This window comes from Manis javanica, chromosome 13 (genome assembly GCF_040802235.1).
Source record: "Manis javanica isolate MJ-LG chromosome 13, MJ_LKY, whole genome shotgun sequence".
NCBI classification, from domain to species: domain Eukaryota; kingdom Metazoa; phylum Chordata; class Mammalia; order Pholidota; family Manidae; genus Manis; species Manis javanica.
This window is the reverse complement of record NC_133168.1, coordinates 96,618,832-96,726,551: the sequence shown is the minus strand read 5'-3', so window position 1 is coordinate 96,726,551 and position 107,720 is coordinate 96,618,832. Positions and strand designations below refer to the sequence as shown.

Here is a 107,720-nt window from a genome sequence, read left to right as displayed (position 1 = left end):
GTCCCCAGGTCAGCTCCCATCTTAAGGTCCTTAACTGAATCCCTCATGAGGTTAGCCTATGCACTGATTCCAGGGCTAGGACACAGGGCGCCTTGGTCGCTAGCACATCCCCCACCCCTGGCTTAATGTGTAAGAAACAGAACCCAGAGATGGGAAGTGACCAGCTCATTTCCACAGAACCAAGGCCCCAAAGCCAGTCCACATAGACCCGAGACCCCCGGAGGGACAGTGTGGAGCTGACCTGGGGGGCGTTTCTGTCCACGTGCACGCCTGGGTCACACAATGCTGACTTACCCTAGCGGGATGCAATTCCACCTCTGAAATCACCCTTCAGACAGGAAACAGATGGTGGGGCCGGAGCTGGGGAGTGTGTTTTTCATGGGGGCAAGTTCTGGAGATGGTGGGGGTTGTATGACATTGTGAATGTGCTCAATGCCACTGAATGGTGCACTTAAAAATGGTACATTGGACAACAAATGCTGGCGAGGAGGCTGAGAAAGGGGAACCCTCCTACACGGCTGGTGGGAATGTAAATTAGTTCAACCATTGTGGAAAGCAGTATGGAGGTTCCTCAAGAAACTAAAAATAGACATACCATTTGACCTGGGAATCCCACTCCTTGGAATTTACCCAAAGAATACAACTTCTCAGATTAAAAAAGACATGTGCACCCCTATGTTAATCGCAGTACTTTTTACAACAGCCAAGATATGGAAGCAACTTAAGTGCCCGTCAGAAGATGAATGGATAAAGAAGATGTGGTACATATACACAATGGAATATTATTCAGCCGTAAGAAGAAAACAAATCCTATTATTTGCAACAACATGGATGGAGCTAGAGGGTATTATGGTCAGTGAAATAAGCCAGGCGAAAAAAGACAAGTATCAAATGATTTCACTTATCTGTGGAGTATAACAAGAAAGCAAAACTGAGGGAATGAACAGCAGCAGACTCACAGAACCCAAGAATGGACTGACAGTTACCAAAGGGAAAGGGACTGGGGAGGATGGGTGGGAAGGGAGGGATAAGAGGAGTAAGGGGCATTATGATTAGCACACACAATATGGGGGGGCACGGGGAGGGCAGTATAGCACAGAGAAGAAAAGTAGTGACTCTTTGCTGATGGACAGTGACTGTAATGGGTATGTGGTAGGGACTTGATAATGGGGGGAATGTAGTAACTGCGATGTGAAATCTGAGAATAAGATTGTATATCAATGCTACAAACATACATACATACATTAAAAAAAAAATGGTACATTGGATGTTATGTATATTAAAAAGAAAAACCCAGCCTGTTCAGCAAGGGCTGAGAGCCCCAGACATGTAGACGACACCTGAGGTACCTCTCGGGCCCCAGAGGAGAGACAAGACAGCCTCCATTCAAGAGCCCAATGGGTTCAGGCAGGCTGGGGGTGTCACTGCTGGCAAGTGACCCTGGAAGCCCCAGCTGTCCCGTAACGGTCACCTCCCTTTCTGTCCTTCGCCGAGAGAAGAGCCATGGCTCAGCAATGCTGAGTATAATTTTCACTTAAAGAGGCAGAATTAAAAAGAGATGGTTTAAATAAAGGATATGTAACAGAAACACATTTATTACAAAAAAAAAAAAAAAACCAAAGACAAATTCACATTGTATTGAGCTACAATATGGCAGCAGATAAAAAAAAATTATTGTACACAGTTTAAGATAACTCCTAACAAAACATACTCTGGTTGCCACGTGCCGTTACACAGGACTGCACGCTCTCAGTAGCGGCGACTGAAGCGGGGATTGCTGGGCCGGCTCCCGCGGGTCTGTCCTCCAAATCCACCCTGCAGGCCGCCGCGGGGGATCACATGGCCCCTTGAGGCTCCTCCTGGGGCGAAGCTGCCCCGCCTGCAACAAAGGCAGAGCCTGGTGTCTGCGGGCAGCCCCCCAACCGCCTCAGCCCAGAGGCCGGGCGTGCTGAGCTCGCCTGCCCGCGGGCCCCGCTCTTCAGGCAGCACAGGAGACCCGCGCTGCTTTAGGAGCGGTGACTCCACTGAGCACACAGCACATCACGGGAGGCAGTGTTAGCCGGGAGATGCCTGTTTCTAAACCTCCACCGAGACCAACCAACAGGCAAAGAGGAGACTGGTGAAGATGGAGAAGGGCAGCGGCACGGGCAGAAGGCCTTACCCTGACATCCCTCCCCGGCTCATCATGTGGCCTGGCCCAGAGTGACCAGACATACTCCTTTCGCCACCTAGGAAACAAGAGACACTTTCATACAGAGCCTCTCAGCACAGCATGGAGTTCCGAGGACACCAGTGCAGCCCAGGCCACTCCAGCTCCGTGAGCCACCCAGTCAGCCCAGAACGGCAGGCTGACCCCCACCCGCGGCCCTCCCCTGGTCCCTGTGGTGAGGAGGCAGGAACCGCCCGGACACCCTGCCTGCTCCTGACCTCACCCACCCACCCAGCCGGCCCCGAGGAGGGGCGAGCAGACAGGACGCTCCCGCCCGCGAGAGGCAGGGAGCCAAGCCCAGCAGGCATGGGCAGAGCTTTCCTCGTGCTCCTCTACAGACGTGCCTGCAGACACCGGCCAGTCCTCACCTTGCCATCTCTTGTGGTCCCTGTCTATCATGCCTCCGTCGCCAGCGCCCTGCCACGCACGATCATCCTCTATTCTTCGGCCATGGTCCCCCCAGTCACGTCTGCCCCTTGGAAAAAGATATCTCTGATTTGGATTGCCCCCAATCTCTGCCGTTCAGAACACCAACACTGGGGGCGCTCTGGAAGGTGGGAGCATTCTGCGTTCCCAGTCCCCATCCCTCCGGGCCTGCGGTCGGACACTGCTCAGAGAAGTAGGACGGGGCCCAAACCATAGTGGGCGCACTGGGCCCCGGAGCTGCACACATCTGATCTCGCCCCTGAGATGGGAGAGGGGTGCCTCCGATGGACACAGGAACCCCGCCAGCTGTGTGAGGCAGAGGCGGGCCACTAACCTGGGTGGCGGAGGCAGCCCCCGGCCCTCGCTCATCCTCTTGTCGGAGCCATATCCGCCCCACCCATCACGGGAGTCCCGCCCGTGGCGCTCTGGGCCTCCGTGGCGCTCAGGGTAATGCTGACGTGAGAAAGCCAGAAAGAAAGAGCGCTTAGATACTCACCCAGGACCCCAAGGCTGTGCCCTGCCCACAACCTTCCCTCAACCACTGATTTTCCAAGTTCAGGCTCTTTGGGGCTCAATCTAAATGTGGGGTGGGAAAAAGGGAGATGTAGAGCTTATTTTCCACTGTGTTAATCCTGCAAAGCGATGGAGCACGGACCGCAGAGGGAGCAGGTGGCTGCCCCTGCGCCGACAGCATGGTGGGCTCTTGCCGTGCAGAAGCGGGGATCTAGCCAGCTCCACGGTCACGCGGTACTTTCCCACAGTGCCTGCCAGGCTCACCCAAGGCCGTCTAGCCTTCAGTACCAGTGCATTCAGTTACTATGGTGGCTAGAACCTCAGTGTCAAGGCCAAAGAGGAGCAAACCCAAGTCACTCCAGGCGTCGCCCCACAAGCACGGTGGGCACTGCGGCCTTTTATTCTTTCTTCCTCAAGCTCACACATGAGGAGGAAGCAGCCATGTAGGAGGGAAGAGAATCAATCCTATGGGGAAAACTGGCTACAGTTGCAGCTATTGACTCACCTGTCCTTCTCTGTCCCCCATCATTGACCTTGAACCTTCTCTCCTGAAAAAGGCAATTTAAAAGGAAACCATGAGGATGAGGAGGACAGGTCCATGAGCCTCCCGGGAAAACATTTCCCAAATGGCACCAGGTAATTCACACACGCTTGGGTGGCTGGAGCGGCTTACAAAGCCTATGCCAACCCTAGCTGCTCATCACTGGGAACAAACCAGGACAAAGGACACTTGCTTCGAGCGGGCATGGTCAGTGGGGAGCAGGCTGACCTGTCAGCTGAGTGGTCAGGGTAGCGGCCCCGGTCCCTGTGGTCAAAGTCATGGAAGCGATCCTGGCGGTTGAAGTCAGAATGGTAGCGCTCATCCAGGGCGGCCCGCTTGGCTTCTGGCCAGTAGGCATCATCGCGCCTAGAAGGGGAAGCAAGAAGGAACACATGTATTTCCTCCCTAAGACATGACCTTTGTGGAGTTGGGGAACTGAACCCGTAAACTGTCCCTGCCCATAGGACCTCACAGGAGAATTTACTTCAGCAACAAAGTATTCTTTGCTATATGAGCTGAAAGGGCTGGAGGGGTGACATGGGACCTGCCGGGACGACTCTGTTCCATTTTATGCTGACTCTTCAACCTGCCCCACTTCTGCCAAGTAGAAGAGCTCAGACACCCTAATGGCAGGGCGACAGCTGAAGGACACAGGCACAAACGCCTGCAGGCCTCTGGGAGCCTCACACAGCCACCAGGAGGGCTGGCCTCCATCTGTCAGGACAGCAAGAGTGTCACCCCACACTTCCTCCAGTGTACTTCCGTCTCCTCTGTGACAGTGATGATGTAGTGAAGACACCCAGGGGGGTGGGGGTGGGGGACTCTCCAAAGCACTTGAAACGTACTATGTCAATACGTTTATTGGACTCCTAGCATCACTACTTTGTATGAAGGCATAAAAAGTTGTAAAACAGCTCAGAAGCCCTTTACAGAAGTCTCACAAGCTTATTATACAGGGACTTCTCCCCATACAGTGGAAAGAATTCTGATAAAAACAAAGTGTGGGCCTTCCCACGCAGAGCACGGGGACAAGCGCTGATGCTAGCCCTGGACGTTAGCGTTCTGCTTTCACCCGTCACATCAGTGTATCTGAGAAATTGAATCAATCTCACTACTGGAATAAGGCAAAGCACACTGTCATGATGACCACAGAGCCTGACAGGGCCCAGGAGGTGCTTTATGGTTGGGGGCCACCTCCTAGCCTCACATGTCCACTTGCTGCTCGGTGTCTGAACTCCTCCCAGGAGCCGTGCTGGGACTGTGTGGTTTTTGAGGCACTACCTCAACTCCATCTCCACCAATCCCCAACCACCTGGCTCCCGACAGAGGGCGGAACACTGGATTTGCCTTCAGCAGTTATGTGCACTTTCCTTTAAGTAAACCCCACACCAGCAGACTATCGGGGACCTAACAGCTCAAAGGCCTGGGCCACCTCAGCTCACCGGCCGTCTGTGTCGTAGGGCCTGCGCAGCCCTGGCCGCCGCTCCTGCTCGTAGCGCAGCTCCTGCTGGCGCCGCAGCTCCTCGCGCTCGCGGTGGATGCGCTCCTGCTCGCGCCGGCGCTCGTGCTCCACGTGCATGCGCTCGCGCTCCAGCCGCTCCCGCTCCATGCGCTCGCGCTCCAGGCGGTGCCGATGGAAGGCCAGCCGCTCACGGGCAATCTCCAGGCGCTCGCGCTCCTCACGTTCCCACTGCGCCTGCACACGCTGCTCCCACTCGCTGCGCTCCCGTGCCCTGCAGAGCAGCAGCAGCTGCAGGGTGCGGTCCCAAGGTGGCTGCGGGGCAGCCCTGGGCGGCCACACACAGGGCTGCGCCCCAGCAGACAACCGCCTCGTCGAACAGTGGCTCGGCATGTCTACAGACTGAGCCCAGGTTGCAAATGGGCTGCAAGCAGTATCCTCCTACCCATGGGGACTCCAACACACCCTCCTGGGACACGGCTACCACTCATCCCAGGAGTTAACCAGCCAGCCAAAGCTCCTGTACCCCAACTCACCTACGAGACTCTGAGTCTCTCGACTTCCGAGGCTCTTTGACTTTATCGAAGGACACGACAGACCGTTTCTCTCTGCTGGCCGATTTGCGATCCTGGCTCTTGGAAACCTGGTTCACCAAGAACATGAAAAGGTTATGGTAGAAATGACAACAGGAAGTATCAGGTGTGTCCGGTTTAAACATCGGAAGATTGGAAATGGCAATGAACATTTAATGAAGTGATCACATAAAAAGGGCTTCTCTCCCAGGAAACTTCCTATTTTCCTTATCATAATTCAAAGTTCCAGACTTTCAGCACCTTTTAATGCTGAAATATTTTTCCATTGAGTACTCAATAGCATTGAAATGAAAATAAGCATTTTCCCTCAAAACTTTTAATAAGATCAAAAAAATGTTTTTTATAAATTGTCTTTTGTCCAAAATAAATTCCTTAGTCTTGTTCCTTTTATGATTAAACATGCAGAAAGCGCCCACCTGAGGCCACTTCTGTGATGTCAGGATTAATGGTTTCTGCAATTGCATTATTTTATGAGATCTACCTATTTACCCTCTAATCTACACTTTTGTCATTTTCTACTCCTCTTTTTATTAAGGCTAAAAGATTGTAATAGATTAAAATATCTGCACAATACAAGCAAGACTAACAGCTTCCATAATGGAAACATTAGCCTGCAAATGACCCACACCATTTAGCAGCTTACATTGCAATGGTCTGTACAGCACAGGGGTAACGCAGCGCCCTGAGGCCAGTGCCTGGGAATTTGGCCCCAGCTAACAGTTAGTTGGGAAGGGCAGGTCACTGTGCCCATGCAAACCATGGTATATGGTGAACACCACACCAGCTTTCCTCCTGGGAGTAGGACCTGTGGTTGGTGTCAGGCAGAGGGTGCCATGTGACCAGCCCCCAGTAAAAACCTTGGGCGCCGAGGCTTTACTGGGTCTCCCTGGGCAGAAGCACCACCCGTGCGCTGCTGCCTCCTCACTGCCGTGGGATGCCTCATTGCGAACACGGGGAGCCTGCACAGGCGCCCTCGGCTCTGCCTGTCCTCCCCCGAGTGGGGCCCTGTATCCTTGCTACTGTAGCCAATCTCAGCTCCCAATGCAACTACAGGGGCGCCCAGAGGTCCCTTGGACCCCTATCTATCAAAGTCGTAAGGCTATTACAACTTGACCTTAAGGACATCAATAGCTGCCCGTGACACTCACAGTAGGCAGAGCCAAGTGGTGGGAACCTAAGACAGGTACCTTGTGGACCGCATGCTCTGTGGGGCATCCGCAAGGCAGCAGAGTACAGGACTGGAGCCAGGGCTCAGGAGGGTTGGAAAGCAGCCTGGGGCATGTGGTTTTAAGAACGTATGACAGCACTGCCGAAACTTTAAGGGCAGGCAAAAAAACGGGAAAAATGTCAACCATCCCCAAATTTTAATTTTAAAATTAGCTTTAGAAAATGGGCAACAATTCTCATCAGAACAAAATATAAAGGAAAGCTTTTAAGCTTTTAAATTTTAAAAATTTCAAGATGTCTACAATTTGAAACCAGGAATTCCCAAAATACACAAAGAAATGTAAAAAATAGAAATGTCACATGAAATAAAGTTGTAAAATACCCTAGTTAGAAAATGAATGCTCACTCTCTCTTTGGATCCTGATGTTTTGACACTGATAACAGGCACACCTTTAGATTTATCCATCACTACAGTCCGCTCAGTTCCTCGACTTCCTAATGAAAGAAGACTAAAGTTTAAGTTAAGAAACAAAAACCCAAATCAGAAAAAAAAAAACTCTCTTTGGTAACAAATCCAGCATGTCGCCAAGTGATGGCAGCAAATGCAGTAGTGCCCACGGCGAGCCCCACCTCTCAGCCAGCTACCTGACTTTGTGGTCCGAGAGCGCTCTGAGGGCCCAGGCTTCTGATCATCCTGATCTTTACTCTTCTCTCCACTTCCATCTTCACCCTTTTTGGCATCATCTTTCCTGTCAGCTTTATCATCCCTCTTCAGGTTTGCAGATCTATAAACAGCACCCGGAGACACAGAAGCGCGTTAGAGCAGGTATCTAGGGAAACACACCAGCCACAACTGGACTCCTGTGATGGGCACATGTGCCGCGGCAGCCCCAGCTGGCATCCACAGGCCGACCAAGATTGTACAGGGTGGCCCTCCTGCCTTCCCAATTCCCTGGGAAGGGACTGGAGTCAGGAGATCATCTGCACCTCCTGGTCCACGTCGTGAAGAGTAAGGGGGTGAGGGTGAGGGGCCTGGCCCCCTCCAGGAAGAACAGTACCTGTCGCTGGTGCTGGACTTCTCTTTTTTCCCCTCACCCTCTCTTTTGTCAGAGGTTTTCTTCCCAGTAGGTTCATTTTTCGCCTGAAAAAGAGAATCAAGTGAAGAATTCCCTTATTTCCTAAAATGGTCACATCCCTAGAAGAAAATGGCCACTTACTTTCTCCACTGAGATCATTTTTCCATGGAGCTCTGTTTTGTGAAGATGGTTAATGCATTTTGTGGCCTCTTCTGCTGTGGACATTGTAACAAAGCCGTAGCAGCGAGCTCCAGGACTCCGGGCGTTTGTCACAACCTTGGCACCCACCACCTTGAAGGAAAGCACCCATATGTGGCTCAGATATACAATGCCCCTGATATACAGACCCCAACGCCCACAGGGCATCACAGTTCAAGTGGCTCTCCTTGGACCCACAGCTCCTGGTGCCCTCCCTGAGATGAGGCCCTGTCACCAGGTGCCCGGCAAGGGGCAGAGGAGGACTGGGAAGGGGAATGCTACTGCCTCACTGCTGTGACTCTGAGGGCCCAGTCCACTCTGGCTGCTCCTCCAGGGGACCTGGATGGCAGCGTGGAGGCCCAGAGGAGAGTGAGCTCCAGGCAGAGCCCTGCCAGCACTCCTTTCATAGCGCTCACAACTTTCTTAAAGAAACAATTCTGAATATACAGTCATGTGATATGGGTAGTCAAGGAGACTACCTATCAAGACAGTGACATCAGGACAGGTTCGTGAAGGACACACTGGACGGAATCCAACAGGGTGTTTCAGGCTCTACAAGCAACACCGTCACCTCCTGCGCCAGCCCCCCCATGATTCTTGTAGGCAGGCCCCAAGGCGCCAGAGCTGGTGTTTACTCTGCTAAGGCCATACGGAGCCTCAGAGCCACTGAAGGTGTCGGAGTGGCACACTCACCTCCCTCTTCAGACCTTGTCAGCCCTGGGCTCCAGGGTGCACTGCTCTGCTGAGGGCAGCCATCTGGTCTGAGGGTGATGGGACAGGGAAGGGGCCCACCTTGTGTCACTGAGGCCCTGGGGTCTCTAATGACCTCTGTAACCATGTCATATCTAGCTTTTCTCTTGTTACTTTTTGGACATCAATAACCAAGGCAAATACCACCGGTTTTCTCTGCAACAATTCGCTGAGCACCCCCCCGCCCCAAAGAGTAAGGGCCACTGCTAGGTCTTGCTGTGGCTGCCCCAAAAGCTGACTGAGGCAAGGAGCCCTGGTGGCAGCAGTTTATCTGGGAGGTAAGGCCAGAAAGCTGAGGATGAAGTGGGGGAGGCAGAGAGAGGGATGGGAGGAAAGCTCACACAGGTGCCCCAGCACACAGAGGAACTACAGCGGGCACCTGGGAGGGAAGGCTGGCAATCTGTTGTTACTGCCACCCTTCTTGGGCTGAGAGAGGGAAGAGAAAGGTGTTGCACAGCAAAGGTGGCCAGGTGGTGGGAGAAAGCTGTGGGTGGAAGCAGGCACCAACAGCTCTGCTCCAGACACAGAGCCTGCCGAAAGGAGGCAGCCCTTTTGAGGCCCTGGGGGTAGAGCTGAGGCTCACATGGGACAGCGTCCAGACCAGCCTCACTCCACAGGCCCTGTTCGCCACTCCTATCGACAGCCTCCCTTGGACTCTTGTGCAGCCACCATTTCAAAAAAATGGTGACGGCGTCTACCCTCCTCACCCTTTGCCACGGTCCCCACAGCCTCCCCTGGTTTAAGGCCTGAAGCCACAGAAATGGATTCAGGAAACCCTACAAAATCTAAGTGGTGGCTTAGGGGCCAAAGCAGGAGGAGAAGAAATACCAAGTGGACATGGGCCCTGGGGGCTCCCACAAGCCCCTCACTTTCACGGTCATTCAAAACGGTTACTGAGAGAGGGTGATAATCTCCAAGGCAAGGCTTAGAAACAACTCCTTCTCCAGAAAACCCCAGGTCTTACCTTCCCATACTTGCTGAAAAGATTCTTCAAATCTGTAGCTCTTGTGGTAGAAGAAAGTCCACTAACCCAGAAATTTCTACCACAACTGCCACGACCTATTTCAAAAGAAAGGTTCTGGTCAAAACCATGATACCAAGATTCTGAGTTTTAAGATTAAAGTCATTCCAAAGGTGCTTTCACCACTTTCCCAAATGGCAGCACACCCAAAGCTGGCTGGGTGTGGGGGCCTGGCCCACTGTCCTCACAGGACCCTGAGCTACATAATGAGGCCCACCTCGACGGCCAGCAATGCCACTTACGGAGGAGTCGGGGGCAGTCAGGACCTTGGGAGGTTCCCTCAGAAAGCTGCGAATGGCATTACAAAGCCCAGTGAGGCTTTTTTAAAAACATCAAACAGCCACTATCAGTTTGTACCTGCTCTGAAAGGTGCTTCTCTCTTGGGCAGCACATGCCTCCCCACCTCTCCCCGATATGTATTCTTTTTAAAAAGAACATTCACTGACTAAAAAGGAATCTGGACCAGTGAAACTTCTTAGTTAGTGAATTTAATATAAGGCTACGGTGCTGATAAATCTGAAATACCACGTAACCCTGTGATATCTGAAACCAGAAGCATTTTTTCCATCTGCAAGTGTTACTGGGTTAAAGAATCTGCAAATCAGAGGGTCAGTCAAGACGGATGAGCTCAAGGTGCTCTAGCAAAAACAAGGGTCCGCATCAGATGGATATATTAACTCTGAGCAACCGGCTTGCTCCCTACAACCCTGAACCTGCAGAGTGAACAGCAAAGGATGGAGAAAGGCTCACAGGCAAATCTGCGTAAGAAACACAGTACGTCATCTAGAATCAAACCCTCCACTGCTGTGAGGCCAAACCTGCTCCCAGGGACCGGGGTGCCGCAGTGGCCTACCCTTTTCCTCTTTGGGAAGCCTTTTTGTGTCCGAGTCATCTTCGACAGAACTAGAGACAAAAAGATAATGTCACTCCAAAAGGTAGCAGCAGAGCGGAAACAAACTCAAAATTATAAATATGTGCTGAGTTTGCATACCTACCCGAAATTTAGTTCTGAAAAAATGATACCCCGACAAACTTGTATTGGAAATCTGACCTAACCATAAGATTTCAGACCCACAGGAGTTAATTAATTCTGCTGGGCTAAAGATAATTAGGAAGAATTAAAGAAAACAACCATGATAGGTTGAGAAAAGAAAAAAGATTATGTAAATCAGTTTAAAATAAACAAAGAGAATTAAAACATTCTTTAGCAGTAAAACTACAATTGCATCAGTCTGGCTGGCCAATTGCAGAAAAAACAGCTTATGTGTGTCATTAAACGACCAATGAAAAGGAGATAGCGTCTGGTCTAAAACTGAGAAAAAACAAACCTCATTTTCTGATCAGCGCCCTCACTGGCTGAGGACTCTTTAGGAGCCGGAGGGACTTCATTACAAGCTTCAAAAGCAAACTTCTTCACGTCTTCTTTGCTATCCCTGGGGTCTGGGCTTGAGGCTTCCTGGGGCGCTTCCGGGACCTCCTCGCTAGAGGCTTCCGCGGGCTCTGGGGCTGTCCTACTCTGCTCAACTGGCTTCTCTAGCCCTACAGGCTCACAGTCCGTCCGCGCGCCACCGCCTGTCTGCTCCGCGGGCTCCCTTTTCACTACCGCTAACAGGGTGTCTGCCTTGCTCGACTGAGCTTGCGCTGTTGACTCGCTGGCCAAATCTAAATCACCCTCTTCCGGATGGGCGCTGCCAAAAAGGTCCTCTTCCTCCGCAAGCTTTCTGTCTGGCCCCACGCTACTTGTATCCTGTGCAAATGGCTGCTCCAGCTCGGAACCTTCTTCTTTTACTGGCTCAGATTTACAAGTTTCCCCCAAAATGTCGAGTATTTTCTCATTTTCTACGGATTTAACAGGAATAGAATGGCACAAGGTTTAATTACCAGGGAAATCAAGCAATCACAAATGTGGAACTGGCACGGCTGCCACACTAACACGAAGAGAACCGCTAGCTACACAGAGATTGGAAAACCCGCGGGTACACAGTTACACTGGTTACACTACCTGCGCTCCGACCGACGGCTAGAGCAAGCCTCTACGCTACAGGGAAGAGAAAAGCATCCCAGAGATTTAACCCCCAAAACCTTCTGGCTGATTCTTGACAGTCTTCATTCTGTCGTCGTTTATACATGACTCTTCCAAATTTAGCTTCCAAAGTCCAAGTTGCTTAACTGAATGAATCACCATTCACTGAACAGCTCAATTTCCAAATTTCTTTGTATTTCTTTTAACAGAATAGTCCACCATGAAAACCAGTATCTCTTCCATCGGTGCTCTGAGATATTTGCAGTCCAGAAAGTGAATAGTATTGGTTTGGAATTCTCATGAAGAAACTCTTTCCTCTTCCGGAATCCAGTTACGTCTGAATGTTTTAAAATTTATCTCCCTACCACTACCTGCACTGCCTGAATTAAAAACCACAAAGTTAAGATACTGCCCAATATCACAAGATCTGTTTTGTGGGTACAGCGGTATCAGCTCTTAAGAGGCATACAAACTTTTTATACGTATGTTTAAGTGCCATTTATATTTCAAAAGGCATGAGACAGTTCAGCTCTCCAATAACATTTCGCAAAATGAAAAGTTAGCCACTTTCACAGATCTGGTGATACGGCTGGGTTTCCAATCTCTATGATCCTGGTATGTTCTGGATCGTAAACCTTTATTTAGAACAATGTATACTATAGTAAGGCAACTTTTAAAATTAAAAGAATTCAAATTAGAGAAGGTGGAAAACTAGAACGGTTTCAAACCCCCACTGGTAAGTTTTTCATTTAACAGTACCTGGCTCCAAGGATGGCTCTTCAATTTCCTGCAACGGAAAACATAAATAAGATTGTGCCAAATGAATGAAACCTATGGTTTATACCAAAAACTGTTAATAACTATAAAGGGAATTTTTAAAACATAAGTTACTGTGTATCAACTACATTTTAATAAAAATAAATAAATAAAAACTGAGAAACTCAGAAATCCAGCAAACGGAGAACCTGCACATCCAGGAAAAGAGCCCACACGGCTGGGATGACACCACGTTCTCGCAACCCCAGCCGCACACCTCAGGCCACTCTCAAGGGGCCTGGGAGCTGGTCCAGCCAGTCTGCCTGGTACCCACTGCCTGCCTGTCAATGCCATCACTCTTCACGGTGATGGACTCAGCACACGCAGACTCGTCTGTTCCTCTAGTCTGAACTTGTAAATGCGAGAACGGTGTTTTCATTTTTCTACCTTTAGTGTCCAATACAATGCCTGACCCATTAACAGTCGTTTTTCAGTTAATGTAGCATTCATTTCTGAAAATTCACAAGCCTGAGTGAATAGACACAGATGGACAGAACCCTGTTCGCCTGGTGGGCCTCCCCGGCCCACCTGAGCGCTCTCCAGAGAACGTATTGCTCCTCCCTTTATCTCCCGCAGTCAAAGCCCACACCAGGCCAGCCTGAATTCCTAGTACGACCCTTACTGAACCCTTCCCAGGAAACCCTGTTGATTCAGACCACTGCAATTCCTCACATCTGGTTTTATCATCTTCGGCCCCCGTGTCTACACTTTGCCACTGCAGCAAGCATGACCCTGTGGCCTGAAGCCTTCAGTACTGGCTCCTCTCACTACCTCCCTCCCTGGTGGTGCACTGGCACCCCACTTCCTGCCACGTCTTCCCTTGGCATTTGACTTGGGGGCCATCTCCTTGTAGAAAGCCTTCCCCTACTGGCTCCAAGGGTTACCCCACTGAGGAAGAGGCTTCTTTCAGTGTGTGCTCCCTGTCCCAGGTTCTCTCTGCACACAGAACATTACTCTGGTGTTCTAGCCAATACTGCTGAGTACCAGCTAGGTTCCAGGCCCAAATTTAAGCACCTTACATATACATGTATTGCTCATTAGATGGCCCTAGTTGGTTGGTACTATTGGAACCATCCTTTTCATAGATTAGGAGATTGGCACAGAGTGGTTAACAAACTTGCTCATACTCATCAACAAACATAGCAGAATGAAGGTCTGAGCAAGGCCATATGATCTAAGTCTGTGCATCAGTCCAGGCTTCTTCCCAATGTGTGTCTGTCTTACGGGGACAGGCTGAGAGGACGGAGACCATCCCCTTATTCATCTGTCTGTATCCAGGCTGACACATCACAGGTACCTCACCCCTCAGTAAAGGCACATGGATGGCGTGCAGCACCTTCCACTGGGCACTGGCCTGTCATTCTGGGAAGCCCTAGGAAACCGCTCACTTTCCCCACAGTTCCACTTCTGGGTGATCCACTTTTTGTCCACATGATGTAGTACCCCACTCTAGGAAGACAACTGACGCAAAGGATTGTTCCAGGCAGAATGCGTATTTCTCCAAAGTTCTCCAGAGAGAAGTGACTACATTCCTGTCTTCTCTGGGAGGGTCTACGTATTTTCCAGGTTTACATGGGTGTCTTTAACCTAGAAAGATGCTCCAGAACATGACAAGACCCAGGCCCTCCATCCCCTTCTGAGTCAGGTATGTGTTGTGTCACTTCATAGCTGAAGAGACACCAGACCTCAAGGTGAGCTGAGTTCCACCAAGTTTTCCTTAGCTGGGGTTTTGGCTCATCAGAAACAGGCCTTGCCTCTGCCTGGTGGGAGCAAATGGAGACCTTGTGCGGAAGGTGATTTGTAATTAAGTACCACAAGGTTATCAACAAAAACAAGGACAGGCACAAAGTGACTAGGTTTTCATTTCCTCACAAAAGCTTCCACTGGAATAAAACAGCTACCCAGGTTTATTCCAGTAATTTACGTCTGCATTAGCTGGCAGAAAAATTGGGAAGAAACTCAAGACCCAAATTTATGCAAATCATACCTGATATGCCCATCTCATCAGCTCTGAGACTTACTATTTACACAGATGGTAGCGAGAGAGCCAAGATGACACAGTCATCAAGAGAAATCTGTGCATTTTCTGTGAGAAAAACTTCTTGAAGGCAGAACCAGAACTCTTGAGAACAGCCCTTCCCAGCTGTGGAGTTGGTCCGGCTATGCTAGTCCCTGTACCCTCACCTGGGCCCCATCCACCTCCCTAGGGAGGGCACCCCTGCTGTTTCATCTAGCAGCCCTTCTGCACAGGATGCCCCCCCAGATCCCAGCAGACGGGCCACCTTTCCACCAGCAGCCAAGCCAACGAGTCCTTTGCAATAGGCACGTTGTATTTGGGAAAGTGGAAAGCAAAACCCACTCTAATTTAGATGCTGCCAATAGAAAACTTGCAAATGACTTTTACTTGGAAATGTCACACAATGTCTGAAATGATTTCCAGAAACTTAAGTGTGACTTTGATTCTGAGATTATTGTGACATGCATCAATTTACCTGTAATATAGTGAAGTCAGATGATGAAGTATCTAAATTGTTTATAGTTTCTTTGTCCTCTATCTGTAAAATAAATGGAGAACCGTTTATTACATCAATGATGAGGTAACATTACGGTACATACATACAATGAAAAGTAATAGCCACAAAAAAATATGATTTCACTGTGACTGAAATAAATGTTTTATGTAAATATATGCCTGCAGACCCACTAAAATACATTGTGTGGATTTCAAGATGCAAAGCCAAACAAAGAATAAGAGTCTAAGCAAAGCAGAAAGAAGGTGAGAATTAGGCAGCACACAGAGTGGCTCAGCAGATCGCAACACCAGGCCTGGGGCTGCTCTTCCTGTGACAATGTCCAGCTGGACTGGGGGTGGAAAGGAGCACAGGACTACCAACATCCAGGGGCCCGCTGAAGGCCCACCTGCAGGGGGAGAACAACTGGCAGGCAGAGTTTCCATTCTAGGAGGTGGACTCCAACCAAGGGGGCAAGGGATTTCTCACACATGAAAAGGTGCTTCATAAAAATCACTGTTGTGTTAATCAAAATAATTGCCTGTTTACTAACCCTGAGGCTGGTATATGGCGGATGCTGTTCCAAGTATTTCCTGAGTGTGCACTGTCATTACCTTTAGGTGACTGAGAGCCACCCTTGCACCACTCCTTCCTTCCTTCCTTCCTTCCAACACAACCATCTCCAGGTAGCCTAGGCACACTCCGGAGTGCGCAGGCACACGTCCATGTCAGAGATCATCTTCTCGCTGCCTCAGTGGCAGCGCATTACTCAGTACCCTGCCTTATTTTCACCTCTCCATTGGAGGCTGTTTTAGTTCATATAAATCTGCGTGGTTCGTTTAGATGGTTATGAACAGTAATACCTATATTACTGAAGTACAAATAAATTCGGGGAAGACAGTGGTAAGCCTATGGTGCTATGTGCCCAGCACTACTCAACCTGGGGCCAGCAAACCTTCAATCAAGGGCCAGTGAATATTTTAGGCTTTGAGGGCCAAATCATCTCTTTTAAGATCACTTTGCTGTTTTATTGAGGGATCAACCATAGACAGCAGCTACAAGTAGGTGTGGCTGTATTCTAATACATCTTTGGCCAGTATGATGAATTTTAATCAATTAATGATAAATATTCATCTAGTTAATCCTCTAAAAACCTACTGTTTTTGCAAATGAGACCCAGAGAGGTTAGGTAACTTGTCTAAGGTCCCACAGCAAGTTAAGCGGCAGACCTCTAGTCAATAGTTTTAATGCTTAATCAGTTCCCAACTCATTAACAATTAATTCTTAATTCCAAAAATCATAGTAACTTAACCATTACTGATGCATACATTTAGGGGGTTTCCAGGCTTTTGTTACTGAATGTGTTACTTTTTATCAGAGGGGGAAAAACAGCCGTAAGGGAAAGCAGTCAGTAGAGAAGGGCGCGTGCTTCTGCTCCGCTCCTGTGTTCTGGTGCTCCTTTTCAGAAAGCCAGTGAATGAGACTCACCAGAAAAAGAAGCAAAGTAAGAGAAAATAAAGACTGCACACACTATCTGTATCAAAACAACTTAGTCATTTCTCAAAAATCAAATGCCCTGTTCAAAGATGACAGTCTAAGGATACCGAGAATCAGTTCCAAGAGAACACGCGAAACTCTTCCGGGGAAGAGCAAAGCCAGTCGACAGGGGCACACAAGAAGGTCTCCCCCGGAACAACTCAGAAGACACACTCTGCAAGAGATCTGCGAACCACTATGAAAACGAAGTGCCTCCCCACACAGGTTCCTACAGAGACATGTGGCAGCTTCTGCTGTTCACTGCCTTTGTCTAGCTGACAAACATGCATCCTTGTAGAAACAAGCTGAGAAATCGAAGGCACCAAGACGATGTGGTCTACGAGTTAGGTACCTGGACTCTGGGATCAGCTGGTCTTCATTCTTTATAAGCTGTGTGCTTTTTACTTCCCAAGCCCCTCGGCTGGAATCAGGCACACCAGCAGCTCTGTGTTGCGCTGTGGTTAGGCCAATAAAGAGCCACGATGCCTACTGCCTGGCAGAGTCCAATGAATACTACTCGTTAGAACTGTGTTATAATTTGGTTTGTTTCTAACAGGAAAAACACCCAGGCTTTAGAACAATGTCAAAGCTTAGTGCAAGGCTGACTCATAGGAGAGCACAAACAGGCTCCTAACAGGAAAAGACTCCCTTTCAAGCTCTTTCTGTTCCAGCACTCTTGAGGCATCCAAGCCGTAACACCACAGATGACCTCCTGTAAGGATGGTCTTGAACAGTGTCCCTGAAATGCTTAATGCTACATTATGCAAATGGTAGCATATACTCCTGCTCTTGACGAGACACCACTTTTCAATGAAACAAAGTGCTGTTTTCAAAATCAACTGAATGGTACATGGAACAGATGAGCCATTATCCTGAACTGGCATCAAAAGAACTTGATTCCAAACAGAAAACACATCATCTGTTATATTTGAGGAGCTGCTATATTCCAGTACATTCCAGAGACTCTGCCGAGTTACCTACAGAATGTTCTTGAAGCTGCTCAGGAAACTCTTTCATATCTCCCTCGACTAGCTCTCTACTGTCAGCCAGGGACTCGGGGAGATGATCAGCATCCTCATCTTCCACACAATCTGCAACGCTGCCATTATCGATTTCTGCTTCATCCAGCACGCTGATATCCATCATGTCAATGTCCTGCAAGTTCTCCAGACTGGTTTCAGCATCCTCCTGTGACGAAACAAAGTAAGCACCGCGTGACTGCTGCGGGCCCACCCGGCCCACTCACTCACTGACAAGGCTGCACGTACCTGTCCGTCTCCAGAATTTTCCTCCAGTCCGTTATCTTCCACACCCTCTTCTTCGGGTTTACGCCCTGAAGAGAGAATCGTTTCAGCATGACATCAGTTTTAAGTATTTTCCAGAAGCAAGGACTTTCACTTTCATAGGCCTTGAGCACTACAAAAGTGGACACCTAGAACAGCTGTGGCCTTCCCTGTGACCCAGGAATGGGAAGGTCATTATGGACAAAGGAGCCCTTCCCACCCCAGGCAGAGAGGCTCTGTTCTCACCGAGTGGCCGTGAAAGCACAGGGAGCTGGCAATGAGCTGAGCCGAGGTAGATCAGACCTGTTTTAAGGCCTGGCTTTTGTGTCAAGTGACTTTTGTTGTCGGGAGACAGATCACATACAAATGTGTTGCTTTCTACTTAAGTAACAAAGAACGTGTTTTCCCACAGAAACAATGACATAAATTGAAACACAAATAAGCAGAGAAGCCATTCACAATGTTACCTACCACCCAGAGTTCGCCCCCATGTAATCACGTACTGACACATACAGATAGCCCCATGTTTTGCTATGTATGTTCTACAATTGTAAAAATAGCACTGTGCTACCATTCTGTAATCTTTTCACTTCATGTTAACATATTTCCATATACTTTAGTGGCTTTATACAGATACACCATCATTGATATGATTAATATGGCTGGAAATTTCAGAATGCTTACAAAGATGAACATCCTGGTAATTATTTTTGCACAAAGGCAATTATTCTAGGTCCTATTCCTAGAAACACATCCCCAAGACAAAGGGATTTTTTAAGACTTTTATTAAACAAAATAAAACCTCCCACAAACCCACAATACCATCAAGAGATCCCAGAGGCAGTGACTATAAATCATACAGGTCCAGCTAGTGAAAAAAAGTGCCAGTCTTTCTAAAGCTTTGTTAAAATCAGCCATTTTTCTTTCTCCTTGCCAATGTGCTAGGCAAAAAAGGACTACTTGTTTTAATCTGAGTTTATCTGATTGCTCAGGTTGAATTATTTATTGTTGGTTATTTGCAGTTTCGTAAAAATTTCTCACTTACATCCTTTCTCCATTTAAAAACATCTCTTCCATTTCTCACTTTATATTTGCCATATATAAAACACAATCCCCCCCCCACACACAGTTCTTCCCCCATCTCTTAACTTTCTGGGTTTTGGGTAAATTTAACTTTCATGTAGCCAAGCCATTAACTGGCTTTTACATATAAATGGTTCTTACCAAACTTCATGTTTATAGGCACTTCTCCACACTAAGACCACATAAATACGCCTTCACCTGTTTTTTTTTGTTTGTTTTCTTTCATTTTTTTACATTTAACTTTTTCAGTTTTGTGCTGAGACAATTTTCCAAATTGCTGTTCAATTTGGGAGCTGGTTTCCCCACACCATGTGCTAATCTTTTTTCTCCTCACTCATGTGACATGTTGGTCCTGCTCATCATTAGATTCCCTTATATGCCTGGGATGATTCAACATTTCTCCTCCCTTCCACTGACCTCGCATTCTTGTTCCAGTTTTAATTTGTGGAAGTACAGTATTTCTTAAAATATAAAGTATTGAGATTAACTAGGAAAAAAGGAAACTAGGAGAATGGCTTAGCTTCAGGTGTGTGTTCAGGAGGCTAGTAAATTTAAAAATCAAGAAAATATGAGTAACATTAAGAGGGTGAAGACATTTTCAGGCTCTTATTTCACTTATTAGACAACTTTGACTCTGTTTTAAAAAATGAGGACATGGTTTTCCTTAACTCCCTTCACTTAACCCCTTAATATTTCATAGCAATAGTTTGTAACATTCACAAGCTGTTCTGCAGACAGCAGTTCACACAGAGGGCAGGTATGCTGGCACTTTCATCCCAATAGTATTTATGTAGTCATTTGCCTTTATTTTTTACACAAATGCTAAAATGAGTTAAATAAATAAAATAAAATGATAACAGACAGCTGAAGCAAAATGGAAATTCACGAAAAAATGAAATTTTTGGTCTCAAAAGCAGGCTTGCTAAAATTAAACTATTTTCAATGTGAAGAATAAATGCTAAGTATGAAATACATGAAATATACTGTCGAGAGCATGTCTCAAAAGCACAGTGCAGGGTAAGGTTTGTTTTGGAGCTATAGCTCCTTACACGAAGGCGGCAGGAAGGGATACTCACTGGCCACCCCTGCCCGGCTACAGTACATTCCTGCGGCAGAACCTCAGGAACATACTCCCTACAAGGTCCTTCTCTCAATGTGAAGATCATTTTTCAAAGCTATTGTTTTTTTTAAGTAATAAAAGGAAATAGACACTAACTTGCCTGTATTTAATGATTAATCTCCTAAGAGCATAAAATGTAACATTTGGGGAGGTGGGTGGCAAGAACCTAGACCTAATCATTTATACTGTAACTGAGGCTAAAAAAAACTCAGGGATACAAATTTCCTTATAGCAAGTGTTATCTGATTTTTCCATATTCTAGTCTCAATTCATGTTTTCAGGAATATCTCATCAAGGACCAGAGGATCATAACACTAACACCAGAATCTAACACATTATTACAGGCAAACAGCCTCGGTGGCTGGCTGGGAACCCCCCATCACTACTGTATTCCTATGGCAGAACATGCCTAGAGCTTCTAATTGCCTGGAACTCAACCCAGTGGTCAGTGTAATATGCCAGGAAGATGCACCAGCAGCATTTCCACAGATTTATTGTATTTGACAAAGCTGATAACATTCTAGAATACATGGACTGGTTTCTGTGTCCAATCCTATCCAGTTATTAGGAAACTCAAAAGTTACCACAAACTTGTCACCCCGTTTACACTGTATTTCTTTTACAAGAAAGTCAGGTCCATCAAGCAAAATCAATCTTCCATTTCACAACCACCTTCCGCCCTGGGCAGTAGGCACAAGGGCACTGCAGGCCCACCCCTCCGGGGGGAATTCTTCCAGTAAGAAGTGACAGGACAACATCAATAGAAAATCGTGATCTACCATAATCTCCATACAAAACGCGCACCAGCGCTGGATGTTTATCAACAATCACTATCCTGGTCATCATCACCTGCTCTCAGCTTCTAACACCAAGTTGTTTTATTTCCTGGGTGGCTTTGTGTGGAAGGGTAGAAACAGCTCATCACGAACACCAGTGAGCGGCACTTGGGGCTTCAGGGCCACTGTGGCATCTACAGCTGGAGAAAGGGGGTGCCTAACATCCATCTTGCAGGTGGGGCGGCGGCAAAGCACGCTGCCCTCTGGTGGTTTGAGAACCCAGCTCTACTTAACCTGCTTTTAGTCTTGCCAAGTTTTCCTCGCCTTCACTGTCTCTCTAGACCTGATCTCCTCTTATTGGATGGTACCTCTATACTGGGAATTTAGGCATGTGTTTGGAGTGAGCAGCAGGAGAGAACAACACACTTCTCTCTGAATTCTTAGCCTTACCAGTACTGTCTCCACTGAAACACAGTACTATAAGAATTATTATAAAAAAAAAATGTATGATGGGGAAAAAAAATTCCTATTTTAGGAAAGACGCCCTACTTTCCAAAGATGAAAAACAATGAGCTTAAGCCAACACAAAATTAATGTGAATGAAAAATAGCACTCTGGCAGAAACTAGACTGAAGTGCCATCTTTAGTGCGAAGGGAGAAGGTGCCCCTCAAATCCTTCCTCCACAGAGTAGTGACACCCTAGCTGGCAGCCTCCAGAAGCAGGAAGGTGCTCTGCTCTTGCCCCTGCCCCTGCCCCCAGGCCCCCCTTACGTATGATTCCATCTTCTGTTAAGCCTCTGCCTCGGAGATTATGGCTAAACTCACCTGTTAGATGGTCTACACTGCCTTCTGCTGAGATTCCCCACAGTACCCCACATGGCCTGCTGCATATGTGGGGAGGCCATCATCTTAAAACATTTGATTACATAATTATGTAATTATACACATACACTCATTCAAAGATTCATACTCATTTCACTGTAAATTTTACTTTGTTAATAAAAGATTCACCTTCATAAATATATGGAAAAAAGCTAGTCTTTCGTCTCCCTACTGTACTTGTAAGAGGTAACCATTGTTATCAGGTTCTTCAAAGCGTTTTCTTGGGCATTAACATACACATACAAACAGAAACAGATGTGTCATGTAATGAGACTGCACAGGGCACACACTGCTGTTACTTGCTCCTGTTACTAACAGGCCCTGGAATGCCTTCCTGCACTACACAGGGATCCACCTACATCCTTTACTCCACTCTATAATGTTCCTTTGTTTAGTTATTTCCACCTCAAGGTTATTACCATCTCCAACAACTGCCATCTCCTCAGCCCCTTGACAATTGTAAACTTTTACCAATGTGACAGAAAAAAAAGACATTTCTTTATTTTTATTTGCTTTCCTTTCAATCACTAGCAAGGGGAACTCTTTTTGTATATAGGCCATGTTTGTTTTTTCTTTTATCTGTCAACTACTTGTTCATAGTCTCTATTCTTCGTCAATTGGACTATACTCCTTACTGGTTTAGATGCTGTAGTATTTTTTCCCAGTCTATTATGTGTTTTAATTATTAATGGTACCTTCTCTCCAGAGACTACTTGCACATAGCCAAGTATCAGTTTTAGTCTCATTTCAGGTCTTTCTTACCACTATATTCCACAAGTACTATTTCAGCTGGAATTTCTATTTTGAGTGGAATCAAGTTAAGAATAGAGCTTCTCCCCCCACCCCCACCCCCTCAGATAAATAGCCAACTGGGAAATCCTTGGTGCCACCTCAAAATGAAGAAATCCTGAAACGTTCCACTGTTTCTAATATACTGTTAAAATTAGAGCAAGTCTACATCACTGGTTTTTCTAAATCCTAGTTTTCTTGTGCATTTTCTTTCAGATTAATTTTAGAACAAGTTCCAAATTTTCTTTTTAGATACTCTGGGGGAGAATTGACAGCTTTTTGATATTAAGTCATCCCATCTGGGAAAATGTAGCCATGTCAGAAGTCTTGAATATTTCCTTGAGAGGCTTGATTTACTATTTAAGAAAACCATGTGTATACACACACACACACACACACACACACACACACATATAAAAACTGTCCACCAGTCAATTTCTTGCTTAAGTCTTTGACTTGCAGATGATGATGTTGACACCTCAAAAATCCAAGAATCAAGTGATAATTATAACTAGCTCTTGAGTTTGGGAGATACACTGTTCATATTAGACAACGCTTTATTTTTTCAGTTTTTTCAAGTTGTCATTGGCTTATTTCTGATTGTTTCACCAGGATTTAATCACATGAGGCATATTCAGCCCAAAAGGCCATACAAACCCAGCGCTCATCTTGAAGGAACTGCCATTAATAGCGGAGTCCCACTCGCCACAGAAAGGAACAAGGATGCCTGGAAGAAAATCAGTCCCCACCTGGGGTGCGGGAAGGGAAAGCATAAGAGACCACAGCCCCCTCTTGGGCCAGAATGTAGCTAATGCTGCAAGACTGATACGGACATGTCAAGAGGACTCAGGAGCCCGCTTAAAGGGCTCTCACTGGGACAATCTGAGTGTCAAAATTAGTAATGACCATGAAGAAAGGTAACCTACTGAATAAAACAAGAATCCTTCAGTTCATACTGATAAATCAGAGAGAACGGCAAGCTATCCCTTATGGTAGAAAACCAACTGACAAATGCTGAAGGAATAATAAATTTAGAGAAACTCTACTGGACAAGAATCAGTGGATGATGAAATGGGTTCCTTCATCCTTTTATGAAGATGACAGGGTAGTCACATGTCTCAAGTTCTCTTCCTCCTAGATACAGTTACAAAGGACAAGAGAGTAACTTTCCAGTGAAGAAACCTGACCAACACCTCTTTTAAGTCAGTTAGTGAAATGCACAGCATGTGCCTTTGCAAAGGATGCACCGAAGTCCAGTGAAATGCCGACCAAAATGTACAACTGCGCCTAATCATGAGAAAACCAAACCCAACCAACCAACCAACGCCCCCCCCCCAAAAAAACAGACTTCAAAATAAATGGTCTGTACTCTTCAAAAATGGCAATGTTACAAATCCAATGACAGTCTTAGGAACTGTTCCAGATTAAAGGAAACCAAAGAGACATGACAACGGAATGGAAAGCATGACCCCAGATTTTTTTCCTTTTGAGCTATAAAAAATATTATTGAAACAAAGGACTGCATCTAAGTAAGTTCTAAGCTTATGTAATAGCATTGCATCAATGTTACTTTCTTGCTTTTCCTAACTATGGTTATGTAAGGGCCTTGCTTTCAGGCACTCCTGCAGTAGGAAGGGCAAAGGAGCCCATGTCTGCAACTCACTCTCAATTATTTCAGGAGAAATACACACAACATCCATGCACACAGGGAGAGAGGAGGGAGAGGAAAGAACAAAACAGAGGTAAACTGCTAACATTTACGGAATCTGGGTGAAGAGTATATGGGTCTTTCTTCCCTTACTTATTCTTGCATCTTTTCTCTATGTACGAGAGTCTGTCAAAATGAAGAAAAAATCTAGCAGCACAGGATCAGGTGGTAGCTTAAAACATACACGCTGACTTCGCTTTTCCAGGTAATTTTACTTCACCAGTAATTATTGTAAAAGACTCTGGTATATGAATTACTGGTGTAAAACTGTTTTGGAGGAGTTATGAAATTACATGAGATATGTTTTCTGGGATTATGATGAAAATAATCAGTACAAATCATTCTGAGTGTTCATAAAACAGATCAGAAGAACTCAGTTAAATCGTGACATCTAATAGTTAAACTAATAGTTAAACTAATAGTTAAACTAGAACTTACAGGTTTGCCCTCTCAAATAGCAAACTGTACTGCAGAGTTCCAGAACAGAACGAATTACACTGAGCAAACCAGACACGTTTGTACTAAATGGTTCTAATTTACCTAAGGTTCTAGAACAGGAAAAACTAATCTATGGTGAAAGTCATCACAACTGTTTTTTTGGGTGGTGGTGGTGTATGTGTGGGACTGGGAAAGGGCATGAGAAATCTAATAGAAATGTTCCATTTTTTGGTCCTTACTTACCTCACATCACGTGAAAAAATAAAATCATAAATATTATTCTACAATGTAGAATATTTTTTATAACTTTAAAGCAAGGTGGGACTTTTAAAAGCACAGTATAAAATCTGGGAACTACATAGAATAGGTTGACAACATTGCCTGTATTAAAGATTGACACCTAAATGACCTAATAGCACAAACAAGTCAACAAACTGGGAAAAAACAATTGCAACATTTTATAGAGACCAAGCCCTCAAAAGTCAGTAAGACAAACAACCCAGCAGAAAAAGGGGCAAAGAACATGAAAAGGCAATTCAGAGAATACAGAAATATAGACACCAAGCATCAGAAGCTTCTAAACAGTGAAGATAAGCAAATGAAAGCCTAACCTGTGGAGAAATGCAGTAAGTACAATGAAGTATTTTTCTTTTACGTAAGAGGCAACATTTAAGAAGATAAACAATATTCGATGTTAAGTGAGAATTTAAAGAAATAGGCATTCCCTGCCATTGTTGGTAAAGAGATCAACGCAGCCTGTTGAGAATGATTTCTCAGTGGCTGTTTCAAAATAAAATACATATATACTTGACTCCAGAATTCTACTTCTGGTTCAATTATCAAAAAATATATCCTTTTAACTATACAGAGATACTTCTGGTTCATGGCAGCACTGATAATCAGAGATGCTGAGTAAAAATTGGAAAAAACCACAATAGTCTAGTAACGAGACTAATGAGCTAAACTGGGGCACATTTGTATGAAGGAGTACTACAAACAGTTAAAAAAGAATGAAGTCTTTCTAAAATATACACACACGGGTATGAGCCTGTCTTTACATATTTACTTTTAAATGACAGCATACACACAGAAAAGTCTGGGAAAGCATGTCCAACCTTCTAGTAATGTGTTACCTCCTGCTTGGAAGGGAAGGAACTTTATTTTACTTAATGCATGTCTGTATTTTTAAATACTTTAGTTCAAGCATTCCTTTTTTGTTGTTAAAAGAAAAATGAAAAGCAGAAAAGGAGATCCACAGGCTCTCCTGCCCGCCACAACCAGCTGCGGACTTTCCAGTGCTCTTTGCCTTGACAAAGACACTGACGCAGGCAAAGCCAAACACGCACACTGTACCACAGAAGGGACTTCAGTCCAAAGTGAGGTGACCGACTGCTGCTCCCCCAGAGCTCCCAGTACACAGCAGAGCTGCCTCTTAGACATCTCAGACCCAATTCTGCCTGCTCCCCCGACCTCCCTCGGGTAATATGAATATTTCATTGTTTTGGGGCCCAAGCAACAAAGCCTCCAATTACCAAGGGATCTTCCAGAATAGTCCGAATGCCCAGTTTTAGCAGATTCTTTCTTAGAATAGTAGTTGAATGTTACTGAATTGAATTACTGAGTAAATACCAAGGGAGAAGACAGACAAGACACGGCTACTGTTTTCAACAATCTGGTTATGCCACAAGGTAGGATGACGAAGTGTTAAAGTGAGGTCTAAGGGACCTAAAGGCCGTGGCAGAGCAGAGGGCTGAAGGACAGGGGTTGCTGTAGGTGGGATCAGGAGTCGTCTCCTTGATGCACTAGGACTTGAAAGCAGATGGGGAAGAGGGGGGTTGGAAAGCATAAGCTGAGGCACAGGGGGCCAAGAGAGTGAACCACATGTTCAGAGACTGATTAACTCTCAGGATGTAGAGAGGAAGGTGGGGCGGGGGGGAGAATGGAGATTTGGGGGTCAGGCAGTGAGGCAGGTTGGTAGTGCCATGTGGAACGTGGCTTTCATGCGGTAGGCAGTTTTTGAAAGTCTGTAAGTGACAACTCTGTTTTGGCCAGGTGGTATTTAAAGGGGGAATTATTTTCTGCAAGTTAGAGCAACTTGGAGAGGAGACTTAAGCAGTCCTACACCCTCTCTATTTAAAGGCGGTTAAGGGTCCGGATAGGCAAAGGATGCTGAGACACCTACAGAGGAAAATGAGTAAAGATGCAAACCCACCTTCCATCCTGTTTGAATTCCCAAGCACCATGGAAACAAAACACAGTAGAGGCCCCTGAGGCCCTTTATACTCACTGGGCAGTCCACACCCTAAACACAGCCAAGTACAGAAGGCACATTAGCAAAGGAAGTAGTTCTGAAGAAGGGCTTAACATTAGTGGTGCTTCTAAAATCCTCAATACCTTTGTTGGATCTCTTTGATGTCTTCTTGTTTCCTTCAGAGGTAATTTCGATTTCATCAGGATTACCCCCTTCATCTTCAATTGCCTAAAGGGAAGGTAAGAGAAAAGATCACCAAAAATTTGAGGCAGTATGCAAGACCTGACCTCACTTTCACAGAAGCTTCGGGCCGCTGAGCTGGAAGGGGCCTCGCCCACGCCTTCTTGCTCTGTACTGGAGTAAGGGCTCTGCTGGCTGGCTGACCCCTCCGGTTCTTAGCTGTCCGTTCTTAGGCAGATCTACTTAAGATTGCTCTGAGCTTTATACTCTGGAACAAGAAGCTAATGAAAGTACTTACCCTAAAGGCAGTTGTGAGAACTGTATCACCCATGTACAGCAAGCATTCAACAAACGTCTAGCTTATTTTTAACACTATTATCACCACAATCTGGTTCATCCTATTCATGAACCCAATGGAGCTCAAAAAGGGAAAGGCACCCTCTCATTTCCTATGGCTTCATCCAACAATGTGCTATTCGACCCTCTGTGACCTTCTCTCCAGCCTGTGCCTGCACACAGCACTGTCGGGACAGAATACTGATAACTCATGGGCTGAATCCCTACAGGGTGGGGCATGGGAATGGACACAACAGTATTACCTCATCAGAGCGTACCTATCTATGACTGGCTCCAAAGGCCTTGTTCTAACCACTAGGTAACCTGGCTTAAAGGACACAATTTATGTGGATCTCTTGGCAGGCCCCGCCTCTTATTCCCTAGAACTTGTCTTTCACTGGAATCGCCCCCTTCCATGCTGAAGGAGGCACTCAGCCATCAGCACTAAACAGGCCGAGGAAGACATCCTGTGTAACAGCAGGCTTCCTGGTGCTGTGTCTTACTTGATAATTGATAACCCTTTCTCTCTTCACTGTATTAGCCTATAAGCACAAGTTCCATTTAAATCCACTTCAAATACTGTTTCACTTGTGGACAGTTTCACAAGTCTCAGATTCTCAGGAGCCTTCCAGCTTGGAAGTCCAAATTTAGAATGTGGTTTCGGACTCCACAACTAACTTGTACCAGAAATGAAGAAAATCTTTCCCTTCGCTCCAGAGCAAGATACAGAAATTGGAGATCAACTCTGGAATCAAGAAAGCACAACCAGGAAAGTCCCCCACCCTACTCCAGGTAACAGAAGATTCTGGAACACCACCAGGAGAACTGCAGAACTGCCCCAGACAGAAAGTGTGCCGTTTTGCTCCTCAGTGTCTCAGCATCATCCCTGCAGGGGCTGTGGCTTTACGTCAGCCTTAGAGGCTTTAGTAAATTATACTCTGCATTCTCTCCACCTTTTCCTCTTTTGTCCTTCCTGGAAAAATAAACCAAAGAGGAACACTAAATGGAGGATGGAAGTGGAGAGGAAGAGGTCAGTAACTGCAGACTTCCTTTGTTGGGAAGCAGATGAGTCTACAGGCTGTGGCCTCATCCCTAACTAGAAAGATGTATGGCTCTGAGACTGGCGAGGTGGGAGACTCTTGAGGTCACACACTGGTCTCAGCCACCTGCCTGACAGGAAGGTTCAACGCCATCCTATCAAGACTGCAACCTTGCAGAGAGGGGTAAAAAGGACAAAGGTCCTTCTCTGGGGCTGACCAGGGCCCTGGTGGCTAAGAACGCGGACCATATCTGCCCTGGGGGCAGCCCTCACCCTCCCTGCATTTTCTCCAGGCAAAAAGTGTCGGTCCATAAACTGCCTTCCTTGTCTGAGTGAAGGAGGTTAGTATCCATAGTAAAAGAAACACAAGCTCCAGCGAGGAAGGCGCAACTGACTCTGCACAAAATCAGTTCACCCTGGAACCCAAGCCTGGTCATTCAGAAAGCAAGAAACAACCCCTGCTTCCTGTCAACAGTAATCGTTTACAAATAAAACCCCAGTTTTCAGTTGTTCAGGAGGCAGGAGGGTGGAATGAGCCAGCAAGCATCAGGGTCTCCGGGGTGGGGGTGGGGGACAGGCAGCCAAGCCGACAGCATTATTCCGGAGAGGCCCCGAGACAGGCGTAGTTAGGCAGGAAAAACGCAGCGACAGTCGCCAACAGCAGTAGGAGAGACCCCAAGGGCACTGGAAGGGCAGAAACTGGCACGGTCCTCGGCGCTTTCCCTCCCACGCCTCGGAGCCCCTCGAGGCAGGGGCGGGAACCCCGCTTGGCAAACGGCGGGCGGGCACGAGGGCTCCGGGGCGGCGGCAGCGATCACGCTTCAGCGTCTTCCCGGCTCCCCGGGTCTCGGTCGACACTAACACAGACGCCCTCCGACCTCTTCTTTTCTCTACACAAGCACAGGCTCGGAGGCTGGCTGAGGGCCTCCCGTGCCCACGAGCGGCCCCGGCGCCCCGACCGAGCCCGTGCTCCGCCCGCCTCCCGACCGCGCGCCTGCTTTTCACACTTCCGGGCACTGTCCTTTCCACGCGCCGCAAAATCCCCGCACTGCGTGTCTCCTCCCCCTCTGAGCACTTTCTCGGGGCGGCTGTTTTGCAAATGAATCCCCTACTCCAGGCTTGCTGGCCCGGTCGGGTCAAGGGGCATCTATCTATCTTCTCTGGAAAAAAAAAAAAAAAAAAAAAAAACCGCCCGCGGCCGGCCTGGGTTCAAATCCCGACGCCTGCTCTTCCCGGCCGCGTGACCTTGGCCGAGTGCCCTCAGCCCCCGCAGGGAGTGAGCGTTTCGGGGCTCCCCGTCTCCTTTGGGACTCTGCGGCAAAGACAATGAGAGGGGGGACCCCGGCACAGTGGCTGACGCGGAAAGCAGAAGCCCTCCGCCATCGTCGCCCGCGGTTGCGGGACCGCGTCGACATCCCCCATTCGCGTCTAGATTTTTTTTTTTTTCTCGCCCGATGCGGCGCTGGGATTCGAACCTGGGCCCGACGGGGCTGGGCGCTTCCCTCTGGGGCCTGGGAGGAGCCGGGAGGCGATCGGGGCGCCAGGCCGGGAGCAGGCCTCAAAGGAGGCCGGGAGCCAACCCCGAGGCTAGGGGACCCCCTCTTCACGGCCGCGGGGGTCTGCCGCCGCACCTCCTGCCCACCCCCAGGGCCCCAGCTCCACCTTTTTGAGCCGCTCCATCAAAACGCTCTTGTTGCCGCTCGAGTCCAGATTCCGTTTCCTCAGCTCCGCCCGCAGGTCGATCACCCGCAGGTCGCTGAGGCGCCGCGTCCCGGTCTCCGACGAGGCGGAACTCAGAGCCGCTGCGCCCGCCGCACTCGAATCGCCCAGGCCTGAGAGAGTCTCCGCCATTCCAGGGGCCCTGGTTCCACCACCCACTTCACACAGAACCGGGCCGGTTTTATCTCGGCTTCTCGCACAAAATGGCGCCGCTTGCGAGGGAACAGCTCCAGCCGCCCCGGCGCGCCTCGCTTTTGCGCAAGCGCACCCAGCGCAAGACGGGCGCTCCCAGTCGCGTCTGCACATGCGTGGTGAGAGTCCTGGGGGGAAATACGCAGGCGCGTTGTGTCTCACCAGCCTTCCGCCGCGAACGTCCGGAACACATGCGTGCTGCAGTTACGGCGCCTGCGCGTAGCGGGGGGGGAACGTGAGGTTGGACGACGCACGAGCGTGCTTGCGGATGAGAAGGCGGGTGTGTGCGGCGCGCGTGCGCGGCCGGAAAGCGGGGCGGGAGGAAGCGAGTGCGTTTTCCTCTTAGGCAGCGCCATTTTGTGCTCAGAGCCGCTACAGCCGCCGGCGGTGTGGGAAGTAGCTGGCGGAGACGGGAAGCCCGGGATGGCGGAGACTCTGGCAGGGTCCAGCGACTCGGGTTCTGGCACGGCCGCTGTCGGTCCGGGCACTTCGGAGGCAGGAACGCGGCGGCTCAGCGACCTGCGGGTGATCGATTTGCGCGCGGAGCTGAAGAAGCGGAACCTGGACACGGGCGGCAACAAGAGCGTCCTGATGGAGCGGCTAAAGAAGGTGAGTCGGCTCGGGGCCCCGGGGGTGGAGCCGGAGGCCGGGGCACGCCTCCGCGCCAGCCTGTCACCGCGACTCCCGGCCCTGGGGCGCGCCTGGCCCTCCCACCCCCTGGTTCGTCGCCGCCCGTCTGTGCCTGTCTTCCAGCCAGGCGCCTCTAGTGCGCGGAAGGCCTGTCTTCTTAGCCACCGGGGTGTTCCCTGGACCCCTCCCGGGGCTCGGGTTGGCGACTTGGCTCTGTGACCTTGGACAAGTGCCTTCCTCTCTGCGCCTCAGTTTCTTTCCCTGCAGAATGGATGACTAAACCAAACCTTTGAGATTTTGCAAGACAGGGGGCTCTACTTTTCCTGCCCCAGGATCTTTGCTCTTATGCTTTCCGCCCGACTACTGTTCTCTCAAGTCTTCTCTTGGCTCCTGCCGTGTTGTCATTTCGGGTCTGTCTGAGATGGCACCTCCCCTACCACCCTCTCTAAAAGCACTGCCTCTCTCACACCATCCTGTTTTTATACCCCACCTCGTAGTACTTAATCCTAAATTGAGTATGGGGGATTGTCGTCTCCCCAGCCAGAACAAGCTCCCAGAGGAGCTTGAATTCACCACCGAGTGCTCGGTGTTGTGCCAGGCACGCGGAAGGCACTGAAATACCTCCACCTACCCTGTCTGGTCGGTGGTTTTCCTTCCTAGAAGTCAGGGAGGCCTGTTGAACACTGCTCAGCCCCTTTCTGTGGCAAAGCACATCTTCGGTCTTCTTGTTATCTTAAAGTAGAATGTCCGACAGTTTCAAGGTTGGGTGTCCTTGGGAACTGGTCATTGACCCTGACTCTGCGGCCCCAGCTCACACATCCCTTTGTCTTTTGGGCATGGGGCCTAGAGAGAACCAAGTTGTGTTGGGCACATCCTGTGCCTTTCCTGCTCGCAGCCCAGATAACAGAACCGAGAACTGCGCTTTGCAAGGAGAGTTGTGCCTTTGTTTACTGGGAAGTGTATGTCACAGAGAACCGTGTGTGCCCCAAAGCTCCCGATAACATTGTAAAATTCATCTCCTAATAGGCTGTTAAGGAAGAAGGGCAGGATCCTGATGACATTGGCATCGCATTGGAAGCCACAAGCAAGAAGCCAGCGAAGAGATTTGTTAAAGGTATCCACTTGTGCTAACAGCCGCGTGAGTGTTTAGAGACCTTACTTAGAGAACTGGTTCTTAGCACTGTTCCTGTTCTTCCCGCTGCAAGAATGTCCCCTGTCTGAAAATAAGCTTGTTCTTCACCAGCTACCAAGTAGCCCTGTCTGGGCAGCGGGGAGGAGTAGATGTGCTCGTGCCAAGTGAGGCTGAAATATATGTACGTATATAGAAAAATCTCAGTGCTGGTCACTGGGGGTAAAAAAGAGCAACTGCCCAACTGGTCTGAGCAAACAGAGGCACCTGCTTGGCTTCCTTCCTGGTTCAAAAAATAGGTCTCAAACCAAGGAAAATGACGCCAACGCAAGACAGAATAGAACACAACTTCTCTAGGGTCCAAAATAGATGTCAGAGTGTTAGCACCTTGCCTATTTTTCACCAATGTGGGTTTCTAAAAATTGAGATGTAATTTTACATACTGCAAAATTCATCTGTTGAACATATACAATTAGGTGGTTTTCAAGCATGTTCATGAGCCTGAGCAGCTGTCAACACTATCTAATCTACATACAGCTTTTTCCTCACCCATTAAACAAGCCCCTTGCCTCCCTCCCCCAGCCCTCAGTGATCATCTGATCGACTCTCTATGGAGTTGCCTTCTCTGCATGTTTCATATAAATGGGATCCTATGACATGTGGCCTTTGTGTCGGCTTTCACTGAGCATGTTTTCAAGGATCATCCATGTTGTGACATATATCAGTGTTTCTTTTTTTTTTATGGCTGATACCAGTAGTTTGGGAAGCATTTAATTCCATAAAACTTTGAAACCTTGCTATTCTCATTAGCAGTTATCCTCGTTATTAGGTTTTATGGTGATGAGGACAATATAAAATCAAAACTCTTGTGTGATAGGCTTGTTTTCCTGAAAGGTATGGCACGAAAATTCCCATAGCTGGATGTGTCCTGTTCATCTGAATTCAAGTGCTAAATTCAGGTGGTGGAGGACAATGCTTAGAAAGTAAAAAGAAGTTAATTTGTAGCCTTGTCAACAATTTCACTTTACTTTTTTAAACAGCTTTTCCTAGAAGGAAAACTTCCCCATAAGTCGTCTTTTTAGAACTTACCCATGTGTTTTGAAAGGTTAAACTTTTTAGTTGGGTTACGTAAGGAATTTACATTTAGGTTTAATTTTAAAAACATCGATATGTTTTGGTGCCCTTGGAACTGTCTGTATTTCAGCTATAAATACAGTCCACATGAATACAGACTGTAAGAGATTGTTCTACAGGAAGAAACAAACACCTCTTTGTGCGTCACTGTTACCCATGGTCTGAAAGTCTGTCTTACTGCAGCTGTGAAACAACCTAATATGTTAGTTCAAGGGTTTTTAATGAAAGATTTAATGTAGATGCTCACTTAAAACTTGAAGTTCAAGGCTTACCAATCAATGTTACTGGCTTCTAATGGGGAGCTTTGTATCATTAGACAGACTAAACTTTAGCTGATTGCTTCAAATACCTCTTTGAATCCCTGGATGAAAGCTTAGGTGACATCAAAACTACTTGGAGTTAACATTTTGTCAAAAAGCTCTCATCATAGTTGATTTCCATTGGTGTAAAGGAACATTTGGGTCAGTACAGCTCCAGCTGGGATTAGACACTGGACCCTTCCCCTTCCTTTTTCAGGGACGTCACCAAAGCCCAGGGGAGAAACAGGTGGCCAAAGTCCTGGGACAGAGGACAGCTCCTGCAGGGTGTTGAGCTAGCATGTCCTTTGGAGGTGTCTGGGCGTGTGGCTGTGTAAGTGAAGTGGTGGGCCTGGTTGAAATTAGGCCCTCAGGATCACTTAAAAGTGGTTAGGAGGAGTTAACTAGTTGTTTCCCTGAGTATGTGCCAAGGAGTTGGACTAATTCTGGCAATTCGTGAGGAACTGCCACCTTTCAAAATAGAGTAGCTAAAGTTTCTGAGAAGGAAAACTACATTATGAGTCAGAACAAGAAACCTCTCCCTAATTCAACTAAACAGATGAAATTGTTAAAAACCTATGGGTATGTTTTGACGAATTTAAAGTTTGAGTTAGGTTGCGCATGGAATTAAAATGTGATTTTTCCCACACCCCACCAGCTTTTAGTCAGAGTTTAGACCAGGCCCTTGGGATTGGGGTACAGTCTGCCCTGCATCTGTCCGTCATTCCCACTCACATGTGGGTACCTTTCTGGTAAAGCTTTTTGGTCTGCATCTCGTGTTTATAATCTGGTGGGTGCTGTAGGCTGCTTTTTAGAGGCCTAGAAATTGGGTGCAATTGCCAATAGTTTTTAGACATACTGCAATACTACATATTGCAAAAGGATACACTGGATTTAGATGTAATGAGAAGTGGTACAGCTCAGTTTTAAGTCTCACTTTGGGGCCAAACTAAATTCTTATGTGTCAAATGCAGACGGTAAACCTGCTGGTAATACCATGAGTTTTAAATAACGTAAGTATTGTGATGGCTGACATCTAATGAAACTACTTTCTTGAGTGATTATTCATAATAATTGTGAGTGAGATACTTAAGATGGAGACATTGCCATGGTAGTGAAAGATTAGGTTTCTTATGTTTAATTTTCTCACTTTACAAAATTGTAAAGGTATGTTTAGAGGCTTAGGAAAATCTGAAAATGCGCACTTGAAAATAAAATTATCTGTGGTGTTACCACTGAGTGTTTTACGCTGTTGAAAATTGCCTTATATCCATCTGCAATTTACAAATGTAGTCTCACACTGACACATGTACACACGTGCACTTTTAAAATAAAAGTAGATCTATGTGGTTTTGTTTTTTGTTTTCTTGGTTTTTTGCTTGGTTGGTGTTTTCCCATATGAAATATTCCTTAAAAGCATAATTTGTAAGTTGCAAGACGTCATATGGTGTGCCGCGGGGTTTGGCAGACCTGGCACTTGACAATTCAGAGTGAGTAATGTGTAGTTCTGTGTTCTTTGAGCAGCATCCAGGTCACGATGCACTAGATGACAAGAGGAACCCCACACCCGGTTGTGACACCAAAAATGTCTTGAGTCATTGCCAGGTTGCACCCTACTTCTCCTATTGGGAACTAGTGTCCTACATATTAACAAAAGATGCCATGATTTGTTTCCTTTTGGAACGTTCAGGCTGTGTACACTGTTCTGAATTCTTTGGCACTTTAGCACCTGCCCTAAGAGAGAAATTCCTAGAAAGGCTGTATGCATGGTTCTAAGACTTTTGATACATATGGAGCCCAGAGATCTTACTTCCCTTCTGAGTCTGGAAGTGTCCACTCTCCTCCTCCAACCCTCTTGGAAGGATATAGCATTAACTCTGATTGGTTCTTCTGCATTCGTGAAATACAGAGTGACTGCCGACTTTCTGATAGTAGCCTTTGGTTTTTGCCTTGCAAAAAAAATGTCCCTGAGCTAAAGAATGGTGAGAGGCAGGCAGCCTGCTTGAAATGGGTGCTGCTTAGGGAAAATCAGCTCGTTGATAATCTGGGATATTATTTTAGGTTGCAGTTTTGGTTACTACATGGACTTTGTATTTTTGAAACACTTTTTTTGGGAAAATAACCTGTTTTTACCCTTTGCTCGTTTTTTGTGGGGATGTTCGTCTCTAGTTGGGAGTGGTTTTGAAATCTGCAGACAGTTTTAGACATTTTGTGCAAGGTCAAAATACATTGTCTGATAGTATTGCAGAAGTCTTGGGTGTTCATGTCCCATTTGAGACCAAACACACAGTAGAGGAACAGGCACTTTTAGGTTCTTTATAATGTATTCTTGCTGAGACTGAAATCTATAATTGTGTGTAAACAAATTATGAGGCCAGTACCTGAGTGTTACTTAATTGAACATATATTCTGTTTTTAGGACAAAAGATGGAGGAAGAAGGCACAGAAGACAATGGCCTGGAAGAAGATTCCAGAGACGGGCAGGTATGTGGCATCCCAGAGGAAACTAGCAAGAAGTCTGCAACCTGGCCTGCCTGGTCGTTGGCACCTTGCATTCCTCTTTACAGGAGGATTTGGAAGCAAGTTTGGAGAGCTTGCAGAATATTGACATGATGGATGTTAGTGTGTTAGAAGAAACTGAGGTTGAAAGCAGCAGTGCTCCAGACTTTGGGGACGACGGCTCTGACAGCATTCTGGACTCCTTTTGTGACAGCAAGGAGTATGTGGCTGCACAGCTGAGAGAGCTCCCACCTCAGCTCACAGAACACGCTGTAGGTAACTTGTAGACATGGTGAAATGGGGATCCCTGGGGCTCCCCAATGCTAACATACTGTTCATAGGAGCTAGAACATGCTGAGAGTTGGCTAAGTAGCACAGTTAAATCACCAGTCACCATAAACACTTAATTCAGTGTCTAAACATTGCTGGTAAATTATAGGCATTTAAACTCTGCATAGGTCAGGTATTAATGCATAGCTTCTCTGTAGTGCTGAGAACATTTTTATAATTGGGTGGGAGACATTTTCTAAGCATAAGCCATGAAAGGCTGACAAAAAATAAGTGCCAAAAAAACTATAGGAAGGCAAGAAAACCATACATGATCTCATCTTCAAGGTAATCCTGTTGATACTTTAAAAAATGTGTTCTGTACACAAAGTTAAACAGTTACATGAGAAGATATGAAATACAGTGAAGAAAAGTACTTTGTCCCCTCAATAGAACCTTGCCGTTAAAGGGAACCACTGTGACCTTGTACGTAAGAGAGGGCTGGATTCTTTGGCCAATGGCACACCCCCAACTTTCATTTCCCGTATTTGGCATAAAGCACTCTGGTGGCCATCCTAGGACTGGTTGTCATTTTAACCTACTGACTTGGCATGCCCAGCCGTCTCAGTTTGGTGGTGTGGTTTTTTTGTTTTCGATTAAGGAATTACAACTTTACACTGGAAAAAAGTACCTACGTAAGACTGAACTTTAAACCTTAAATGCCAGAAGTCACAAACTCCAAACATGACTATCCTTCAGCCTAGGGTAGCACTGCACATTGATCCTGTTGTATAAGTGTTAATTATTTCCAGAGCATGGACTTGGTTTCTAACTTCTTGGTTAATGGAAGCATCTCGGTCATAAGGTTCAAACCTGGAAGAGGAAAAAGAAAATTGAGAAAGGGATATTACTGTATTCCACTTAAAAAAGGTAAAAGGGCTTCAAATTTAGTAACCTTTAAAAAAACTAGTTTTTTTTTTTTAATAGCGGTAAAAGAGAAAACAAGTTAAATGTTCGTTTTAAATAGAGCACCCTAAGAAGAAATTGCCCGCTTATTTGTTACTGTTAAAAGTATCCCTACCGCGTGAAATCGGAGGAGTGTGAAGGTTTTCGTGTTCCTGATCTGCTTTGGAGATTCTCTGGGCGGTGCACGCTGACCGCCAGTGCCTGGAAACTGCCTAGGAGAGGACCGCGTTTGTTCACTGCCACTGCCCGCAGAGCACCTGCCGTCTGCAAGCCTGTCAGAAGCGCTGGTGGCGCCTAGTCCTGGAGGCAGGTGGTAAACTAAAGGCCCAGCAGCAGACTTGCAGACGGTGAGAGGTGCTCTGAAGGAAGCAGACATGTAGGCTGCCTGGAAACTGGTGAGGCGTAGGTCTTGGCATCCACAACGCGGTCTCCACAAAGTGATCTTAGGTTTCCTCTTTCAGGTGGATGGCGAAGCCTTCGAGAACACTATGGATGCTTCATCATTGGACTTGAAAGTACCTCCGGTAAGTACCGTCTGGTTCTGTGCGGCTGGAAACTCAACACGAGTAGTTAACTTTCTGTAGTGAAAAAAGATACGTGTATGTCTGTAAACACATTGATGCTGAGCTGGGTGCTGGGGATGAGAGACTGGGCCAAACAGGTGTAGTAGCCTCAGGGTCTGCGGTCTGGTGGACGCTGTTAACCAGCGAGAAGGCAGCCAGCAGGGAAGAGAAATTGGGAGGCAGAGGCTCAGGCAGTCGGCCTGTGAGAGCACCTGCAAGGCTTCCCAGAGGAAGTCCTCTCCCAGTCGGGATCTGATGACTAGTCAGGGGTCAGCCCGGCGAGCAGGGCAGAGAGAGGGTTGTGTTGACAGCGTCCGGTTATAAATAACACCTTGCGTTGGCAGAAGTACATTTTCCTCAAGTCTGGTGTGGTGTATAAAGCGGTGGCCATCTGTGTGACCTGCACCTTGACTGCGGGAGCTTTCCCACTGCAGGGGCCATAGGTCAGCTCAGACTTGGGGGTGGGGTGGCCAAATGAAGGGGGTCATTGAATAGGCTAAGTATTAACTCCACCTCTGCTGGGGCAAAACTGTCAAAACAAGCTTGTCTTTGAATTATTAAATGGAATGCATGGTTTTGAGTATGAAATTTGTTTGGAAATAGGTGTTTATTCATACTTGAGTGGAAGACATGACTGCTGGGGAGACACGTCTGTCCGGGTTTTAAGTTTTCTTTTTCTCTCTCTTTAAAATAGGATATTGAAGAACCGCTATTGGAGCCAGGTACTGTTAAGAGAAACACGGCAGTTATGGTTTGAAAGTTTTCCCACTCCTATTTTTTTCAAGCTGTCTCTATATTTTAAGCTGTGTTATGGTGTTGTAAATTATTTTAATGGTGGACAATCCAGATCGTACAAGGATCAGAGATTGGAAACCCATTCATATCACCAGATCTGTGGAAGTGCCGTTCTGGTTTCTGAAGGGCAAATACATTTGGTGAGATGTAGTGATTATTTCCATCTCTAACCACGTAGCGTGGCCTTTAAGTAATTCCCCTCCCCCAATATTCTTCCATGTGTTTCTACACATGAAACAGATCTTGTGATATTTTGTTGCAGTCATTGATTAACACAGTTAAGGCAGGATACAGTGGTGGTCAGGGCACTCGTAATCTGAGAAGTCCTGGATTCCAGAAGAGGAGACAGAGTTTCTTCATGAAAATTTCCAGCATGTTATTCCCCTTCTGGACTGCGTTTATCTCCCGCCACCGGAAGAAATTCTGGTTTTCATGTTGGACTGTTGTGTTTAAAAGAAATTCAAAGAAATTTGGAAATTGAGCTGTCATTGAATGGTGATACATTCAGTTAAGCAACTTGGACTTTGGAAAAATAAGCGGAAGACCCACCCTCGAACAAAAACGTGAAGAAGACTGTCGAGAAGCAGCCCAATGTTTGCAGGTGTTTAAATCTGGGGGCCTTTTCTCTTCCCTGTAGCGTAGAGGCTTGCTCTAGCCGTCGGTCGGAGCGCAGGTAGTGTAACCAGTGTAACTGTGTACCCGCGGGTTTTCCAATCTCTGTGTAGCTAGCGGTTCTCTTCGTGTTAGTGTGGCAGCCGTGCCAGTTCCACATTTGTGATTGCTTGATTTCCCTGGTAATTAAACCTTGTGCCATTCTATTCCTGTTAAATCCGTAGAAAATGAGAAAATACTCGACATTTTGGGGGAAACTTGTAAATCTGAGCCAGTAAAAGAAGAAGGTTCCGAGCTGGAGCAGCCATTTGCACAGGATACAAGTAGCGTGGGGCCAGACAGAAAGCTTGCGGAGGAAGAGGACCTTTTTGGCAGCGCCCATCCGGAAGAGGGTGATTTAGATTTGGCCAGCGAGTCAACAGCGCAAGCTCAGTCGAGCAAGGCAGACACCCTGTTAGCGGTAGTGAAAAGGGAGCCCGCGGAGCAGACAGGCGGTGGCGCGCGGACGGACTGTGAGCCTGTAGGGCTAGAGAAGCCAGTTGAGCAGAGTAGGACAGCCCCAGAGCCCGCGGAAGCCTCTAGCGAGGAGGTCCCGGAAGCGCCCCAGGAAGCCTCAAGCCCAGACCCCAGGGATAGCAAAGAAGACGTGAAGAAGTTTGCTTTTGAAGCTTGTAATGAAGTCCCTCCGGCTCCTAAAGAGTCCTCAGCCAGTGAGGGCGCTGATCAGAAAATGAGGTTTGTTTTTTCTCAGTTTTAGACCAGACGCTATCTCCTTTTCATTGGTCGTTTAATGACACACATAAGCTGTTTTTTCTGCAATTGGCCAGCCAGACTGATGCAATTGTAGTTTTACTGCTAAAGAATGTTTTAATTCTCTTTGTGTATTTTTAATGGGTGACTCGATTCCTTTTCTTTTTCTCAACCTACTACGGTTGTGTTCTTAAATTGTTAAGTGTTAACCTTCAGCTAAATCGAATTGACTTAATAATCTGACGTTGTATTTTGGGGGTCAGATTTCCAGTATAAATTTGCAAAGATGTCTGTTAAAATTTTATTTCAGACTAATTTTCTGGTAGGTATGCAGTTTAGCACGTATCATATTTATAATTTGCTTCTCTTTCACTTTTTTCCTGTATGAGTAACATTAACTTTTGTCTCTAGCTCTTTTAAGGAAGAAAAAGATATAAAGCCAATCATTAAAGATGAAAAAGGTATGATTTAACTTATGTGGCAGGGAGCCACCTGTGGATCCCTTACTGGGAAGGGAGGGGCCTGCACATATACCCATATTTCAGATCCAGCAGTTTGTTCTGTTGAGGATTGCTGGAATTTACCATCTAACAATATCTTGACAGATTAGTTTGAAAGCTTTTGTGCTTCATGCCCCTATGCTGCTTGTCAGTTATGAGATGGTGAGAATCCTGGTATCCTTTATTATAATCCTGTCCTGCCCATTGAAGAGAAACCTAACAAGAAATTGTGGAAACCTCTCCTGGTTGAGAACTGATGGTCAAGACATTTCAGTTTGTGACTGCCGTGGCCGTGATTATTTCTCAAGAAGAAAACAGCTTCTGTGATCCGGATTTTCCATCTTCTGTCCTGTGTGTTGGCAATAATTAAATTCTAGAATCAGAAGAGTTGACATTGGGCTATAATTTTAGGAACGGTCATGCCTCCTGCCACGCCTGAGACACAGCGTAATCCTCTCCCTCCCGCTCCAGGTCGTACCAGTAGCAGCTCTGGGAGGAACCTGTGGGTCAGTGGACTGTCTTCCACCACCCGAGCGACAGATCTGAAGAATCTTTTCAACAAGTATGGAAAGGTATGCTTCCTGCTGCTGAGCCTCAGTGTGGCATGGGAAGAACGAACCCAGTAGTCTAGACACTTATTTCTTGCTTGTTAATTTCATTGTGGTTGTTTCTCATTTTAAGAAAAGGAGAGAAAAAAACACCTGATTTATGTATGTCCTGTTACCTGGTGGAGAGTAACAGGCAGAGCAGATAGTTTGCTGCATCATAGAGCACTACTCAGAAAATGGGTATAAACAGCTAAAATCTAAATGTTCTCTTATTAAAGAAATTGCTATCTTTTGGCCTATACAAAACTTGTAGCTAGCTTGCTGAGTTTTTTCCTTAACAGTGTTAACATTTGTATCTTCTAGCATCTTAAACATGTGTGTATGTATGTATACGTATGTAGTTTGAGGACTGTTAGTGGTTTAAAAACAAATCAACTAATATGCTGCTCCTGGGGACAGGAGGAAAAGTGATACAATTCAGAAGCTTTCCAAGGACTTGAAGGACATTTAAAAACGTTTCCATGGTCCTGGAATTAGGTAAAGCAGCAGTCTCATCCTAAGCCATAGGGACTGCCCTGGTCTTCCGCCCTCCTGTCGGGGTGGCTCCTGGACATGGCAGCGATTCCAGGCAGAGCTTCAGCAGCCACCTGATGTGGCCTCGACAAGGCTGCCCTGGGCATTCCTTTGCTTAGGTCTTTTACCTGATAAGACGTTGCATTAAATAACTTAAGCATGTGGGACTTCAAAGAAGCATTTGTTAGACTGAATTTTTCTTCATAGTGAATGTCTTTCAGAGGGGCTTAAAAAGCTATTAAGTCACAGCCTAGTCATTCAATTGTTTTGGTGACTTCCTTCTTGACTTAGTAACCAATTAGGAAGCCCAGGCAAACGGATAGAAGGTTACTGTCATCACAGATCTTACAGTCTGGTGGAGAAACCATTTAAGAAGGAAATACATATGACATGTTGTGATAAATATATTAAGGAAAATTACAGCATGCCTTCAATTCGTGGGAGGGAGACCAAATTAGGATTGGGGTGGTGGGTGTGGCACACCTTGCTGAGGAAGTGATATTTAAGCAGAGGCCTGGGGGATCAGAGTCGACCGTGCCCACAGAGCTCAGCTCTGGGCTAAAGCACCAGGGCTTGCTTAGGACGCCCCATGGAGGGACAAGGGTCTGTGATTTGGGTAAACCAATCAAGGGCTGCTGTGAGGGCAGAGGGCAGGACTGGAGGACAGGACATGGGATCTTTTCCTGGTATCTGCTCTCATTTGGGTCTGTTAGCCATGGAGTGATGCTCTTGGCAAGGGTAATTGGTTTGATGGAAAGGTCAGATGACCCCATAATTGGCTCAGCCCCCAACTTTGAGGATAGGTAAGAAGTAAAGGTTCATCTCTGGTAGGGGAACTGATATCTGTATCCTCAGCAGAGGCTTCTGTCACCTCTGGCCCTGAAGGCGTGCTCCGGGCATGGGCTCTCCTCACTGCAGAACACCACCTCCCTCTGTAGGTGGAAACATGAATGTCAGGGTCTGCTGGCCACCTAGAGTGTGGAGCACCTTCCCCCCCTCACAGTTGGGATCACTGGGGTCCAGAGGGAAGAGATGGCTTGCTCACGTTGACCCACTGAGCAGAGGTGGTCAAAGCTAGACCTAGGGCTCCTGTGCTTCAGACTCTTTGCGTTTCTCAGGGGTGCTGGCTGTCCCCTCACTTCGTTGAATGACCTGCAGAACATTTACATTTGTGTGGTGGGGTGTAAATCTATAGTCTGGCTGTGCGTATTCTCCCTGTCCTTTCTGTGCTCAGATCCCTTGTTCCTGTTAACTTGCAGCCTTATGCATTGAGTATTTTTTATGATTTGTGGCTTATTAGTTATAACTAGTATGTATAACTATGTTCTAGTTTCTTGAGGTATGAAGTTTGGTTGTTTATTTGAGATTTTTCTTGTTAATGTAGTCATTTAGTGCTATGAACTTTCCCCTTAGAACTGCTTTTGCTGCATCCCCTAAGTTTTGGTATGTTGTATTTCCAGTTTTTCATTTGCCACAAGGTATTTTTTTATTTCTCTTTTAATTTCTTCTTTGACTCACTGGTTGAGCTGTAATTTTAGTGGTTGCTTTTAGGAATTACAATACACATCTTATCATTGTCCATCTCGCAGTGATGTTACAACAGTTCCCAGATAGTATAAGAACCTAACAGCAGTGCACTGCCATTTCCCACCCTGACCTTTGGGTGTTATCGTTACACATTTTGCTTCTACTTAATACCACAGAGTACCTTATTGGCTAATTTTTGTGTTTTTGTTTGCTTTGCTTTAAACAATTATATTTTAAAGAGATTTATAAATAAGGAAAAACGTGTTTTTCATTACCCACAGGTTTGCCTTTTGGAGAATGGTTTTTATTTCTTTGTGTTTATATCCACATTCCTGCTGAGTGTCATTCTCCCTCCTTAAACTTTTCTTGTAGTGCAAGGTTGCCAGGGATGAATTCTTGCCGCTTTGTTATGTGTGAAAAAGTTGTTCTTCTGCCTTCTTTTGAAAGCTGTTCCCATTGGGTTTAGAAGTCCAGGCTGGTTGATTTTTCTTCCAGACAGTAGTGTACCTCCGCTGCCTCCGGCTCACATCACTGGCTGCGGTTCTCGTCTTTGTTCCTTAGTGCACATGTGTTGTCTTCCTCTGGCTGCCTTTAGAAATTCCTCTTCATCCGTGGTTTGGGGCAGTTTGCTGCTGCTGTGCTTTGGTTTCATTTCCTGAGCTTTTCCCTGCTCTTCTCGCCTGTGGGGATTCTGTAAGCTGCCCCACAACTCACTGTTGCTATGGTTGGTTTGTTTTTTTCTGTCTGTTTTCTTAGTTTCATTCTGAATAGCTTCTCTTCCTATGTCTTCAACTTCCCAGATCTTTTCTTCCCTAGCATCTGCTGTCAACCCCACCTAATATATTTTTCATCTCCAGAGGCTCAGTTTGGGTATTTTAAAATACCTTCCATGTGTTTGCCTAAGAAAGCTCAGTTTTTCTCCACCTTCTTGAATATTTAGGATATAGCAAAAATAACTGTAATGTCCATGTACACTAATTCAGTCATCGGCGTCACTTTCTGGGTCTATTTTTATTAGTTTGGTTTCTTCATTGGAATTGTATGTTCCTGCTGCTTGGCTTGTCTAGTCATTTTCGATTGGATGCCAGCCATTCTGCAGTCTGCGTCATTGCTGCTAGTTACTCTTGTGTCCCTGTAAATGGGTTTCAGCTTTTGCTGGGACATGGTTTGGCTGCTTGCTTCTTCCCAGGCTTGCTGTTAGGCTTTATCAATCAGGCCAGAGCAGCCCTAGTTTGGGGCTAACTTTGTCCACTTCCAAGGTAATACCCTTCTGAGTACTTGGCACAATGCCCCATGAATTACAAGCTTTTCCTTTCCAGCTGTTGGGTTCACTCTGAGATCAAAGTTGTGGTCCTGGGAGAACTCTGGGATAGTTCCTTCCGCTCTTACAGTAGGTTCTCCCCCTAGCCTGTGGTGCTTTCCTCACCCAGGCGCTCTGCTCAAGGAGACCCTCTGCAGCTCTCTGTGCAGCCCTCCCCTCTCCACTACTGTGGTTTCTCACTGTCTTGATTTCCTAACACTGAGCTCTGCTCAGCTGGGGTAAATCGCCCTGTCCACCCCCAGTCCCTTCTCCCTGCCCATGGTGTGGGACCTCTGGGCAGTAAGCCAGGGCAACCCAGGGCTCCCCTCAAGTGCTTCCCCTCTCGTGGGGGCCACCTTCTTATTTGACAAGACATGATGTCAGGTGTCTGAAAACCCTTGTTGCCTACATTTCCTCCAGTAGTTGAGTTTTTCAGGCAGCAGAAGGTTAAATGCTGGGGACTTCATCCTGAGCAGAAGCAGAAGTCCTCTCTGCATCTCTGCCAGAGCTGATCTCACCCCTGGCCTGCATGGGTTGGGTGCACGTCTGAGTAGGTAGCCCATCGGCCCTCCATGGCTGTGGTGGAATTGGGAAGATGGGGGATCCAAGCGGGAAGGACTTCCGATCAATTAACAAGTTGTGTTTAGTGAAGTTTCACTGTCTTTAGCTTTTCCTGTGTGTTTTTTGTCATTATGAGGGCTGATCTTACATCAAAAACAGTTGTTTTTTGAAAGGTCAGGACTAATGAAAGCTACTTTAACAACCAGTTGTGAAGAACTAACAGTTTCAGAGAGGTAAAAACTAATGGAGGTGCTTCTGGTAACCAGTTAACTGCTTATAATTTTTGACAAGTTGTGTGGTTATTTTTGTGAGAAAATAAAGACTACCCCTCTCGTGAAGGTCGTTGGAGCTAAAGTGGTGACCAATGCCCGCAGTCCTGGGGCTCGGTGCTATGGATTCGTCACTATGTCTACATCCGACGAGGCCACAAAGTGTATCGGCCACCTGCACAGAACCGAACTTCACGGAAGAATGATCTCCGTAGAGAAGGTGAGGAGGTCCTGGCCTGTTGTGAACCCAGTGACGTTCATAAGCAGGAGACATAGACCGTGAGCCATTTCTGTCTATATTGTATCTTAGGCCAAAAACGAACCTGCTGGGAAAAAGCTGTCTGACAGAAAAGAGTGCGAAGTGAAGAAGGAGAAATTATGTAGTGTTGACAGACATCATTCTGTGGAGATAAAAATTGAAAAGTAAGGTGATTTTTTAACTCCTTTCTCTGTTTTTCCTAGCCTTTCTCTTGGGTAGGTTGCTGGGAGGGGGCCAGTGGCAGCCACAGGGTCACTTGTGAAGCCCGCGTGAGCCCTCTTTTCCATAGTCAGCCTCCCTAGCGTCTCCTCTCAACCTCACATGACTTTTGCCACTTCGTTTAGCTTCCAATAAAGATTTTGAGTGAAGTAACCTCAAACTCTGAAAAATGGATTCACCAGATTCAGGTGATCCTTAATAAGTATTTCTGTCCATTTGTTTCAGTAGCCTGTTAGGAAATACCACATGCGACATGAAAAGATAATATTTTTATTTCATTCTCAACATTCTGGGCCCCTGCACGGCCTCCCCAACCATGGAATGGTTTCCTGGTCCAGGTTGACTTTCATGCAGTCTGTGCTTCATATCATAGCACCTGCAGAAACCCAGCTTTGCAAAGATACGTGCCATCAAAGGAATGCAGCCGATCTAATGGAGAAATGAATGCGCTCAGGCCAATAATGTGCAGTGTCTGATGGTTGGCAGGCATTGCTGTTGCCCTCAAAACCTTAAAATGTCCCAGTGCACCTGTGAGTTCACAGTGGCACCCCAGGGATACTGTGGCACAACAATTTTTGAACCACAGGTCTGAGGTATTGTTTATAAAGGAGGTACTTTATATCTTTAACCAAGATGGGGGCAGAGCTTTCAGAGCAGGCACTGCATATTTATACTGTCATCAAAATTGTAGGCTTATCTTTCTGAGAAGGTGGGCTTTGGTGATGATAATGCCTGCTACGGCACTATTCTCAGAATGCTGAGTGTCTATTAAGTTTATGCTCTCATCACAATTTATTCCCACTTCTAGGTCCACTCCCACTCTTAAGAATTGCACCCTTTATTGAGACTCAGTCTGACAGTGATTCCACTTTGCTGTTGTTTTTTATGTATGAAAATTTATAGTCATGTGAGCATGGCTGTGGAGAGCATCAATACTCAAGAGCTGAACTTGGGTTTTATAGGTTTAATCGCCAGTCTCCATTTATGTCCAAATTGGAATTTATAGGCGTGCGAATAAAGGATGTCACACCAGCCTTCATGCATTTAGGAGTGAAACTCGCAGTTTCATCAGCCGCATCCACAAAGAGGCACATCTGTGAGCAGTGCTTAGCAGTCTGTGTAGGTAGACTGCGGGGAGCTGGTGGGGGTCCTTGGTATTTCTGCTGTTTGAGATGCATTTCCTTCCTTGATATTATGATCACAAATGTGAGTTTTGTTTGTGGAAGAAAGGAAGTGGATGATAACTGGATGACGTGTCAGGTGGTGTCCTACTCCCTGGGACAGTCTGTGAGGTCTGTGCTCTGTGTAGAAGAGGAAGCAGGCTCAGAAAAGGAACGTGCCTGGCCCAAGGTCACACAACCCAGCCTGGAAGCAGCAAGGCCAGGATTCTCACTGGCTGCGCATGGCGCTTAGGCCCTTAACCAGGCAGTGAGCTTGAGATGTTTAAAACCAAACTGCATCTAAGTGGTGCCTAGAAAGTGTGTTTGAGCATTTTAAAATTTGTTTGACCTATGTTTTTTCTTCAAATAAGTATCTTCATTAACCTTCCCTTTCATTTCAAGAATTTCTAGGTTTAATAGCCTCAGAGAAATAGAGAAACTTTCTGAGAGGGGTGGCTTGTCCTTACCGTCTCGGACGAGTGGGGGTTGTTTATACAGTCGCCATTTGGAAAGCACACACACATCTTCAGAGTAATCCCACTACCTTTTTGGTATCTATATCCGTCCAGTGGTTTTTTTCCTACATGGGCATTTATTTTTTAGAACAATTTTTGACTTAGTGTCATCGGAAAGTTCCGTTGTGTCTGGGAGGTGCCATGTGAGTACAGAACAAGTAGGAGGGGTCTCTTGTCAAGACATTTCAGGTCTCTTGGCGGAGGGGAGAAGGCATCACCCCGGAATAGTGGAAGAGGCACATCTAATTCCTGTGGCTTTATTTGTAAACGTGGAGTCGTGGGAAGCAATCTCTGTACCTGTCGGGAGGGAAACGGTTAAATAACCGTACGGGCTGACCTTTAAAACAGGAGATGGAAGTGTAGTAGGGCACGTGGGCTGGTCAGGGCTGTGTAGTAGGGCACACGGGCTGATCAGTCCACATGGGCTGACCTTCAGAACAGGAGATGAAAGTGTAGTAGGGCAGCCTGCTGAGTGCCTTCCTGGTTGTGTCAGTCTTAAGAAACATGTAAAACGTCTCTGGAGATCAACCTGGTTATGTTTGAATATGTGTGTGAAGCCACAGAGCCGAATGGTGGACCGTAAAGGTGTGACTGTTGTCACTGGGACAGGGAGGGGACAGGTGTATGTGTGACATCCACCATGATTTGTAGTGTGTTAGTTCTAAGACAGGAAACCAGTATGTTGCAACTATTGACAATTGTCAATTTCAGTACATACTATCAGTTATTAAGGGGTGTGTTTACATTTTTAAGTGTTAGAAGTTTTTCTCAAAGTGAATATTCTTTTAAAGAAGAGCTCTGTGCTGTGGAAGTTCAGGGGAAGGAAGACGAGTGGAGGTTTCCTTGAATGGCTTGAGCTCTTCCTGGGTTGGAGGGAAGAGAGGGCTTCAGGAAGGGCTGGTCAGGGCATCCCGCCGCCATGCCTTTCCTGTCCTGGACCCTGTCACTGGTGGGCATTTAATTGGTATGGAATTGAATTGCCCAAGCGAGGCAACATCAGGGGCTGTGGGGACAGGCTGGAATGGCAGTGGTGATGTACTCACTGCTTAGGAGAAGGCTGCCTGGGCTGCAGTGTTATTACCAGTTTGCTTATTAACTGGCTCTTAGCTTATCTTCTTAGTCACCCCAAGTATGTGGAGATTACCAGGTGCACTGCCTTGGTGTTTAGGGTACATGGCACATGGCTTCACACAGCACGTACCTCCCATCCTCGTACTGCATTGTATTTATTTGGAAAACTTAAAAATAAGTATTCTACACATACAAAATGAAACACCAGTTTTGAACAGCGTTCTCATTTACACAGCTGGGGTGCTCCTCAGGTGTGCCTGCCTGTCTGTCGTGTACACCAGGGTGTCTCAGCAGCTGGGCGAAGCCTGCCCATCAGCCTGCAGCTTTGGCCTGCATGTTTCTAGATGTAGCATATAACTCCGGGGGGGACAGGGGCTGCATCTAAAGAGGGTCTTATCATCACTGTGGATTGTAAATGACCATCCGCTTGCTGCCAGGCTGGTTCTGTGAGGAAGTCTGACGGGTGTGCCCCACTCCTCGTAGAGTCTCGGGAACTTAAGTTTGATAACCGTGTTTTTGAATAGAACCATCATTAAGAAGGAAGAGAGGATGGAGAAAAAGGAGGAAAAAAAGCCTGAAGACATCAAAAAGGAAGAAAAAGATGCAGACGAGCTGAAACTGGGACCTACAGATCGGTCCAGAGTCACCAAATCAGGTGATTGAAGTCTTCTCAGGGTTCGTGAAGAGGGAGCGCCGGGCCGGGATGGGACTGGGAGGGTTTCGGAAATCAAGCGAGCACAGCGCACTCTTCTCTGGGTGCTGCTGCTCACCAGCAGCCCTTAGAGCAGCAGAGCCTCCGGTGAAGACGCGGCGCAGAGGAGTTTGTGTGCGATGGTAGCAGCCTGGAGGTATTCTGGCCTGTGACCCGGCTTCTTGCCTTTTCCTGAGTCTTTGGCCAAAGAGAAGGAGTCCTACCTCTGGGAACTAAGTTGATGTGGTTTGGCAGTATATGATCAAGTTTCTCCTGCATGTGTGTTAAGGCCAGATAGAGGTAGTGAAAAAATGTAGCTAAAATGCAAACCTCAGCATTTGTACCCTTTGAAGTCCGTGTATTTGGAGCATCTCATCTCCAGCACCTTTTTTTAAATTAATTACTTAGTTAAGTACATTTGTTGTCATTAATCTACAATTACATGAAGAATATTATATTTACTAGGGTCCTCCCTTCACCAGATCCCCCCACAAACCCCATTACAGTCACTCTCCATCAGCGTAGTGAGATGCTGTAGAATCACTACTTGTCCTCTCTGTGTTGCACAGCCCTCCCCATGCCCCCCCCCACACACTATACATGCTAATTGTAATGCCCCCTTTCTTTTTCCCCGCCCTTCTCCCTCCCTTCCCACCCATCCTCCCCAGTCCCTTTCCCTTTGGTAACTGTTAGTCCATTCTTAGGTTCTATGATTCTGCTGCTGTTTTGTTCCTTCAGTCCTTCTTTGTTCCTATAGTCTTTGGGTTTGAGGTGAGTCTCTTGTAAGCAGCATAGAGGTGGGTCTCGCTTTTTTATCCATTCTGTTTTTCTGTGTCTTTTGATTGGTGCATTCAGTCCATTTACATTTAGGGTGATTATTGAAAGATATGTACTTAGTGGCATTGCAGGCTTTAGATTCGTGGTTGCCAAAGGTTCAAGGTTAGCTTCTTTAGTATCTTACTGTCTAACTTAACTCACTTATTGAGCCATTTTAAACACTGTCTGGTCATTCTTTGTTTTTCTCCCTTCTTATTCCTCCTTCTCCGTTCTTTGTATGTTGGTTGTTTTATTCTGTGCTCTTTTGTGCTTCCTTTAACTGCTTTTGTGGGTAGTTGATTTTATTTTTTGCCTTTAGTTAGTATTTGGTTGGTTTGCTTTCTTTGCTGTGATTTTATTTTCTCTGGTGACATCTATTTAGCGTTAGAAGTGCTTCCATCCAGAGCAGTCCCTCTAAAATACCCTGTAGAGATGGTTTGTGGGAGGCAAATTCCCTCAACTTTTGCTTGTCTGGGAATTGTTTAATCCCTCCTTCATATTTAAATATTAAATGATAGTCGTGCTGGATACAGTATCCTTGGTTCAAGGCCCTTCTCTTTCATTGCATTAAATATATCATGCTGTTGTTTTCTGGCCTGTAAGGTTTCTATTGAGAAGTCTGATGATAGCCTGATGGGTTTTCCTTTGTAGGTGACCTTTTTCCTCTCTCTAGCTGCCTTTAAAAACTCTGTCCTTGTCTTTGATCTTTGCCATTTTAATTATTATGTGTCTTGGTGTTGTCCTCCTTGGGTCCTTTCTGTTGGGAGTTCTGTACACTTCCGTGGTCTGATCGATTATTTCCTCCCCCAGTTTTGGGAAGTTTTCAGCAATTATTTCTTCAAATACTCTTTCTATTCCTTTTTCTCTCTCTTCTTCTGGTAGCCCTATAATGCAGATATTGTTGCTTTTGGATTGGTCACACAGTTCTCTTCATGTTGTTTCATTCCTGGAGATCCTTTTATCTCTCTCTGCACGTTCCTGTTCTCTGGTTTCTATTCCATCAATGGCCTCTTGCATCTTATCCATTCTGCTTATAAATCCTTCCAGAGTTTGTTTCATTTTGTAATCTCCCTCCGGACTTCATCCCTTAGCTCTTGCATGTTTCTCTGTAGCTCCATCAGCATGGTTATGAGCTTTATTTTTAATCCTTTTTCAGGAAGACTGGTTAGGTCTGTCTCCTTCTCAGGGTTTGCCTCTGTGATCTTGGTCTGTATCAATTTCTTCTGCCTTTTCATGGCGATAGATATATTTGTGGGGAGCTGGCACGTGTGTTGGGTAAGAGAAAGTCCCTTCTTGCCAGTTTATGGCCTTCATCTCCTGGGAGAACAGCGGCCTGTAGTGGCTTGTGCTGGGCAGTTGCATGCAGACGGGGCTTCTGATCTTGCCCAGCCGCTATGGAGTTTATTTAGCTCTGCAGTTGCTCTGGGCGTCGCCTGCCTCAGGCTGCTGCCCCAATACGGCAGAGCCGCATCCGAGGGGGAACAGGCGGGAGGCTGTTTATCACGGTGAGGGGCCTCCAAGCTGTGCTGCGGGGGTTCGGGCGCCCAGAGTTCCCCAGGATTCGCAGCTGCTGGGCTAAGTGTCCCAGGGTGCTTCCGTCCAGCTGTGGGGTCCCTGTTCCTTTAAGACTTTCAGAAAGCACTCACTTTTCTTTGTCCCCGGGGTGCCAGCTGTGGGGACCTGCTCACAGGTCTTACTGTCCTGCTTCCCTAGCTTCCAGCACCCCACGCATGCACTGTGTCTGCGCTCTGGTGCGGATGGCTAGGGCTGGGTGTTCAGCAGTCCTGGGCGCCCTCTCCCTCCCCGCTCCGACTCCTCTCCTCCCGCCGAGAGCTGGAGGGAGGGGTGCTCGGGTCCCCGGCCACAGCTTGTATCTTATCCCCTTCGCGAGGCGCTGGGTTCTCACAGGTGTGAATGTGGTCTGGCTGTTGTCCTGTGTCTTCTGGTCTCTCTTTTAGGATTAGTTGTATTTGTTGTATTTTCAAAGATATATATGGTTTTGGGAGGAGATTTCCGCTGCTCTACTCATGCCGCCGTCTTGGTTCTCTCTCCTCCAGCACCATTTTAGCAAAGTTAATTGTGCTCTTCACCTTCAGTTTGAATGAGATTGCACAGAATGTTTTGTGGAAAAAATAAAACCAATCTTCCCCTCCACAGTAAAACAAACAAAACCCAGCCACTGAGAGCACTAGAGTTTGGTAGGACACACAACAAGTTACATCTTAAGTGATGGGGGGGATTCAGCAGCTGTCTCTTGGGGAATGTGTTTTTAAAATGTTCCTCAAGTATTACAAATCTCCCTCAATCAGCAAGAGTTCCGGTGATTAGAGTCTGGCTCTTGTGTCGTCAAAGAGAAGAATCAGTTTAGAAAACTTTATTGCCACAGATGAATGAAGGAAAGCCCACCCATCTGGTGGGGGCTTCCTCAGAGCCAGCAGTGTCTGATTCAGAGCATAAGGGCCTGGGCTCTGTAGAGCTTTCCAAAATGTATAGGAGGAATACAAATCGAAATCTGTTATCCTGAAGCCACTAGGATTTCAGGTGAGGGGTGACGGAGGCCTACAGGTTGGATGTGTTTGTGCACATGCCTCACAGGGCACTCAGGCTTGGATGGCAGTGGTAAGATGTGAGGAAATCTCAGCCCCTTCATTCCAGGTGAGCAAAGATCTGTTGGGGTCTGCCTGCCGCTTGAAACCCAGGGTTGCCATATGGGCAGCATTTACTTCCTCTCATGCTGCCCAGAGGGATGAGGCACAGAGGCCTCAGAGCATAGCAGTGGTCGCCTGCCGGAGCCTCGGGAGCCTGCAGGCAGCCCCAGTGCGTGCGCTGCCCGGGACTGGGCCACCAGCACGGCTTCACGGGTACCTTGTCTTTCCTCCTGAAGGAAGCAGAGGAATGGAACGGACGGTCGTAATGGACAAATCTAAAGGAGAGCCTGTGATTAGCGTGAAAACCACAAGCAGGTCAAAGGAGAGAGTAAGTATTGCCTCTGGCACCTCAAGTCCTACTGATTATGATGGTGGTTTAATGACCACTTGGAACATATGATGGAAGCAACATTGTTTTGCATTTAAAATTTTAGAGTTCTTTGAAGCACCAAAAAGACATGTCATGAACTGCTGAGGGTTATATGTACAGACAGAAACTGGGTGCGAACAGTTAAACTCAACTCAGTACTTACCATGTTTGCTTTCATTTTGTGTTGGCCCCTTGCTGACCCTGCATCAGGTGATACCGTCTTCTAGAAGGGGAACTGATTCTCAAACGACAGCTCACGTTGGATAGGATGGGCAGGACCAAGGCTTCTCCAGTCAGAAGGCAGATTCAACTCCTTGGTTTATCTGAGACTCGTTTATGTGTTTTCTTTGTTGATTTTCTAGTTGCCTATTACATTAACCAAGAAAGCAGAGTCTCCCGTAAAACTGGCCGTCTTTCATGTTGTCACAGAACGAGTTACCTTTCCTACGTGGTACACACAGCTGGGCAGGCTGAGAGCTCCTTACTTGGCTCTTTCCCCTCTGGAAAACAAAGCCCCTGCTTCCCAGCTGCAGGGGCGGCTGGCATGATGCTGATGAAGGGGGCAGTCGGGGGCTGCGGCCGCTTCCTCGTCAGCAGCACTCGGGGTCGGCACCTAATGCTGAGGTGAACGTTTGGGTTCTACGGAGCAGGCCTCCTAATGCTGTTTTCCCCATGGGCTACATGGAGGTCATAAAATACAGAAAAGGGTAGAGAAGGAAACAAAAAAACTCCCAGTCTTAGCACCCAGATAACACTGATGTTGGACAGTAATGCCTGCATGTTGAGAACATTCAGGGTACAACGTCTGCAGAACGGAAGCCTCCCTGCTCCCACACCGACTCCTCAGTCTTCCTTAGAGAGGGCGTCACGCACAGCCCACAGGGTGTGCCCAACCGTGCCGTGGCACGGGGTCCTCAGTGAGCTGCTGTCAGTCACCTTGTGAGGAATTTGTGTTCGAGAGCTTTATATGCTGAGACATAGGGTTCTACCTCCTTACGTCTTAAACTTTTACCTTTTGGTATAACTATAGGTTCACAGGAAGTTGCAAAGACAGTGCAGATCGCAGTCACCCCCCATGATCCCATTTCGTGGAACTAGCACAGTGTCAACCCAGGAAGGTGATGACACTGCGAGACGGGGTGTGGTGCTAGGATGCGACCTTTGTGTGTCCCTTTTGTGTCACTCCAGCCCAGCCCTGGGAAGCTACTAGTGTTTTCTGTCTCCAGAGTGTTGTTCTGAGAATTTATGTAAATGGAACCAGGTAGCATGTGGCCTTTTTTCACTCGGCGTGTGAGATCTATCCAGGCTGTGTGTGCCCTCTGTCCTTTTGTGGCTGGTTCGTGGATGCAGTGCAGTGATTTTAACCAGTGCCCTCGTGGTGGGCTGTGGTTGTCTCCACGCCCCCAGTTGAAACCCACTGTGCTCGATGTCCACGTGCACATCCCTGGCGAGCGCCAGCAGTGGGTGGGGTGCTGGTTCAAAGGTGCATGTATGTTGTTCTTGTGATGGATGTTAGCAGTGCCCTCCAGAAAGGTGGTGGAGGGTATGTGGCGTGTGCCACGCCGCTAGTGAGTGGCAAGGCCAGGTTATGAACCCAGGACTCCAGAGACCCCACTGCCATGCTGCCTGGGAAGGTCCGGTGTCTGTTCCTGCCCACTGCAGGCTGCCGTATGTGGTCATAGGCAAGGACGGCATTGTGGCATTCAGGCTGCGGATCCTCCCTTGCAGTGAGAGTGTCCTCTCTCTCTGCATGTCCCCTCCTCCCTTGCTTTTTGGTAAAACCTCAGAGTCATCTCCTTTGCCTGTCTTTCTGTCATGCTTTCTGGTCTTGGCTGACCTCCCCCACTGCCCTCTGTGTGAGCCCGCTGATAGAATAAGCTGAGGGACTCGGGCAGAATGTCTCCCAGGCCCCTTCCCTGGGGATTCTGAGGCTGTGAGTCTGTAGGAGGCCCTGGGTTGGGCTGTATGAGCGCTTGCTGGGAGAGTCTGTTCCGTGGCCTGGGTGTCCCAGCCATTGAGAGGTGCAGAAGTGGAAGTTGGACGTCGGTGTTTTGTGCCTCCTCCCAGAAATGAAATAGTATGGAAGTCGCCCATTAACACCCCTGGCCCGTGGGGTGTTAGCAGTAAAGTATCTTTGGCGTGTTCTATTTTAAGGCACCTGCCTGCAGCCTGAGTCATCAGTTAAGAAGTGAAAAGCGTAGTCCTCACCTGCTGCCCCAGCAGCTGGCGTCACAGCCAGGACCCTGGGCCAGGGACCGCCGTGGCATCGCTTGTGCACTGTGGCGCCGAGAAGCCTTGCTTTGCTCTAGATCATGCGGAGTTCTTGGCTCTGCTACCCTAGAAAGCCTCCCTTGTAGGTCTTATTCCTCCTTCTCTTCCATTAATGCCCTTTGTTTGCTGGGGCCTTCACGTAAACCACGTGGGGACAGTGTTAGTCTCACGCAGACATGTTGGGATCGTTCTTCTGACATTGATGAACCGCTTTTGGTAAACAGAGCTCTAAGAGTCAGGATCGCAAGTCGGAAAGCAAAGAGAAGAGAGACATCCTGTCATTTGACAAAATCAAGGAGCAAAGGGAACGAGAGCGCCAGAGGCAGCGGGAGCGGGAAATCCGGGAGACGGAGCGGCGGCGGTGAGTGCGGGCCGGGCTGGCGGGCTCCCTGGGCGAGGGCAGCCTTTCTCCGCGGCCCGTCTCCTGTGTGGCTTGGGCTCGCCGGCCGCCTGGGGAGGACCTGGCCTCGACCACCCTCTGTGCTCCCGCAGCGAGCGCGAGCAGCGCGAGAGGGAGCAGCGCCTAGAGGCCTTCCACGAGCGCAAGGAGAAGGCGCGGCTGCAGCGGGAGCGCTTGCAACTCGAGTGCCAGCGGCAGCGGCTGGAGCGCGAGCGCCTGGAGCGGGAGCGGCTGGAGCGCGAGCGCATGCGCGTGGAGCGCGAGCGCCGGAAGGAGCAGGAGCGCATCCACCGCGAGCGCGAGGAGCTGCGGCGCCAGCAGGAGCAGCTGCGCTACGAGCAGGAGCGGCGGCCGGGGCTGCGCAGGCCCTACGACGCCGGGCGGTGAGGAGGGGGGCGCGCTGGGCGGCGGGTCGTCTTCCGTTGCGCTGACCGTTCTCGCCCGGCCACCCGAGCGTCAGGACTTGGAGACACTGGACACCTTTGCAGGACTTGGTGGCCGCCACCCCCTCCAGTATATGGCGTTTGATGTCACGATCGTGGCCGGGTGACTCATTTTCCCCACCTGGTTTATCCTTAAGAGAGTCTTGCTGGTGGTTGCCAGGGTTGAAGGTTGGTGATGCCCTCACCGAGGCTGTCTCCTGCACACTGGTTGCTGGTGGAGCATAACCACCCTCTAAGTGTTTATGGCAGAGATACTCAGGTGGGCATTAGGCCTGCTGTGTGATGGGCAGCCAGTCAGCCTCGTGGGGCCTTGTACAGGGAGGGGCAGAGTCCACTCTGTGCAAAAGGAAATTGCCTCTTGTTCAAAAAGTAGGTTTATTGGTCTCTAGCTTCTCTGAGCTGTTTAATTGATGGTCTCCCATCACCCCCCAACTCATGAGCCTCGTTTTCTGGTAAAAATCGGGAAGAAGATAATTGGATGCCATCCTGAGCTGAATGTAGTTCACTATCACTCAATCTGATTCCCTTTGCTTTTGCAAAGAACTCAGAGGGAGGTTCAGGTTCCCATAGAAGACAGGAAGGTGCAAATGTGGCACTCCGGAAAACCGTTGCAGAAGAATCAAAGATTTCATTTCACTTGCATTTGAGCTCATGCGGGGGATCAAGGTATTAGCAGCCTTGTGGTACAATTAGCTCACAGCAGTCCTTGTTGGGGATTGTCAGATGAGAATACCAGTGCGCCTCTTGGCAGTTTGGGGGATTTTAATTTATCAAATCAGAGCGATACTGATTGAATGTTTAGAGATCAGCACTGCGGGACATTTTAAATGATGCTGCTTCTGGGGAGAGCTCCCCACCTGCACCCTTTCCTTCTTTTCCCTGGTTCTCTTTCATAAATTTGCATCCTTTTTAAAATAAAAACAGACGAGATGACGCCTACTGGCCAGAGGGAAAGCGCATGGCCATGGAGGACAGATACCGCCCAGACTTCCCTCGGCCCGATCACCGCTTCCATGACTTTGACCATCGTGACCGGGGCCAGTACCAGGACCATGTGGCTGACAGGTCAGCGGCCCGCCCTCTCCCTCACCCACAGACAAGTGACCTGGGCCTGGCGCAGGGATTGGTCTCCATCTGTTCTCTAACCTCTGATCCAGTTGGGAGGCTCCCAGTGGGGAACTGTGGCCTGCCACACGTGGGACTTAGAAACACAGGCCTTGAGCGAGATATTGGAATTGGCGGTCACTTACTCACTGCTGCCTCCATTTGTCTAGCAGTTCATTTCACGTGCATTTCACAGGGGATGGAGGAGGGTCCCCTGGGCAGTTCCCACAGCACCCTGGGCTCTGTGCAGCCATTCCTGGGCCTCCCTGCTCCGCCCACTGGCTGGCACCAGGCCCTGGAGGAGGGCGTGGCCTGTCTGCCTTGTCACTGCAGAGAAGGGACCTGAGGGCAAGGCCGGCTGGGGTCAGCTCTGTGGGCTCACTGGCCAGCACAGGTTCCCATGGTTTCCTGCTAGGCTTGCTCTGTGTTTTAAAGGCTCTGAATTTTAGCCACTGCGTTCCCCCCTCCCCCCTTCTTTTTTTTTTTTTTTTTTTGCTAATGGCTTTTTTAATGAGAAACTATCCAGTCTCTTAGAAAGGCAACCCTTGATTTTCCACTTATTGGGTTTCCCATCATGCTCCCTTGGACTGCATGTTGTTGAGCCATTTCACCACATTAGCTCTTCCATAAGGGAGGGGGGAAGGGGAAAGATGGGCTGAGGAGGCCCTCATTTAGTCAGTGATGGCTGGAGTCGGTTTGAGAGTTGGTGTGAGTCACGTATGTTAGGGACCCTCTGGAGCTTCCCTGTTACCCTGACCTTTGTCACCAGGCCACACATACATTGGGCATTGGCTTCAAGGTGTGGGTCTTTACTTCCAGGAGTCCACTGAGATATTTTAGCTGTGTAAAAATCTTAGTTCCTACCTTCATCCAACCCAGTTTCACTCCTACCCTCAGGGAAAAGTCTTTAGTGGCAAACCAGCTTCTTTTTTCAGGCCACTAAATTATAGGCCTTAGGTTGTGAACCACAATAAGTCCTCCAACTGTGGAACGCTTGTGTGTGGCCTGCAGAAATGTTGTACCGGGCCATCAATTGGCTTTGCAATCAGACATTTCTCTTTTACAGGAGGGAAGGTTCAAGGTCAGTGATGGGAGAGCGAGACGGGCAGGTGAGTAAGCTTAAGGCACTCACCGCCTCCCCCTGCCGGGGCACACCCGCTTCTGTGTGGGGCAGGCGGGAGTGGGCAGTCCTGGCCCGCGAGGACAAGTGTGTGTGGTTTACTGGTTTCTGATTTGTGAGTCTTACATGTTTTTCAAGTACATAGGGCTTTTCTTGCCTAATTTTGTCTCGTAGAAACTACAGGTGTCTCTTGACTGCCTGCTGGCTTAGAGCGCCTCTGCATCCTGGCTCTGCCCCCAGCACCCCAGGCGGGCTGGGGGGCCCGAGAGTCAGCCCGTGTTTTAGGTGGGAGTCCCTCTGGGTCCCTCTTAGGTGCTGGGGTGGGTCCTGGTGTCTGGTGATCTGCAGGCACCCCATGAAAGGTGCATAGGATGTCAGAGGAAAGGAGTCGTCTATGAGAAAGGTGGGGGGCATCAGATTTGTGACTTTTTAAAAATAGGGGTGTTTTTTGAGAGAACATCTCTTGCTGCTCAGAGGTAGGGGGTTCCTGAGCGTAGAATGGGGTTGCTGGGAGTGTTGAGTCGTTCTTATCTGCAAGGTGCTGACCTCGGGGGTGGTCAGAGACAGGGCGGGGCCCGTGCTGCTCCACCAGAGTGACGCACAGAGGGTCTGAGGGTGTTGACCCGCCCCAGGGGCATGGGCCAGGCCCTCTGTCTTTGGCAAGGAAGGGAGGTGGTTCTTCAGGGCAGTTCTCAGAGACTCCTCTCAGTGGGCCTTTCAGAGCGTCGGGAACCATACAGCAGAGGGCCGGGCCCGCAGCTCCTGGGGCGTCGTAGGGAGGGAAGCGGAGCACTGGTGAAGCCAGGTTCAGGGGTGGCCTGGGCAGGCTGGCTTGGGGTCGCTGAGGGTGCTGAGTCACGTCCCGTCCACTGTGGCAGGGGCTGCAGGTTGGCAGGCCTGTCCAGGAATGATGTGGCTAGAGTCGTCCTGTCCCTCTTGTGCCTTCCAGCACTACTCGGATGACCGCCACGGCCACGGAGGCCCAGAGCGCCATGGGCGGGACTCCCGAGACGGCTGGGGGGGCTACGGCTCCGACAAGAGGCTGAGCGAGGGCCGGGGGCCGCCGCCTCCACCCAGGTTAGTGTGGGTCACGGCGGGCAGGCGGCTGCCCCTGGTCAGAGGCCATGTGTGCCCCCTTCCTGCCTGCCGATGCAGGTGTCTCGCCTGGGCACTAGTGGGGGCCCTGCCTGCTGAAGGTGGCAGATGGCCCCAGTGCCTTAGACTTGCTCCCACTGGCGGTGGAGAAGCTTTACTGCCCCACCCCCACCCCCACCAACACACACACCCAGGTTTTCAGCATTTTTAAGCCAGTGTCTTGGATGCCAGAATGGTCTACAGAATCTCTGGGTAGGTATTCAGGTGTCAAGTGAAGATTGCTGAGCCGGCCTGATGGGTTATCATAATGGGCTCTTTCCTGAGTGGCCGTCTTAGCACTTGGTCCTGTCGCATCCCCTTCTGTTTTGCCTTAAATCCCCGTGGGAAGCACGTGGGGCGCTCGTCCTCACACTGCAGCCCTGAGCTGGGGCGCTGTGTGACTGAGCAGTTGTCACCGGTGGCAGGCATTACGTACACTGCATCTCACTTTTTGGGGGCAGTATCATATTCGCACTCTCAGACAGGTGCCAGCGGCTCTGACAGGTTCCGGGTCCTGGGGTCCCCATTGGCCCAGCAGCCAGGCCAGCTTTCCAGGATGGCTGCTGATGCCTGCTGGTCCCTGCACTGTGGAACCGTGTTTGATTTTAATCCCCCCAGTTGCTGTGTGAAACTTTTTTTTTTTTCTCAATAGCTTTTTTGAGGTATAACTCATACACCATACAGTTCACTTGTTTGAAGTACACAGTTTGCTGGATTTCAGTTTATTCACTGAATTATGCATCCATCACCACAATTTTAGAACATTTTCATCATCCTCAATCAGGTCCCCAGCCCTCCCCCACCCCCAGTACCCACAAACCCACTGTCTGTGGATTTGCCTGCTCTGGGCATCTCACAGACACTGGATCGCACACTGTGTGGCCTTGTGTGTCTGGCGTCTCTCTGAGCACTGAGTGTTCAGGGTCCGTCTATGTTGTAGCGCACATCAGAGCTGCTCTCCTTGTGGCTGAGTAATACTCCACTATACAGCTGGACCATGTTTCCTTTACCCATGTGTTTGAGGGACACGCCGGTGGTTTCCACTCTGGGGCAGTTGTATAATCGTGCTGCTAAGAACATTGGTGCATGAGTTTTTGTGTGAACACATCTGTTCACCATTCTCTGGGGTAGATAGATAGCCAGGAATGGAATTGCTGGGTCCTGTGGTCACTGTCTTTTGCACTGAGGGTGCACCATATTCCATTCCCATCAGCCATATGTGAGGATTCCTGTTTCTCCACATCTCTGCCAACACTTGTTACCGTCTTTTTAATGATAGCCATCCTCAGAGCTGGGGCGGGGGTGGCTCGCACACCTCACGCACCTGGTCACGGTGTTAGATCTGCTGGACACCTCGTGTGGTGCTTCGTGGCTGCGTGTGGGTCTTTTGGGAAGCGTGTGTTCCATTCTTTGCCCGCTTCTCTCAGAAACCCTTGACATGGGGCGTGATGAGGCATGCCACAGCCTCCCCCTGGAGGCACCCTGGGAAAATGGTGTGCCTACTCTTTGTTTTGACAAAGGGGCGGACGTGACTGGACCGAGCACAGTCAAAGGCTAGAGGAGCATCCGGAACGCGCCTGGCCGGGCACGGTGGACGCAGGAACAGTGGGCCGGGAGCACGCGAGATGGCAAGGTATGGGCTGACTCCTGCACGTCACAAGTTGGAGAGGGGCCTTCCTGGGCGAGGCCAGCCCAGACCCAGAACTCCCCGGAGGGTCAGCATCCCTCCAGCATTTCCAGAGACTTCCAAGCACTTCAAAGAAGGGAGTGTTTGCAAACTCTTTGTTCTCTTTCAGGTGGTGAGAGGGGCCCATCTGGGCCCTCAGGTCCAGGGCACTTGGCAAATCGGGGTGGAGTGTCGGGGTAAGAAGTTTTGTCCACGGATAAAATTGATAATCCTCCTAACTTCCCCTCCCTTCTTTGCATGTTTGATCAACTCGTTGGGTGGAATGTTTTGAAAACAAACCCCAAAAGCAGATCTTGGCAACTTATGCAAATAACACTGTTCAGTTACTGGAATGCAGTCTGTGATTATGATTTTTCTCACCTGGAAAAAGCCACGCAGGCCCTAGAGGCTGCAGAGCTGTATTCTGCACCACGTTACAACTCAAGAAGTGCTTCAAGGGACAAATGTGTGCCTTTGTTCCTAGGCGAGGCGGCTTTGCACAAGGTGGGCATTCCCAGGGTCACGTGGTGCCCAGTGGTGGACTGGAAGGTGGAGGACTGGCCGGCCAGGACCGGGGCAGCAGAGTCCTGCATCCCCACCCGCACCCCCACCCCTACCCCCACTTCACCCGCCGCTACTAAACCCCACTCACTCTGAGTTTCCAGGTAGGCAGACACACTGTTGAATCTCCTAGCCAGAGTTACCTTGAACTTACGGAATCTTTTAAGAAACAAAAGCAAATCCTGCCACCATGTTGTAGCTCAATACAATGTGAAATCACCTTTTTTTTTTTTAATAAATGTGTTTTTTTCTGCCATTTTTAAGACAAAGTTTCTGTTAATGAGGCATTCCATTTTCCATTAATAAAAGTTTATGGTTCGCACTGGTGCGTGTGTGTCTTGTGGCTACAGAGTAGATAACGGTGTTGACCTGTAGGGCGCCATTATTTGGGTAGTGCTGAATTCTCCCTCTCTCCTTCTCCCCATCTTACAGATTATTTGCCCAAGGTCGTAGACTTCATGCTTGGCAGGGCAGGGACCTAATTCAGGAGAGCTGAGTTAGGAATTCTTTGGGGGAGGGGCACGTGCATTGTGGGGCCTATGGGCCAGTTGCTTCATCCCTTGTGCTCGGGCGCCTGTGGGGAGTGTCCAGCAGTTTGGGGGTCTGACTGAGGGCAGGCACATGGTGCAAGCCCCACAATGCTCAGTAGCTGCCCTTGGCCACTGGGCAGGGATGGGTGACCCCCTGCTTTACATGGCCCAGTGGTGTCCAATCCACCCACTTTGCTGGAAATGCAAATTCATATGTGAAATCTCAGTTGTGATTAAGTGATTCATTTTCTTCCTTAAAGACAGACAAGGACTCTGGTGGCTAGAGGTGCCAGCATTGGGCCCTGGGCCCTCCCGTCCAAGCCCCCCGTGTGAGAGGCCACAGCAAGGCCCTGCTCTTCCTTCAAGCAGTTTTCACTAATAGAACTGGTGCTGACAGAGTGATGGCTGTGGGCACGTGGGGCGGGCCTGGGGGCAAGAGGAAGGGCTGGTTTCCTGTGCATCCTGGCGCAGGCCCGGGTTGGTGAGAGTTAATCCACAGTGCCACCTGCTGGGAACCTCAGTTCCCTCCCTCTGTAACTAGGACAGCCACCCCACCGGCCACCAAACAATTCCAGTTCTCCTCGCGTACCCTGTTTCCCGCTGGGTGTTTAGTTTTAAAAGAGCAATCTGAAAACCCTACCCAGCTTGCCTCAGAAACCAGAGAATTAAAGACAGGTCGGCACTGGCCCTCAGTACCCTGTCGTCTGAATTGCCACAAATAAATACACTGTGAGCTTCTCCCTCCACAGGGGCTTAGAATCATTTCCAATGACAGGTTGACAGGACACCATCTACGTGTTGTGCATGGGGGTCTATGTGGCATGTTAACTGCTACACAGAGGCCTGTCTCCTCTCTGCAAGCCAGAGTCTGGAAATTGGGGACCTGGCCTTCTGCGTCGGGTGACTCAGCTTGGGGCTGTGCATAAGACCTGTTTTCACATCTTGATACAGCTGCAATGGAACACACGTTCCCTGGGAGGTGGGGGTGGCCTCCCGGAGCACCTTGCAAGGCCTCCCAACCAGGACTGACCTCCAGCTGCCCAGATAGCCTGGGGACACGTCAAGTTTAGGCCAGTCCCCCAAAGTGCCAACAGCCCCTTTGAGCCTAAAATGGGCTATTTCCCAAAGCTGTACGAAACATTGATATGTGGTCACGTGGTACTACGGGTGGCTTGAAACAATTGTATTCTCTCACTGTTCTCGAGGCCAGAAGTCCCCATCAAGTCGGCCCAGCTGGTTTCTACTGAGCGCGTGAGGGAGAGCCATGCGTGCTTTCTCCCAGATCCTAGGCGTCGCTGGCCATGTTTGGCATGCCTTAGCTTGTGGACGCGTCACCCTGACCTCTGCTTCCTTCCCCCAGCCCTCTCCCTGTGTATGTGTCTGTGTCCCAATTTCCCCTCATTAAGGATACCCATGGATCATACCGGCTCCAGGCCCACACTCATGACCTCATTTTTCCTTGATTCCCTCAGTAAAGGCCTGGTCTCCAAAGAGTCATTCTGAAGTCCTGGAGGCCAGCACATGTGCATAGGAACTGGAGGGGGACACAGTTCACCCCCAAAATGCCTCTTCATAGTTCTCTTACATACAGATTTTTCCAGGAATGCAACTTGGGTAAATTGAGGGAAAATTGCTTATCATTTAGTCCAGAACCTTACCAAGGGTTGCTCACCATTTCCGTGAACAGGGCTGCTGGGATCTGGGGTCTAAACACCTGCTGCTTCCATCCATGATCAGAGTTGTGTGAACAGGTCCGAGTGAGCGAGTGCTTGGTGGTGTTTGGGGTGTAACCAGGGCTTGGACCTGAACATTTAAAGGCCGAGTTGCAGTTCTCGGATGTCTTTTGCTTTGTGTACTGTCTGTATCTGATCAGGCATCATATTGGTGGGTTTTTTTAAAAAGCATGTGTAGTTAGATTTTATCAGCTCAATTGTACTTGAGGAGGGAAGGGAGGTGGAACAAAATTTGGAAAGGGGAGTATAGCTAATGGACACCTGTTCTGGCTCCTCTGACTAATGCCACCCTGGAGACAGCATACGTGTGTTTACACACCTGTTTTCCATTCTCCTGGGAGAATATGTGGGAGTGGAATTGCTGGTCCCACAGTAATTCTGTTTAAGCTTTGAGGAGCCGCCTGTTGCCACCGTGGCCACAGCACTTAGCACGCTCCCCAGCAACACAAGAGGTTCCAACTTTTCCACGTCTGACCAATGTTGTGATTTTCTCGTGTGTGTGGTTGGTTGTTGGGTTGTGTTGTTTTGTTTTTGGGGGTGTGTTTTTTTAGTAATAACCATCCTAACAGATGTGTAGTGGTATGAATAAGCAAAATGTGGTGCATCCAGATAACAGAATATTATTCAGTAGCCTTAGAAAGGAAGGACATCCTGACACCTGCACAGCCTGGATGGACCTTGGGGGCATGATGCTCAGGGACATAAGCCAGACACAGAAGGGCAGATCCTGTCTGATCCCACTCCCAGGAGGTCCCCGGAGGAGCCCCATCCTCAGAGACAGAAAGTGGGTGGTGGGGGCGGGGACTGGGAGTGAGTGTTTCGTGGGGACAGTTTCAGTTTTGGAGGATGGAAAGTTCTGGAGATGGAGACGGGGAGTGGTTGTATGACACAATGTGCTTCATGCCGCTGAGCTGTGCTCTTAGAAACGGTTATATGGGGATTTTATCATAATTTAAAATTGTTTTTTAAAGGTGGTGGTTTGTTGGGTTTCATAGACGTGAGAACCACTGGGGGGGAAGCTGGGAGGTGCCTGCTGGGAGTTGATACTCCTCGCAGCCTGGCTTCCTTAACCGGAAGAAGGGAATGTTAATATATTTATCATAGAGCGTCTTGCCAGAGTTAAATTATTTAATATACGTAAAAAGCTCTGGAGTAATTCCCTGAGCACTTAATGAATGTTGACAGGCACTGGAAGGCCCTGCAGGCCTAGGTTGTCAAATGTTTTGAGGCCTGGCGAGGAGGAGGGAAGAAAAGATCAGCTCCCCAAATACAAAAAGTAAACCGCAAAAATCAGAATTAATACCTCAGCACATGTCTCCACAGCTACAAAAATGTGTCAGCTCCATCAATTGCTAGATTTTGTATTCATAAAGATTTTATTATATTTCAAAACAGCTCCTAGGTTAAATTTTTCTCACTTTGCAGGAATTCCCAAGCCTGCGTGATGACTGCTGGTCCTAAATTGCGTGCAGTACTCCTGGTCAAATCACTTCGAATACAAAGTTGTAAGAAGGGCTTTTTATTTTTAAAAAAGACAGCCACAAAAGTTGTCAGGGAGTCGGGTGGGTGTGGCACCTTTTGACTGGCTTGCCCCGACAAGGGGCAGGGTCTCCACTGACCACCCCTCCCACCCTCCCAGTGTTGACCCCTCCAGAGAGGTCAGACCAAGGTCGTAGGGTGGTGAGCCTCATCTGTCAGAGTTGTTTCACAGCTCAACTTCGCTTGGACCTGCAGTGTGCCCTTGGGAAAGTGACTGACTCCCTCTGGGGCCCTTAGCTTTGTCCTGTCTCAGGTGGTGCGATGACCTCCGTCCTGGTCTCTGGGAGGATTTAATGAGCAGCCACGTCAGGCCACATGTGCTGGAAGCCCCACTGCTCCACGGTCCGCTGTTCTCTCCGGGGTGTGGTTCGCCTCCTCTCCCCAGAGGGCTGTACTCATTTCCAGACTCAAGGTGCTCACACAATCAGTGCAGGATAATTGAGTGTGTGAGTTTCTTACGGCTACCTTAACAAATTAACAAATTGAGTGGACAACCTCAGTGACTTGAGACAACACAAACCTATCTCTGTTCTGGAGGCCAGAAGCCCAGGGATTCAGAGGCAGACATCCTGGTGGAGAGAGGTACCGCTTGCCTATCATGCTGGGGTGGGACAAAACCTGCATTGGGGGTTGCAGATGTGAACACTGGCGAAGGAAATGACACTCCTCCATAACCTGGGCCACAAAGACATCCCAGGACATCCCCAAACCGGGTCGCAGCTTCTCTGGGAACCAGAGCCCATTCCCGGGAGCGCACAGAGAGGAAGGCTCGTGGCCCAAGAGAGATTCACCTGCACAGCCGCCTCAGCCACCGCTGGGGGCCGCGTGCTCAGGTTGCCTGCTGGTAAAGTGACGCTCTGAGCACCAGTGAGCCAGCCAGACTCGAAGATGACTGTCTGAGTTGTTTTGTGCGTGTGTCTAACCTTCAGAGTTGACCCCAAGGCTAACTTCATACTGCCCTGATGCTCTCAGAGACAGATAACCGGGTGGGAAACAGCCCCTAGTGAAGGTTATTCAGTGGGGCTGAGGCCCCCAAGTCACTGCCCTAAAGGCAGGCGCCCAGGAGCAGCAGCCTGGCCGTGTGGCCTGTTCGTTGTTTCTGCAAGACCTCAAATCCACAACAAACACCCACCACCTCTGCGTTCGAATCTGGCTGCAAATACGGACACAACAGAGGCCACCGTCTGCACCGGAAGGCGCTGAGGACCTCAGAGGCTCTGCTCACGTCACTTCCCAGACAATGAACCAGGATCCGGTGAGCTCAGCCCAGATGGTGTGGGCCCGGCCCGGCCATGGCTGACAGCCTCTTCTCACCCTGCAGGTCAAGGCCCGCATTCCACGTCCAGCCTCGTCACTGTCACACCCCACCTGTCCTCATAAGGACCTGTCCACACCCTTCCCTAGAATGTAAACATCACTAAGGCAGCAATTTGTTCTCTCTTGTTCTGTCTCTTCAATGCTTGGCATTTCAAAACATAGGTTTCATTTTTACCCAGGGTTGGTGAGGCCAGCAGATCAGGAGATGAGCGCCACTAAAAACACTTTGTTACAGTTCCCAAGAGGAGGGGGCACTCCATGCCATGCAGGGCTGCCCAGGGAAGCCCCGGGGTCCATCAGGAGACAGAGGGAGACAGGAAATGAGGGCAAGAGGTCTTCTTGTGGTTTCGATGGGGAGGAACAGGTGAGGCAGGGTGAGCAGGCTTAGGACCAGCTAGTCTGAATCATTCCAGTGGGTTCTGGGGCCTGTGGCTGTCCTTAGTTGTCCGGTACCTCGCCCCGGGGTGGCGGGGTGGGGGCTATGACCCTGAGAGGGCTCTCACACACATTTGAAAGGGACGCTAGGGGGAGTCGTGTGCTGTCTCTGGGAATTAGCTGGCCCCCGAGGGACCGTCCCCTTCAGGAGCTGGGAGGCCCCAGATGTCAAACTATCCAAAACCAGAAAAATAAAGACAAGGATGTACCATCTGGAGCATTGTAGATGCATAGTGAATGCTTATCAACTCTACAGAGAGGAGAAAGAACATTAACAGTCGCATATTTTCAAGTTTTCAGAACCCTTCACCCTTTGTTTGGCTGATTGGGCCTTTTGAGGTCTGGCAGAAAAACACCCCAAGTTTGGGGTCGGATGGGGCCACCATATCCTTGCGCCTTGTGGTGTCACCGGCAAGCACCAGGTGGCAGACCATCCCTGCTGAGATCTGGAGGGACCACCGCCAACCCGTTGGCACGTGCGCAGTAGCAAGGCCACTGCACCTCTCGGGGCTTCTCTGGAGCAGGTCCCCCGGGCCCCAGCTCAGACCTGCTGATCTGATCAAGACCTGACCTCCATTCTCTCCTGGGACCCGGCCCGTTGAGGGCTCTTCATGGTGTCCCTGTCAGGGAGGCCTCCGTGAGGGTTGGGTGACTTGCTTGAGACCAAGCCAGGTGGCGGAGCTGGAATCACACCTGGATGACCTTGAGCCAGTGACCGTGAGTGCCTCTGAATTTCTCATAAAGTGGGCAGGGTGAGTTCTGAAGACGCAATGGGCTGATGCATTCAAAGTGCTTTACACAACACCCGGCATATAGTAGGCGCTTAGCGAATGGTTGTCATTGCTGTTAATTCTTCCAGAAGAGCCAGGTGTAAACTGGGACCTTCTCCTTGCTGAAATCCCTCCCTCCAAGGATGAAGCCTGCCCTTCAGACTTGGGGAAGGGGGTCCGCTTGGGCTCTGTTTCCACCATGGCTGTCATCTGTAGTGTTGCATTAGCGATTTTAAAACAAGAGGCCCCATTTGGCTTCTCGAATGATGCACGCTGTGGGGTTAAGTACCAGAAGCTGCTGGTGGTGTCTCTTGGCTTTTTCCAGTCCCACCATCTTACCCGCCTTGTGCTGACCCGCTGTGAGGCTGCCGGGGCGTCCCACATACCCAGTCACAGAAACCTCGCCTTAGGCCTCCGTGGGGAGGCTCGTAAAAGGCACTGAAGCTTCCCCCCCGCGTACAAGCTGCCCGCCATGGCGAACCAAATACTTACCAACTCGGCTGAAATGAGACTCAGCAGGGTAGGTTTCACAAGCAGCCCAGAAAATGTTCCCTCACCCCCTGTCCCTGGGAAAACAGGGCACAGAGCAGGAACCAAGAACCCCCACCCCAAGCAAGGCAAGACCAGAGATCCAGGCTCAAGGGCATGCCTCTGAATCCTTTCTCGTGGGCTCAGTTGCTCAGCAAGCCCTTCTTGGGCCCCTCCTGTGTGCCAGTCTCTGTGCCAGAGGCACAGCAGTGACAGACCTGCTTTCTGGGGCTCAGTGGATGGTTTCCAGCAGCAGGTGGAATGGGGCTGGCTTCCTGGAGGAGGCGACTGGAAGGACATTTCAGGAGAGGGAACAGAATGCCCAGAAGCCCCCAGGAAGGAATGGGTGCAGCAGATTGGAGGAAACAGGAGCGTGGGATCAGGACGCCAGCCCACAGGCAATGGGAGACCATGTGGATTTTCAGCAGTTGAGGAGGAGATCGCTGCCTTCTGAGCAGGGTTCAAGGGTGACCATCTTTGTCTCTCTTGGGGCTCTTGCTTGATTGGGGGTTCAAAGCCTCCCTGTCCTCCAGGTCTCCGCCACGCCAACAGCACTTGCTGTCTTCACAGAGCTAAGGGGAGCTCCAGGGCCAGGCTCTGTCTGGGCTAAGGCACTACTGGGGGACCCTGTGTGAAACTGGGGTGTGGGGTCCCCTCCCCGAAGGCCAGGCCAAGGAGGGAGAAACAGGCCCACTGGCAAAACTGAGGAGGTTGCTCACCACACCCCACCTGCACTGAGTCACTGGCGGCAGCCCATAGGTGGCAGGAAGTGCCATCAGGGGACGGGGCACACGCGATGCAGCTAATAAGAGCATGGGCAAGGAGGGGTCCCTGGAGGCGCCCAGCTCGGGAAAGGGCCTTGGGCTCCAGAGGTGGAAGGAAGCGTGGAAGAGAAAGAGGGGGAAGAAGAGACAGAGACAGAGAGACAGACAATGAAAGAGAAAAAGAGGCTGAGTTGGAGACAGGTAGAAAGCTACAGATTCAGAGGCCCGCAGAGAGGTGGAGCCTCGCGGGCAGTCATGCACCCTTACCCCCGTGCCCACCAGGTGGCGCCCGAGACCCACGCTCTGCACGCTGAGTGGTCCCTCCTGCAGCCCAAGGCCCTTTTCTCTTGGTTGTATTTCCCTGCCAGGCCTGCCACTGCCCTAGCAGGAGGCCGTGGGCCCCAGGATGGGAGGACGGGGTGGGAGGCTGGGGCTTCAGGCTCCACCAGAATCGAGAGTGTCCTGAGCTTCCCAACCTGGCCAACCCAGGCCAAAGGCATGTGGGTATCTGTGTTTGTCTTGGGTGTGTCGTATTCGTCTGGGAGTGAGTGTGCGCATGTGTGTGTATCTCAGGGGCTGTGGTGTCTGTGTGAATGCATTTGTCTTGGGGCGGGGAGGGGGTGTTCAATGTGTGTCCCCGTGTGTGTCGCACATCTCCATGCCCCCAGAAACCTGCCACTACCATCTCTGCTTGCCTTCCCCAGCAGATCTATAATGAGCCACAGAAGGAATTTGGGTGCTGAAACATTTAGGGAACATGTCCTGATGCCCAGAGTCCCTCATGGGACCGCAGAGGAAATGCTCTCTGGAGAGACAAGAACAGATGTTCATGCTGCTGACTGAGCAAGATTTTAGTTCTACTAACCCTAAGCATCTACTATATGCCAGGCTCTAGCTGGAGTGCTGCTTCTGTGTTGTGGACTCACTTTCCTCATTTGTAAAATGGGCCTAAAATTAGCACCTGCTCCATGGCTTTGCTGTTAAGTGATTAAGTGAGTCAGGTTTTATAAAGCTCTTCCAACACCGCCTGGCATGTCCAAAGGACTAGTAAGTGTCAGAAATCATCTCATTTAATCCTTACAACTATAAGCACATCCATTAACCTGTGGGTCAGTTGGTGCCTGAGAAGTCTCCACTCAGCGCTAGGGATTTGATGTTGTCTTAAAGACCTAAATAGGTAGGATGCTCAGATATCTGCACTAAAACTTCCCTTTTGGTCTAGCTCAGTGGTTCTCAAATTTCAGTGTACAGGAAAATGAGTAGGCTAGATCATGAGGGTATATAAATCAGAGCCAGGTGCTGTTCTAGGCACCAAGGACTCAGTAGTGAACAAACAGGCAGAAATCCCTACCTTAGGGGAGCTTCTATTCTAGTGGGGAAAATGTAATAAATGAAACTGATTTGCCACTTGGCAAAGGTGAGTCATTATACATGGTTACTAACCATCAAAGATGGTATTAATTTATACTGACAGCAGATGTGAGTGCCCATTACCCTGTACTCTCACAAAATCTAGTATCAAATACCTTTCTCTAATATTAGAATGGGGAGAATTCTAGGGTGGTTAAACATTTTCATGGAAGTCTTCCCCCTACAATTTCCCACCTATGTCTTTTGTGTGTCCAAAGTGACATTCACGTTCTTTGCGTATATCTCTCTAGTCTTATTTATTTCTAACAACTCTTTACATATGAAGGATGCCATTTTTGAGCATGATGGTGGCAGACAGCCTTTTCTAATAGGCTGGAATAACACAATGCACCAACAGGGGCCATCCTGTACCCTCCTTTGCCAGATCTTACAGCAATGAATTCCTTATGAAATTTCATGGGAATTTCATTGGACGGGAACAGTTAGGTCCAATAAGTAGTAGCTCTGAAGAGAACACTCTGACCTGAGACAAGGTCTTTCTTAGCTAAAGATCAATGTATTTCTCTTCTGAAATGGATTCAGCACTGTTAGGGACCTTTCTGACACATAATTAGATCATGCCACTTCTTCCTCCACATTCCTTGTGCTGCTAAGACAACCGGAAGTGGTATGTGTTGGTTGCCCCTTGGAACCCTGGCTCTCTGACTGTAGAATGTTCAGGAGTAAGAGCGACTGTTCTGAGGGTCTTGAGGGTCAGACATTCTGAGTTTCTGGAAGTCCACGATTTCAGCGATACCCCAATGCTAAGCCTCCCAGGTTCCAGAGCTCAAGGGGTCTCCAAGCTTGTCACTGTCCTTCTGGGTCTTCTGTAATTGCCCATGACAGATGCCCATACAGTGTCCTGAGGCAGAAACCATGATCCCTCTAATCCAGCAGCTCAGGCAGAGGGCCTACCGCCTGCAGCCACCTGGCTTTTCCTAATGGCTTAATGAGAAAGTCAAAATTAATTGGAACTGGCGCCCAACACTCACAGAGCTCCATGTGGTTGGCATGGCCTCCGTATGTTAAAGCCAAGTGTCCCTGGGCCTTGCACTGACCTGTTCTAAACACCAACACGTGTGATGCATGAGTGCTGGAGCTTAGCCTTACAAGGGAGGTGGCTGGGGCTGTGCTGACCCGGTTCTGCAGGTAGATCCTCCTGAGCCTCCCCGGAGAGAGCGCACACCGGCCTGGGCCCTCGTTCTCCCATGCCCCTCTCTGTAACTTAGTTTCTCTCCTTTGTTTGATGAGCTCAGCCTCACAGTTTTATGTGGGTTACATGTAAATCACTCAGCATGTATGTTATGCTATAATCTGTCCTTGGGCACATGGATAGATTCCAAGAAGGGATATAGCTGGTTTAGCAGTTCAGTAGCTATTATCAGAGAGATTACACCATTTCACACTCTGAACCTCAACGCATGAGATTGCTCTTTTCCCAGAACCCCAGCAGCATGGAATTATCAAGCTTTTTCATCTTTAGCCACCTGGTAGATTTAATTTAAAAAGGAGTATTTCATGGTACTTTCATGTTTAGCTTACCGAGAAGTAACTCCCTTTCATATGCTTGGGAGATATTTCTATTTCCTTTTCAAAATGTTCATGTCTTTTGACTCTTTTTCTATTGGGTTGTTGGTCTTTATTGATTTCTGGAAGCTCTTTACATAGTTGAGGAAATCAGCCTTTGGCCATCATGTCTTAGAAAGGTTTCCCAGACTTTGTTTATTGACCTAGTATTTTGTGTGTGTATGCGCGCGCACGCAGAAATTTTATATTTGTATTTAGGCAGTTACTAAGCTTTTAATTAAAGGCTTCAGGGTTTAATGTCATGTTTCATCATGCTAGGATTGTTATATTTAACTTCCTTGTTTTCTTCTAGTAGTTTTATAGTTTCTCTCTCTCTCTTTTTTTCCCATGGTGGGTGGAGGTATGTCCATCCGGAATTTATTTTGCTCCTAGCCACTTTTTAAATCTCCATCTGAAACCTGATGGTTGTGTAAGAAGCTGTGTGATAAGTGGAGAATAGCATGATTGAAGAAGCCAGGCGGCTGGGGTTCAGCTAGAGTTCTGGCTTTGCTGTTTTTCAGTGTATCCTCAGGGAAGTCTCTTACCCTCTCTATGCCTCATCTGTGACACGGGAGATAACAGAATTAAAGAAAGCTTTCTTTTTTAAAAAATCAAGTACCTAGAACACCATCTGTAACTTACCAGGTGCTTTCCTGTTTGCTATTTTTGTTTTTATTTGCTTTTCTTTGAAGAGCCTAATTGTACTTTGTGTCTGTTCCTTTGGCCAATTAGTGAGTGACTGTTTCTGGAATGTTTCTAAGTGCTTTACCTGCAGTAATTTAACACCCATGACAACCCCACTGGATAGATGGGGACACTGAGGCCCAGGAAGCTGAGGATCCTACCCGAACTCCCAAGGATAAGGCTCAGGATCAGCGCCCATGCTCTCCACTCCTCTTCTGGCCTCAGCATCCCTCCCCCTGCTGGAGGAGAGGCTCCCAGGGAGTTCATGTAAGTGGCATCTAAGTACAGACTGAGTTGTTGAGGTCCATTCAGCCACTTGGACCCCCAGAACTGGTCAGTCCTGTCTGGGCAGGTACAGGCAGTGGGTAGGGGCAAGCACCAATCAGGGGAAGGCTTTTAGGAAGAGGGTGCTTAGGAAAGTGTGGAAGAAGGGGCTGGTGGGGCCTGAGAAAGGGGTTGCAAGACTGGGGAAGGACAGCACGGAACTGGGGGTGGGCCATCCCCTGCTCACAAGCCTCCTAGGCACACACTGGGCTATGGAGTTCGTGACCAAGGGCAGGTGCCTCCTTGGTGGGAGTGCTGAACTTCCATTCTTCTGTCAATGCTCAGGATCCAACGTCTGCTGATCTGGGAAGCCATTCCCACTCACGGGCCTTTCCCAGCCTGTGGTCTCTCCTACTGCTCAGGCCCGGACCACACAGAGCTGGGAGTGTCTGTGCCGAGCTCTCTGTTCCCCACTCCCAGCTGGGAGACGCTTGAGGGCACAGCCGTAGGCTGAGTGTGCTCTGGTGCCCAGTCCACGCACAGATGCTCGTCGACTGTGTCCTGAAGGAAATAAGCCAATAAATACCTTACCAGCAGAAACCTCAGTATTTCCCACCTCTGCTCACAGCCCTCGAGGGCTCCCGCCCTCGGGGTCAAAGCCCACGTCCTCCCCTAGGCCGACAAGGCCCTCCCGTCCCTGCCCTCCCCCTTGCTCACTCTGCTCCAGCTGAGGGCCTCCTCGCTGTTCCTCCAACCCCCGAGGCCCGGTCCTGCCCCAGGGCCTTTGCACGGGCGGTTCGGGCCTCAGCCTGCAGTACCCTTGATACCCGGCCTTTTGCATAGCGGGCTCACTTCTCCTTCGGACCTCAATTCAAACGCCACCTGCTCAGGGAGCCCCCCATGGGCCCTGATCTCTGTCTAAAACTGCCCGCCGGCCCCTCTCTCCCTCCGTAGCACTTCCCACGATGGGGCGCATCGTGTATGCCCACAGGTATCCTGTGTGCCTCCGTTCTGTGCGTTCTGTTCTCAGGCACCTGGGCGCCTCCGTCCACCAGGTGCGCAGGACGCACTTAATCCCTGCAGGCAGGAGCGAAGGGGCGTCTGCGGGGCGCGAGGACCGGGGCCCAGGCGCCGCCCCAGCGGGTCCGCCCGCCGCCCCGCCCTCGCGGGCCGCCGCCTGCCTGCCGGGCGTGCCCGGGCCGACAGACGCGCGGCCGGGCGCCGAGGGCGCGCGGGGCCGCGGCCGGGCGCCATGGAGGGGCTGCGGCGGGGCCTTTCGCGCTGGAAGCGCTACCACATCAAGGTGCACCTGGCGGACGAGGCGCTGCTGCTGCCGCTCACAGTGCGGCCGCGGGACACGCTCAGCGACCTGCGCGCCCAGCTCGTGGGCCAGGGCGTGTGCTCCTGGAAGCGCACCTTCTACTACAACGCGCGCCGGCTGGACGACCACCAGACGGTGCGCGACGTGCGCCTGCAGGACGGCTCGGTGCTGCTGCTCGTCAGCGACCCCAGGTGGCCGGGGCGGGGCGGGAGGGCTGGCGGGGGGCCCGGGTGGGGGCGCCGGGGGGCCTGGCTGGGGCCGGAGCGGGGTGGGATGGGGGCAGGGGCGGGGGACTGGGGTCCTCCTGGGCCTGAGCGCCCGCTGTTGAGGCAAGCGGCTGGGAGGGGCGGGGGAGGCAGGCGCTGAGCAGCCCGGATCCCCTCCTGCCCCCGTCTTTTCTCTCGCTCTGCCCTCCTCCCTCTGGCCTGCCTGCCCTTCTCACTGTCTCACCGTCTCCCTTCTCTGGCTCGCTCAGCGGCGTTGCCCTGTTTCATTTCCTGTCACTCCTTCTCTCTGTCTCTCTGTCCGTTTCTGTCCCTCTTTCCCTCCACGTTTCTCTGGGTCCCTGCCCTCTCTGTCCGTCCCCGCCTCTGCCCTCCCTGTGATCTCATCCCGAGGCTTGCTGCCCACACTCTTGACTTGGCCATCCGAGGTCCCCCAAGAGGGGTCTCCTGGCCCAAGGAGGGTCTGCTGAGAAGGGCGCCTGGGCCGTGGTAACAGCACCCACAGAGCCCTGGGGCAGCTCTGGGAAATGGAAGCTGACACCTGGCAAGATTGGACAGTGAGGTGGTGGAGATGGGCATGGGCTGGCCTTGAGCCCCAGACCCCATCTTGGTGGCTGCGGGCAGGGGGCACAGTCCAGAGCCATATGCGTAACCCTGGAGTCAATGAGGTCACACTCACCAGGCTCCTAGAGGCTTTGTCCATCATGCCTGAGAGCAGGCGCCTCCTATGCCAGTCCTAGAGGCTCACGGTGGGGTGGGGGCAGCTGGTGGGATGATAACTTGATGGGGGTTCAGGGCTGGGGGCTGGGAGAGGGTGTTCCCAGCAGTCTACCTTCTCCTACAAGTTCTGGCATTTGGACAACCCACAGGTGTCCATGTGACTATTGCTTAATATGCAGCAAGCATTTATTAAGTGCCTACTGTGTGCCAGGTCATGTGCTGGTTGCTGGAACTCAGTGCTAACCAGACAGGCCTGCCTTCATGGAGCTCACAGTCAGTTCAGCCGGGGAGACAGACAAGGAACCAAGTAAATACATGACAGAATGCCAGCCTGTAATCAGTGCTGTGGAAAGACAGCCCAAGATAAAGGGTGATAGAGATGTTGCCCTCACAGTGGTGGCCAGGGGAGGCCTCCCTGAGAAGGCGCATTTCAGGGTATAATATGAAGGAGCGGATTAAACAAAGAGAACAAGAGGGGAGGAAGGGTGTTCTGGGCAGAAGGCACAGTGTGTGAAAAGGCCCTGGGGCAGGACCAGGATCAGCCCTGCCTGTGTGGAAGGATCATTGAGGTGACCCATGTGGCTGAAGCAGAGTGAGCAGGGGAAGAGAGCGGGGTGGGGACAGGGCAGGTTGTGAAGGGCCCTGCGGGCTGCAGGGAGGATTAAGCTTTGACTCCAGGATGGTGGGAGCCCTGGAGGACTGTAGGCAGAGCAGGGACCTGACTCAGGTGCTCACCTGCGCCCTCTGGTGGCTGCTTTGGGGAGGGCAGACCATGGGGGCCAGGGCCCCTGAGCTGCCAGGTGGACTCTGAGCAGTTCTGGGAGTGCTTGAGTGCCATGAGGACTGCATTTGGCCCGCAACCTGTGTCTCTCTGTCCCCCGCCAGGTAGTCTGGGTTGGAGGAAGTGGAGCCATGACCGAGGGGACCAGAGGTGCTGGCTGAGGAGCAGGCAGGGGTGGGGACACTTTGGGGAGGTGCCTCCCAGGAGCCTTGGCCTCCCTCTGGGTAAGTTACTCTAGTACTTCAGGTGCAGAAGGGACCTCACAGATTATAAAGAATGCAGATGGGGAAATGGGGGCCCAGAGAGAAGAAAGGACTCACCTCTGTTAACTATCACCCCCTTTCATACCTCTATGCTTTTCACCCCTTGGGCAAGGACACTGTTCTTACCCTCTCACTTACCTTTAGACTAGCATATGTTGCCCCTAATTAACATGAATGATGCTGCCCCGACTTCCTATGTGACCTTGGGCAAATCCCTCCCCGTGGGCTCCGTTATCCCCTTCTTCAAGGAAAGGGTGAGCTGCTGTTGGCAGGTCGGATTCTTTGCCTGCAATTCATGGGACTGCCACCAGGTGGCTCCAAAGAGCAGTACTCCTCCAAGGAATGGCTGCCAGAGGCTAAGGGCCATCCCTGTCCTTCCTGGAAGGCACCAGGGCCATCAGGAGGGAAGAGATGGGCTGCATGTGTCACCGTCCATGTCGGGGCTGTTAGGGAAAAGGGAAGAAGGGAAACTGATCAGAGGGCTGGTGTTTATATCCTCCCACAGGCGTGGACTGGAATTGTCTTATCCTCTCCCTCCTGTTGTTCCAGGTTCGGGCTCCCGGGGTGGACGTGTAACAGCGGCCTGACCAGCTGCTGCCTGCTGCCTCGACACTCCTGATGGAGCTCCTGATGCTGACCTAGGACCGCGCCACCCAGCCAGCCTGGGAGGAGCCGCGGACCTTCTAAGTGTGTGTGCCTCTTGGTCCACGGCTCTACACTTGGGGCCTCAGGGGGTCCAGTCGGCTGTGGGCACCCCCAAACCACCTTGGGAGGCTCCCACAGGCAGCCAGAGGCTCTCCCAGGAAGAGAAGCACAGAGGGGAGAGGAAAGGAGGAGGACGTCACCCCTCTCAGCCACGCCTTTGCCCAAGCTGTTCCCACTGCCCGAAGCACCTTTCACACTCCTCTCTGTGGCTCCTACCCACCTGAGATTCTAGCCTCCTCCAGGAAGTCTTCCTGTATTCTCTCCTGCCCAGCCAATCAGCACGTTTTCCTCTTTGGGGTTCCCACATGCCCCCTCTACTGTAAGCAGCCTTGGCTGGGGGGTACACCAGTTACTCATGAAATCTCAAATGACCAAAGGTGGAGACAGGGGGACCCCAGCCCTCGCCCAGCTTTCTAGCGTCATGCTGAGCCCCCAGTCCCTACTCCAAACACCCCCTAGGTTGCACCTGTGCCAACTCCTTGGCCATGTCTTTCTTTCCCTTAAATCCCACAGCCTTGCCCTCTGCACGGGGTCTCCTGTTTGCATCTGAAGGGCTCTGGTTGCATGGATGGGGACCTGGCGGGGAGGCTGAGATGTGGGTGGTAATCTTGGGAGGTGTTCCAGGCATTGTGTTGTGAAAATTCTGGGTACCAGACCCTCTGAGTAGAACGCGGGGCCTCAGTTGGACCTCTAACCTGTGGCCACGCAGCTTCAGGTCCTCTGTGCAGAACCTGGGGAAGTTAGGGGCCTGCGCTTGCCCTCGAGGGTAGGGTTCACGGTCCAGGGGCTGGTGGTGCGAGGGGCAGAGGTGGGGGAGACTGTTGTTGAGAAATAATGTTTTAATTAAGAGTCATGTTTGCTACAGGGTGCAGAGTGGAGACAGGGGGATAATAACTCACGGCCAAGGGAGATCCGTGCTCAGACCTCATGTTCGCCTGTCGTGGGGGCAGCAACAGGCCTGCTGGGCTCTGCTCACCAGCCTCGGAGGGGGCAGGGGGCAGAGAAGTCAGAGAGAGGGACCCCCATTCCTGCAGACAGCTGGAGACGCAGTGCGGGTGACCTGGGTTTCAGCTGTCCCCTCTCCCCCTTGGTGCCCAGCCCAAGTCCGGGTACCCAGAGATCTCAGTGCCTGCTCCTTGCGGGTCCTCCTAGGGCAGGGCCTTCAACTTCCTCTCAGCAGTGGGTAAACTGAGGCCCCAGGTAGTAGCTGGGCCGCTGGGGGCACATGGCAGTGGAGGCAGCCCTGATCCCCGCTGGTGCCTGGTTTGGGACTCCGTTCATACCTGACCCACGCACCCAGGGGACCCTCTTGAATAGCCCCCTGCACATCCAGGGATCTGCGCCCAACCCTGGGCCCGGCAGGGAAGTGGCTCCCATGATCACCCAGCTCCAGTCCTTGGTCCCCGACTGTGTGCCAGGATGCACCCTTGCCAGGCTCTGACTTACCCTAAACTCCACTGCAGTGTGAGGTGGTGGCCGTGATTATGGCCCCTTTTATAGGTGGAGTGTCTGAGGTCACCCCCTCCTGCCCAGAGCGGCTACCCCTGGCAGACCCTGAACTGACAATGCCCCAGCCTAGGCGGGGTGCCTGATGGCAGAAGGGGGAGGGTGCTTCCTGAAGGGGAGTGGGGGTGGGGGAAAGCCTTTTCAGGCCAGTTTGACATTTAACAAACAGTATGCAAATTGCATGCAAATCATCACCCGTTTCTTAAGCCTCGACAGCTCTGGCGTGTTCTGAAATAATAATGTTGGACCTGTCCCTCGGCGTTGCCCTGGAGGAGGGGTCCAGACGATTTCCCTTCCCCCACCCCTTCCTTTCCTGCCCCCTCCTTCCTGCCCTCTCTCGTCTCCCCCTGTGCCTTTCCCTCCCTCCCACCTTTCTCCTTTCCTTCCTTCACCTGGCTCATTGGAGGCCCCCCAGTCCTGAGAGGAGACAGCAAAAGCGGCTTCTAGTGTCCCCATTTCCCAGGCGAGGAAACTGAGGCACAAGCCTGGCCTGAGGTCCCAGAGCCACAGTGTGAAAAGTGTCCCCCACCAAGTGCCCTCCTGGGCCCAGGAAGAGAGAGGACAGCGACTGGAGTGACAGGGACTTTGAGGGAGGCTCCAGCCTGACATGGTTTGGCAGGACCGTGTGACACTCTCCGGGGGTCTCTTGGCCTTGAATGGCGGGGCTCCCGAGCTGGGATCTGCAGATTTTGACATTGTCTCGTGCTCCTCCTATAGTCCTTCTTTCCCCTTCCACTCCGTCAGCGTGTTCTTTGAATTCTGGTCCAGCCCCTGTGCTCACTCTACATGCCTTCTGCATTTGGCACTCCTATTTATCCTCCAAAGCCCCAGCTCTGACACCCACTTCTTCATGCCGCTACTTCTGATCCTCCAAGGAGAGCCTCCACTTCCTTCTGGGATTCTCTGGCCCCAGATATCTCTCTCTCTGGCCCAGTCCTGACCCCTTGGGGTCGGCAGTCACTGACCACTGGCCATATTCCAGCCCTTGTTTCATTATTACACCGCCGCGCCCCCCCCCAGACCTCTGAATATGCATGTTCTCTACCCGAAAGCCCTTTCTGGTCGAAATTTTCACCTGGCACACTCCTAAATTTTCAAGATCCAGTCTGAGGAGGCACCCTGGGGTCCCAGGATCACCCAGGTTGGGACCAGGTTGGGGCTGGCTTTGAGTGTGTATTGAATAAAAGAGTAAGTGTCTGAAAATAAAATCAAGTTCAAAGCCCATAACGTGGTCTTTGGGCTCCAATCTCCCCAGCTAAGCACCCCCTTTGCCCTCTCTGCTGCTCACCAACAAGCCTTTGCACGGCCTGTTCTCTCTGCTAGGAACGCCTTTTCCCTCGACTCCTTTTCTGGGTGACCCAAGCCGGCCCCCTCTCCTCTCTGAGCTGTGAAAATGGGGTAAGCCGGTCCCCCCAGGGCCTCCCAGGCTCCTGGCCCCACCCCAGGAGCAAGTCTGGGCTGCAAGGAGTTTCAGGTGAGACTTGGCAACCACCGTCCGCGCTGGGGCCCTCGGCGTCCCAGGGAGGGGCCAGCTCCCACCCTGGCCTCCCGCTCTGTTTGTGGTCCCGGTACCTCGAGGGGAATTTTCCCAGATGGCAAGAAAATCCAGGCGGTTCCCAGAGAAGGCAGCTCAGGCAGAAACCACAGGTGCCCGGGCTTGCTGCTTCAGTCCTGCTTGGCCTCCCTCTCTCTGCCTCCAGGTGGGTTCTAGCCTTCTGTAGCACCGTCTGGTCACTCAACAGGCATTTATTGGGAGCCCTCTGTGTGCTGCCTGCTGGAATACTAAGGAAGACCCTGTTCTGGCTGCCACAGATGGTGGGGCAGGTTGCTCACTGCACAAAAGTCCTTAGTTGAGGGGGCCAAAGAGCCCCAGGAAGGGGGATCCTTCTGTAATTCACATAAAGCCTCCCTTACAGGCCAGCATCGGCCCTGCCCCTGCCATCCTCCCCCCCTCTCTCTTTTTCTTCATCTGTCTCTGCATCTCACTGTCTCCTTTCTACATATCTGCTTCTTGTTTCTCTCTTCCTCCATGTCTCTGTGTTTGTTTATCTCTGCCTCTGCTTATTATCTCTGTGTGGGTCTCTCTGCCTCCATCTCTGTCTTTCTCTGTGTCTTCCCACCTCGCTGGCTGGTTATCTCTGACTCTCTCCGTATCCCTGTATCTGGCTCTCATATGCCCTTTCCAAAAGGACCCTCTCCCCTGACGCCCTGAGCATGATGTCTGGCGCATTTTCAAAAGCTGCTGGGACCATCCATTCTGCAATCGTTGATCACACCCGTATGATTTGCAGGGCGCTGGGGAGAGCATGGTGACCGTGACACCAGCCACCGGCCCTCACAGGGTTCGAGGTTCAGCAGACTCCTCCAGAAGCTACAGGGTGAGGTGGGGGGGCTGTTCCTGAGTCCCCAGAATCCCCTGCTCTGGGCTAGGCTCAAAGTCCTCCTCTGAATGATCCTGGGTGTTCCTACTGGGCCTCAGTTTCCCCACCTGCTGGAGAAGGAAGGTGTCCAGGGTGGCTGGGCCAAGAGCTGCATGCGTGGCATAGGCTGCTTGTTGGCAGAGAAATATTGACTCATGCCTGCACCCAGGTGAGTTTGTAAGAATCCTCCAGGGGAAACAGTTGTATGAAAATACAAAACGACTGCCCAGCCTGCACTCTGACTCACCTGGGGAGGGCACGGCCTCCCTGCCGTCCCCCAGATCACTGGAGACGTGCCTACCTCTTCCCTGATGGCCCCTGGCTGTCCACTGGAGGCTGCTGGCCTCACCGTGAGGGCTCCAGGCCTCACCCCGAGGGCTCTGACTTGGCACTGACCTCACCCCTGTGGTCTGAGCGCCAGACCCACTAAGCCCCTTGGCGGGTTCCCCTGGGAAAAGCTCTTCCCAGTCACAGGGCCGTGCCCGGGACACGGTTTGTGTGCAGAGCACCCTGTCTGCACCCCTCATGTCTCATCCTCTGATTTGCAGGCTCAGTGTCCCTTTCTTGGGGAGGTCCTAGACAAGTCCTGTTCCGGCTTTACATTCTCACACCGTCCAGTTCTCTTCCTTTAGAGCATTATTCATTCAGTGTGTATTTTCCCCACTAGTCTGAGGACACTGTGAAGGCTGGGCTGGGGTCTGGTCCGGTCACCGATAGATTACACAACATTTAAGAACCCAGAGTAAGGGGCTGGGGAACCAGGAACACCCCCCAACTTCCCAGGCTCCATGAGGTTCCCTTGCCCAGTTCCCATCCCCACTGTGTCAAATTCCAGGTAACCCAGGGCCCCAGAGGCTCCGGATTGGGATTCCAGGTACTTTGGCTCCTGGCACCGTGATAAATGGAGAAAATTCAGAATTCATTATTGACTGTCCCACGAGCTGGCCCGATCTGGACAGATAAAGAGCATCCTCGCCGTTTTGTCTGCCCAACACTTCTCAGGAGTTTATTACGTTTGGGAGGCAGCTGGCTGAGAGGAGAGGCCCAGAGGCACTGGAGCCAGGTGGAGCTGGGGGCAAAGCCTGGCTCTGCTGGGCCACTTTGAGCAACTCCCTCTCCCTCTCTGAGCCGCAGTTTTCTCATTTGGCAAAAGGGAAGGACAAAAACATCCTCATCTGTCGGGATGAATTTGTTCGGGGAGTCTCCTCTAAGTAATGGCGTGTCACACAGTAGGTCCCCAATAAATGCAGTATCGATGAGTTGACTCTGCAGGCCTAATTCTTCACCCCCACCTTTGCTGGCAGAATAAAGTGGCTGGAGGGCTGGAGGCAGAATCCTTACCCAGGGTGGATCTGTCTCCCTTAGGTGGTGAGAGGTGGCAGATGGCTGACAGGTCTGCGTGGTTAAGAACTGATCGAAGACAACAGCCATTAAAGAGCAAATGTTTGAACGACTTTTTTCTTCAGATTCTTGGTAGCCCGCGCCCCACCGCAAGGGCACAGCGCCCTCTGCTGGACGGTGCAGAAGCTGCCACATCTTAGTATTCACATGTCCTCGAGTTAGGCACGCGCTGCCTGGTATAAAGATCATGGAAACCACATACGTAATTTAAAACTTTCTGGTAGCCACAGGGAAATAAGTAAAAAGAGACAGGTGAAATTAACTTTAATGTGTTTTTTTTTAACTCAATACATCCAAAACATCATTTTAAGATGTGATCAATTATTTGATTGCTAATCAATTAACTTAACATTCTTTTTTTCAGACCAGGTCTTTAGAATCTGGAGTGTGTTTTATATTTACAGAGCATCTCAGTTTGAACTAGTCACAGTTTAAGTTGCCGGTGGCTCCCATATTGGACAGTATAGAATCAGGGTATATGAGTACGGCTTGCCTGAGCAGGCCAGTCGCTTCTGCCCTGCGTACCCCACAACGCTGTCCTGCCCGCAGCAGCCACCAGAGGGCGCCTGTGAGCACGCGAGTCAGGTACCCTTCCTCCCCCGCCCTCCAAGGACCTCACTGCCGGTGGGGGCAGGTTTGTGCAGGGCCTTAGTGTGGGGTAGGGTGTTCGCTGTCCTCCTAAATGGACGGGATACGGTGGGTTAAGCAAGAAACAAGCCTCCGAGCCGCTGAGGGAAGCTGTTTGCCTTGTTTCTGGATCCAGGATGGGTGATAACCCCACCTCAATGGAGGCAAGGTTTTGAATCTTGCCTCTCTGCCTCCCCATAGCTGAGTGTCCAGAGGCCGGGGACTTGCCCTGCTGTGCTTCAGCTTCCCATGTACAAAATCGGTCCCGTAACAGACCATCCTCGGACAGTGGTCAGGTTCAAATAAGCTCCTGGCCTCAGGATGCTCAGGGGCGCCCAGCTCTGTGTGGCAGTCACCTGGGGACTAGGCAGCGGTAAGCAAGTCTCAGTTACCTCCGCAGACAAGGGGCCGCCAGACTCAGTCACTCGGATGAATGCTATTTTAATGCAACATGAAAAAAAAAAACAAAACTCACAATGAATACAAAAACGTCTACAGGGAACAAAGTATCAAAGTGTTAAATATTACCACGATCTCCACCCTGCCTAGCACGCCTCGCCCTCTGCCCAGGGCGACCACGCCTGGGAGGTCCTTCCTCCGCACAGCCTCCCCTCCCAGCAGTAAGGGCCTCTGATTAAACCCTAATTCCTGCTGATTAAGCACAGGGATCTGGGGGACCTGGCGGCGCGCAGGAGGGAGGCCCTGGAGTGGTGGGCCGGGTTGGGCCTCCCTAGGGGAGACGGAAGGCGGGGAAGGAGTCCGCTGAGTGGCTGGAATGGAAGCCCAAACTTAATTAGCCCCTCAGGATTAATTACTGGGCCCAGGAACAGGCTGAGAAATCTATCACCCGGGTGGTTCCCGATTCCAGGCTTCTCTTTATTCCATTATTTTGTCTCTAAACCTCCTCCCCATTCTTTTCCAACAAAATATATCTATTTTAGAAATGCACCTTTATATTCTACCATGAAAAACTAGATATATATCTTTTGGGGGTAGACAATGTATATAAATTTGGAGGAATATATATTGAAATGAATATATAACTGTTAAAAAATGATCTACATAGTCCAATTTGGAACCATGTAACAGCAGCTGCCCTGTGGGCAATGAGTATGCGCCGGGTGTTTACACACTTCTCTTAGGTCATCTCCTCCTAATAAACTCTTGGGGATGTAAGCTATTATTTACCCCCGTTTTGCAGGAGCTTGTCTGACTCTAGGGTCTGTGTTCTTCAGTCCTAACTGTACCCACCACAGTGGGGTCTGACTTGAGATCTTGGAAAAGCCGGGGCAGACTGCCCTATCCAGGAAAGCCACTTTGGGTTCCTGCCGAGACCAGCATTTGTGATTAATGTTGCTTTCTGCCTCCAAGCATTTGACTTGGCTGTTCCCTCTATCATGAATGCCTTTCCTTCCCGTGTGTGAATCCTCTTAGGTCTTCAAAACTCTGGGGGCACATGTCTGCAGGAGGCTTTCCTTGTGAATCTCCAAACTGAGGCTTCAGCCACCCCCCCATAGGCCTGACGACTTGGGCTGGGAGTTCCCCATCAGGTTCGGTCCCCCCAGCCTGGGAGCTTCTCCAGGGCTGGTGCTGGGGACCCCTTTCCTGGCCTAGCTCAGATAGGATATCAGTAATGGGGGGATGCTCACGGGCTCCTTGGGGCTGGAGGGGTCATGAATGAGGAAAACATCTTTTAGGTCTAAAGTTTTCCTTGGGGAGGTTTGGAGGTGCCCTAGCTCTCAACTGGCTGCAGCCCAGGGGCCCCCCCTGCTCACTCTTCTCTCACCCCCAGGCACTATTATCCTCTTATTTCGCAGAGAGGCAGCAACTGGGAGGGGACAGGGCCTGGAGGTCGAACTCTGATATCTGAGTCATTGTAGCCCCATTGCATGGAGGGGGAAATCGAGGCACCAATTCCCTTAACTCCTCTAGGGAATAAATTTATCTGGTGGGGGAAGGTGAACCCAGAGTGAGCACCTGCCATCCATCCCCCACCCCAAGTCTTTCTCTGGCCTCCGTAGGTCCACCCTGTAGATGGGAAGACTGAGGTCCAGAGAGGAGAGGACAGGCCTGCACCCACCCTCTGTCACCTTGTCCCTCGATCTCATGGCGCTCCCACCATGTGCCTCTCCTCGGCCCTTCCAGAGCTGTACTGTGGGAAATTGTGTGTTCGTGAACGTTCGAGTGGGAACTCAGGTGTGTTAGCAGGAAACCGGAGTAGTGGGTCCCCAGGAAGGTGAGAGTGGGTGATGACAGCTGTTAATGAGGCAGCCCTGGATGGACACAGTGGCAGGCAATTGGAGTAATGGATTCCCAGGAAGACACGATGCCCGTGGCAGTTTTAATGATCCAGGGCTGCCGGCTGCACCCCTTCTGCCAGGTCTCCTGAGCCGTCAGCCTCCTCCAGGCCCACAGGCCACTAGCCTCATGCCTGGTGAGCCCCCAGGACACACGCACACACACACTCGTGGGCACATAGGTGCACCTACCGCAGACATGCATATGCCTCACACACACGGGGCCCCCGCCGCACACACTGGGGCCCACACGGTGCCTGTGGGTGGCGTGTGACTTCTCTCCCCACCCACCGGCCTCACTCATCAGCCACGCCCTCTGCCTGCTGCCCGGGAACAATTATAGTGTCGGAGACGGTGCTGCCGCCCTGAGCCGGCCTCATGTTTAATTCATCTCAGGGCTAATTATAACCAGGCTGGGGGAGGGGCAAGGTAACCTTGGCCTCCTCTCCCCAGCCCGTCCTGCCGCCAGGTGACCGGGTAACGGTGTAGGGGGCAGGGGGTTGCATTGCTCCCTCTGCCCCCAGCTCTGGGCACCCCTGCCAACCCCTTCAGCACCTCCTAACAGCGAACATCCTCAGAGGCAGGGCTGCTGCCACGGGCTCAGGGCCAGGCAGGGCAGTGGGAAGGAGGCACGGGAATTCCAGCTCCGGGCAACGGTGTGCAGGCGCCGGGATGCCTCCTTCCCACCCTCCCCTCCCCTCCCCTCCCAACCCATCGGGTTTGCTCATAATACCTGCAATGATGTCGGCTATCCCACCGTCTTCCAGGCAGGCGCCCCTCCAGAGCCAGAGGTCCAGCCTGGTGCCTGAACAGTGAATCATAAAACCGACCGTCGGCAACACAGAACCTTGTGCATTGTGCACAGCGTTTGGCTCTCGGTACACGTCAGCTACTTTCGGGGCTGCTATCCTTGAGTGCTTACTATGTGGCAGGCATAGTTCTGAGCAATGTGCGAGATCATCACCGAGCAGGGCTTAGGGTGAGGCCATATTTAAGGGGTCCTGGACAAACCCAGTCGGCAAGGTGAATACCATTTTAAATCGTATTTTCGAAAATCCAAACCAGTGCAAGAAAGTCCACGTGAAACAAAATGTCCACATGTTAAACTCAGACCGCGGTAGGACTTGGGTGCACGTTCTGATCGTCCCCACAGTCCCTAGGAGGGGGGGACTGTGAGGAGCAACACCCCATTTTACAGATGGGGAAACGGAGGCACGGAGCAGTGAGGCCGCATGTTCTTGTCCGATCTGGCCTCCATGTTACTCTGTCCTTCCAGCGCCGTGCCCTGGCCTAGGTCGGAGCTTCATACTCCCCTCCCCAGCTCGGACCCTTCCCTCCTGACTCCCCAGCTTGTCACTGCCAACCTGCCTCAGCGACACGGCCCGAATTAACTGTGGGTGTCAGTCGCTGGCGAGCTCCACCGGGCCACGTGCTCTGTAATATGGCTCCTCTGCTGGGGACAGAGCCCAGCTCCGGCACTTGGCATGGGGCAACCTGCTGCTCCGGTCTGTGCTTTGATGAACCCATTTTCCTGGGGGAATGAGGCCCCACTTTTGGTTTCCTGTTCAGCAAGATGGGTAACGCTCCAAACTCCAGTGTAGGTACACATGCAGTTCAGTCAGTGAGACAGTGGAGAGGGCTCAGATTCCAGAGCCAGGAGCAGCCAGGAGCCAGGGTTCGAATCCCGACTCCACCACTTGCATGCTTTGTGACCCTAGGAGGACCACTTAACTTCTTTGGAGCTGGGGCTCCACCTGTAAAATGCAATATACAAAATGCCTCTGGATTAAATTAATAAACTTACGCCTGGAAAGCTTAGGGCAAACGCCTGGCATACTGCAGGTGCCCGGTGAGTCATTGAAATCACCGTGGGGCCTCGCACTGGGCTTCTGAGCTCCAGGCATCCCGGCCTCTGCAGGCGTATGAGGTAGGCCCGTTTTAAAGGTGAGAAATGGAGGCTCCGAGAAGGGATGGGACAGGTTCGAGGTCGCGCCCCGTGCTGAGCCCCCTCACCCTCCAAGGTCCGGAGAGGGGCAGCGGCGGTGCGCGCGGGCTCGCAGGGCGCTCCCGCCGGTGGCAGCGCGGCGTGGGCGACTTGGCCCGGGGCTCAGGGGCGGGGAGCGCGGGCCGGGACCGGGGACGGAGCCCCCGGCTGCGGCGCTGAGCGTTTCCATGGCAGCCTAGCGGGAGCCGGCCGGAGCGATTAGACGTCCCGAGGTGCGGCTGCTAAAAATAGTGCGCGGCGCACCGGGCTCATTAGCTGCCGGGCTTTTGGCAGCCAGGTACCCCTCCCGGCCCTCCTTCCCGCGCGCTCCTGGGCGCAGAGAGGCTGCAGGCGAGGCGGCGGGGCCGGGCCGGCCCTCCCTCGGTTCCCCATGGCCCTTGGCCTCAAGCGCCCTCATTTCACCCCATTCCCCCCATGACGTCACCTGCCCCTGCCCTGGATGTCTCTCAGGGGCACGGAATCTTGTTTCTGCTCTTCCCTCGGTGCAGATCGCGCTGCCTTCTTTCTCTTCGACTTTATCAAGCCCAGCTTACACATCACCTCCTCTAGGAAGGCGAGCCCAACTCAGGGCCTCTCCCGGGCACCCCCATCACAGCTCTGACACTAACCTGTAGGCCCAGAGAGGGAGAGGGTGGGTGGATTTTTGTCCCCGAGTGGGGAATAGGAGGTGGCACCCAGCCGTGGCGCACTGTTTCTGGAATGAATGGGGGGAGATGATCTATAGCTCTGGTGGGGGGATTATGGTGGACACTCAGACTACAGGTTCTCCAGACCAGACTGTCAGCCGTCTGTCCCCTCTCAAGCAGAGGTTTCTCCTCTGCTTACTTTGAGGAGGGCGACCTGCCTGTGTGACTCGGCCAGGGCACCCAGACTCTCTGGTTCTCTTTTGGCCTTATGGAATCGCCACATAGGACTCAGACGTTGAAAGGACCCAGCTCAACCTTAGTGGAGCAATCAAAATTTGGAAGGAAGGAGGAGAGAGATATGAAAGGAAAGAGGATGTGGGAGCAGATGGACATTCATGAAGACGTCTTGGAACAAAACTAAGTCTGTTGGAGAATCTGTTGCAGGGCAGCCTCAAACGCGCAGAATTTCCCAGAGAACCAAAAATGTCAGTTTCAAGGTAGGCCACAAGGTGGCGCATTTGTCATGGTGCAGCTTGGTTGTTGCAAGGTGGGGAAGTCCAGGGCAGAATCAGAGGGAAATTGGGAAGAGTAGGGGGGATGATGGGCGGGGTGCAGCAGGGGAGTGTTAGCAGGGAAGCAAGGAAGTCTGAGGTCTGCCAAGTGGGCAGTGACAGTGCTCAAAAACTTGATTTGAGATCTATGTTGCCGTGAAACCATGACTATACCATCAAACTGTAAGAACATGACTCAGATGAGGGGGAAGCTCGTCACTCCCTGTCCCCCCCAGTCTGGGCATAATTGCGGGCTGCAGTGGTGGCTCCACAATCACCAGGGACCCAGACTTGTTGCTCTACCTCCTCAGCCAAACTTCCATCTTGTGGACCATAATAGCTGCTGCAGCCTCTGCCATCACAGCCACCTTCCAGAGGATGGTGCTTGGGGGAGGGAAGAAGCCGGAGAGGAGGGCCTGTCTTTATGTTCTGAGGTTACAGCCTGGAAGTTACACACACCATTTATGCTCATATCCTGTTACCCATCATGAAGTCAAGCGGTCACACTGACTTGCAAGGAGGTCTGTGAAGTGCAGTTTTTAGCTGGCAAGTTTCTCGCATTAAAGAAGAATAGAGAGTGAATACTGGAGACAGCCCACAGCTTTTGCCACCAAATGGGCTAGGAAGAAGTGGACATTTGTCACTATTTCAGTGATACCAGCAGGGAAATGCCCCTTTTCCTTGACCTCTGGACCCTTGAATGACCTGCCCCATTGCCTCCCTGTCCTCCCCTTCTCCCTTCTCCCTTCGCTTACTCTCCTTCAGCCACACAAACCCTCTCACTGTTCCTTCAACACACCAGGCCCAGTTCTGTTCCAGGACCTTTGCACAGGCTGTTCCCTCTGTGGAATGCTGTTCCCCAGATCACTCCCTGGCTCCTTCTTTCCCCAGTCCTTGCCCCTTCCTGACACCTTTCCTGCCCTAGTTTTCTTCCTAGCACTCAGCACTCTCTAAAACCCTATGGATGTTACTGATTCATTAACTTACAGTCTGCATCTGCCGTTGGACTGCAAGCTTGACCAGGACAGAGATTTATGCCCATTTTGCTCACTGCTACATTCCCAGTGTCTAGAACAGTGCCCAGCACTCCGTCGGGGCTCAGCAAATATTTTGAATGACTGCATTGAACAAATACAGCAGGCACAATGATCCTCGGTCTTACGGAGATGGAAACAGAGGTCCTGAGGGGAAAGGCGAGTCACCCAAGATCACATGCCAGTGGGTGGTAAAGTATGTTCATTACCTGCCAAGTGCCCAAGTCCTCTCTATCAGCTGACCCCCTTTCTCCACCTCTCTCTTCCACCCCAACAGTTGCCTGTACATTTCATTTCTGCTTATGTTTCCTGGGACACATTTCTGTTGCTTGCAGCCAAGAAGCTGGGGTGGCCAAGAGGGCATCTCCATCATGCCCGGCCCATTAACCTCCTTGTCACGCTTCACTGTCACCCAAGTATAAAAACATTTGCAAATTAAAAATCACGTGTAAGATGCCCTCAGCCCCAGTTTGGGAGGCATGGAAAGACAGAGGCACGGTGAGGTGGAGGATTCTTGGTCACACAGCCAAGAGGTGGCAGAGGAGAGATTCCATCCTTCCCACTCCCTCGCCACTGTTCGATGGGGCTCATTGCCACCCAGGACTGTCTGAGGCTTGTGGTCTTGGGTTCAAATCCTGCCTTGTGCGGTGGTGGGCATCTTCCTCAGTTTTCTCTGCTCAGCAATGGGATCCTAAAAGCTGTGTGTGGTCCTGGGCATATCCCACAGAAGGTCCCACTGGGCCCAGAGCCCAGCATTGTAGAAGGTGCTCCCACGAGGCAGGAAGGCGAAGACATTGACTGGCTCTGCAGGGCTGCAGACCCCCTCACCTCAGAACTCTCCCACCTTCCCAGCCTCACTCCATGTTCCCTCGGCCGCCCCGTGCCAGGTTTCTGTTTAGTTTAATAATCTCCCGAAAGTTTAATTGTTGTTTTATTCATCCGTGACCTTTTTCTCTCATCTGGAGACGTATTATTGCTAATCTACAAATTTCAAGAACCAGATTTATTTGCAAAACCAATTACCTGTCTATGCAAATGACCTCTTTCTGTGCCCGCCTCCCCAGCCAGCTGGCTGGTGGAGGGAGAGGGGGCGCCGCTGCCCGCCCCCGTTAGAGCTGCTGCTCAAACACTGGGATGCAAACTTATCCATAATTCCTCTGAGCGGGGCAGCCCTCTTGGCCTCAGAGTTAATTAGAATCTCAGTAATCAAGGGAGGGCCTGACCCCGTATCTCTCAGCTCTGACCTCCTGAAGGGGCCTATTGAAGTGGCTGGAGGCTCTGATTGCCTTCCCACCTGGCCCTTCCATCGGGAATGATGCCTATGTACTTGTTCATTCACTCATGCATTTATTCAAAATTATGCATGAGCGTCTACCATGTGCCAGGCTGTGTGTTTTAGACTCTGGAGGCAAAGCAGGGAATATGCAGGCCAGCCAGAAAGAAGTCCCATCTTCATGAGTCTGACAGAGAGAGAGAGAGAAAGCAGGCAAGATAAATAAACAAAACATATAACCTGGCACATAGCATAAATTGCAATGGAGGAGAAGCAAGCAGGGAAGGGGGATGGGGAGTCCCAGGGGTGGGTGGTCAAGGAGCATGGACTCTTTCTCCCTCCCTCCCCTTGCTCCAGCCACAAAAAGGAGCCAATTCCTAAAATGCCAAATGTGGTCCTGCCTCAGGGCCTTTGCACTTGCTGTTCCTTCTGTCTGGAATGGTTTTCACAAAACTTTTAGCCAGACTGACCCTTGCTCCCACTCTCTCAGCTCAAGTATCACCTCTTCAGGGAAACCTCCCGTGGTTACCCCAGCTAATGGGCATTTCCCCCAGACCACTCTGTCCCCTTTGCCTGCTTTATCCTTCTTCCTGCTTCCTGAAATTAGATTAGGCATTTGTGTGTTATTCTCTGGCTTGCTTTACTCAAATATCAGCTCCTTGAGGACAGAGGGACTGCGGTTGTTGTGTTCCTTGCTGTATCCCCAGCATCCAGAACAGTCTCTGGGCCCTCAGTACATATTTGCTGAATGAATGAATGAGTGAGCAACGCAGAGGCCGAGAGGCCACGCTGGCCGTGGTGTGGAGGATGCAGTAACTTCTTACTGTGGTCATTGTGGCTTCCATGCTTCCCCTGGCCTCGTGGAGTGGCTGAAATGGTCCCATTTCACAGCTGAGAATACAGAGGCTTCCAGAAACCAGCTGCTGAAGGAGCCTCCCTCGATGATCCTTAGGGCCCCTGCTGCTGTCCGACATGAGGAAGGGGCAGGACACGAGGAAGGGGCAGGAGGTCGCTGGTTAGAGCCTGGGCGGGAGGCGGGGCCCCGCTGACCCACCACGGTGAGCCGAAGCCATGGCTGGCCCCGCCTAGGTCTCCCCTCCCTGCGCTCCGAGCCTCCACCCATCCCTATTTCCCCTCCAACCTCTCTGGCTGCGATTCTGGTCTCCTTCGGCTCCTTGTCACCCCTTCAAGGCCCCTCCTTGTCCAGGGTCCCCACGTCCTGTCAAGGGGCTGCTTCAGGCGCCCTGCCCTTGAGCCACATGCCAGACATCGGCCTCTCCTTTGCATATGCTGTTCCCTCTGCCTGTGACACTATTCCCCTTTGGGGCGCTTCCGTGACCCCCCCCGAGTCTAATTAGCCCCCTCCCTCCATTACGCACTCTGTGACAGACTGAGTGTGTCTTAAGAAAGTGCCACAATTTCAGTGATGGAGTTGTTTGTTCAACAGTCTGTCTAACATTTATCTTCCCAACTAGACGCTAAGCTCCAGTTGAGGCGGGGCCTCGGCTCAGTAAGAGCTTAATAAGTATCTGTGGAAAGATCAGAGCTGTGGGTGGGTGGGTGGGGGGATGGATGGATGGACGGATGGAAGGAAGGATGTGCGGGGCTCTGGGTGGGGGATGAGGGAATGTGTGGATGGAAGCGTTTCAGATCATGGAATCTCTCCTTGACGAGCCGGCTGCCCCTGGCAGTGCACCCTGGGGGACCCCCATCTGAGGCCTGTGAAATGGCTCGGAGGGTTCAGCAGACTCTGTGTTTTTGGGGGGCAGAGACAGTGCCGAAGACTCTGATTGCTTGGGTGGGGCTGGGGGAACCAGGCCCCCGCGTGGGATTCCACAGCCGCTTGCCCTGCACACCGGTGCCCCCATGGCCCACAGCTATGCTCATCCTCCCGTGGAGGGCCCTGCTTTTAGCTGAAACACAGACCCCCAGCACTCCCCCCTTTCTCCTTTACTTGATTCTGTCCCGGCCGCCCGCCGATTCAATTATTCTGCTGCTGGGGCGGCTGGCAATTTTCTTTGCAGGCTGAGAAGATGTGTTGGTATCTGTGTGCCCTGAACAGCACAGAGACCCAGAGACAAACAGAGAAGGAGAGACAGCAACAAAGAGAGAGGGAAATTGAGAGAGAGAGGAAAGTCACTCTGGACCAATCCCACCCTCAGGGCCTCAAGCAGGCATTCGACTTACTCAAAAACACTGACCATGCTGCAGACTCCAGAACTTCCCCCACGTGACCCCATTTCACTCTGCATCCCACCCCCACACCCCAACACACACAGTCCAGGGCACAAAACTCAGCCCAGATTTGCTGAGGACCTTGCTAGTGTCCAGAACAGCTCAGAGATGAAACGGGAGTGGGTGGAAGGTAGTGAGCTCCTCATTCAGAGAGGAATCCAAGTAGAGGCCATGAACCTGAAGTTCCTTTCAGATCTCACAGGTGTGCAAGGCGCCCGTGTATTCTGCACTGGGTCCTTTAATTTTGTTCTGAGGACTTGCTAAGTCCCAAGAGCTGGGATAGATGCAGCAAGTGGGAGAGAGGGAGGAGGGGAGGGCAGGGGAGGGACGGGGCAGGTTGTGCAGGACCTCACGGGCCACGGGGAAGGAGTTGGGCTTTGCCCCTCAGGAAGGCGGGAGCCCTGGAGGGCTGTGGGCAGGGGAGGAGACCTGACTGATTTACCAAGGCGGCTGCAGGGCAGGGCAGTATTTCCTGCTCTTTGGCTGTGTGACCTTGGACAGGTCCCTGCTTCTCTGGCTCCTGAGCCCCTCTGTGTGCACGAAGGTGAAGGGCAGGGCCACCTCTGTGTACCCTCCTGGCCCCTCCACCTTGGACCCCCGCCACCTGAGCAGCCGTAGGGGTCCTTGATGGCTGACTCCAGTGCCCTGTATCACGGGTGACGATCTCAGGCACAAACATCCTCTTGAACTAACGCTTTGCAGACAATAATGAAATCACCTAATCTCGTGAACAGAGACTTAACAGGACGTCCTCAGCAGCCGCACCTCTCTCCCCAGGGTGGAATTCCCAAGGCTCCCGCAAGGAGAGAAGATGCTTCCTTCTTGTTTTCTGCCTTCCCCTGGCAGGAGCTTAAGCAAAATCGGGGGCTCCCAGGAGAGGGATGCGTGGCCCTGCCTGTTTTATTCAGGCCTCATTGCTGTCTTTCAAGCTCTGGCCATGCACCCTCCATGCTGTTTGCTTCTCTGCAATTCCCCACCCTCTCTGGGTCTCAGTTTCTCTAAACCTGGCTCAGACACTGCTTAGTCTAAGCCCAGCTTGGTGAGGAGCCGCAGCGTGGGAAGGACAAGGTGGGGTCACCCCAGGAAGGGTGAAAACTTCCCCTCTCCCCCTTTGCCCCTGCTTTTAAATAGTGGTCAAATGCACAACACATAAAATGTACCACCTGAAGCATTTTTAAGTGTATAGCTCAGTGGTGTTAGGGTTCCCTGGTATGAACGGATCATCATTCGAGGTTTCTAATCATTGCTTCTTTTATTTATCCCTTCCAGGTCTAGTTCTAGTGTCTGTGCTCTAGCCACTGAGCTATCCAGTTGGGAACCCTTGCTTTCTGGGGTGATAGCTAAAAAACAAACAAACATATTTAGCTACAGGTAGGTAGAGCTGTGTCAATGACCAATACGAATGGTGGCACTGGGGCAGGTCCCAGCAGCGCTGTTAGTGTCCAGACCTTGGAAGAGATCTGGGGCACTCAGGGATGGGCCAGGAAATCATCTATTGACTAAGCATTTCCTGGACACTGACAAGCCCAAGGTCACGGCCAAGTCTGGAACACAAGTTCTCTGCTCCCTATGTACCTGTGCTTTGGTCTGAGGCTTCCTGGAGACAGTTCTGCCAACCTCCACCCAGGTGTATCATTCCTTGTTCTTGAGGGGATCTTGGGTTGCTGGAAATGGAAAGAAAAGGCCAGTCGATCCTCTGGGAGCCTCCATCACAAGCAGCCAGGGCCACGATGGCAGGGAGGGACCCCATTTGTGGCAGCTAAAGGGTCCCAAGAGCCCCCCTGGTCAGTTCCCGGTCCAGCCTGCAAGCCTGGAAGGGCGTTCCGTTGCTCCTGAGCCCTCCTGGGAAGGTGGATGAAAAAGGAGGGCACTGAGATGCCTGGCAGGGTGGAACGTGACATTTTTTAATCAGGAGAAGCTGCCAGCCACCTTCCCTTTGTCGAGTAGAGACAGATAAACTCTGTGAAGCAGAACTTCTTTATTTAGGATGAGTCAGTTGAATGGTTCCTCCTAGTTTTATTCATATTTAAGTGGGTGTCTATTGTCCTGAATCTTGGCTGGGCTCTTCTGTGGGTGGGGGGGGCGGCTCAGCTGCCTTTTGGCTGGGACAACCAGGTTTTCCGGCATGGTTATTATAACTCTGGGGGGCAAATCCTGGGGCAAAACACCTTTGAGAACGAAATCAGTCAAAGGGAGAAATAAACTGAGAGAAACCCGTTTATGTCTTACAAGCAGGCGTCCAGTTCTGCTCTTCCACAGCTCTCGTGACCCAGCTGCAGAACAGGAGACCCCACTCAACCTCACTGGTCCAGATATGCCCTGCTCACCCCTGTAATCACCTACTGATGTGGAGATAGACTACTTCTCTCCACCCCTTGGAAACACCTATTGATATGGGCCTGCACTAAGGCTAGGCAAGAGATTCTAGAAATATTGCAATTTTACCCACAGTCATCTTCCATGAAGAGCAGGGATATTTTTCTGGCATTCTAGCCTGAGGTTATTTGCGTGGCAGCTGCTCTTATGAGCAGAAGCATGCAAGGTCTCTTGAACTTGGAAGCAGATCTTTTCCAGTTGAACCTGGAGGTCACTGCGGCCTCAGCTGACACCTGATTGCAGCGTTGCAGGAAATCCTGGAGCGACAGAAACTGTGATAATAAACTAATGTTTTAAGCTGCTGAGTCGGTGGCAACTTGTTATGCAGCAACAGCTAACCCATGCACCTCTCCCCAAGGTCCGTGTAAACTCCATACAGAGCTGGCCAACGGCGATGAGGTGGAATTTACCGGAGCGAAGGGACTGAGATTCCTTCGCTTCTGAAATGCTCTCTGATGCGTTGAGGTGGCCCTGATGGCGATCTGAAGGCAGGAAGGGACTCACAGTGGCATCCCAGTGGGGACTGAATCAAGGAAAAAAGAGAGCCTGTTGGTTTTAAAGCAGGTGGGGTGGGAAATCCTACATTTCTCACTTCCCTTAGCTTGGTGATTAGGGCCTGGACTTATTCACGTGTATAAACCAAGCAGCTCTAATCTCGGGGACCCAAGTTGGGGTTCCAGGGGGCTGGTGCAAGAATCTGGCTTTGCAGGGACACCCAAGGCTAAGAGAGGCCAGACCGCGCAAGGCCATTGCTCAGCAGTGACACCTTGTGGCAGCCACAGAAGTAACCTCAGAATGGCCGCATGCACCCCAACCTGGCGCCTCTCTCTGGTTCATGAGGTTCAGACAAAGTTGACTTCAACCTGAGTACCAGGGATGGAGGCTATAACCCAATGTGGCAGCCCCACCCCATCCTCTGGGTATTTTCCTGGCTACTGGAGCTCACTCAGCCCCAGGCGGGCCAGGCTGGAGACAGGAGACCTAATGCAGCCCTCAACCTTTACAGCTGGGGAGTGGCTGGAAAAATGCGGCAGCTCCCTCATTCCGCTGTTGGTACAACTCCAAGGCACATTTTGCCACCTCCTAGAGGCTCCCACACACTCACCTGCTCACCAGCGCCCCCTGTGTAGGCTCTTTCCCTCCAGGTCTCACTTTCTCCTCCCCTCTTGAGGCTTCCTGGAATCTTCTTGTGTTCCCTGACCCCCATCCTGGCTTCAGGGTCTTATTTTAGGGGGAGATCAATCAAAGACACCCAGAGCCGGCCAATCAGAGGATTCTGAACTTCTGGCTTCAGCGACCGGCTCAGGGCTACCCACTGTGACCCCAGTTGACCCCACTTGGCCCAATCAGAGTGAACTCCTGAACATCTGCTGGTTTACGGGGCGGGTCTGCTCTGGGGGAGAAGACACTCATTTCCTCCGGGGTTGCTGCTGATGGGAGCCTGGTCTTTCTAGGAGTTATCTGATCACCGTGTGGGAAACACTTCCCCGTGAATGCAGCTAACAGAGAGGGAGATAGATGATCTTGACATGCTTGGAGCACCTGGATCAAACTGTGCCTGAGAGCAAGTATTTTGCCCTTTTTGCTTGAGCTGATCTGAATCAAATTTTTGCTGTTGTTTTTTTTTTTTCTGTCACTTGCAGACCACAGAGTCCTGAGTACTGAAGATTCAGGTCTGGTGGGGCTGGTCTCCTGGGTGCTGTGTGAGTTTGTTAGGGCTCTGCTGTTACAAAATCCCACAGACAGGGCAGCGGAAACAAGACACTTATTTACTTCCAATTCTGGAGGCTAGAAGTCTGAAGCAAGGTGTGGGCAGGGTTGGTTTCTTCGGAGGCCTCTCTCCCGGGCTTGTAGCTCGCTGTCCTCTCCCTGTGTCTTCATGTGGTCGGCCTGCTGTGTATGTCTGGGTTCTAATCTCTTCTTGTAAGGACACCAGCCCTATTGGATTCAGGCCCACCCTACTGACCTCTTTTAACTTAATTACCTCTTGAAAGACCCGATCCCCAAATACAGTTACATTCTGACGGCCTTGGGCTTAGGGTTCTGACATGGGAATTTGTGGGGGACACAATTCAGTCCGTTACGGGTACCAAGTGAGTGTCTGTGCCTGTGGGATCCATAGAACCTCTGTAACTGCAGAACTGCCTGGGTTGGTCCTGGGGATGCAGGGGTGACAGGGCTGGACATCAGTTTCTAGCACCTGGGAGGGGACAGATGCTGTTGATCAATCAGCTTTGGGGCTGCAGTGAGGCCCTGCTGGTAGAAGCCCTTCCTGCAAAGTGGGTGAATGTGGTGCCTTGGGGCCCTGGTGCTTGAGTTCAAATCCCAGCCCTGGATCTTGCCTGTCTTGTGGCCCTGGGAAAATCAGTGAACTGCTCTGTGCCTCAGTTTCCCCTAATAAGCACCCAGGTGTTTATCTTCTCCCACCCAGGTGTCTCACTGAGTCACTAACTTCCAGCCTCCACACCTTTGCTCAAACCATTCCACCCACCAGGCCTTCCCCCTTTCCTCTGTCAGTCCCTCCAAATTCTCCCTATATTTTAAGGCCCAGATCAAATGTTGCCTCTTCCAGGAAGCCTGCCCAGGCTACCTTTAAATCTCTCATGGCCTACCACAAGATTTATCTACTGTCCATAACCAAAGTGCTTGTCATACTTCATATAACCTTCATATTAGTCCCACTGTGTAGGTTCTTTCTCCTAAACCCATTTTGTAGATAAGAAGACTAAAGCACAGCAAGCTTAATTAGCCCATCAGCACTAGAGACGTTTCTGAGATAAGGACCCGGCCAATGCACCCCATGATTTATGCTTTTGTCCTCTACTCTTTCCCTGGCTGGTGAATCCTGCTTCTGAGTGTGCATGACAGACGGGCTGACCTTCCTCACATGGGTGTCCTGGTGGGGTGCCTTCTCCAGGATTCAGGAAGCAGAAGAGAGACTGGGAGATGGAAGGATGGAGGGTGGTGTTGGAGAGCAGCCAGCAAGAGGGATGGGGCAAGATTGATCATGTGCAGGGCCCTGGGCCTCTGCGCCGTGTGGCCACTGGCTTTTGCAGAGACCCGTCACATTGCACACTCAGCACTTGGCCCACTTTCTCCTGACTTCTGCTGCTCCAGCCCCTGCCAGAAAGAGTAAGGGCCTTAGTGAGTCCCTGGTGTTGCAAAAAAGACCCAGCAGGATCGTCCGCAGTTTCCACTAGGCCGTAGCTTTCTCCTCAGAGGTGGGAGGGCAGTGATCAGTAGCCAGGTTGGCTTGGACCCAAGTTTGGACTTGCCACCCATTGGGTGACCTTAAAATGTCCTTCAACCTCCCTGGGCCTCCACAATCTCCTTTATAACACTCTTCTCTAGAGGGTCAGCCCTAGCGTGAATTCCGGGGGCTGGGTGGACGAAGCAGGCACTCGACCAATGATAGCCAGAAAAATCGTAATGATACAAATCATAGCCACGGTTGCAAAACAACTGTTGGAGGACAATAGCACAGGCTTTGCAGTCACACTGGCATGAATTTGAAATCCAACTTTGGAATTTATGAGACTCAGGGGGACCATAGGCATCTTGTTCGATCTCTGGGGGCCTCGATATTCTGATCTGGGCCTTGGGTACAGTGGTATTTTCTCCTCTGTGGAGGCTGTGAGGAGGAGGTAGGAGGCCCAGGGGGATGAAGGCTGTAAATTCCAGAACCCACAGTGAGTACTTTAGATTACACGGTAAAAGGGAGTTAACACTGCTGACAGAATGAAGGTTGCCTCTGGAAGCTGGAAAAGGCAGGAAACATTCTCCCCTGGGACCTTCAGAAGGAGCCAGCCCTGCCAAAATCTTGACTTTAGCCCAGTAAGACCTGAGTCTAACATCTGGCCTCCAGAAGTGTGACATAATATATTTGTGTTGTTTTACTAAGTGTTTCACTAAGCTGGTGGTAAAACTAACACAGGCAACGTCAGCTGTGGGTCGGGAGGATGTTCATGTTCCCTGCCTCCCAACATCCATCTTCCTGTTCTTTCTCATCTGCAGAACCACTGCTGGATTGAGGAGGTAAATGGAGAGTACTCTGTGAAAGACTGCATTTCCCAGACTCCCTTGCAGCTAGCTAGATGAGGCATGTGACTAAGTTCTGGACAATGAGACTTTGGGAGGGGCTTTGGGAGTAATCTGTACAGGGGACAGTCCGCTAGAGAACCCCACCTTTATCCTTCCATTCTTTTTCTTCTGGGCTGCCCAAACAAGGATGTGATGGTTGGAGCTTGGGCAATCATTCTGGACTATGAGGAGCAACATGGTAGATAGTCTGAGAAAGACACAGGACTATGTTCCCAAATAGCTGAATCAATCACCCATGGATGAAAAAGTCATCTGTTTATTTAACAGACATTTAACGAGCACTTTCTGTGTGCCATTGGGAACATATCTGAACAAAACAGACAAAAATTCCTGCCTTCTGGAGCTGACATTTGGAGGAGATAATGAATAAATACGTAGTATCAGGAAGTGATAGGTGCTAGGGAGAAAAATGAAGGAGGGTAAGAAAGCAGGACTGATCAGCGAAGCTTCCTGGAAGAGGTGTCTTTTGAGTAAAGACCTTAATGATTTGTTGTGTAAGATGAAAAATGTTTGTTAATGTTGAAGCAAGTTCCCTTGGGGTTTCCTGTTATTTGTAGCCTCGAGCATTGCCACTGGTGTTTCTTGAGTCCGCGCACTGAATCCGCAGGCTGGAGAGGGACTCTGACCATCCTGTTTTACAGACTAGGAGACTGAGGCTGGGAGGGGGAGGGGACATGTCCTAGGGAGAGCCAGGATTTGAACCCTTAGGTAGAGTGGGTGTCTGGGACGCATGGAAGGTTTGAGACTGGGAATAGGCAGGGAGATGTGTGTTCTGTCAGTGGGATCAGGTGGGGGTGGGAAGATGCACAAAAAGACACGTCCAACGTCCACAGCTTTGCACATGCAGTCTCCCCTGCCTGTGATGCCTTTTTATTCCAATCCCAACTGCAGCACACACACCTCCTCCAGGATGTCTTCCTGGCCTCCACAGGCTCTGTGGCTCCATCATGCCTCTTGGCTGAGAGCTCAGAGAGTCTGGGGACAGTCCCGGGTCCCTCCCTCTTTCCCAGCTGCGGTGCCATCATGTTTATGCATTGCTCTGGAAAAAACTGATTACATTCCAGCCTGACCTTCTCCCTGTCGGCAGGGCCCATTACCTCGTCAATCACATGGCTCAGAGGGGGAAAAATTATTTTATCTTTAACGATACTTAAAACTGCTCAGCAGGGCCCTCACGGGGACTGGGCACGGGCGGCAGCCAAGCCGTGCGTTCTGGAATCTCTGTGTCCCACGGGCTTCATTTCCTCTCTCCCCTTGGAAGGAAACTGGTGGAAACTTCTGATTTGCAAACTTAAATTCTCACCCTCTGGGACCACATCATCTTCAAATAGGGCGTGCTCCTCTCTGTCCTGTCTGTCTGTCTTTGTGTTTGTTAGTACTCTGGAAGACCCAAGTGACTCCCCCCATGTATTAAGTACCCATCTAGCGTGGGCATCCACAAATCATTTTCTCCTCCCCAGCACCCCATGATGGAGATGCCAGGATCATGCCCATTTTGCAGTCCTGAAGACTCAAGTCCAGAGAAGCAAAGCTCTTTTTCCAAGGTCACACAGCAATAATAACAAGGCTGAACCCGGGTCCCTGCAACCAGTCTAATCTCTCCCTGCGCAGAGAGCAAAGCTGCTGCTCCTTCCCTCTGAAAGCAGGCATGGAACTGTCCCAGTGGGATTGCCAGGTAAAATACAAAACACGGCATTCAATTAGAATTTCAGATAAACTGTGAATAATTCTTCAGTATAAGTATGGCCTGAATATATGGCCATATGTATGGGATATACTTGTGCTAAATATTCATCTGTTTTCTCTCTGAAACTCCTATTTAACAGGGCCTCCTCTATTTTTATTGGCCACATTTGGCAACCCTCCCATGGGGCTCTGGAAGGTTCTAGACACAAGGCAGACTCATTTACATGCACAGTGCCTGGTCCTCATGGCTTCTGGATGCAACAATGAGGTCCCTGGACCTGGGGCACCCTGAGAGATTTGTGGGTAATCCGGCCCCTCTGCCGGCCCCAGGGCCCACCTGGGTCATTTGGAAATAGGAGCATCTGGGGAGCTTGACTATCTTGGGCAAAGCTGACCGGAAGTCTCTCTCCCAAGGTGACAGAGAATACAGCCAGGCTCAGCCACTGTCTCCTCACCCTGTCCTCCCGCCCCACACCGGCCCTCTGGACACCCCAAGGCCCTGCCCCCAGGGTGTCAATACCTCCTGGTCTAAATTTTACCCCGAAAATCAATTAGGGGCCCGGGCAAGTTGATTATAAATCAGCTATTTTCATAATTGTTATGTCTTTAATAAATCAAAGCCGTGCACGTCGCCTCCAAAATGGAGTGGTTCTCTGGGGGTCATCAATTACCCAGGGGACGACAGGCCCACATCCACATTCCCTCGTCCCCCACCCAATCCGGAGAGGCAGCTGGCCGGCCAGCCAGTTCCTGGCCCTGGGCCGGGCCGGTCCATTAGGAAATTGCTTAAACAGCATTTTAAATAACAAAAAGGGATATCATTTAATTTTTTTTCGCAATGTGGAGATCAATACGCTGTCCTTCAGATGACGTGACAGATCATCTTGGCGAGCTTCTCTGAGTTAATCCAATTTCCCTGGGTCTGGCTGCAACTGGGCAGGCTGGGCGCAGGCTGGGTGCAGGCTGGGACTCGCGGGCTCCGGGGTCTTCCCAGCCCCGGCCCATGAGCACTGCGGGCAGGGAGCCAGCTCTTTATAGAGCAGGGCTTCTCCATCAGATGGGTCTGCCCCCCAGGGGACACTGGGCGGTGTCTGGGGACATCTGTGGTTGTCACACTGGGGGTTCTCCTGGCTTCGAGTGGCTGGGACCAGGGGTGCTGACCCCCACCCCCAAGGCAGCCCAGCAGAGAACCACGAAGCCCCGTGTCAGCAGTGCCAAGGGGGAGACCTTGCTTTAGGGTAATGCATGGCAGACAATTTGGGGGAGCCCTCCCTCTTCCCCATCTTTGCTTCTGAGCCCTGTGTCCTGGTTATTCCAAAGCTTGGAGGACCCAGGCCTGCTGTGAAAGCAGAAAAACCTGGGTTCAAGTCTTGGGTTTGTGGCCAGTGGCGAGTGTTATAATCCAGGGAAAATGGGCTGTTTAGTTTTTTCCGCCGTCACATGGGCCTCTGGGCTCCTCACCTGCCTTCCTGCCGGGCCCTCGAAATCCTGGAGTCAGTGATTTCATCCAGTCAGTGAACTGGGTATGTAACCGTGTACTTACTGTACACTGTATACGGTGGCCTTCCCATGTGTGTATCTTCACACGGCCTCTCTGTGTGGCTCTGTGTCCAGATTTCCTTCTTAAAAGGACACCAGTCATACCAGATTTGGGCCCACCCTAAGGACCTCATCTTAACAAAGACCCTGTTTCCAGATGAGGTCACATTCACAAGTATTGGGAGCTCCTAAGACTTCAGCATTCTCTTTTCTTTCTTTTTGGAGTAGGGGACACCGTTCAACCCATAACACCCAGCTTTGGGACTTCCTACCACTATGGGCAGGCTACTTTGCCCTCTGTGAGCCTCAGTTTTCTCCTCTGTAGAATGGGATCGGTAAGAGCACCCGTGAAGCTTATTACAGGACACCAGGTGGGAAAAGCTCACGGTATGGAGCCTGGCCGAGTAACTCCCTAGGAAGTGGAGCTTCTGCTCAGGTGGCCAGCCCCCTCCGTTTCTGCGGGCATTCCCTAGGTTCTTTTGTAATGTGGGGGGGTGTTTAGGAGGAGTCTGGTGAGGATACAGTGGCAGTGAAACGGGAGATGGAGAGGTGGAGGGTCTCAGCAGGATACAGCTGGCTCACTCGAATTTGGGTAACTTGTGATGACTTGAATAGAGGTACTATTTCTAGACAAGACCTGAGTCTTTGGGAAAGGGACACAGCCACCCCGCAGGGAGAGAGCCAGGGACACGCATACGCAGCCCTGTGCATCCTACCCAACAGACCCCCATGTTTGCTTGGTCCCCTCGGGGGATGCTGACCCAACCCTCAGTCCCAGGAGAAACCGTGACTTGCCCAAGGCTGATCCTTCCTTTTTTTAGTCATTCGCCGGATATTACTGAGCCCTTGCTACGTGCCAGGCACTGTTCTGGGTACTTAGGATACAATATAGAGTCCAGTGGTCATCTGTCCCTGCCCTCAGAGGCTGACTGTCCAGGGGCGGGAGAAAGAGGTGTAAAACAATAAACATGATAAATGAATAATGTGTACAGATGGTAAGTGTGAAGCCAGCTAGCAGCAGGGTAGAGGTACACGTAGCTTGGTTCTTGAACCTAGTTTTTCTCTCTCTCCTTCCCTCCCCAGAGCTGGCAGCAGCCTCCTTTCAACCCCAAGGGAGCCAGATTTAGGACAAACATGGCAGAGGAGAGAGACATTGAACCTCCCCGGTGCACATCCCCTGTGGGGGCCCCAGACCCATTTAACCTGAGAGCCAAGGGAGATCCTAGGGATCCTGGGTCCAAGACTTCTCATTCTCCAGGTGGGGAAGTTGAGAAATCTTGGCTTGGGTCCAGCCAACGTCCTGACCTCTCTTTCCAGGGACTCCACTGCTGGGCTGACCTTGGGCGTGACCTCTGGGCCTAGGAAAGCGGGGAGGCAGGGTGATTAGGAGGGGTGGGATGAGCCAGCTGGGTGGGAGCGAGAGTGGGAGGTGGGAAAACTTGGCGAGTTGGGGGAAGCTTTCTGGACTAAATGTCGGAAGACAGACCAGAGTTTGATTCCTGATGAACACTGAAAGTGCTGGATCAAACCATTCTTGAAGTTCACCCTACTTCTGAAATAAATGCAAACCTGGCCCCATTTTGCCTCATGAGCTGCTGAGGCTGGGGACATTCCAGAAACCCACAAACTCTGTGGGAAGACAGGTGGAGAGCTGGCGGAGCAGCCCTCCACCCTGGTGCTGCCAAGATACGGTGTTGCTTGTAAAGGTGAACTGTCTGGACTGAAGTCTTTGGCAGCTGGGAGTCATGGAAGGTGCTGGAGAAGAGAAGCGACTCTCTTAAACCCATAGTGATTGCATTTTTCTTTCTCTGGCTGGCCTGGAGAAGGCCTTGGGCCTGGCGGCCAGCCGGGACCCCCCTATCCCCCTGCATCCCCCCCACCCACTGCAGGAGCCTGGGAACTGGAGATGAGAGAATGGCTAGTGATTGTCGCTGAGGCCTCTGCTCTAATTTCCCGAATGGGTTTTGAGCGGCTAATGCGGCCCCTGCTGGGTAAGAGATGGAGCTCCCGGCAGGGCCTCTCAGACAAGAGCTCTCGCTCCTCCCTGGCTGGGGTCTGAACCCTGACACACTCCCTCGCTGCCTGGTTCTGGAAACCTCCAGTCCTGGGGGCTCCGTGGGGCAAAGGTGGGGCAGGACTGCTGTGCTTTTGGATTGGGCCAAGCCAGCAGAGCCAGGCCCTGCGGTGGATTTAGAGGTGGTGGTGCTGGGAGGGGTGCAGTCTCCTCCTGGGAACTGAGGCTCAGAGGTGGGCAGGATCCAGCACCCCAGCCCAGAGTCAGGGCTCCGCCTGGGTTAGACTGATCTCAAAAGGGGCCCCAGGCCAGGGTTTGTTGAATGAGTAAAGGAATTCCACCCACAATGACCTCTGTAAGGCCCACAGGTGTGGAGGCCAGACACCACGGCCACCACAGTTCAGGATGACAGCTGCGGTCATCATCTTTCTCCCACTAGTGTCCAGAAACTAGGTGGGGGCACTGAAGACCTGTGGTTTCTCCCCCAGGTCCCCACCCCAGCCCTGGCAGGTAGGAGATCATGGAGACAGCTACAGGACAAAGATGAGGACAGTGTGGGGGCTCAGTGGGGCTCAGTCCTGCGCCAGGGCCTTCAGACATGCCGTACCCTCTGTTCTATTAACCACACAGCTGGCTCCATCTCAACTTGTGAAATATCACCTCCTCCAGGAGGCCTTCCCTGATTTCTCTGGTTCAAGTATCACCTTTGGGTTTCCCAGCCCCATCATCCATGTATTTGGTCCCAAACTTATCAACATCTGAAATGTTCTTGTTCATTTTTTTGCTGATGCGTTTCTTCTCAGTCTCTCCCCCAGGACTGAGGAAGGGCTGACTGGTTACCATGCCATCCACACACAGTGCCCAGGACAGTACTTGGCACCCAGTTGGCGCTCAGTTCATACCTGTCAGTGGATACACGAGTCTGCCTCTGGTGCACCTGGAATTCATAATTCAAAATAAACCAGGTAATGATCTCATATAAAGGACCTGGTTGCTAGCTTTGCATCGCGCATGGCACACAGCAGAAGCATCCGCTTGTGAAATAATTTGCTAACATAAATGGGCGCTTTCGGCATTTCTGTGGGTTTTGCTTTCTTCTGGGGCCTCGGCAGCGAGAAATGTCCCCAGTCTCGCCTGCACGTGCGGCGCCTGCTTCAGGTGAATCTTCTGAGTGTTGGGCCCTTGAAGAACGGCCCGGGCTTGGGAGATCGCCAAGGGTTTCCCAAAGGGTCTGACTGGGTCATGACAGACACCACTTGTTTCTGGAACACAGACAGGTCTCTGGTGCTGATCGGGTGCTGGGGACATGCAGGACTGGGGCAGACCCCGTCCGACTTGGATGTGGCTCATGTGGCCAGGCAGTGACAGCAAAGCTGGCTTCCGGAGGTGATGGGGATGCGCAGCCGCAGTGGGAACCCAGAGAGGCTTCCAGGTGGAGGTGTGTCTTCCAGGATGAGGCCTGGAGGGAGAGAGCTTGTAAGCTGGGTGAAGGCCATGGGGGAAGGGTGTTCTGGGCAGAGGGAACAGCAGCTCTAGACTGACACCAGTTCTGACTCTAGCCCAGCCCCCTCCCCGCAGGGCCAGCCCCCACGCTGGCCTTCTCCCTTGGACATCCCCCAGGGCCTCCACCCTCAGGATCCAGTGTGGCCTCAGCCTCTTCCCAAACCTGCTCCTCCTCTTGGGTCCCCGTCTCTGTGGGGCCCTGCCATGCCCCCATCCCCGAGTTGGAGACCTGGATGTCGGCTTCATTCCCTGCCTCCTTCCCCCAGACCCCCTGTCTGGTCAGTCCCTGGGTCCTACATACTCTCCCTCTGCAGCCTTTCTTCCATCTGTCCCCACCTTTCTGCCCGTGGCTCTGCCTCCTCCCTGGTCACCTGGCATCCCTCACCACATCCCCTCTCTTGGCTCCTCCCAACACGTCCTTCAGGTCTTTGCTCAGTCACCTCCTCCAGGAAGCCTTCCATGATGCCTTCCCTGGTTGGATCAGGCCCCTTCACCCCGTGCACCTCCCAAATAACTCCTGTCACCCTGTTTTCTGTCTGCCCATCTCCTTCCACAAAGGCAAACATTTTTTTAAAAAGTCTGTTTTGGTCTTCTCTATGGGCTCAGCGCTCAGCATAGGCTCGGGCACACAGCAGGTGCTCAATAAATATTTACCAAAGGAAGAAATACCCCAGTGGTAGCATGGATTCAGACACCCACCTCCCACCTCTCCATGGCCCCTGGCAGCAACTCATTTCCATTGAACCAGCATTTCTGGGTCCCTCCCGGGCGCAAGGCAGACGCAGAGGGGGGACATTTAGAAGGATAAGCACCACGTGACGGCAGAACAGAAGACCTGGGAAGAAGCACCTCGGAGAGAGAGAGCCCCCCTCAGTATTGGGGGGATGCAGGACTTGTGCAGTGAGGCACCATTTCCTTGGAGCCTTTCTCTCTGGCTTGAACCCAGGGCAGGGATTTTAAAGAAACAAAAG

General features: G+C 50.6%; 3 protein-coding genes across 10 annotated transcripts; 2 read left to right on the top strand and 1 right to left on the bottom strand.

Moving 5' to 3' along the window:
• Positions 1-1,568: 1,568 nt before the first annotated feature.
• Positions 1,569-30,737, bottom strand: SAFB (scaffold attachment factor B). 6 transcript variants are annotated; one of them, XM_017672282.3, is made up of 22 exons: positions 30,386-30,724; positions 27,312-27,396; positions 27,130-27,219; positions 18,107-18,171; positions 17,820-18,026; positions 15,285-15,347; positions 12,736-12,763; positions 11,282-11,792; positions 10,807-10,856; positions 9,897-9,991; positions 8,126-8,275; positions 7,967-8,049; positions 7,554-7,693; positions 7,315-7,403; positions 5,685-5,791; positions 5,132-5,422; positions 3,918-4,055; positions 3,654-3,696; positions 2,970-3,088; positions 2,578-2,678; positions 2,162-2,228; positions 1,569-1,879 (listed from the first exon to the last, which is right to left on the bottom strand). In XM_017672282.3, exons 1-22 carry the CDS (start codon positions 30,572-30,574, stop codon positions 1,750-1,752), a joined length of 2,841 nt encoding a protein of 946 aa, XP_017527771.1. In that variant the 5' UTR covers positions 30,575-30,724; the 3' UTR covers positions 1,569-1,749. The 6 variants fall into 6 exon arrangements, 4 of the variants coding, with proteins under 4 accessions (XP_017527771.1, XP_017527770.1, XP_017527773.1 ...); XM_017672281.3 differs by having other exon boundaries at positions 2,578-2,684; positions 30,386-30,723; XM_017672284.3 differs by lacking the exon at positions 27,130-27,219 and having other exon boundaries at positions 30,386-30,722.
• Positions 30,738-30,855: 118 nt separating this feature from the next.
• Positions 30,856-62,323, top strand: SAFB2 (scaffold attachment factor B2). 2 transcript variants are annotated; one of them, XM_037018329.2, is made up of 21 exons: positions 30,856-31,243; positions 32,291-32,378; positions 36,243-36,307; positions 36,391-36,594; positions 38,017-38,079; positions 38,813-38,840; positions 39,750-40,260; positions 40,687-40,736; positions 41,247-41,347; positions 45,624-45,773; positions 45,864-45,976; positions 49,302-49,432; positions 53,169-53,260; positions 55,798-55,934; positions 56,066-56,356; positions 57,341-57,481; positions 58,587-58,629; positions 59,590-59,717; positions 61,295-61,407; positions 61,571-61,637; positions 61,925-62,323. In XM_037018329.2, exons 1-21 carry the CDS (start codon positions 31,058-31,060, stop codon positions 62,079-62,081), a joined length of 2,859 nt encoding a protein of 952 aa, XP_036874224.1. In that variant the 5' UTR covers positions 30,856-31,057; the 3' UTR covers positions 62,082-62,323. The 2 variants fall into 2 exon arrangements, with proteins under 2 accessions (XP_036874224.1, XP_036874225.1); XM_037018330.2 differs by having other exon boundaries at positions 31,229-31,243; positions 32,291-32,402.
• Positions 62,324-74,708: 12,385 nt separating this feature from the next.
• TINCR (TINCR ubiquitin domain containing) lies at positions 74,709-78,080 on the top strand. Of its 2 annotated transcripts, XR_012124532.1 has the most exons (3): positions 74,724-75,053; positions 76,692-76,811; positions 77,400-78,080. XR_012124532.1 is itself a non-coding variant. In XM_073220494.1 (2 exons), exons 1-2 carry the CDS (start codon positions 74,794-74,796, stop codon positions 77,467-77,469), a joined length of 330 nt encoding a protein of 109 aa, XP_073076595.1. In that variant the 5' UTR covers positions 74,709-74,793; the 3' UTR covers positions 77,470-78,080. The 2 variants fall into 2 exon arrangements, 1 of the variants encoding a protein (XP_073076595.1); XM_073220494.1 differs by lacking the exon at positions 76,692-76,811 and having other exon boundaries at positions 74,709-75,053.
• The last annotated feature ends 29,640 nt before the right edge of the window (positions 78,081-107,720 follow it).

Coding starts and splice junctions, on each gene's coding strand:
- SAFB (XM_017672281.3), bottom strand. CDS start 30,574: ATGGCGGAGACTCTCTCAGGCCTGGGCGATTCGAGTGCGGCGGGCGCA. Junction 5,423..5,684: donor AGAGACTCAGAGTCTCGTAG/GTGAGTTGGGGT, acceptor GCTGCTCTGCAG/GGCACGGGAGCGCAGCGAGT. Junction 2,685..2,969: donor GGGCTGCCTCCGCCACCCAG/GTTAGTGGCCCG, acceptor TCTTTTTCCAAG/GGGCAGACGTGACTGGGGGG.
- SAFB2 (XM_037018329.2), top strand. CDS start 31,058: ATGGCGGAGACTCTGGCAGGGTCCAGCGACTCGGGTTCTGGCACGGCC. Junction 31,244..32,290: donor TGATGGAGCGGCTAAAGAAG/GTGAGTCGGCTC, acceptor ATCTCCTAATAG/GCTGTTAAGGAAGAAGGGCA. Junction 36,595..38,016: donor CTCAGCTCACAGAACACGCT/GTAGGTAACTTG, acceptor TTCCTCTTTCAG/GTGGATGGCGAAGCCTTCGA.
- TINCR (XM_073220494.1), top strand. CDS start 74,794: ATGGAGGGGCTGCGGCGGGGCCTTTCGCGCTGGAAGCGCTACCACATC. Junction 75,054..77,399: donor CTGCTCGTCAGCGACCCCAG/GTGGCCGGGGCG, acceptor CTGTTGTTCCAG/GTTCGGGCTCCCGGGGTGGA.